We start from the raw sequence: 143,571 nt of genomic DNA, 5'->3' as shown, positions 1-143,571 counted from the left end.
CACCATGGCCACAGTGAGTCTTCAGTCACACAGAGACTGGTGCAATGCGGACGCATCCAGATCCAGACCTGTGGCTCCCAATCCGCTTACGTGCATGACCCCCTTTTCATAATAAACATTTCAAAGTGAATCAGAAAAACGTATAACTTCCAAATCCAGTCTGTGCTGTTGCAAAGAATTCTCTATTGGGGTCAAGCCAAATTGGTGTGTTTTTTAAAAATGTCCTTTACTATCCTGAAAGTTTAGATAATATTACATACACACACACATGCTTTATATGCACATGTACACCTATACATTTATATATGAAATCTCCCACCTATAGTATAGAAGAAAATAATTCATAACACAATAATGCACATTTCAATATGCAAGCACTCTGACAAGACCATAGTAGAAGACACAGTGAAATAATCCAACAGTCAGACACGGACTCTTATTTATAATATATAAATACGGGGGTGCCTGGGTGGCTCAGTTGGTTGAGTGTCTGACTTCCGCTCAGGTCATGATCTCGCAGTCTTTGAGTTCAAGCCCCGCGTCTGTGCCGACAGCTAAGAGCCTAGAGCCTGCTTCGGATTCTGTGTCTCCCTCTCTCTGCCCCTCCCCAGCTCACGCTGTGTCTCTCCCTCCCAAAAAAAAAATAAAAATAAAAATAAACATTAAAAAAAATAAAGAGGAACAAGATGCTCAGATGACTGATAGCAGGCATAAAAAGTGCAGGGAAACGAGGCAGAGGCAAAGTGAACCTTCCCCTAAAAACCAGTGTTATGGGGCGCTTGGGTGGCCCAGTTCATTAAGCATCCAGCTTCTGTTCAGGTCATGATCTCACAGTTCACGAGTTCGAGCCCTCTGTCGGGCTCTGTGCTGACAGCTCAGAGCCTGGAACCTGCTTTGGATTCTGTGTCTCCCTCTCTTTCTGCCCCTCCCCTGCTCACACTCTCTCTCTCTCTAAAAAATAAATAAGCATGAAAAAATTAAAAAAAAAAAAACAGTGTTAGAATTAGTATAAACAGACCAGACATATTTATATGTGATAAGAGGAAAGGCAGTAACTTTAATTGAAGTTTGGTGAACATGCCAAGACAAATGTAGAAAATAAGGAGTGTAACAGTCTCACCAAGAAGCTGGGCCTCCTTTGTAAGTACAATGTCCAGATCATACCCTGTGTGATGAAGTATCCCAGAAACATATATCCCGTTTTGAAATTTCAGTGCATACCAAGGGACACTACCACTCTCAGAGACCTGGGAATCTATACCCTCGGAGAAGAGACAGGATACAGGGAATGGCATGGAAAAGAAAAATAATAATAATAAATAACACAAGGCACCTTAGAGAAGTTATGTGGTTGACTGAAAACCCGATCAGAGTCCAAATGAAAAATGACAGCCAACCCCAAGATAGATCATTTGAATGTGTAATTCCAGGACATAGATCTCTTATAGTTTAGGCTACAAGAAAATCTAAATTTCTATTGAGCAGCAGTAATTTTGAATACTTTTGAAAAATATTAATGAAATTTAATGAGATTTCTGCATTTCATGTATGCCCACTAATTCAGTGCAATTTAGTTCCGAGTCTGATATAAGAAATAGGCAATGAGTAACTGAAGCCTTTTTCAACTAATTATGAGGTTGGAAACACTATGGCAGATGATGAGTTGGATGAGCTAGACCAAAAGAGATTGGTCAGCAATCTCAAGACAGAATTTTTCTTCCACTGAAGCCCCTCTCTCTGTAAGAACCATCTCCTGAATTACTGGGATTTCACATAGTGTCTTGCAGAAACTTTTCCTTATTAAAATATTGAAGTCATATTGGTTAATACTGATTATATTTGTATTTTCATTATTAAAATATTGAAGTCATATTGGTTAATACTGATTATATTTGTATTTTCATTATTAAAATATTGAAGTCATATTGATTAATACTGATTATATTTGTATTTTCCTTATTAAAATATTAAAGTAATATTTATTAATACTGATTATATTTGTATTTTCCTTGTTAAAATATTGAAGTAATATTGAGTAATACTGATTATATTTGTACTGAGTAGCCTGCTGGGACATTTTAAAGTTGGGAGGGATGCTAACAATTCTTTCTTGTGTCTTACTGTGTGAGACTATCATGCCCATGGCAGAATTTAAGCATCCTTGTCCCCTCCCCCGAACGCCATTAGTGGTCACAATCCTTATGACAACAAAAACACTGCCCCCGCTTCCAAAGGGAGTGGTATCATCCAGGTAAGAATCCCAGATCAACACAGTAAGGGAAAACTCAGGTTGGGCTGTCCTGACCTGCTGCTTTATTGAGTCCCGGCTGCATGCATGTTCTCAGTGATTCCTCACGGTAGACCAGAAAGCCATTCTATTAGCCTCGTTATGCATATAAAGAAATGAAAGTCCAGAGACATCTGGTAGTGCAGTCAGTTGAACATCTGACTCTTGATTCCGGCTCGGGTCGTGATCTCACAGTTGTGAGATCAAGCCCCATGCTGGGCTCCACGCTGAGCGTGAGTCTGCTGAGGCTTCCCTCTCTCTCTCTCTGCTTCTGCCCTTCTCCCCCACTCATGCTCTCTCTCTCTAAAATTAAGAAAAAGAAAAAAAAAAAAAGTCCAGAGGGATGACGTGCCCAAGGTCAACCAGCTGGTAAAGCCGTTGGCTCTGTAACCCCAGTACCCTCATTTGTAAAATGGTTGGGAGGCAAGCACTCAATACATATTTATGGAATGAGTGAATAAGGAAATGAACAGACTAGGAGAATTGTCTGGAAGACTGTCGTCATTTTAGTACCCAATCCAGGATGGTTCCGGAATATGTAAAATCAAAAACAAATTGACAGAGCCTGACAAATCACGGAATAAGAATTCCTACTTCATGCAAGAATGATAAGAATTGAACAAGATCCGTGTTTTGGAAGTACTCGGCATATAATATTCCCATCCCTTCCTACATCCTTCCCCCCACTCTCACTTTCCAAGGTCAAGATAAAAATTCACCTTAATAGAGACCATCTTTTGCTCAATTATAGCATTTTACAGATAGCGAAAGCACTTCTACATGTGGGTTCTCACTTGATTTTCATGTATTGCCAGAGTTAGTTTTGAATATCCACTACCTACCCAGAGATGCCAGCTTAGCGGGGAAGGCAGACCCCCATTCTCAGCCCCCCTCAGATTCTCACACTTCCTCCTTCCACTCTTGAAAGATTCTGCCTGATTAGCATTGGAAGTAAGTCTTTGGCTAAGCTTAGCCCTGCACAATCTGGCTTTATGTTAAAGGTCACACTTGAACCAGCTCTGCTGGTCTCATTTCCTTTCCAAGCTCGCATTTGGCTCTTAAAGGAGCCTTTCCCCTTCCACTCCGAAAATACCCTGAAGATTCTGCGTGCTTGTCCCTAAAGGGTTGACTCAGCAGATTCGTGGGGGCAGGTGGGAGCTGGGGTTCTATTTTAAGGAGAAGGCAACAGGGGAAAATAGAGTATAGTAGCCAGAGATACCAGAACCAGGATGAAGGCTGATCAAAGCTATCCTTGTTTGGAGCTGAGTGTGGAGTCTTGATCCCACCCTCCTCCCACCTGACCCCCAGCATCTGCAAGTGGGAAGGAACAAGAAGTTAGAAGTGGTGAAAATAGGGGAGCCTGGGTGGCTCCGTGGGTTAAACGTCCGACTTTGACTCGGGTCTTGATCTCATGGTTCGTGGGTTCGAGCTCCGCCTTGGGCTCTGTGCTGAGAGCTCGGAGCCTGGAGCCTGCTTCAGATCCTCTGTCTCCCTCTCTCTGCCCCTCCCCTGGCTCGTGTTCTGTCCCTCTCTTTCTCAAAAATAAATAAACATTTAAAAAAAGAGAGAGAAATGGTGAAAATATCCCTGGGAGGGCATTTACATGTGAGAGGATAAGCCAGGGACTGCCAGTCCTTCTCACAACAAACCACAGTCACTGATTGCTGCTTAACTCAGTCGTGGTGGGGTGTGCAGGTAGGAGAGAGGACAGGGAGGCGATGTCTGTGGGACGAGCTCCTGCAGAATGAGCAAGGGTGGGGCTTGGTCTCCGGTGGCAAAGGACACTCCTGTTTTGCTCCAGAGTTCCTGGCTTGGACTCTTCCAGAAGTATGCCTCTGTGTCCCTGGCCAAGGCCAGGGTAGGTTTTTGTTGTCATTGTTCATACCACCAAAAAATCAGGGCAAAAATAATACGGCAATCCATGGCTGAGTTGCAGGAAAAGGAAGGTCCATTCTGTGCATGTAACCTCCCCACTCTGTCCCGCTCACCCAAATGCCTCAGACAGGGTCTAACACAGACAAGAGGTGCTTTGAAAGTACTTGTTAATGGAAGAAAGGGGAGAAAGAAGGCAGAAAACCAGGCCTTTGCGGCTGGGCATCCTTTTCCTTTATGTTTGTAGAGGGCTATGAAATGTGTGAATTTCACACGTATTATCTAACCGCCTTCCAAAAGCTACCAGAGCTGAACTTTTAACTAGAGCATTTCTGTTTTAGATTAAGCAGGTTTAAAATATTTTTTGCAGAGATTGCAATGGATAAACCCTTAAGAAATGGCTATAGTTTTCAGCCTTTTGAAGAATTAACTCTTAGAAATTGATGGGGTTTAGGGTAGGCTGCCCTAAAATACACCACTTTGGCATGTTGATTATTTTGAATTAAAGTTTCTTAGTAAACAGCTGGTACAAGAAGGGTACCTTGACCACCTTTGTCCCCTGAAAGGAGGAAATAAATTCCCTATGTGAAGTCTACCCTCCTTGCACCTAGACGTTAGAAGGCATTCTTCTCACCAGAGATAGGGAATTCAGGGCTGTATAAACAAACTGTTACTTCTTCATTTATTTGCTACCCCAAACCCAAATTCTTTTGTCAGTTCTTCACAGATAATTGTTTCTCTTTGTTTAAAAGGTATAAAAGCTACCTGCTTTGGTCACTAAGAGCTCCCATAGTATGAAGTTACATTTGTTTTTCTCTTGTTGAAAGAACCTGAAAAGGAAGAAAGGAAACGTTTTCCTCCCCTATAAAATCATTCACTTAAAAGGGAGAGAAACTCTTAATGAATTAATCGATCCAGACTATGATATTCAATGTCTTCTCCCATTTAGAAAAGAAACATAGTCTTGCAAAAGAAAGAAAATCGGGATCAATCCTCATCCTGATTCAGACGCTAGTGAATCTAGCCAGCAATAACCAGGAAACGCAGGGAACAGAGGAACATGTAAATAACACATGGAGGCTGCAGTCAACAAATGCAGACCTGGAGAAACATAAGAAGACAAATGAGCACATTTCTTCAACACAACAACAACAACAACACCAACAAAAATTGCTTTTAAAAATTGAGAGGGAGAGATGGAGGGAGAACCTTAAAAGCGGTCTAGGAGACCACACCAACCAATCATTATAGCATGATCTATGCCATATTTGAATCCCATTACAGGAATTTCAAGGGGAAATCACGCCTAGGGGAGCAAAACTGATTTCTTGAGGGGTGGAAAAACTTAGCTGTCACAATGATTTATGGCCCTCCAAAGGGCCCAGTACATAAGGAAATATACAGTGTGTCTGTGGTATTAAAATTTCACAGAGCAGGGCAGGGAGGGTTGTGATTGGGGAAAAATGTCTTAAATAGCTCCTCAAAGGGCCATGATGGAAAACACTCAATTAGAACACTCACATTGTAAAATGTGAGGCATCAGGGTCAATGTTAACCATTCACTGGTATGTGAAACCAGTGTTGACTTTTTAGGTACGATAATGGTATTGTGATTACATTTTTTTAAAGCCCTTATCTTTCAGAGATAACTACTGACAGATATCAGATATTTGCAGATAAAGTAGAGTATGGGAGAGCCAGAGATAAAAGGAAAGAAAGATCCATTGATGTTTCTCCAAGCAATAGACTTCCTTTTTGTTGTGTTTGGGGGTCCATCTGTTCCTGGGCTGTGGTTGCTAACTGGTGGCCCGTGGATCAAATTCAGCTCACAGTTGTTTTATTCTATCTTCACAGTGTTTTAAAACTAGTTGAGCCAACATTTTCTATGAGAGATTACACTTAAAAGTCCCTAATTCCGGCTTCTCTTGAAAAAGCAGACTCTCTGAACTCAGACACAAGCCTCTCAAAGCTGTCTTTGCTCTTCCGGTCACCACAGCCACCCCAGGTCATACTGGAAAAGCCCACGCTCACATTCTGTTCTGCTTCCTGTCTTTTCTTCCCTACCAGCCCTGGGTGCATGGAAATTATATCATTAACAGTGGCCACCAATCCTTGCCCACCAGCTGTGAGCCAGGCAGAGTTTGGCCGCATGATCCCACTGAACCTTCTTATCGAACCAGCAGGTTGGTACTGTCATTATCTCCATTTTACAGATGACAACACTGAGGCTCAGAGAAGTGGGATGGCTTACTCCGGACCACACAGCTATTGGGAATGTAAACCTGTTTTTTCTGATTCCAAGGCCTGTGTTTTACCTGTCATGCCAGCTACTGCTGCCTCCTTCATGTGACCACAGTGCATAGACTCACTCCCCCAGATTCTTAGACCGTCCTGATTTGAGGAGCGGATGGCAGAAGCTACTTCTGCTACCCCCCGGAACCTGGCCTCCTTCTGATTGGTTCCCTAGTAAGGATGTACCTACCGTGTTTGATGCTAGAGGAGATCATTTTATTAGCATCCTCTCCTCTACATAAAGGGGGTAGTTAACTATAATTATCTGAAATAAAATAATCATCTACGGTGAAATTGATATAGTTCGCGTGTAAGTGAAAATGTGTGCTATCAAACAAAAAATATCACACCTCGCACCTTAATTTTTTCCACTGCTGCGAATTTCAAGCACAAATAAGAGCTCCAAGTAGTCGCGTAGAACAACAGGGTTGAAGAGACGCAAGGTCAGTTTCTTCGCCTTTGCAATCACCGTGCTTTCATTTATTTCAAATCGATCGTTCAAACACAGGAGCATATGGCATCATAAACCTGTCCCGAAGCAAACTTGAATGATTCCAAACGGCTACCAACTTACTCTCAGATAAGAGCGTATTGTTGAGTCTGAGGGTATCACCATCGACTGCATAACACAGAGGTCTCAGGATCCGTTTCCATGTAGGATAATATTTTTTAAAGAATAAGTAATAAAAACGTGCTAGTATGAAGCTGACGTATATTATTAAAACTCTCAACTCTCAATAACCTCAATAACCACCGCAATAAACCAATAATAACCAATAACCAACAAACCACAGCAATAACCAATAAAACTCTCAATAACCACAGCAATATTTAGAGCTTACACCAACAAAAGGCTTTTTCAAGGAAGAATACTTTATTGCAGGCCTATGGTGATAGTCAAAAATACAAACTGACTTTTAGTTCTTCTTGTTATTGTTAAATTCTCATACGATGCACCCCTATTACTTCCCTGGCCCACCCTGCGTGCTCAGTCCCTCGGCAACATCCCTCTCTGAGCCCAGAAGGGCCTCTGAAAAGAACCGCCCACTGGAGCTGCAGAGTGGGGGAAAGCCCACAATTTGGAATCAAGAGTGGTCTGGAGCCCCAGCTCTGCACTTGACCTCTTTAAGCCTCAATGTCCTGCTCTGCCAAAAAAAAAAAAAGTCCAAGGAAACAAAACAGGGGGGTTGGTTGGGGCGCCTGGGTGGCGCAGTCGGTTAAGCGTCCGACTTCAGCCAGATCACGATCTCGCGGTCCGTGAGTTCGAGCCCCGCGTCGGGCTCTGGGCTGATGGCTCAGAGCCTGGAGCCTGTTTCCGATTCTGTGTCTCCGTCTCTCTCTGCCCCTCCCCCGTTCATGCTCTGTCTCTCTCTGTCCCAAAAATAAATAAACGTTGAAAAAAAAAAAAAAAACAAAAAAAAAACAGGGGGGTTGGGAGAAGCAGATGAGACCATACCGTAAGTGAAAGCTCTTTATAAACCATGAAGCAGTGTTCCAAACCCAGTCAGCACGCTCAATGGATGAGCACTGCAGAAGATTCTAGCAGTATGTGACGCATAGCACTGTTTACCGATCACTGTCTGCATCTGTGAACTGTTTTTTTCCAACACCGGCAACCAGTTCTGATCCCAACTCTCTGGACACCAAGGGGGTCAACTCAGTTCTGAAACAGGCTGCCCGGAGTTGGTGCAGACCCTGCTGGTCGAGGGCTCAGTCCCACAGACTGCCCCGCTAAGACACCAATCGCAAATCTGTACTGCCTACACTTCCTGTACAAATCGCTGCCTGTACTTCTGACCAATCGATTATAAATTCAGGGGGTTTCCACAACCTCCTCCTCAGGCTTGATCATTCGATAGAATGGTTCACAGAATTCAGGAAAGTGCTTTACTCACTGTTACCAGTTTATTATAAAGGCTACAACTCAAGAACAGCCAGATTGAAGAAATGCCTAGGGCAACGTACAGGGGGGGCAGGCAGGGTAGGGGACTCCTGCACCCTCTCTTGGTGTGCTGTCTTCCCCCCACCCCAATATGCGTTCACCAGCCCAGAAGCTCTCTGAACCCCACCATTCAGGGGTTCTCATGGCGGTTTCATCTCATAGGCATGCTTGATCGGATCACTGGCCATTGGTGATTGAGTCAAACTCTAGCCCCAGAGATTGGGAGTGGGGCTAGAAGTTCCAACCTTGTAATCATCGATCAGGGTCCTTCTGGCAGCCAGCTCCCTTTCTGAAGCTATCTGATGGCCCCAACCACCAGTCACCTCATTAGCATACAAAGGACACTCATCATTCCTGGATACTCCAAGGGTTTTAGGAGCTCTGTGCCAGGAACTGGGGGACAAAAACCAAATATGCAGTTGTCATAATCTGCCACTTTGCATATACTATCTCCTTTAATATCTTCCTGATCATAATTCTGTGAGGTCAATGCTGTCATCCTCATTTCAATGATTAGGAAAAGGTCGCTCAGAGAGGATAGTGGACTTGTCCAAGGCATCACAGGTTTCAACCCAGGTTCTAAACATTCCAGAACCTGCCAGACCCAAAGAAGGGATGGGTTCACCTTGTCCAGCATGGACTGAAAAGAAAACATTTCCCTTGTGGGCATCACCCTAAAGCCAGGGGCGCAGGAATCCAGCCTCATTGATGGAGCTGGTATTATTGACCCTGGGTGAGAAGTTACCGGGAAACTGACTTGGGCACCAAGGAGGGAAGATGGGTGTGTTTGTTTATTCTCACTTATTTAAAAGACTTTTGAGCAACTGCGTGAAAGAGGGAGCAAAGTGATCTCATGCTTTGGTCCACATAGCCAGACCACTTCTAGATCAAGTAAGAACATGCCTCCGGAGTCCAGTTGGCAAACTACCAGGGAGATAGCCCTGGCGCTCAAGCGTGGAGAAGTCTAAATGACAGGAGGACGGATCTGCATCCCTATTTTAGATTTTGGAAACGTAAAGCTGAGAGAGGCGAAATGATTTGCCCAGGGCGACACAGTCCCCGGGCCAGAGTGCCGGAGTCACAGGCACTGGACCCCAGTCCATGCGACCGCATGGTGTGTGGTGTGTCCACAGTGTGGGGTTGCCCACGGAGTGGCGTAAGGCACCAGGGTCTGGGTATCTTCCACAGAAGCCACAGACTTCTCTCTCACAGCAAGAAGCTCCCACAGGATTGATGATTCTGCAGCCTCCTGCCTACGACTCTTTCTATTCTGGGTGCAGGGCGTGCAATTAGCATAAATCTGAATAAATTTCTCATTTTTAACAGAAAATAGAAATACATGAAAAAAGAGCTTAAAAAGCTCATGTTAACTAGTGAAATTGTGTATCGTCCTGCTTTAGATTCTACCGCCCTTACTTCCTTCTGCCAAGAAGCCCGTCTTTGCCATCTAAGGAATTCTTCATCCTTCAAGTCCCAGCTGAAAGGTCATGTCTTCTACAGTTTTCCCAAAGGCATCCAGGGAAGAGCTGATGGCTTTTCCCTTCACGCCTCCCTGGACTGTGTACATCCTTTACATTCTATCACATGTATTCTAACACACCCCGAAGTGAGCCACCTGAGTTTGTTGTGTCTCAAGTCCATACCCTCAGCATATTTGTTCGGCTAAAAGGCTCTAGAAAGTTCTCTCAGCGCTGCAGGTGCCCTGGCACTCTGTCTGCAACACCCAGGCTCAAACTGGGGGATTCCATACCCCAAGCTTGTTTGTACAATTTCCTTCTGACTCTGCTCTAAGGGTCTGCCCAGCGTGGGACTGGTCTCAGTGCTGTGAGGACACCATTCTGTGTCAACACTAGCTTGGCGGTTAGCCCAAGCTGCAGAGGGTCTTCCAAAGAGTCCAGATTATCCGATCTCAGCCCCCAAATGTAAGCCAGATGGCAACCCCGAAGACCCTAGGCTTGCCAGCCTACGGGGCGAAGCCTGCTTAGTTGACATCCTAATCTAGATATCTGCATTTCTCCTAGCCAGCCTTTGTTCTTATCTCCTACTTCCTCTGAGTGCTCACCCTCAAGCTATCTTTTCTTCCCATGTCTCCTCCACACCCCCTTTTTTTCCCACAGCCACCCACTGTCCCATCTCCACGTTGGACACCAGCCTGATTACTTCTCTGCCCCAGATTATCACACACACACGAGGCTCTGTATGTAACAGACTGTGACTGAAAGTTTAGAGCAATGATGGGTGGTTATTGCACATCACACAGGACAGGCGACAGCCTCAACTTGAATATTATCCTAAAATCCGGTATAATCCTAAAATCCTAGCAGGAAGAATTTCTCGCTGGCCACATCCTCCCACACTGTTGACTCCTTTCTCTGCTCTTTTCCTTCCATGACGGCCTCCCCAGCCCCTCTCAGTTCCCTGTCTTACCATTCTAAATCCCCTCTCAATTAAGAGACTTCAGGTTTCTGGTCCCTCCTCTGCTTTTATCTCCTTTTAGCTCCTGGGCACAGCTAGGCACACCCGCACGCCCCACACATTCAGCAAAGGGTTCTCCATTCCTGGTCACCATCCTTGAGCTGCACCGAAAACACAGAAGGCGTTGACATTACCACTGCCCTTCATGAGACCCAATTCTAGGTCAGGGATGCCTCCCCTGGAACAAAGGAAATCCCAGGGATTGTGCATTGTTTTTTTTTTCTATGCTGTCTCTTGTGTAGGGCTGAAAGGAACTCAAGGTCAGAGACCATCTAACTCATCTCACCAATCCCGTTTCTGCCTAGAACTAGGGAAAGATGATAGGAAGAGTGAAGAGATAAATGGGTGGATGACGACATAGTCCACAAACCAAGCGAAAGGCAGGAAGGAGCACGGGGGACACTTTGGAGTTGGGGTTGGCCACGTGTTTACTCATTATCACATTACTCATTCCTGGGGGGACCCAGTTGCAAAAAATCACAGATCTATTTCATTGGTATGGAGCAGCTCATGTGAAAAGTCATTGAGGTAGATGACATTAGTGCTTAGTAGATATTTGCTATCCATGCTCCGTGGGCAGAATATACACTCCATGCCCACAGACTTGGCCTTGGCCACGTGAGTTGCTTTGACCAATGGAAGCCGAGTGGAACCGACAATGTGGCCATTCTGAGCAGACAATTTAAGACGCGTTGCCTATTTCTGTTCCTGCTTTTATGCTCCCAACATAGGCCTTGAGAAGAGCTTGCTCCAGGAAGTACAAGAATTGAAGACGCACGGAACAGATCTGAACCCAAGCCCAGCAGAGCCACAGCGGACTCACAGATCAGTGACGGGGAAGAGCCATTTGTTGTCGTAAGCCACTGAGTTTTGGGGGGTTGTTTGTTATCCAACATACACTGACTAATAAGGTCATCTAGTACAACCTCTGTCCAATGCATCAACCCAACTTCTCACCATTACTGCCAATTTAAAATCAGGCCTCAGCTCGTGCACTTCCAGCGATAGGGGGCTCTCTACCTACCAAGAATGAGATAGTTAGACCCAACCCATCGCCTACCTGAGTTTGATCACTGGTCCAACTCCCTCTGTCCCCGCCTTCCTGGCCTCCCGGAGTAAGACCATCCCAATACACCTGGCAGAGATTGAAACGGTATGGTGTTGTGGCACCACCCACCTCCCCCTCTGACCCCGAGCTGTTCCTATACAACATGGCCCCCTGTGTCTTCACCTCTTTACCTACTCTCCTTGCCTACTGTCCTTCACAAATGCAAGGTCTAGAACTGACCACTGCGGCCAAGCAGTATGACCAGGGGCCAGACTCTTGCCTCTACTGGTCTAGACCATCTGTCTCCACGAGAAACACTTGGTTAGAAGCAGACTGTGGAGCTGGACAGACCTGAGGATAAATCGCCGCCTTGCCATCACCTGCTGTGTCACCTTGGATACACCATTTCATTTCTCAGAACCCTACCTCACTCATCCGAAAAGGAGGACAATCGTCACCTCCCCCTCACAGAGCCGGTGTGACAGCAGAAAGCAGTAATATGCAGCATGCACTTAACACAGTGCCCAGCACACAGAAAGCACTCAGTCTTAGCTGAATAGTTACAAGAGCGATTGTTTACTCTGGGTGCCAATTGAACTAACGACACCTACATTTCTTGAATAATGTTTTCTTTCAGAGAGGGATTTAACATTTTTTTTTAATATTAAAGCACTCAATAACTTCCAGTTATATGAAAAAAAAAATAAGTCCTGGGGATATAATGTACAGCCTGGTGACTATAATTAACAACAGTGTATTGCATTATTTGAAAGTTGCTAAGAGAGATCTTAAAAGCTCTCGTCACAAGAAAAAAAGAAGAATTCCGTAACTATGTGCGGTGATGGATTTTAAAGTAGACTTATCGTGGTGGTCATTTTCTAATATATGCAAATAGCAAATCATTACATCGTCCATCTAAAGCTGATATAATGTTGTAGGCCAATGATGCCTCAATTTAAGACACAAACAGAAAGAAGAAAAATTCATACGATATCAGAAAGAGCAAAGGTAGACTATTTGATCACCCGCAGACAACACTGTTAAAATATTAGCTAACACCTGTTTGTGTGGACGTTTAATTTGGAGCCAGATAAACTCTACACCTCACCTTGCTCCCCCTGTCCTGAGGGAGGTAGCTGATGGCAGAGGGATGGGGCAGCCTTGGGAGGTCGTGCAGCCTAAGTGTTCAAGCCCTACTTCATCACTTGCTACCGTGTGGCCTTGACTTAGTAACCTTACCTTTTGGATCCCAGTTGCATTTTTGATAAGTGAAGGTTTTTTTTTTTTTTTAAACAGCTTTATTAAGGTGTGATTCACGTATCATATAGTTCACCCTTAAGGCGTACAACTCAATGGCTTTGGGGGTAGTTGCAGAACCTGCTGTGGGGCTGCCAGCATCTTCCAAAAGGCCCTCAGTGTCATTTCTCCTCCTAGGCTTTCACCCTCCTCTCACAGAAAGTGATGATGTCTACGAATGCCACTCATTTGGTCCCTTAGAGGGTATGTATTCCTGAAGACCTCCTACTCCCCCCCCTCCCACCCCACCCCAAGCACTGCCCTGGGCCTGTCGATGCAGGCTTGATCTGAGGGACACGGCCCATGGCTTCATGCAACTCACAGACAATGAACATAAACAGGAGACTCCCAGAGTAAGAGCGCCCCGAAGGACAGGTCCAAGGGTACCTGGGGAAAACTGCTTAAAGGGGCGGCTAGGGTAAGCCTCCAAGAAGAAAGAGAATGAAAGGGAGCCAGCTGTTAAAAGAGCTGCACAGAACATTCCAGGCAGAAATAGTAGCAAGAGTGATGGGAATAAACTTGGCTTCTCAGGAAAACAGACAGGGAGGCCAGTGTGGCTGAGGGGTGGCGAGCAGGTGGACAGGTAGGAGACCGGTAGGGGAGGCAGGCAGAGGCAAGTGCTGAGGCCTATTAGCCAGGGAGCAGGGTTCAGATTTTGCTCCAATTGAGGAGGAGCATTTTTGGAGGAAGTGACAAAAAGGAGGAAGCATCCTGGCTGTGAATGTGCTTTGTAAGATACGTGAGAGGTGACACGTTTGCTTTTCTGGGGCCCGGTGAAGACTTAATCCTCCAGGGGCTCAGTCTTCTCCGTCGGGGCCTGTCTTGATACTCTGGGCAAGTGGACACGCCTTGGAGCTAAGTAAGCAGCAACTTATTCTTGTCACTTCCTTTCCTATTTACCTTTCCAGGCCCTGGTAGGCTCCGCCCCTGGATCCTGACCTTTCCCAGGACCTCCCTATCTGAACCGCTGGCAGGCAGGCAAGGGTGACATTCACCACTTGGCCGTGCAGCCAGGGACGGGCACCACCCTGGGCAGGCCCTGGCAGAATCAGGGCCTGGAAGGGAGGAAGCAGTGAAAAATCTCCGGAAAGAAAGGAAAGACGGATGCCGGGTGGGACCCTGGAGTTCAACTGGGGAAACTGAGGGCCAGAGAGAGAAAGTGGCTCGTCTGAGGTCATACAGCAAGTTGGAAGCAGTTGGGACTAGATCCGTATGAGGTTCTCTCAGGCCAGTAATCAGAGCGGGCCTGGGTCAGTAGCAGTTTATAACCACCAAGCTTCCGCTCCCTGCCAGGCCCTGTCCTAAGGCATTTATTTACACGTTTAACTTCACTTCTCACAACGACCCTATGAAGCAGGGATCATTAGATGGCCGATTTCATAGCGAAGGACATAGGAAAATCGGCTTAGCTACTGGACAAGATTCACACTCCGATCTCCTGCCCCCACAGAGCCCCACACTTAACCACACTACCAAAGTGAGGCTCAGAGAGGGGGATGACTCAGTCAGGGTCTCCACGGCTCACTCACGCGCGTGCTGGAGTCACTGCCCTGAGGCTTCCCTTCTCAGGCACCTCTTAACAGCACTGCCACAAAGCACAGGGAAGGCTTTGGCACGGAAAACACTGGGTGAGTTGAAACTAATTGTGGTAACGAGTTTTGCTTTAATGTTGCCGATTCATCTGGTAAGTGTGAGGGGAACAGAGAGGACTTGCAGGAAGGAAGCAGCTCCACCATCCCAGCCGGTGGCAGGTGTAGCAGAACGTGGGCTCTGGGCGAGGTCACGGAGCGCTGGTTGGAAATCTACGGGACCGTCAGCAAGTCATTTAGCGGCCCTCAGCCTCAGTTTCCTTATCTAGAAAAGAGCTGGATCAACTCAACTAGTGATCGTCAAATGGCAGTTGGCCATGGACGTGTAGCAAGCAGTCGGCAGAGGATCTGGCCCATGCTAAGCACTAGATCAATGTTAGTAATGGTGATGGTGATGGTAATGATGTTGATGGTGATGATGGTGATAATGATAATGGCCATGATAATTTGGTAAAAAAAAAAAAAAAAAGTAGAGAGAGTGATTGGATGGCTCCAATAACCAGAGTCCCTCACCCGAGCATAAGTCCTTTCCATTGCCAATGCCAGGAAGACCCACCAAGAGGAGTGGACCCACCTCTGGATGGGGACACCAATGCACTGAATCCTTGTTTCTACGGTCCTTGCACACAACCCCTCTGTTCAAACTCTTCTTCCAGACAAATAGTTGTAGCCACATTTATCTCCAATACCCCAGTACCAACTGGGTGTCCTGGAGTTAGCACCGGTTCACACAGGTTTGAAGCTCAGTCCTCCACAAGCTGTCCCCACTCCAGATGCCAACCACAAATCTCGGGAGCCGCCCGCACATCTGACCAGCTGACGATAAATATGTAGGTGCCCGTGATTCCCTCAGGTGTGATAATTCTCTAGAATAACTCACAGAACTCATTGAAAGCACTAGACTTATGATTACAGTTTTGATACATAGGATACAGGTCAGCACCAGCCAAGTGAAGGGACACAGGACGAGGTCTGAAGAGGGAGACACAGAGATTCTATGCCTTCTGTTTGTGGCATCCAGACACATCACCTTGTCAGCACATCAATGTGTTCACCAACCAGGAAGCTCCCACCATGCCATGATGTGAGTGTTTTTATTGGGGTTTCACCAACATGTGAGCATGATTAAGTAAATCATTGGCCACATAACTGAACTCAATCTCCAACACCTCCCACCCCCCCACTCACCGAAGTCAGGCTAGCCCACAGCTCTAATTTTCTAATCACAAAGGTGGTCTCTGTGGTGACTAGCCCCCATCCTGAAGAGATCTGGGGTCCCACCTAGAGTTCGTTAGCATGACAAAGACACTTCTTTCAGGAAATTCCAAAGGTTTTTGGAGCTCTGTGCCAAGACAAAAATCAGATATCTTCTTTACTTTACCACACCTCCCTGGGTAGAGCCTCTCTCCTCTCCTCCCCAAAACCTTGATTGAATTTTGCAGGCTCTGAATTTATTGTTTTCAACCTGGGAGGCATCTTGTCCCTGGAATAACCCCTTCAGGAGTTGAGCTCATCATTCCGCTCTCTACATATGGATTTATTCTGTTCACTTTTAGGTACCCCAGACTCCCTAAACCTCCTTCTGATCTAGATCCTGAGCCTTAGCCCCAAACCCCACTTCTCAGGCTAAGGCTAAGGACCTTCACTTGTTTATATCATCTCTGGGATCTGCCCAGATTCCACATCTCACCCAGCCACTGCCCAAGACCTCTTGCTGTGCTTTCTTGGCTCATCCCAACTTCAGATCCTGAGCCTGCCAAGTCCTGCCAAGTCTAGAATCTGGCTTGAACAGAATCTTAAAAAGGCATAAGTCCAATGGCTGATGGCACATTTCCATACCTTCCATTTCCTAGTTGGATGGCCTTGAGCATATCACTTCACATCCAGAAGGTCACGTTTTCTCATCTGGAAAACAGAAACATATCCTCCGTTAGTCAGGATTCAGCTAGGCTTTGCTGCAGTAACAAATACCTCTTAACATAACATCCTAACATAACAGGTCCGTTCTCGCTCACACCCTCACTCCTAGCACTGCTGTATCCAGTAACTATGTCATCTAGAGCACATGGTCTCCATGTCACCAGGGCTGTGGGAATAGAAGGGATGGAGGAGGTCTACTGGCTGTCAGTTGCGTTGGCCCCGAAGTGACCCACGTCGCCTCCACTCACAAGCTGCTAGACCACAGTCATCACATGGCTGTCACATACCTGCAAGGATTGTAGGGGGATGTCTATGTGCTATTTGGCAAGTGCCAACAGCCTTCTCCACAGGTTCAATGATTCACTGGGAAGTTGGGAAACTCAAGAAAGCTCATGTATGTGAAAACTCCAGCCACACAGCAGATGACCCCTAATCAGTCTTCTGATTTCACAAAGGGCCTCTGTTTTGCTCTGTGAGCCCCTTGGTCTTGATAAGAGGGGTGGGTCCCATTTGTGCTCTTTCATAGTGGAGCCTTCTTGCTTACCGGCTGCCAGGGTGAGACAGGTCCTAGTGATCTGGCCTCTGGGGCAGTTAGACCTGGCTGAGACAAGCCTTGCAGAGATGTATTCCCTGGATTTCTCCCAACTACCCCCCGCCCCCACTTCCCCAGGTTGGAGATCCTGACTTCTTAGCCCTTAAATCAAAGCCATAGGCAGGGCTTATAGCACGGACCCGTACCTCTGCAGCCAGAGAGCAAAAATGATCTGACGTAGTGCTTTTGCTTTCTATTTTTCTGGCGAAGTTTGCTTTGCGTAGCTGTAACTGAGTTAGTGGAATGGAAAGGAACACAAAACACGGAGCCAAGGTAACGACAACAACAATAACAGCAGCGAACACTTATTGAGTATCTATTTACTGTACGCCAGGCTTTTTGCTAAGTGTTTTATGAGGATCGTCTCATTGAACTCTTTCAGCCTCCTTGTGAAGATCCTATTACGGTCCCCACTTTACAATTGGAAAAATTGAAGAACAGAGTACTGTAAGACCTGTCCCTGTTGGTACACAGCAAGGCTGAGGTTCACCCCCAGGTCTGCTGGACTCCACAGCCCATGACTAAGAGCTGGAGCAGCTAACTCTACGCCTGGGATCAAGCAGTGTCCAGGCTGTTCATCAGCAGTAAGCACATTTCCCAAACACAAAGCATCTTTAACTCTTAGGATGTGTGAGCGTTCAGTTCATTCGCCTTTCAGCAAGCGTTTACTAGGTGTCTGTTATGTAAGGCTGGTTAGGTTCTGAGTGTAGGAAATAAACTGGACATGGCATCCTTAAGGAACTCATGATCCAGGGTATCATTAATTCCCGAAGCAGTAAGAAAGAGGCCATTGCAGAATAGGGGGTGGGGGTGGGCAACACTGGAAGTTGAAGACCAGGTCAGGAAAGGTCAGGAAAAAGCTGAGACCTGGTGGATTAATAGGAGAGAATCGGGAAGCCAGGGAAGGGAGGTTTTCTAGATGAAAACAGCACGTGCAAAGGCACAGAGGCATGAAAGAACGTTGTTGGGAACTTGAAGGGACTTGGGATTATTGGGACATAAAATCCAGGATGGGGACAGGGTGAGGACACCATGAGGAGATATGGCTAGAGACGTGGCTGGAGCTACACTGTTCATTCATTCATTCATTCATTCTCTGAGCACCAGAAAATTCCAGGTGCTGTGTTAGGCTCTGCAGTGACAACAGTGAACAAGCCACAGAGCTTTAAGTGTGGAGGACGGAGATGGGCAAGAAACAAGTAGACACGTAAAGAAAGAGATTCAGAGAGATATGCATAAGGGAGAGGGCCTTGCGTGCCAGGCCCAGGAATCTAAGGTGGTAGAGAATCCTCCATTGGCAGAGGAGAGATAAGGTTAGATCTGGATTTGAGAAGCCCAGCCCACGCAAAAGGGGAGGCTGGTGCTGCAGCCTGGGCAGGTACTCTCAGCACAGGGTCAGGCACACGGCAGGCACTCAGATAATGCTAAGGATCTGGGTATCAGTGTGGTGTGCTTCCCGATCTGGGCCTGCGCTCCCCCCATCTCAAACCCTCTGTGTCCCCAAGGACATCTGCAGCAGGGCCAGCCGCCTCCTAATCACTCAGCTGGCTCTATGCCCAGCGAGGACATCTTGATAAGCATTAGAACTCCAGCACTGGCCCCAGAAGAGGAGACAGCTCAAGTCCCTTTCGCTCTGCTGCTGACAGGCTGAGGATCCCCACCGGGTTTCCTCAGGGCCTCATCCATCCTCTGAATGGGTGGTGGTCAGACATCTGACCGGGAGCCAAGAGCCTCCCGTGCAACTTCTGTGTCTGCTCCTGACTTGCTGTGTGCCCCAGGCAGGTTGGTCGCCAACTCTGTGCCTCTGTTTCCTTCTTGGCAAAACAAGAACAATAAACCTGCCTTCCCGCCTCGCAGGGCTATGATCTGGAGCAAAGGAGATTATCCATTTGTTCCTCCACCAGCACGTTCTGACTGAGCACTTGCTGGGGAGCACCCCGTGTCAGGAGCGAGGGCAGGTGCCGCTGGCACAACAAGAGAAATAAGTCTGTCGTATTTGTTTTCACACTGCCTGATGTCCAGGCTCTGCTCTGATAATATTACGTGGAATTGTTTCATTTAATTTTCAGAACAACCCAGCGAGGTGGGTTCTCTCATCCTCACCTCTTTACAGCCTGGAAAACAAGGCAGAAAGAAATGTGAAGGCTGCCCAAGGGACAGACCCACAAGTAGAAGCAAACAGGCACATGAACTCGGTCTGAGTCCAGAGCCTGTCCTTCTGACCACGAGTCCACACTGCCTCACTGCCCACATAGGGCTCACAGCCTAGGTGATGGGGACAGGGCTTGGAAAACCCTCAAAAGCTAACACAGAGTTACAGATTGAAAAGCTCTGTGGCATCAGGAGACAGAGACAGGAGGAGGGAGGGGAAGTGAGACCTTAAGGAAGGGCTGCCTTGCTGCAGAGAGAAGAGAAAGGGGCTCTGGGCAGTGGGGGTGAGGCTCTGACAGCAGTGGGAGGGCTCCACAGGGCTCGGGAGGGGGCCTCAGACCTGGGAAGCCTTGGCAGGAAGTTTGCACTTTCCTCCAAGGGCCCTGAGAAGCCACTGGAGGGATGTAAGCTATTTATGTTTTATAAAGAATTGCCTGCACTACGGCGGCCAAGATAGGACACAGAAAGACCATCCTAAAGACGGTGCAGTGACCCTGGTGAGAGGGCATGGTGGCCTAGACTGCGTGGTGGCCTTGGGGGGGGGGGGGGGGGGAAGGCAGCTTCAGGAGGATATTGCGAAGTAGAATTAACAGGAGTGGTTGGGTGGGGACAGGTGACACCAGGAAGCAGAGGACGTGGTGAAGTTATGGGTCTCAGAGTATCTCAACAGCCTCGGTCTCTACAGAAACAAAGGCTGAAGAAGAGTCATTATAGAGCCCCTGAGGGAAGGAGACTCTGCTGGTCTCTGACTTTGTGAGACCTAGAAACCTGAATCTGCCCCTGACCAGCCCTGTGACTTCCGACATGGCTCCGCCTCCCTGGCCCTCCTTTTCCCTCTCTGGAGAACAGAGAGGTAAACAATTCCCCCCAGAAACCTCCGTAGACTTTCCTTTAAGCCTCATTGGCCAGAAATAGATCACGTGACCAACCCTAGACCAATCGGTGGCAAACGAGAGTGGGCATGACAGGATGTGCCCGACTCCAGGCATAGCTGTATATTCTTGTCACTCTCCCCACCCAGGGGCAAGTCCCCATGAATTTTAGCCAGCCTTAAGAACTTGGTGAAAAATACAACTTGGCGGAAGTGATACCCTGTGGCTTACAAGGCTAGGTCATAAAAGAACATGCAGCTTCTATCTGATTTCTGAGTTCTGGGGTAATTTATTACACCGCAGTAGATGACCCGATCACGTGATCCGCTGACACCAACCACACCCTCACCCCCTGGGGTTAGACGTGCTGCCGGCTACATAGAACTGGGGCTTCGGTAGCAAGGAAGAGGGGCAATGACCGTGGCCAGGCATCTCCAGTGTCTACCCACGTTGCAAAAAAGTTTCCGACCACCAGACTCTCAGCGACCATAGGAATACTAGGAACTTTCTCATAGGCAACATGTAGCCTGATGGGATACTCTGCTTGGTTGGTACAAGATTTACACTAGAGGGGCGCCTGGGTGGCGTAGTCGGTTAAGCGACCGACTTCAGCCAGGTCACGATCTCGCGGTCCGTGAGTTCAAGCCCCGCGTCAGGCTCTGGGCTGATGGCTCAGAGCCTGGCGCCTGTTTCCGATTCTGTGTCTCCCTCTCTCTCTGCCCCTCCCCCGTTCATGCTCTGTCTCTCTCTGTCCCAAAAATAAATAAACGTTGAAAAAATAAATTAAAAAAAAAAAAAAAGATTTACACGAGAGCTAGAAGTGTTAGTGCTTCTCGACACAGGTTCCTGCGTTACTAACATGCTCTGCCCCTGTGGCAGCTGATTAAAGAATTCAGCCTATCCTAAGAACTTTCCTGTGCCAAGCTCTGTCTGGGCCCTGAGACACAGAAATGAAAATATAACCGTTATATGTACCCTCTGGGGGCTCTCGGAGTCAGGTGTGCCCATAAATAACTGCTAGGTCAGACAGGAAGTATGCAGTGTTCACGAGATACTGCAACTCAGATGTGGAGGAAATTCAAAGCCAGGCAATCTCTACTGAATCTGGGGAGATGGGAGGGGGAGGGGGAGGGGATTTGTGGCAGTGGCGGCATTGCAAAGCGTGGCGGCTCCCCCTGCCCATCTATCCTCCTGGTCCCTCTCTCACTCATTGCTCTCCCATCACATGGCCTTCTTTCCGCCCCTGAATAAATCAAGCTCATTCCTGTCCCAGGGCCTTTGCACTTGCTACTTCTTTTTTCTAGAATGCTTATTACCCCCATTTTTGCATCACTTGTTCTTTATCATTTAGACCTCAAATCAGGCGTCCACGCTTCAGGCGCTTATCATTTCTCGGCTACTCAACAATAGATCATGCTTCACATCAGGGAGGTCAAAGAACGGTAGATTTCCAGTCTCTGTCTATCTCTCTCTCTTTCTCTCTCTCCTGCCCCCTGGGAATTATGGAGCAAGCATGTGATCTAGCTTCAGCCATTCCAATGGGACAACCAGAAACTATTCCCAGTGGTGAAAACAATCAAATCCTGGGCCCAACAGGGCAGCAGAGAGGGTGCCAGGCAGCTTTCTAGGCTGACTGTGCTATGGCTGGTCTGGCTGAGGTCTCTCTTGGGTCCTGCCCCCTTTCCAAGTCTTGTTCTCTAATACAGGTAAAGCCATCCAGCTACCCAGTGCCCTACTCAGTTCCTGTCCAGCGTTCACTAACCAGAGCTGGTTTCTGCAGTTTGCAACCACCCCTCGCCTCCCTTCCCAAAGCAGCCAACCCCCACCCCGCCCCACCCCACCCCACCAGACACATCATCTAATTACCATATGGGGCATTGCAGTTAACGTTACCTGTTTTAATAACGTCATTACTTCCCTTCCAACTAGAATGCAAGCTGCGTGAAACAAAGGCCCTGTCTGCTTTGTTCACAGTTGTATCCTCGGGGCTTACAACAGTGTCTGACACAAAATCAGGGTCAGAAAACGAATCCGTATTGTTGGATGGACGTGTGAATAGACATGGAGAGGAGGATGCGCTGGTGGAAGGAACAGCATAAGCAAAGGCGAGGAGGTAGGAAATGTTTGGGGAACAACAAACCCACACCTAAGGAATACAGAAATAAGGGAGAGAAGGGAGCCCTCCTAGTGGGCCGGTGGGCTTCCTGCCCCCCTAAAGGCTTTCAGTCCAGACCCAAGGCCCGGGCTCTGGTACAAGGCAGCAGGTCTGCCTGGGGCCCAAGTGACAGAGTAACACCTGCCATGTGTGTGCCCAGAACTGCATTAGGGGCTAATGAGCCTTGTCACATTTCATCTCCACAATTATCCTGTTAGGTGGGCGTCAACATGCCCACCGTACAGAGGAGGCCCAGGGAGTCAATGAATGGCTTGCCCACTATCAGATGGCTTCTAAGGAAAGCTGAGCCAGTCTGAGGACCTGCACTTTTCCCCCCGCGGGGCTTGTCAGAAATGAGGGGGCTCCTAGAATTTCGGTCCCCAGAGTCACAGAGAAAACCCCTCGCCAGCCTCGGCTTGAATATCTGCAATGACGGGGAACTCAGCCCGTGCCATTGCCAAAATTTCCCACCTGGCAGGTTTGGGGAAGAAAGAAAGGAGGTGGGTCCAGGGAAAAGGCACTAGCAAAAGGCTGAAAGATCTTGGGATGGTTTTCACGGGGGACATGCCAGACTGGATCTGAGCTTTGGAATCATCCCCAGGGGTGAGAAGAAAGGCTGCTGGGGAGACCAGGAGGCCTGGGAGGGCCGCGAGGACACGCTGCAGTCAAGATGCTGGGTTTGGGGTGCCGTTGGGAGATGATGGGGGCACCTGCTAGTCAAGTTCCGGGGTTTCTTCTGGCTGTGCTAGGCTCCCCCACACTTCGTTTTGCATGTGGTACAGAAGGGATGCCATTGTGTGGCTGACGCCCTCCTATTGTAGGCAGATAAGATCAGTGGGTAAGGTCACAGGGAGGCCTATTGCCTGTTCGGCAGAGGCCCTGGTAGCCGACCATCAGCTGGCAGTTACGGGGCCTCTGGAAGCTGAACCCTTTATCAGAACGGCCTGTGCCCTGGACTTTCCCAGCGGTCTGCCCAAACACCACCCACTGCTCTCTCGGGAATCTTGGATCAGATAGAGTCGGGATGAGGGCTTGGAACAGCTTTCTCCCCACGCACATTGAAGCAGGGCAGACCATTCGAGCCTGCTGTGGCTGAATTACAGGGGATTCATTATTGCCTCTCAGCTGGCCTAAGGCAGTCAAAAGTGTCTGGCTGTGGCCTCTCCTGGACCCGCGCACAAATCATGACGCCCCCGCCACTTTGAGCTTTAGTTGCTCCCTCTATCGAACAGCGACAGGGGTGTTGAGAGGACTATGTGAGCTGCTACATGTGAATGTAAGACCCTGATATGCGACAGTCTTCTATATCATCCTTCTGTTGACTCCTACTGCCCAAAAGAAAAGAGGTAAGTTCATACTTACGTATTGGTACTTATATATTATGTATTTGTGCGTACTAACTTTGGAAACCGGTTTGGGTTTTTTTGTGGGTTTTTTTTTTTTTTTTTTTTTTTTTTGCCAATTATCAATGAGACATAGAAATTTTCTCTGTTGGCTGCCAGACTGTGATGTCCCCATCTGAACATAAGCGATGCTCAATGCTCACGGAGTACAAACAGAGCCTCAGTGGTGCGGGGCTCACCCTGGCCCATGCTGCATCTGTGTTTTGACTAAGACACAGACAAACCTGTTCAGAGGCCGCAGAAGTTACTAAATACCCCCTCCTTTGACTAATGTGAATGACTGACAGTTTTTCACGGCCTCCAAGATAAAATGCATTAAGATACCTAATGACCGAATTGCCCTTGTGACTTGACAAGATCCAAACCAGACCCACTTCCTTAATTCCACTTTAGAATCACCCAAACTTAAATTCTCTGAGGAACTCTCCCAGCCCAACCCCATCCTTGTGATCCCCCTGGGCTGCGTCCCCCCTCACTGTAGCGAGCCAAATAAACCTACCTGTTGACCACAGATGTGCTCCTGGCGATCTTTGGCTGGTGGTCTTGGACAACAGCGTATCTTGAGCCCCTTTCTATCCCGGTCACTACAGATAACACCCCGTTTAATGGCTGCAGAAGAGGGCATTGTTTGGATGGGAAAATCTGTTGCTTCCTTTTTTTTAATATTAAACATCATATATTCCTTTATCATAGGATTTGCTTTGTCGTATTTATTTCTACTGTTTATTTGCTGCGCTGTAACTCTTTGCTTGTCTTTTTGTGTTCCCCTGGACCATAATAAGCTCTGTGAGGGCAAGGACCCCACCCCCTAACCCAAAATCTGATAAGAGCTCGAGGAACGGTAAACAGAATCAGAAGGACACTAAAAGACTGTTCATCACCAAAGGAAACCAAACAAGAACAGTGCAAGTTGTAGTTTGGAGCACTTCCTGATTACGGGAAAAGTCACTGGTGCTGGCTCTGGAAGGAAGCTGCACCCATGCAAGAAGAGAATGGGTGCTTCAGGCCTTGGCTGGCTGCCTGAGAGCTGGGGCCTCTCAGGGTCTATGAATAGCCTTCGCTCGGGGGCATCCAGCTGTGCTTGAGGTCCTGGGACCAGAATCTGTGATATACTAATAAGGACAGCAGTAAGGTTGGGCCATGGGTGACCTCCCCAGCCCTGGGACTGAGCTTTTCCTCCACTCTGTCATCAGCAACTCCAAAATAGATTGAGTAGGGGTTCCTTCTCCATCCTGCTCAGGGATGGAAGGGAATTGAGAAATGCCATGGGTCCCCACTTTTCATTCTTGCCCAATCCAGTTATGGCATTAGATGTTCTGGAAATCCAGAAAAATTCCCGGGCTCTGTTAGGAAATAGAATTCAAAGGGAATGTCACTGACAGTTTAGCAGATGCCGTCCCCCACATGGAGTTGAACCTGAGGGCCTGGGGAAGAGGTGTTCTTTCTGCTGAGTTCAGAGGAGGGAAATAGGGAAGACCCCACTCTTTGGAGCTGGGACAGAATAGAACTGGATGGGGAGTTCATGATTCTACCACAGTCAAGGCATGAGCCAGAATTTGAATGTGGAAAAGAGACTGTGAGCACTGGGAGAAGACCAATGGGTTGTGGGGGACGCGGCGGGGGGGGGGGGTGTGGGGGTCCTCAAGCCAGCTGCTACTCCCTTCTGCCTGCTGTTCTAGAAAATGGTCACCAAGAGCTCTTCCTACTCTTCAAATGGTCTGTGTTGTGTGCTCTGGGAAAAGTCACATGTCCTTTCTGATCCTTGGCGGGGGGGGGGGGGGGGGGGGGGGGGTTGCCAGTAGGGAGAAGAGGGAAAAGGAGATAGACCAGCTGATTAGTGTCTACAGACTCTGGGCCAGATATCATGCTGGGCAAGAGGAGGGATGAAGGGATCAAAGACACTTCCCCAGTCCCCAGGAAGCCCATCACCGGGGGAAGGGAGAAGTAAATAGCTCATTGCAATACTTGAGGGACAATCAGAGGCTCATCAAGCTAAAGCTCAAGGAATGAGTAGGAGTTTCTCGGGGGAGAAAGGGAACTGGGCTTCCCAGGGGAGGAATCCACATGGGCAATGGTTTGGGGAGTACCCAGAAGGCAAGGACTCACGTTATGTATATTAGACATTTGTAGCAGAAGTTACATAGCCCAGTGACTGCAGGGCCCAGGAGGTAATGCACATGAGCGAGGTGGACAAGTGTCCAAGACCAAAGGAAGGGTGGGGACTTCAGTGAAGTAGAGAACTCACGCCCTGTCAAGAAAGCCACTCCTCAGTTCCCATCCAATGCTACCTTGTGAGCCTTAACCCAGTGTTTGACTTTTTAGAAGACAAAAGTCTAGGTTTTTAGGTGACATCTTCGAGTTTGTAACCATTGACTCCAATATACCAGACAAATAAAACAGGCTGGACACAACTCTTGGCTCCTCAGTTTGCAAGTTCTGGGCGAGGTGGGTTCTGAGGACCCATGGGTCTTCTTTTCTACAAAGGCACGTAGCACAGTGATTGAAAGCATGCACTGTGTGGCCAGAAAGATCAAGTTCAAGTCTTGGCACTGGCTCTTACCAGCGAATTCACGTAGTTTATGAATGTCACTGCCTGGAGTTGTGCAATGCACAACATATGGTTGCCTCGTATGTTACTCTAAGCAAGGGCCTCCTCCTCTCCAAGCCCCACTTTCCTCACCCATAAATCAGGGATGATGACCTGTGTAACTATGAGAGTGAAATGAACTTATTATATAGACATACATGCTTACTTCAACGTTGGGTATGCAGTGAATATTCAAAATACGACATCTTCCATCTAGTCAGCTGGAGAACTCCAGCTGAATCTGCAGACCCTCTGGAAAGAGGCATCCCTTCATGTTGGAGAATTCTGGCTGAGGATTGGAAGGGAAGACTCCCCTCTCTTTGGAGCTGGGCTGGAATAGAATCAGATAAGGCAGCTCATGCTTTACCCGGCAAGACATCAGTCACGCTTAGAATGTGAGAAAAAAGATTGAGAAATCTGGGCACCCGGTTCAGGTTTTGAGAAAATTTAGTAGGGATTTATTAAGAGAATCCATTGTGCTCAGCTAGTGGGCAGTTTGCCAGGAGGGCAGGAGAGAGTGGGGGTGGGTCTGCGTCCGGGTGATTGGAGGGTTGGAACTTCTGGTCCCCACCCCTAACCCCTTATTTTCTCACTTATGGGGAGAGGAGGGAGGCTGGAGGATGAATCAGTCCCCAATGGCCAATGATCGGTCTGGTCAGTCAGAAGCACGGGTGGCAATCTGGTCTTCAGACTGGCATCTGAAGTGGGAGGGGGCAGTCTTGTGGAACTGAGCCCTTAACTGGCAGGATCTGATGCTATCTCTAGTAGATAGTGTCAGAATTGGGTTGAATTGTAGGACATCCAGCTCGGTGGCATTGCGAAAAAAAAAAAAAACAAAAAAACATGGTAGCCATAAGAGTGTGTAGGGGTGAAGGAGCTAGGAAGGGGGGGTTACCTCCCAAATCCCCATGACATTTGACACATTGGTTCAACCCTCCTTTCCCATTACCTGTGTATCTCATGCTCAATCTCTCCACTCTCTGTCTCTCTGTCTCTGTCTCAGAATCTTTCCCCCAAACCCACCTCATCCTGCCCAAGATTTCCTGCCTCCCAGCTCCAGGCTCCAGGGTCTTAGGCAGAGAAATCCCACGCTCTTCCAGCATCTCCACACCCAACATCAATATCAACTTTAAGAATCTGCAAGGTCATTAGACTGAGTACTCAACACATGTGCTTAGTGAACAGAAGGGTCCCCAGCTACCAAAGAGATGAGGTGGGGAGAGGGGGTTAGAAATATTTTTTGTATGTAGCAATAATGAAATGCCCAGCATGATAATACATTGCTTAAGAGTTATAAAATATTTATGTCAGTGATATTACTAAGTAATCGTAAGAGCAGACATTTATTGCATATTTGCAAGGATACCAGGCAACACCCTAAAAGCGGGACCCACAACATTTTGCTGAATGTTTACATGCATGGAGCAGACACCACTTCTCTGCCACAGACCAGGAAGGTGAGACGCAGCGTGGTCAAATGATTTGTCAAGGTGACACGCTTATTAAGTGGTTTTAGCACCCAGATCTGCCAGGCTCCAAAGCCAGTGCTCTGAACCACAGAAGTTCAGAAGGAAGGGGAGGTCCGACTCAAGATTCTAAATGCTCAGCTACTATTGTAGAGAAAGACCCCTTTCGAAAGGGCAAGAGTAATAGCAAAATAGCCAGGAATAATCTTCAGGCAAGCGGGCAAGGCCGGTAGCAAAGACTTGATGCCGCTTTGCGAAGCACGACAAAGCAGGAAGTCTGGGTAAAGGGACTGCAGATCACATTCCTGGGTTGCTCCTCAAATTGCCCCATTAATTTGTTGTAAAGCCAATAAAAGTCCCATTAGTGCCTAGAAGAAGATCTTGGCACGTTCAATAAAATTAATTTGGAAGAAAAAATGTTCAAGGGTAGCCAAGAAAATGTTCAAGAAATGGAATAAGGCGAGGAGCTCACGCTATTCATTCGTTCTTTCTGTGGATATTTATTGAACGCCCGTTATAGAACACCCTCCCTGTCCTCAAGAAGTTTCCAGTCTAATAGATAATATACTATAGAACTAGGGTCATGTGAATGGTGTGGCTCTGCAGCAGAAGCAGACGGAAGGAAACAGTGAGGATCCAGGCATAGGCTCTTGAAAGCGGGGAACTTAAGAAATCATAATCATAAGGATGTTCATGGAGTGCTTTACCTGTGCTGTATCATTGCATCCCCTAGTAATCCTGTGAATCGGGAATCCTGATCAACCCTACTTTATACATATGGAAGCATAAACCCAGAGATATTAACCTGCTCAAGGTCACAAGCCAGTAAGTGGCAGAGCAGAGCCAAAAATCCATGTCTGTCCAACTCTAGTGTCCCTTGCTCATGAACACCACAACATGTGATATGATAGGACATCAAGACATTGCAGATCCGTAGAGAAAAGGTGGTCTAGTCAACCAATTGTGTTGGGATAATTATTTGAGAGATTATTAACTTGATTTTAAAAACAAATCTGAAATGGGTGAGATATTTATTGGGTTTTTTTTTGTTTGTTTGTGTTTGTTGTTGTTTAAAAATTTTTTAAATGTTTATTTATTTTTGAAACAGAGCGACAGAGCATGAGTGGGGGAGGGACAAAGAGAGAGGTAACACAGAATCCGAAGTAGGCTCCAGGATCTGAGCTGTCAGCACAGAGCCCAACGTAGGGCTTGAATCCACGGACCGTGAGATCATGACCTGAGCCGAAGTCAGACACCTAACCGACTGAGCCACCCAGGCGCCCCTATTGCTGTTGTTTTAAAGGCAGACTGCCACATGTAGCACCTCATTTGGGTGTGTCTGGAATCTTGAAAGCTTGACCACCCTATGTTGTCCTACAAATGGACCTGGAGAGCTTGTTTGGAGGTTCTAGTGGGAGAGCGCAACTACTCCTATACCCTTGACCGAGGAGCAGTACTCCTCTATCGGGGAAGTTCGTTCTCTTCGGCAGCACATGGCTTTGAGAGGATGCACAGGGAGCCATGAGGGAGGAAGGGGACACCAGCCTGGCCAGCCAGATCAGCCGAATCAACCCTGGCAATAATGGGGTGACGGATGTCACAGCCAGGTTGCCCTCACATCCAAAATGGATTAGATATTTAAATGTAAGACAAATCCATAAAAGCAATAGACAAAATTAAGGGACCAGATTTTTTTTTTTTTAGAGAGACAGGAGGGGGACGGGCAGAGGGAGAGAGAGAATCCTAAGCAGGCTTCATGCCCAGCATGGAGTCTGACGCGAGGCTCCATCTCATGACCATAAGATCAAGACTTGAGCTGAAATCAAGAGTCGGACACATAATTGACTGAGCCACCCAGGCACCCCGGGATCAGATATTTAAACGTGAGACAAAACTCATGAAAGTAATAGAGACCCTCATGGGGGGAGAAGATTTATAATTTTGAGTTGAGAAAGGCCTTTCTCAGACGGACATGAGGGTCAATAATGCTAAAGAAAAGATCAATTGATCTAACCACATTGCAGTTTAAAGCTACTTTATAGCACAAGGCATGGACACAAAGAACAAAATGAGAAAGTTTGTCCGCAGCACAGACAAAGCTTGATATTCAAGGAACTCTTATAAGCCCATAAGGAAAGAAAACCACTCTGATGGAAAAACAGGCGAAGTTCATGAACAGGCAACACTGGAAAAACAAACAAACAAACAAACAAACAAACCAAAAAACAAAGAGTGTTGGCAGGTTGCTGGCCCCACACACTGCCCCTTCCAAAGGACCTGCCTTCCCTCCGGCCTTTGGAGTGATATGTGCTTATCTGCTGGCCTGAGACCCATCAGATCCTCTCTCTTGAAGATCTGAATGAAGAGATGACTTATATAGCTGTGGTCTGGTGGTAGGAAGATGAGCTGAATGGTCACCTTAGGGCAAGGCCTAAGTCACTTCCACATAGCTAAAGCCTCAAGTCAGACATTCTGGTGAGGAAGAGGGTCAAGTGACAAATCGGGAGCAACTAAATGTCCATTAATAGGAGATTGGCTAAAAAAAAAAAAAAAAAAAAAAAAAGTATAGTTGATCCATATAATGGAGTATCTTTTAGGAATTTAAAAGAGTCAGGTAAAACTTTATATATAGGAAACAATGCAGAAAAGCACTGGGTTTTTATTTTATAAAAAAACATAGTTTTTTATTTATGTTTATGGTGTGTGTGTGTGTGTGTGTGTGTGTGTGTGTGTGTGTAAGATTCAAGGTGGCTGGGTTTGAATGTTTGAATCCTGGCTCTGACGTTTTCAGCCATATGGCTTTGAGCAAAATTACTTGATCTCAATTTTTCTCATTTCTAAAGTGGGAAATAACCGTATCATCTCCAAATGGTTGTTTTAATGAAGACTAAAGCATGTATTGTCTTAGAACAATGTTAGGAACATATTAAGTGCTCAGCAACTAGAGGCTTGCACCATCATCATCCACTGAGCAAGAAAACCAGGAAGATATGCATCAAATAGTTACTTGCCAATACTCTGAGAGAACCAACTGGTGTGGAGTTCACACTGTTACACAGGACTTTGTACACATCTACAGTAATTCACATTCTCAGAACAGCTATATTTTATTTTGAAACCTACAAGGAAGCTATGAGGGAGCTTCCTTTCCTAAGTGGAGGAGCTGATCAATAAAGAAGCAGATGAAAGTGGAACAGATGGGTGGAGAGAGGTGGTATCCTTTCCCGGGTCCCCAGAGAGCGAGCAGTGAAGGGAGTGGCCGCAGAGAGCTTTGGCGGGTGGTATTCCATTTTTCGTAAGGCAAGGTGTGATCTGTTTATGATCTTACCAAAAAAACACCCTCTTCCATTTTTGTAAATAAATAAATACCCAAAATATATTTTTACGTATAGATAAAAGTCTGGAATGAGACAGGGATCAAATTATTCATAAGCTTATCTCTGGAGGAATAAGATTTCAGGAAACTCGCTTAACCCGTATCGTTTGCATTTTTACAACCAGCTTTGTTACGTTTAGAATCGGTAAAAAGTAATTAAAGTATTTCCCTTTAGAAAAAGAAAAAGAATATACAGTTGAAACGTCCAAGAACTTAATAAGAAATTTTGTCATTTGTGGCAGATGCTGCTTCGTGGCCAACCTGGCACTTCCGTTCCCAGCCGTCCCCTTTGCCTGCCTCCCACTCTGGAGGCTGGGAGGGCCAGGTTGTCGCTTTGCAAGCCTCCCTTGCAGCTAGGGGTGGCGACGTGGTAGACTTGGGCAAATGAGATGTAAGTGGAACCCTGCTGAGGGGAACAGATCTCACCCGCTTCCTACCGCCAGTTTTCCTGCCCCGTCTTGGGATGCGTTATGAAAGTGAGGGTGCACCGGGATAAGAAGGCTCTGAGGAGGGGCATGTGACCCAGCCTGGGAATTTAAGGTTGAACTTGCAGAGAAAGTAATATCTAAGTGTGACACGGGACCAGATAGGAAAATGTCCCAGCAGAGGAAAATTGGGTCACCGTACTCTCAAAGGGCAGCAGATTAGGGATGGGGTCATATTTTTTGCGTGTTTCTGCATTTCCTCTTCGAATCAGGATGTGTTCAGCTACAAATCATAGAAACCCTGACTTAAGAGGGAGAGGGGCTTATTATCTCACAGGTGAAAAAGTGGGTCCAAAAGCCTTATAATTTTGGGTTTGGAGTCCATTGCTTTGCAGTTCTCATAGTTTTTCCCTCAGGGTCACAACAGGGCTGTGAGAGCTGCAGGATCAAAGGACGGAAGTAGCAGAACAAAGCAGGAGGAGGTGTGCTTCCTGTGTCTCCTATTATAGGAGGAAAATTTTTCATCCCCCTCCAAAAGACTTCCCTTCTCATTGGTCATGCTGGGTCACATGACCATCTCCATTTGTAATGGAGGCCGGGACAGCGCGGTGGAAGTGGCTGTTGTAGACAACAGCAGAGCCCTCCGCACCCGCCCCCAACCCCCAGACCAGGGACAAGCTGCCCAAGTCGTCTTTGGCTGGGTCCCAGGTTCACCTTCTGACCCTCACATCCCAACTCCTTGCCTCCTGGAACGCGGATTAATAACCCAGTCAGGCATCCATGGGGTTAGCCCAGCTTGATTCCAAACCCTAGCTTTTTCTTCATTCTGCGCCCTGTTCTCTTGCTGGAGTGCCAGTTCGGGGCTGCCCGTACGGGCCAATACATCCTGTAGCTGCTCTCAGGAAATCCTTGCATTATGGCTAATAGTACATAGTAATATTCTATGTACTAGTCAGGGTTTTCCAGAGAAACAGAAGTAATAGAATGTGGACATAGAAAGATTTATTTTAAGAGATGCCTGGGTGGTTCAGTCGGTTAAGCATCCCACTCTTAATTTCGGCTCAGGTCAAGATCTCACAGTTTGTGGGTTCCAGCCCTGCATTAGGCTCTGAGCTGAGAGGGCGGAGCCTGCTTGGTATTCTCTCTCTTCCTCTCTCTCTCTCTCTCTCACTCTCTCTCTCTACCCCTCTCTCTCTCTACCCCTCTTCCGCTCATGAGTGCAAGCACTCTCTCTCTCCAAATAAGTAATAAACTTAGAAAGAGAGAGGGAGATTTATTTTAAGGAATTGGCTCATGACATTATGGAGGATGATAAGTCCAAAATGCATAAGGTGGGCTGGCAGGCTGGAGACTCAGGCTGAACACATCATTTCCAACTCTGGATTCCCACAGAACCTTCTATTTTGCGAGTGGAGTGCACCAGGAGAGCTAACTGGTTGAAAGATGGGGCTTTGGAACCAGTCAACTGAATTCCCCAGCTAGCCGTGGGACCTTGGAGAAAAACTCTCCTTTCTGAGCTTCAGTTTCTTCATCTATAAGGAGGTGCTGGTGGGGGATAATAAATGTATCTCCCTCATAGGGCTATGGGTGAGAATCATTTGAGATGATTTATGCAAAAAAATCCAGCACAGTATACAGAAGATGGTGTATATCCAACAAATTGTGTTCCTTCCTATCTTGTAAGCCAGAACTGGGACATCTATAAGCTTAGAGACCTTGGGGAAATTGGCAAATCTGGGCTCTTTGGGGTACCCCAGTCTCAGCCCTGAGACTTTTCCAAAGCTTCTCTCAAGACTCAGAGCACATGATGGCCAGGAAACTGCATCCCACACTTCCACTTACAGTCTCAGGTGCCCTACCGCAAACCCAGAGCCACCCGAGAGCCCAGGACAGAGACAAGAAATAACCGATGAAAAAAACCAGTGGGTTTCACTGGAATTTTCCGCAGACCACTTTAGTAAATGTTATCACTATGCCATGTCATTCGTTATCTTAATTGTTGCTTTTTTTTTTTTTTTTTTTTTTTTTTTCTATTTTAAGCTGTCAGACTCGGCAGAGATTACTCATTCAAAGAAGGCACGTTTTGTTGTTTTTTTTTTTTTTTCTTCTATTTTGGTCAAATAGTGGTTTGGGTTTCCTCAGAATAAGAAGCTTCTTCCGTTTCCTTTGAAAGATGGCTTTTATTAAGTATTCAGAGCAAGGAGAAAATTTAGGCTATCAGATCCCAAGCCCTCTTACAAGGTGGGGAGCCTCTTAGTAATAATGACAACTTCCTACATGATCAATGCTTTTAGTAGTTTCCAAAGGTTTTTCAGATCTGTTACGGAACTGGAAACTTTTAGAGCTGGAAGGGGGTGCAAATGTCATCCCAGACTGTGGGGTGACTGACCATGAAATGCCTCCAGCAATAACTCTAATACTAACTTGCTTTGTAGTGTACAAAGGGTATCACTTCCCTGTTAAAATCCTTCTTGGCTCCATTTAATTTAGGATGAAATCTACATACCACCCCCCCCCCCCATGGCCTTGCACCAACACAATCTCCAACCATTTCCCCCTCTCCCTCATGTACTCAGCCATGATAAACTTCTCCGTACCTTGGGGCATTTGTACTTACGACTCTTACTACATGGGACGCTGCTCCTCCTTATCATACACCTGGGTTAGCTTAACCGTCATGTGCTAAGAAAATCCTTCTCCAACCATCATTAACAAAGCACTGCCTCCAGGCCCTCTCTATTACATTGCCCTGCTTTGCTTTTCTCGTGGCAATTACATTTGGCTGAAATTATCTGGCTTACTCATTGCCTTTTTCCTCCTCACATTTCAGATCCTTGCTTATCTTGTTCCTTGCTGTATTCCATAGTCAACCCTGGGCCTGAAATACAGTAGGTCCGGTCAATGTGTGTTGATGAATGAATGAATGAATGAAGGAAGGAATGAATTTAATGTCCATTTCTTTTCTCATCTGAGCCTCATCTAAACCCTTTGAGGAAGACATTACTGTTAGGCTTATGTGATGGTCAAGGAAATGAGCTCAGAGACCTGATTCCTCCCAAGGCCCCTTATCTGATTCATTGCTTTGTAACAGACCACCCCAAAATTTACTGACTTAAAACAATAGAGATGCATCATTTGCCTCAGTTCTGTGTATGGGCTGCGTGGCTCTTCTGCTGGTCTTCCCTGTGCTCAGCCATGTGGCTGTGAGAGCTGGGACAGCTGGCCATCTCTCTGCATGTGACCCTTCACCCCAGATATCTTTGCGGCCTGGCAGTCTCAGAGCACTGTTCCAAGACAGTGCCAGCTGAAGCACCAAGGCTTCTTAAGGTCTAGCCTCAGAAGTCGCATAGCATCCCTTCCGCTGGCTTCTGTCGGCCAAAGCAAGTCACAAGGCAGGCCCAGACTAGGGGAAGGGACACAGGTTCCACCTCTTGGTGGGAGGTGCTGCCATTTTGCAAAGGGGTTTGGGCCAAATTGCTGTGGCCCTCTTTGACCTTCTATCACAGCTAATAATTAGTAAGTGGTGTGATAAGCTGAAACCAGCTTGACTGAACCGACTTAGTAAAGAACACCCACGATTATCCCGCAACATCACGTGACTCCAGAAATCCAAATGGCCTACAACAAATTTATCTCTCAATTACCCTACACGTCCCCTGCGGGCTGGGGCCGGTTCTGGGACTTCACTCCAGGACCCAATGTGATGAAGCGTGAAACATTGCCTGATTGGAGCCAGTCTCAAGACAGAAGAGTGACATGGCAGACGCTGGCTGTCACAGACCCTCCTGCGTAGAAGTGACACAGATCACCTTCACCAACACATCAGTAGCCAAACGGGTCACAGACATATCATCCTTCCTCTGGGAGAGGCACCGAGTATGAGTGCACAGTAACCTCACCCACACAGAGCCAATTTTCCTTTTTGGATCTTTAAAAAAAAATTCTTTACAGAGCCCAAATCTGTCTCATGCTATTTCCACCATAGCGCCACGTGCTGGAGTCTCATCTGCTCCCTCAGAGAACCCTTCATAGAGAAGGAGACAGAGAGAGAGAGAGAGAGAGAGAGATTGCTGGAGGCTTCTCTCTTCCAGGATACACACCCCGGCCTTTCCAGCCCCCCTCCCGATTACCTGCCACAGCTTCCCATTGCTCACAAGATCAAGTCCAAAGTCCCATCACTGAGGTGTCCTTAAAGCTCTCCACCCCCCCCCCCCCGACCTGCCCCCCCCCCCACATCTGATTCCTGCTGGCTGGCCCACCCTGAATGCCCCAGGCTGTTTGATGCCCTAAACCTGTCTCCATGCTGTTCCCTCCAGCTGTGCCCTCCCTCCTTCTCCACTTCTATCTCAAGACCATCTTTTTTTCCCTTGGCAGGGTCAAGAGACTTTCCTTTTTCCTAAACCTCTTCGTTATAGTATTCATTCATTCACCTATTCAACCAACATTTATTGCGCATTTATGACTATGTATCAGCTACTGTTACAGGCTCTGGGGAGACATAGGGAACAATACAAACGAGGTTCCTGCTCTTTCACCGGTGACATCCTGGGAAAGCAGACAATAAGCATTAAAACAAAAATGTTTTTTGAAGGTACTGAGAAGTGTTTTCATCATAATAAAACAGGATGATGTGAAAAACGCTGTGGTAAGGAGGTGACTGCTTTAGGTAAGATGAGCAGGCCTTGTGGCCTCTCTGACATTTGAGCAGCCAGGAAGACGTGGGGGAAGAGCCTTCTTAGTAGAGGGAACAGTCAGTGCAAACGGTCTGTGGTATGGTCCAGCATGGCCTGTTCCAGGCACAAGGAGGAAGCTGCCATAGCTGAGGCACACAGAGTGAGGCAGAGGGTGGAGAGGCATCAGGTCAGAGAAGTGGGCCAGATCATGTTGGTAGTGGTAGGGAGCTTGGATTCTCTTCTAACTACAACAGGCAGTCACGGGAGGGTTTTAAGCAAGGGAGTACAGGGGCAAGAGGTGATTTGCACCTTTTTTTTTAGAGATGACCTATGCTGCTTTGTGAATTGTAGGTGAGCAAGTGTGGAGTCCCCCAGACAGGCTTGGAGGCTCTTGGTGTCATTCCACGATACTGGTGACTTGGATGCATGGCCTACAACCTCCTCTCGCAGAAGCTGTGACCTCAGAGCTGCAGAGGTCTGTGGCCTTAGTATCCCCACACAGAAGCACAGGGTGAGGCCCATTGTGACAGAATGGCTTGGTGTGCTGTCAGTCATCATCAGCATGGCTCTGAAATGTATGGTCAACTGAGCCAGGATCCTTTTGCTCTCCTTGGCCTAGCTTCTGCACAAACTCCCTTGCTCATATCAGGTGCCTTGAGCAACCACAGGCAGCCCATCTGACCACCTGCTTCTCGTACCCTAGGCTGACTATGCAGGTCTGGCCAACACCCTTGGCCACCCTGCCCCCCCTCCCCCGCCATCGGGGAGCTCCCTCCACCCAGAGCTGCGTGGTTAGCACAGCAGCCTTGACATCTTGATATTTAAGAGAGATTTTTCTCATCTGAACCTCCATTTTCCATACCCCAAATTCCCTTTTCCCAAGACCCTCCCTCCTCTCTACCTCTTCTCTTTCTCCATCCCTTCCTTCAACTAGAACAAATCCACTCTGGGGTTTTCTGAAGTTCCTCTGATCCCGGAATTATCCAGGCTCTCCCCTTGAAACGAGACCGTTCTCTCTCATGTAGCCTGATTCCAGGTGCCGCTGGGCACCCCTGCGGAAGGCTGCCACCTGACCCCTGGGCCACAGCCCGGGAGTTCCCTTCCACTTGGATCACCGCACAGCTGGACGCCGGCTCCCAGCCCGGGCTGTCGGGGCGGTGGGTGGAAGCGAGGTGGGAAAATGAGAGGATGGAGGGTAGTGTGACCGAAAGAAAGGGGAAGGGGGAAGCGTCGGAGCCAGAGAGAGAAGGGAGGAAGGTCTAGGAGAAAGTGGGGGAGCGTGGGGGCCTGGGAGTGTGGGGAGCGAGCAAAGCGAAGGGAGAGTGTGCTGGGCACGGAGGCGGGAGGAGAGAGGGAGAGGAAGAGGAGAGCAGCAGAGACCGGGAGAAGGGAGGGAGGGAGGGCGGGAGCAGCTGAGCGCGAGGAGGAGCGAGTTGGGGGCGGAGACGAGGAAGTGGGCGCGAGCGGCGGGGCGCAGGCCGGGCGCCCGCTCCATCCCTGCCCCGAGCGGAGCCGGCGCGGGCGCAGGACCGCGGCGAGCCCGGAGCCGAAGCCGGAGCCCCACGGCGCAGCAGCTCAAGGTAACGCGGCCGCCGCCTCCCCGCGAGGCCTCGGCTCCAGGTGGGGTCCCCGCCGCCGTCTCGACCCTGACCCCAGGTTTGAGCTCCCGGCCCCGGGGCTCGCTGATTGCGCCTGACCTTGGGCGATTTCCTCCGCCGCCTCGGAGCCTCAGTTTCCTTCTCCGTGACCCGCCGAGGTCGTGCGCGCGCCAAGGGGGCGTTGCAAGGACGGGACGCAGCCCGGGTTCGGGTTCGCAGCAGTGCTCAGGGCGCGGGGTGGGGTGTATCGCCCCAGCTGCCCGGGTGGGGGTGGATTTGGAAAGTCCACTTGCACCGAAACAGCCTCTGTCCTGCCCCCAGGCTCTGAGCGGCGGCATTTTCTAGGGGCGATTTGTCTGCGGGAGCGTGGAGTCACATTCTGCTGAGGGAAAGCCAGTGGAGGGCTGGGGGCGGGCGGGAAGGGGGGCTCCGAGTTCCTCAGGGAGCCCAGGCATCTGGCCTTCGTCCTCCTGGGCTGCTGCCCTATGCCCAGTAGCGAGGACGGAGCTGGCCTCGCCTGGCCCGATTTGCCTCCAGGATATGCTGGGCAAGTGGCCTTAACCAGGAATCCCAGTTCGCTGACTTAAGGGAAAGTGCCGTTGACCTTGACCCTGTGAACCTCAGTTTCCCACCCCGTGAAGAGGGGTATACCACTGCCCCCTTTGAGAAGGCTATGAGGATAAGAAAGTGGGGCAGGAAAGTACCTGCAGGTTGTGGTGTCCCCCAGTGGCAGCTGTCATACCCTAACTTCCATGGCCAGATTCCTGGTTCTGGTTGCCTCCTGGGAACTCATCTGTCCTGGCCAGGCTCCTTCTGCTCTCCTTTGCCAGAGGTGGCCAGTGGTCTGGCTGGGCATGAAGTGGGGTCCTGGGAACTGGGATAGGGAGCAGGAGTCCCTTCCAGTCTAGACATGCATCCTGATCGTTTTCTAAGACATGAAAACTGTGAGGTGACAGTCTCTGTCCTGAGAGACTCCTGGGGGAATCTCTTGGAGCCTCAGTATCTTATTTGTAATGGGAAGTTATAAATTCATACTTACTAATGAGTTCCCTGTCGCTGGAGGTTATGAAAGGCAATTAGATAGATTACATTTATTGACATCTTTGACCCTGAGATACGACAAGAATTGAATGGAACGAGAAATAACATTTCTCCTGCCCTTGTCCTGTGCAGGCCTGTACTTGGTGCATTGTATACACAATGTTGGCTGTAGTCTACACAAGGATCCTGGGAAGCTGGTGTCATTAAACCCCAAAATTCCAGACAAGGAAACCAAGTCTCACAAGGGTGAATGGTTGCCACATGGTCACACTGGTAGGATGTGCCTGTGCTGGGATTGGCCCTAGATCTGCCTGACTCCAGAGTACTTGTGATGGTACCACCATGGCTCCCCAAAAGATGACCGTGGAAGGTGTCCAGCATGGGGCCTGGCACCTGGTGGGGACCAAGTCAGCGCTGGTTTCTTGTTCCATGTGTAAGAGGAGGGAGCTGCTATATCATCACTGGGGAAAGTGAGTCTGAGTCTAGCACTGGGGTTGGGGTTTGCCTAGTGATTTCTCTAGGGATGATTTCTCTGGAAGGAAAGCTGGTCATTAATCAACATCACATAGGAAGCAGATATCAAGCCAGCTCACCCCAGGCAGCCAGCTTCATTTCCTCTACCACCTAGTCCCACTTAACCTCGTCTCTGGTAACCTCGGCCCAGGCTACTTCTCCTAGCTTCACGGACACTTTTTGTTCTCCGTACTCTGCTGACGACTAACTAAACTCTCCCTCCCAGCTGATGGGTCCCACGGGAAAACAAGGCCAGCTGTGGTCCATCTCCACCAACGCCCAGAGAAGGGGAAACAGGATTAAGTCCCAATCCCAAGGATTTAGCTCAGCTTTGGGGAGGAAATCCCTGATAATGGGAAAATGGGCACCCAGCTATGGGAAAGTGGGTGTCTCAGCAGGCTAGAGAGGTTCCTTTACTAAAAATGTTTTTTTTTTTTAATAAATGTTTATTCATTTTTGAGAGAGAGAGAGGAGGGGGGAGAGAATGTGAGGTGGGGAGGGGCAGAGAGAGAGAGAGAGAGAGAGAGAGAGAGACAGACAGAGGATCCAAAGCCGGCTCTGTGCTGATAGCAGCGGGGCTCGAACTCATGAACAGTGAGATCATGACCTGAGCTGAAGTTGGACACTCAACAGACTAAGCCACTCAGGCATCCCTTTGCCAAAAATGTTTTAAAAGAAGGGAGGCCATCCAAATGAAATGATGGGAATGTGAACAAAGGCTCTTTCAAATGCAAAGATGGTCATCAACTATCCGAGAATGCCTAAATGTCAAATAGGGGATCAATTAAGTAAATTATGGGACAGCCATGTGGCTACTAAAAATGGAGAGTTTTTAATGAATGGGGACATGCCTATGCATATGCATATGTAGGGCATGGTCACAAATTAGTGGCAAGCACTTAGAAAAAAGACTGGAAGGAAACGGACCAAAGAGTGTTAATAATGTTTGCCAGTGGGTGGTAGGATTATAGATTTGTTCCCTGACTGTAATTTCTGAACTTCCCACATTTTATGTAATATGCTCATTAGCGGACATAGAACCCTCTGGCTTCTAGGCACGGTATAACCCACCCGCTCCCACCTCCTCCTGGCCAACACCCAGGGCAGGACTGGTACATGGACACTTATCGGTGACAAGGCCACCTCTCTGTTGAGGCCTGGAAGGCCCCTTGGAAAAAAGAAAGAATACTTCATTGTTATTACCAATAATATCTGATATTGGTTGTGTTCTTACTATGTGTTCATGGTAACCCTACAAGGTAGGTACTATCAATATCCCCGTGTTACAGAGAAGAATGATCTGTAACCAAGAGTTAGATAATTGAGTCCCTGGCCCAGCACCCCACAGCATTCAAACCCAGGCCATCTGGATCCAGAGCCTACACCCCTAAGCAGAGTCAGGAGGGGTGGGCAGATTCAGTTAGCTCACGTGTGAGCACTAGTCACAGAAAACCTGGGGGAGGCCGTGCATGTCCCTACTTGACGGCTGAGGAAAGGGCTGAGTAGTGACCCCCACAGGGCCAGGTTCTGTATTAGATGCTGGGGGCCCAAAGGTATATAAGGTGCCATCTCTACACAGCTGTGGGGAAGACTGACGTGTATACAGTGTGCCAGGGCTTCGATGGGATTTGCTTAAGAAACCATGGAACGTCAGAGAACGAAGGGTGAAGGCTCCCCAGAATAAATGATATTGGAAATGATTCCGGAAGGGTAAGCAAGCATTCACCAGGTGGGCAAAAGAGGTTAGAGGCGTGATTCTCAGTCAGGGTCAGTTTAGTCCCTTAGGACTGGGGACTGGATATTGATTGTCACAACTGGGGCGGGAGGCTGTGCTCACATCCTAGTGAGGAAGGGCAGGGGTGCTGCTTAACATCCCAGGATGCACAGGACAGCCTCCAGAACAAAGAATTATCCTGTGCAAAATGTCAACCGTGCAGAGTTAAGAAACCCTGGAGCTGAAGAGAGGGCGTTCCTGAACAGTGATCGGCCTGTGTGAGGCACCCACAGATAGTCCCTAAGTGCCTCCTGTGTGCTGGGGACGTTGAGGGGGACTCTGGGATAGTGTGACTGCACTATCGGCCGCCTGGCCCTCTTGCTGTCCCTCTGCCGCCATCAGCGACTGGAGTGCTCTCTGATAAAATTAAAGCATTGTACAGACATAATTGTCATGCCATAAAATTCGCCTACTTAAAGTCTACAAGCCAGTGGCTTCTAGTATATTGTGCGACCGTCACCACGATCTAATTCCAGAACATTCTCATCACCCCGAAAGAAACTTTGTACCCGTTAACTGTCCTTCCCCGTTCAATCCTCACTCCCACCCCAGGCTAGACAACCACCAGTCTCTCTTCTGTGTCTATAGAAGTGCCCATTCTAGGCATTTCGTATCAGTGGCATCATATAATATGTGATAATATGGAATAACCTGTGGCCTTTTGTGGCTGGCTTAGTTCACGTAGCATGTTTCCACAGTACATGCGTGTTGTGACACGTATCAGTACATCATGGCTTTATACGGCCAAAATAATATTCCCTTCATGGATACACCGTATTTCGTTTACCCATTCATTAGTTGATGGGCATTTGGGTTGGTTCCACTGTTTTGGCCATTTTGAACAATACGGCTGTGAACATCTGTGTACAGATTTTGAGGACATATATTTTCATTTCCTGCGGGGATATACCCAAGGATAGAATTACTAAGTCATATAGTAATACTATGTGTCATCTTTTGAGGAACTACTCGAGTGCTTTTTTCCAAAGCAGCCGAACCTTTTATGTTCCCGTCAGCACTATATGAGGGTTCCAGTGTCTTCTCATCCTCACCAACCCTTATTACCCAATTTTTGGGTTCTGTGGGCATGACGGGCTATTGTTACAGTTTTGATTTGCATTCCCCGGCTGGCTGATGAATTCGAACCTCTTTTCAGGTGCCCGTTGGCCATTTGTACGTCTCGTTTGCCGAACTGTCCACTCAGATCAGAGTCAAAACTTCGTTGTGTCACCCCCTTACTTAGACCAAAAGGCACGCCCTACCAAGGCCTACAGGGCCCTGCATGATTGGGCCCTGTGTGTTGCTTTGACTGCATCTCTGCTCACTCCCTGTGCTCTGACCACACTGGCCCTCAGGGAGGCAAGCTGGTCCCCACTAGAGTCTCCTGCATGGGCTGTTTTCCTCTGCCAGATCACCATGTACCTAGGAGCTCTGGGGTGAGCCTCAGGGGGGGCCTTCCTTGTCCTCTCAATTTCAAGGCCCTCCTCCCTTCCCTAGCACATTTCAAGGTTTCCTTCAATCTATTTTCTTTTCTTTTCTTTTTTCTTCTCTTCTCTTTTCTTCTCTTCTCTTCTCTTCTCTTCTCTTCCCTTCCCTTTTCTTTTCTTCTTTCTTTCTTTCTTTCTTTCTTTCTTTCTTTCTTTCTTTCCTTCTTTCCTATCTGATAAGATCTGGAAGACCTGGGCTCCAGGCACCACTATACCTTTCATCACGGTGTGACCCAGGGCAAGCCACTGTCCCTCTCTGGGCCCCCCGCTACCCCATCTAAAACCAGGCAGGGGCACACTAGCTGATCTCACAGATCCTTTCTGACTCTGTCCTTCTTTGATGCCAGCTTCCTTGGGACAGCGCTGCCAGGAGGGTGCGGGCCTGGCGCCGTGGCAGTGAGAGAAAGGTGGCTGGAGCCAAGTTGGTCACAGATTGGAGCAGGCAGCATGGCTGATTGCCGCCAGCCCCGTGGGGACAGTCTCCAGGAGCATGTGGCAGCCTTGACCTGGTGCCCAGCCTCCAGGAACAGCAGGAAGAATTGTCAACAGCCCCAGCCAGGACTGGACGCCTTGGCCACTTTCAGCTGAGCGATCACCCACCTTTCTGGCCTAGAATAATGGTCTAGCCTCCAAACCTACAGCCCTGGGGGAATCAGGGCAGGATTCCCAGAGCTGGGTGCAGAGGTCAATGGCAAGGCAGCAGGTAGACAAAGAGGATTGCAGGTGGAGAAAGAGGTTAAGAGACACTGAGCCACGAAACCTCCAGGTGTCCTCAGGGCACGCAGGACAATTAATTAGGTTTTGCCCAAGGCGCAAGGGGCAGTGGAAGGAGGTAACAGAGGAGTCAACAGACCAGGATCCCACAATGTCAAATTGGGGAGTTTGGACTCTGTCCTGTAGGCCGGGGAGCAACGCAAGGATTTTAGGCCGAGGACTGAGGTGACCAGGTTGTGTTTTCTAAAACACAGTGCGGAGGCGGGTGGGGCTGAGAGAGAGCCGAGACCTGGAACATAGTCAGGATGCCCCTGCTCTTGTCCAGGTGAGCTGGGATCAAGGGTGGAACAGTGCAGCCGGAGAGAAGGGAACAGACTCAAAAGCTGTTTGGAAGGTGAAGGCATATGCAGGGGGGGGTGGAGGGTGGGGGCGGGTTTGAAGGAGAAATGGGAGTCTAAGTAATGAACGACGCAAGAACAGTGGATGCCAGCCTTTTGGGGTTCTGGCTATAAGAGAGAAGGCACAAGGAGCGGACGTTTGAGTGTGGCACTGTCCAGATGGCTGAGGGATGGAGGACAGAGGCAGCTGCCGGAGGGGGTGATCCAGACTCAGGGATCGGGATGTGCAAAGGCACTGAGGTGCAAGAATATGGAGAGTCAAAGGGAGGGTGAGACTTTCCGGCTGGCTGGTGCACAGAGGGCGTGATGGCAGGAAGGGAAGGGAAACTGAGGCTGTGGAGGATGGGAGAGCCCCAGAGCAGAAGTCCAGCGACAGCACCACCATTTGTCACTACCTGACGCAGAACGTTCGCGACCCACGAGAAAGTTGGTTGCTAGGGTTAGCCCTCTCCGGGACTCCTTACCGCACTCACAGGACAGAGGTGGTGAAAGTCAGCCTGACTTTCAACCACAAGGAAGGCAAGCTCCCTGAGCGATTGGCCAGTGAGTTTATGTTGATCTGGATCAAAGTTCTCAAAGTAATAATGAAAGAGGGTGGGTGGTTAGAAATGGAAGTAAATCCTCAGGGCAGACCCAGCTTTCTGAGAACACCAGGAACATGCTGAGCTCATAGCCAGCAGTTGGTGGAGGTCTTTGACAGGGAATCAGAAGAAGATGTTAGAGAAAAAAAAAAAAAAGTTGAAAAGTTTAGATATTTTATTTTAAAGCCAGAAGACTTCATTTAAAATCCAGATTTCCAGCTTCTCTTGAAAAACGTGGCAATCTGGTGGCACTGACCCGTCGTGACCACAGTGGCCACCCCTCTGGCCAGGGCACGCATCCTCTCTCTGGGTTACCATGCCCACACCCCCACAGTCCCACAGTGGGTATAGACAATTCATACACCGCCTGCCTGGCCCAGGGCACCCTCGGGCCTGGGAGGCAGGACGATCTTCCTAGTTTTCCCTTGCTCTGCGTTCCCTAAAGTGGTCCTGGGAGCATTATTTGTAGGGTGGGCTTCATGGGAAAAATAAGTCAAGTCCACCATTAAGACCTTGTACTTCAAACACAAATTCCTTTTTTTTTTTTTTTTTTTAAATTTTTCAACGTTTATTTATTTTTGGGACAGAGAGAGACAGAGCATGAACAGGGGAGGGGCAGAGAGAGAGGGAGACACAGAATCGGAAACAGGCTCCAGGCTCTGAGCCATCAGCCCAGAGCCTGACGCGGGGCTCGAACTCACGGACCGCGAGATCGTGACCTGGCTGAAGTCGGACGCCTAACCGACTGCGCCACCCAGGCGCCCCTTTTTTTTTTTTTTTTAAATGTTTATTTTTGAGAGAGAGAGAGAGAGAGAGACAGAGGGACAGAGTGTGAGCAGGGGAGGGGCAGAGAGAGGGAGACACAGAATCAGAAGCAGGCTCTAGGCTCTGAGCTGTCAGCACAGAGCCCGACGGCAGGGCTGGAACCCACCAACCGCGAGATCATGACCTGAACTGAAGTCAGACGCTTAACCAATTGAGCCACCCAGGCGCCCCACAAATTCCTTTTTTTAAGTAGCAACTCGAACAAATGTCCACAGAGCCCATTTGGAAAAATACTTACTGCCTTTGCTAAAGATTTCTTAGACGATTATGGGATTTTTTTCTCTTCACCTTTTGATTAGAGAAAACATCCGTGTGGTTAGAAATACAATATACAAGGGAGCCTCCCTCCACCCTGACCCCCATTCGCCCAGTCCCCTGCCGAAAAGAGGAGGTCACTTTTGTTAGTTCATGGTGATGTATCCTTTCAAATTTGCTTTACGCAAAAACATACACGCTTTACATGTATACGCATGTGCATGTTTTTGACATGAGAGGAGCATGTCATACACACTTCTGCACCTTTGTGTTGTTATTTTAGTCACCGTAGAATTAATTCCCAATGTAGGAAAGTTTGGTAAAGAGATCTGGAAGAAGACAGTAATAAGTCATTGTCACCATCAAAGAAAACCACTCTTACTGTGCAGCCTGCCCTTCTAGACATAAGTTTTGGTTGTTTTTCTCCCCCTGTAGGTTGATAAGGTAGGAGTTCTGAGTTCCAGTCATCTTCTATATACACTTTCAATTCTGCTATTTTATTACTTAAATATAAACAGGTCCCCGCATTATTTCGTAATTTCCAAAACGTGATAGCAAGCGCTATGAGAATTCCATTATGACATAATTTGCTCAGCCAGTCTTCTAGTTTTAAACGCCTGCAAGTCATTTCCAGTATTCAGCTGTCGTAAATAATACAGTTGGTCCTACGGTGTGTGATGTGTTTGGACTGAGCTGAGCGGACGTCTCCGGGAATCCTGGCCCCTCAGATGCTGAAGGGTCGTGGGTTGGTTCCCCAGGGCAGGGGGTAGGAGCTGGGGGTGCTGCTAGGGGCACAGCTGAGAAAGGGGACGTGGTGAGGTCGTGGAAGGAGACGGGACAGGGCAGGACAGAGCCCAGTGGAGAGCTGGAGGAAGGCAGGTTCTGCATCAAGCGTGGTGCTGAGGGCTTGTGAATCCCGTAGGGGGTTTGCACCCCCTCAACCCCAACTACTAGGGCTTTCCACGCCTCCGCCCGTTTATTCCTCACAATAGTCAAATGTGCAGAACCCGTCATCATTTCCATTGTGCCCGTCGAGGAGGCTCAGGCAGAGAGACACCAAGCCAGTGCTTGCTGTGACCGCGGACAGGAGCAGCAGGGTAGCTGGCTGTCTAGAAGTGCCTTGCTCTTAAGCCCGCAAGCCTCTCCGCACCTTTGTGCTGTTGAGATTATCATCCCCATTTCACAGGAAGGGGACTTGGGGCTCCAGGCCAGGTGGCCTGGCCAGAATTGCCCCACTGATAAGCAGCGGGGCTGGAATTAGGAGGCCCTGCAGCTGCTGTGGGGGACCCGGTGTTTCACTGAGGTTTGCAGGCTGAGAGGACAAGCGTGCTACCGGGGACACGGGTCCATCGGCCCCGGCAGGCTGTCCTGGGCCTACCGTGAGCTGCCCCTGCTCCCAGACTGTCCCCGTGGAGGCCCGTGTGCACTTGCCACGCTCATTTCTTCCCCCGCTCTGGCCGCCTTGGGTGCCTTCTCCCCCAAAAAGGCAGACCTCCACGTCCAGTGAGGGAAGAGCAGAGAGCGGCCGGGGGGTTGGGAATGACATTTGCTAGGGTGCCGCCTCACTTCTAGCGCCAGCCCTTCGTGTCGCATCTCATCTGACCGGCGCCACACCCTGTGGGATCACGCCCTGTGTACAGATGGGGAAACTGAGCCTCAGAGAAGTTCCCGGCTCCTTTCCCCGACATGGGGTTGGCTTCCCCGGTGGGCAAAATGCTTCCTCAGGGGCGGGGCCGGCCCTGAGGGTCCCAAAGTGGACCTGGGCGGTCGGTTCCACGAATGCTGGCGCACATCCAGTCCCACAGCGAGAGGATTCCCTTCTCCGTTCACGTCCTCCTCTCGTGTCACAGGGAAAGCGTCAGTTTGGTGCTAATCCGTCTTAAGCACGTCTCCAGGCACGCCAGCCTGCCTCTCCAACAGGGAGAGAGGCTGGCTCTTTGGGCAGCAGCAGCCACACGGAATTTAACACTGATTGCGTTTTCGCCGCCTTGATTTTCAGGGTGACCCGTTGCAGGGAAAGGGATCCTGCTGATTGTTACAGTGATAAACACCACTCCTTTCGCAATAAATTCAAACACGTTAAAGAGAGATGGCAAGTAAAAAAAAGACAAAAACAAAAACAAAAACAAACCAGGACTGGCATTTTGTGGGCTTGGCAAAAGCCGTGCAGGTGGTGCACGAACGAATGAGGTGTGGGGAACACAGGGGGTGTGGGACAGGGCAAGCTGTTGGGAATGGAAACCTGGGAGGGCTCTTCCCACCTCTGACCTGCTGTGTGGCCTCCGCCCAGGCATTTGGCCTCTCTGTGTCACATTTGCAAAACGGGGTGATAGAGAACGCCCTGACTGCTCCACAGAGTTCTGCAGGACCCCAGATGAGTTCATGGGCCGGGGGAGGGGCCATGGAAGGTGGGAGAGGACAGGGAGGATTATAGAAGATAGCCAGTGTGGGTGAACGTTCCTGGCAAATGTTAGCTGTTTGCTGCCTCGGTCCTTAAAGGTGACCCAGCCGGCCACACGACGACGCGTGCCTGTGAGAGCAAGCTGTACCTTGCGGGAAGGGCGCAAGCTGCAGTGAGGTCAGGGGGAAGGAAGATCAGAGAGGGAGGGAGGCCCCATGTTGGCGGGGGCAGTTTTGGCACCCAGCTCCCGTGGCCACGGCGGCTGCTGCGGGTGCAGGTGATGACGGTGATGGGGATGAGGACGGTGAGGAGGAGGAGGACGGCAGCAGTGACGGGCAGGGCGGTGGTGGCGGTGATGGCAGCCGCGATGGCAGAGATGATGGTGGTGAGTCCAGTCGGAGGGCCCGAGGGCTGTTGTATCATAAAGAAGCAGTAGCTCAGGAGAACACGAAGCCCCGTCGGGCTGCCTGGGAAAGGGGACTTAGATTTGTCCCGTGGGGCTTCAGAGCTTTTCAGGAACCTACAAAAACGTCTGCAAACTCACACAGGCACACGCGAGTACCAGACCCAACATACAAAAAGAAAACCACAAAATTGCAAGTAATGAGTGTTTAATTGGCTATCTACAAATGTAACACTATGACAGCTAGTCAGTGGCAGCTCGTTATACTAAATAGCTAAGTACCCATTCTCTTTTCTATGGAATATCCGTATTTTGCAAAGCACTTATTATTCAGTGGGCTATGCCTCCAAAACAGCGTGTATAGAGCTCTGTATGTTTTTAAATGGCTGTGACTGGTTGGCAAATTATTGGTAAGATAGTAAGTCCCCCATCATTGGAGGTATGCAAGGTGACTGGGGATGACTACCTTTCAGGGATGCTGAACAAGGGGTTCTTGACCACCAGGTGGCCCCTGAATGTTGTTTCTCCCCAGAGCACTCCTATTTTCTTATTTGGGGAGCTCATGATTGCACCCTTCCCACCCCCTCTACACATACACACATACATAAAGTTGCTGGAAGAAACCTTTGAGATATTCTAATCCCATGTCGTCACTTTCTGCTGAGGAAAATTAGGATATAAAACTTGGAGGTAACATAGCAAGTCAGAATCGTACCAGGGACTCAAACTCACGGTCCAAATTCCCAACCCCATGCCCTCTCCACCCCACCCCGGCCCCCTGGACAGTTTGCCCTGGATGGCAGAGATTTGGGCCCCCTTGCAAACATTGGCAATCCAGGGTCTCACCTCCTTCAGGAGAACCAAGGCAGAGTTTTCATTTAGCCCAGTCCGTCCCCTGCCCTGAAAAGGCCTTCCCCAGGCCTTTCCCACACTTGCCAAGCTGCTGCTGGCTGTGGACTTGGGCCAAATCACAAAACACCATAAATCTCAATTTCCTTATCCAGAAAATGGAAATGAAGAATGGAATGCACATAATAGGGTTGTTGCAGAGATTAAATGGGATAAAGTCTATAAAGTACTTAGAACATCGGTTGGCACTTTCAAAGTACCCAATAAATGGGATACGATATTGTTATGATGGCTGTTTTCAACGTGCATTTAGTCAATCCGATAAGTATTAATTGAGCCCTCGTTAAGTGCTTGCAGGGAGCGAGACAGAGTGGATCCTAGCCCTCATGGCTCCCGTGTTCCAGTGGGGACAGGGAAATAGCGAACAAGTAGGGAAGCAAGAAAAATGCCGGGAAAAAAAGATGTGCTGTGCGGAAAGCCAAGTGGAGGGGGTATGATAGAGGTGAAGAGAGTTGTTTCTGAGGGTCAAGGAGGGCCCCTGTGCAGAACTGATCTTTGTGGCAACACTGGGACATCCAGGTCAATAGCCCATCACATCGCAGGCAGAGCCCCAAGGGGGAGCGAGCGGCATGTCCAAGGCACTGGAACAAGGCCAGGGTGGCCACGTGCCCACTGAGGCCTTGGGCATAACGTAGGAGACCAGAGAGGTAGGGCGCAGAGCCTATGGGGCCTTATGAGCCAAGGTGAGGGTGTCACAGTATGGCATTGGCAAGGGAGGAGGGAGCCGGTCAAGAGCTGTCATGAAAGGCCAGGCAAGAGGGGCAGCTGGGTGGCTCAGTTATGCATCTAACTCTTGATTTTGGCTTGGATCATGATCTCAAGGTTTGTGAGATTGAGCCCCTCGTTGGGTATTGCATTGACAGCTCGGAGCCTGCTTGGGATTCTCTCTCTCTCTCTCTCTCTCTCTCTCTGCCCCTCTCCTATGTGCACGCACGCTCTCTCTCTCTCAAAACAAATAAAGAAACTTAAAAGTAAAAGTCCAGGCAAGAGATGATGCTGGCTTGGACTAGCACCAACATGGCGGCAGGGGCCAAGGAAGGTAGCCACATCCTAGATACACATATTTCAGAGGGAGATTCCCTGGGCTTCCTGGTAGGCTGGATGTCAAGGATGATGCCTACGCATTTAGCTGAGCACCTAGGTGGATGAAAGGGAAGCAGAAAGTGGAAAGGAGAATTGGGGATCTCCCCCAGCCCCACACTTCCCAATCTTACATGCACATTGTGCCCACAGTATCCAGAATAGGTGAATCCAAAGAGCCAGAAGGCAGGCTGGGAGTTGGGAGAGACCAGGATAATGGGGGATGGGGAGTTACTGCTGAATGGGTGTGGACTTTCTCTTTGGGGTGATGGACGTGTCCTGTAGCCACAACATTGTCCATGTGCTGAATGCCACCGGATTGTACACTTGGAAATGGTCAGCGTTATGTGATGTGACCTTCACTTTCATTGAAACAAAAAGGAAACGGGAAACAAAGTTTCTCAGACAAACGATAATAACTAAGGGAATTTATTGTCACCAGATGTGGCTCGGGTTCCCACATCAACCCCTGGAAGAGGTCAGGCGAGCTGCATAGGGTGTCTCATTGAGAAGAAGACACCCTTGCAAGAACTGGTGACACACATAGGGAACGAGCTGGGCCAGGTACATCCCTTGGGTAGGTGTGGAACCTATGGACACTCAGAGACCGTAGAACCAGGGCTGGCTCAAAGCCCGCTGCCTGCCTCCTTACCAGCTGTGTGCACTTGACAAGTGACTTAACTGCTCCGAGCCATTTGTCAAACAGGAACGGTAATCATCTTGGCCTCACAGAGATAGGAGAATATCTGTAGGAGCTCAGCACACAGAAGTGATCTGTGTCCCAGCTTCTGGTCCAGGTCACCTTCTCCCTAGGTATGATGCCAGAGTGATAACATTCATCATAATAAAATGTCCACTTTGACCCGCCTCCCTCCGTCCCACTCTGGACTAAGGAGGGGGTGGGGCTCTCCCCAACCTGTGTCAAGCTGCCCCAGATTCCACACAACATACAGATCCATTCACCTCTCAGCCTATGCATAGGGGCCCCACCGGTGGTGGCAGGGGGGTGGCCATTCTTGGAACACGACACTTTTTTTATTAAAAATTTTTTCTTGCACATTTATTTATTTTTGAGAGACAGAGTGTGAGTGGGGGAGGGACAGAGAGAGAGGGAGACACAGAATCTGAAGCAGGCTCCAGGCTCTGGGCTGTCAGCACAGAGCCCGATGCGGGGCTCGAACTCACGAACCATGAGATCATGACCTGAGCCGAAGTCGGACGCTCAACCGAGTGAGCCACCCAGGCCCCCCTGGAACACAACACTCTTAAGGACAGAAGCAAACACAATGCCCGGCTTTGGGCCCCTGGAGGCAATGGAAGTTGGGACCAAAACTCAGATGACTGGGAGTGTAGGACCTTTCTCTGTAAGAAGAGTCTCAACCAGAAGTCTTTTCCTGCCTACAGGGCTTTTATGAAACACCCAGCCCACTGCTGTGAAGGAGCTAGAAATCTCCACCACACAAATGAAAGACCAATGCGAATGTTATCGCAAAGCAGGAAGAATGTTGTGCCGCAAATGCCCAATCACACCATCTCTTTGAAAAGCCCAAGGATCATTCCTTTCCCCACAGGAAAAGCTAAATATACAGTGGCCCACGATAGGGACTCTAGAGTCCGACAGACCTGGATTCAAATCCACCTAATGGTGTTGAGACTTGGGGCAAGTTCCTGAACTTTTCTGAGCCCTGGTTCCTGCATTTATAAAATGCAGAAAAGCTCTCTTGCTTCAAGATGTGATAAAGAGTAAATGAGGTGGTGTATACATCAAGAGCCCCGGGCCTGTCGCGAAGTAAGCATTCTCTATGCGGTAACGAGGAAGAAGAGTGTCCTCCTGTCCTCATTGACTGGTGGCTGACTGGGATCAGGAGAGATGTGTTCCACACCTTCTACCGGTTTCCTGGACAATCTTGAGCCTGCTGATTGAAGCTTCAGTGGCTCCCTATTGCCTTCAGAACTAAGTCCAAACTCTTCAGCCCTCCAGCCCCGGCTCCACCTTCCCCCTAAGAATCAGCCAGAGAGGTTGGCCGAGGCCAGCTCATACAGGGTGTGGCAGGCACGGTTATCTTTACGCTCCCCGCAGGGGAAGCAGCGGAGGGCATGGCATGACCAGCCTGACTCCAGACCTGTGCAGTGATTGTGGGGGAGTTGAGGGGAGGATGGTCCCTGAGGGCCGTGAGCTTGGAGTGGAGGACTTCTTACAAAGGGCCCTGCGGACCGAGCGGACCGAGTGCCAGCCCTGGCCCGGAGCCCTGACCAACCACGTGGTCGATCCCGCTCCTCAGCCTGATCTGATCACCCAGCCCCCGTGCCTCTGCGTGCTGTTCCCTCTGCCCAGCGTACTCTGCCCCTTCCCTCCTCCACCTGTCGGACCGTGTGGCTGCTAGGTGTTGAAAAGGTGATACCTACCCAAGGTACAAAAGATTCCAAAAGGTCACAAAGGGTGCATGGCGAAAGAAGTCTCACTCCCACGCGGCTCGGCCCCCAGGTCCCCGCGGGAAGCAGCCCACCTTGCCCTTTTGGCAGGTGGCCTTCCTGAGCCAGCCGCGTGTGGATGCATGGGTACACACACACACACATTCCCCCACTCAGCACATGTTTGGAGACCATCCCATGTGGGCCCAGACAACCTCCTCAGTCTTTTCGATGGCGTCATTGCTCTGTGTCCTGTGCACTTTTACACAATTTCCAGCTTTTGCTAACACGATCAGCACCTTGGGGAGTCACGGGACAAATTCCTAGAAGCACAACTGCTGGGTCAGGAGTCTGAGTGTTCTTAACACTAATGGGGTTTTCCAGGCTTAGTAAAATGTTGCCTTCTGTATATGTGTGCGAGTGTGCACACACACAGCTGTCACCTGCCACCAGCCAGAGTCACACTTCAGTTTTTTGAATTCCTGCAGCTCCTTGTTGCCCCCACCATGGGGCTTGGCTGTGTCCGAACCGCAGGGGCTGGGACCCGCCGTGTCCACTGGGTTTGCATTCCCTGCCCCGGCCCCACAGCTTGCCTCAGGCTCCCGAGTGATGGTAAGAAGGAGCCCCCACGGCTCCTAGCGTGTCAGCATTTCTTAAGCGGAGCTGTGCATTGGCTGGCATCGGTAAGTGGGAAGAAAAGGACCCTGGGAGGACCAAGGTCATTTCCATTCCCGCCGTCTGAGCCTTAGTCACGCTTGCTCAGCACCCCGTGTGGGTATGGCCACTCTGGAGCTTGCAAAGGCTTGTCTTCCCTCCTTAAAGAATAAAACGTTGCCCCGTGACATAACCCCCATTTCTCGGGCCCTTTTGGGACTCTGACAGGGGCAGAGCTCCTGAGGGTCTGTTGCTGGGGCCACTTTCTGATGTACTCAGCAGCAGGTACCTAGGACATATGAAATGGCCAGTTATAGGGGGAAAGTTCTAAGAAATTATGGCTCATAAAGGCAAAGAACCGCCTTTCCAGGACCCAGTGACTTCTATGTCTCCGAACCCACAGTGGTTACTGGGTGTGGTCGGCAGGGCTCAGCTCAGGCCCACCCCCACTGCCACACCCCATCTCCTCGTGTAAACAGCAGGGCAGCGAGCCTCTTCCTGCCTCCAGTCACATCACTACGCTTACACTCCCCCTCTACCCCAGAGGCCTTGCATCGGAGCTTTTGTGGGAGCTGTTCCCTCTGTCTGGAACCTGTTTGTCCCCCATTTTCATTGAGTTGGCATCTAACGTCTCAATTCAAATATCTCCTCCAGCTTTCAGTAACTAACTCCTGGACCCGGGCAGCTCCCCCATTATATAATCTTTTTGGCTCCTTTCCATATATAACTTTTTCCTTTCTATCTCCCCTTTCTATATATAACTCTTAAGAGAACTGTAATTAAATGAGCAATACTACAGTGAATTACTTAATATTTGTCTCCCCCACTGTAACAGAAGCTTCTAGGTGTTTCTGTCATGCCCACTGCTGTGTTTCAAAGCCCAGTACAGTGTCTGCTCCTGGAAGGCACTCAGGTGCTCGTGAAGGCTATTTCCCGGCTGTGCGGCTTTAGACAATAATACAGATAACATTTGGTGAGAACCTACCATGTGCCAGGCAGTAAGTGTTTTACAGACTCTTACTGTGCATTTTCACATCCACCACGTGAAGGAGGGCATATTATTTTACAAATTTTACAAATGAGGAGACTAAGGTTCAGAGAGGTTGCAGGAAAGTGCCCAGGGTCACAAAGCTTTTATATGACAGCACTGGAATTAGAACCCAGATCTGTCCAAAGTCCGTGCTCTCAGCCCCTGGGACTCTCCTTCATTTCTCCGTGTGTCAACTTTTGCAGAATAAGGGGATCAAATCACCCTTCTTCGCAGGATTGCCTACTGGTTCACCCAGAAGGTACCTAGCATACAGGGGTCGTCTGATGAATACCGTTTTCTTTTCCTAGTATAAAATTATTGCCTGGAAAATCAGATTCATCTGTGAGGCCAAGTGAGAAACCCAATCAGCCAAGCCTTAACTGATCTCCCCCAAATTGCTGGCAGCTTGCACAACGCCGGCTCCCCAGGTGGCTGTGCCTGGAACTCAGGTACGTAAACCTTGAAAGAGGAACTTCATTTTACTCTCCAGTGAAAAAAGAAAAGAAAATGCTGGACTCGGTTTGATAAAATTTGAAAGGAGGAGACCTGAGCCTCGAGACTAGTGGCTTTTTTAGATGGCCTCATCCCTCTAGTTAGCAAACAGAATGTACAACCAGTGACATTTCTTCTGTGAGGAACAGTGAGAGGGAAGTTGAGGCATGAAGTAGACTTGGGTTTGCCTCCGGGCTACCTCTGTGCTGGTGGGGTGGCCCTCGACCGTATTCTTTGTGCTGTGTGGGAGGAATGCAGTGGGAAATGATATTCTGGATCCCACCCACCACAACTCAGTTCCTGGGGAGACACATTGTGATGCTGAATCACCAAGGATCCCCCTAGAAGGAGAGTTTTCCGGGGACACTGAAAACCCAGCATTCTACCCAGTATGCCCCAGAAAGCACAAGCCTGTGCCAGAGGTGGGTGTAAGTGGGAGGTAGAAGTGAGGGGGCAAAACAAATGCTTCTGGGCTTCTGGACGAGATAGCAGAGGAGGCCAGGCCTTGAAGGAAAACCGAGGACTCACCAGTCAATAGAAGAGAGGAGGGACATTCCCGGCAGTGAGGACAGCATGTGCAAAGGCACTGAGTCAGGATGGGCCTGGGACTTTCAAAACCAGGAGGAATTCAATGTCACCTGCACTGTATTTCTCAAAGTGTTGTCTTGGGACACGAAATTGCACATGGCAGACAGAAGCTGAGACTAAAGAGAGAAGACAGAACCAGGTCACGAAGAACCTTGAATGTCACGTCAAGGATCTAAACTTAGAGACCAACCGAAGCTCGTAATGGAGAGCAATCAGACCTCCTCCCGCACAGAGCCCAGCACGGTGGGTTTGAAAGACATCAGAGAGTGCAGTGAGTGCATTTATCACGCTGGGCTGGGGCTGCTCTGGAAGGCTAATTGGCCAGCATGCCCCCGCAGTGCCTCGCTCTTTGTTATGGCTGCATCTGCTAGGTGATGACTGCAGGTAAAGGTCAGAAGCCTCCCCGGGGGCAGTGCAGCGTACTGCCACCCTGAGCAAATTCTCCCAAAGGTGCCTTTTCAAAGGCTATTAAGACAGAAATGAGGAGAGGAAGCCGTGCGACTCGCAGCTGTAACATCCGCGGTCAGCGTGCAAGATGAGTAGAGGAGGTGGCCGGAGCCTGTTCTAATGACTTTCAATTAATTTTCATACACACACACACACACACACACACACACACCGAATGAGAGGTAGAACAGATGATTATCTGGTCTTCATGAACAGTTGGATAAGATCTGTGTTAGATAAGATTGTGTTGTTTTCTCAACTTTTTGCGTGTGAAAATTTTCGCCATAAAATGCGGGGAGAAATAGGCCCATCAGACGCTCACCAGACCCACTGAATTCTGAGGTGAATACCTGTAGATTTCCAAGGTGGGGAAATCACACACACACACACACACACGCACGCACACACTCACACACTCCACATACCCTGTACCTCTCCTGTTACATGGACAATAGAAAATGTTGGATGGATGGATGGGTTGACGGGTGGGTGGGTGGATGGGTGGATAGGGGGTGGAGAGAGGTGGGCAAGATCCAGGCCCTGTGGGGAGGGCAAACACAAAGCCATATTATACTATAAGGTAGCAGGTGCCAATGGTATAACTTGGTACAAAGTACAGGCATTCAGGAAAGCTCCAGAGTGTTTGAGCGGTGCCTTGAAAGGAGAGTAGTTAAAGTGAATACAGGAAAGAGCAGAGCTCCAGGTGAGGGAGACAGCAAAGGCAGGTGTGAGAAGGGCTAATACATCTGGGGAAAGCCTGGGTTGCCTGAATGGCAAAGTTAGGGGACAAGTACAGGGGTGTTTGGTGAGATCCAGCTGGAAGGATGGGTTGAAGTCTGATCGAAGCACAGGCATGTAAGGCAGGCTGAGGAGTGTGAGCTGAGTTTGAATCCAGGCTCTCTGCTCACTTGCTAGGGCTGTGACATCCCTTGGCCTCTCTGAGCCTCCGTCTCTCAGACATTAAATGGAGCAGTGATTTCGCTCACTCTTGAGTTATTGTGAGGATGAAATGGTATTTAATTTAATATGGGATCTCACCATGCCCAGGGCTATCCTACAGTAAGGAGGTGCTGTAATGTCTCGAGCCATCCCCTGCTGCTGGGCACTCTGATCGTTTCCCACTTTTTGCCTCTTGCAACCCCCCCCCCACCCCCCGCACAGAATCCTTTATACATCTTAGCGTGACAGAGGCTATATTGCCACAGCCTAGGTTCTCAAAAGAACGAATTAGGTCTAAGTGACCTACAGGGGCATCCTTATGCAATGAAGAAATTAGGGAAAGGAGGTCGCTCAGGATTGTGTAGTGTGTGTGCCTGTGTACAATTAGAAGCACGGGGAAGAGACTGGAAGGCCCCCATCATACCAAAGCGTCAGCAGCAGTCACCTTCCGGGCATGAAAGTCTGGGTGTGCGATAACTCAAACCGTTGACCCTTCCTGTATACCTCAGCATACTTGGTTTACTGCCATAAGCATGTCATTGCTTTGGAAGTTTGAAAGGAAAGCTCAAGAAAGTGTTGTGTTTTTTTTTTTTTTTTTTTTATGTTAGCTGTGATGATGAAAATAATGATAATGATCTTGTGGTGCCGTGGCCCTCTAGGGCAGTCACTCTACCCAGAAGGCACAGGATGGATTAAGCTCCAGGCGAACGCATATCCATCAGATGCTCACCTGCCTTCACGAGAGGTCACCGGAAACTTCTGGGACCTGGGCTGTAAAATAGAAACTCGGCAGAGTGGTTCTTCTTTGAGACATCCTGAAAAACGCAACTACCGCTGCTCTCTGTTCATCGTTGCGCCCCCAGCACCTAGAACAGCATTTGGCACGTTACGTTCTGAAAGAAATATTTGCTGAAAAGACCAGACAGAAGGAAGAGAAGGAAAGGAGGGAGGGCAGATGAAGTTTGAATTATGTGAGAGGCTGCTTCGATTCAGATTTGAAAACCCCGAACGCTAATGAAAACATTGGTCTCAGGGCACAAATACCTATACCTGTATGAGAGGTATACAGAGACTCAGAAAAAAAAATTGCTTTTGGAGACAGGGATGCTCAAAAAAGAGAGCTTTGCTGCTATCCCCCCCCCCCACAGTTAATTAAATGTACCAGTGAGAGCCATGCTGCTTGTGTTATTTATGTAATGAAAAGATCTTCTAAAAATAATACCCAGAGGCCCAGCTCGCAAGGCCTGGTGGTTGAACCAGCTGGAGTGGCAGAAGGTGACCAAGAGCCGTGATCCTTGCACCAACACAGTGGTTACGATTAAATGATGCTTCTCATATTCAGGTTGCAAAACCGCTCCAGGCCGGAGCCTAAGAGAGGCTTAATTTTTGTCACATGGCGATTAGCTTGCTTCTGAGAGGGGGTCTACTGTCAGCTTGATTTCTGCACGCTCCCAGGTTGCGGTAGATTGCCTGCTAGCTGCTGTCTGGAAAATCAGGATCAGCTTGTGTGAAAGGGAATCATCAGGGCCTTAGCTGTTTTCATCAGTTGGGATCATAGGATGCCACCAGTAGGAGGGAGTCTCTGGGATTTAACCAGGAAGTATTGTGTGTGCAGCCATTCTGTTGAAGTGGGGTTTGCATGGGGACAGGTGGAAGGAAGGTAGGAAGGATGGGAGGGAGGGAGGAGGGAACTGGAAACCACCAAAATACTCGTGATAAGGGCATAATAGAATAACCATGGCCAGCCACCCCACGGGCTGCTGTGCAGCCATTGGAGAGGCTGAGTGAGCTCTGTGCTGGCTGACCGACGACGTGTGCTGCTATATAAGAAAAGTAAGATTTAGAGAGACGTTTAGAGCAGGTGCCGCTGGCGAACTATGACAGCGGGCAAAATCTGGCCCTCTGCCCGGTTTTGTGCAACCTGTGAGCTCAGGATGGCTTTTACATTTTTAAATAGTTTGGAAATCGTTTTTAAAAAGAGTTAGAAAAAAATCAAAAGAGGAACACTATTTGGTGACACATGAAAACTACGTGAAATTCCCAATTTCAGCATCCATAGTAAAGCCTCCTGGGAGCGCAGCCACACTCATTCATTTGCACCTTGTCTGTGTAGGTGCCCTCGTGCTACAGTGACAGAGTTGAGTCATCGCAGCAGAGACCTTGGGGGTGCATCGCAGCAGAGACCTTGGGGGTTGCACGGCGGAAAATACTGACTACCTGGCCTGCTCCTGAGAAACTTTGTCAGCTCCTGGTTTACTGTGTGGTGACGTTTTGTAAAACCCACAGCGTCAAGTTCTCAGTGCTTTATCAGAGTAAATTCATTACATTTGCTGATTTATTCATTCATTTTTTCATTTATCCATTAGATGCTTAATGCCTCCCTGTGGGGTCAGGCACTGGGGACCAGCAGTGAACAGCAAATGCAGTCCCTGTTCTTGTGTCTAGAGTCTCTGTCTAGTTCTTTCTTTCTCCCGTATAAGTATCCACTCCAGCCGTATCTCACTAGGTGACACAGTGGTCCAGTCCCTTGCACTCTGCCTCCCTTCCTCCTCCCACTGTGTATCCTGATTGCCTCAGTCCCTCCTAAGGAGAGGTGTCCAGATTGGCCCTGTGCCTCCTGGAGCCTCGCCGGGAGATCGAGGTCTAGACGGATTCGCCTTGAATCAGTCACGCTCTCAGTCTGATTGCAAAGTGTTCAACACTTGACCCTTGCATTTTCAGCTCCTGTTCTCCAGTGGTCCTAAGAGGCAGACGCAGCAGTCCTTGACCCCCGTCGCATGGGTGGGAGCATCCATCAGCTATGGAGAACGATGTGGCCACATCTCCACGTGATCTCTCCTGCATAAAACCAAAGCCACCTCCAGACACATGCTCTGGTGCCTCAGTCTCTATGCAAAACCTGGAGAGTGGAGACCTGCTTCAGTCCTTGGGGGAAGCTGGCTCTGCAGGGGGTAATTCGAGGACTGGAATTTGAACCAAGAACCTTCTCTCTTCCTTCACTCTTCTTCATTCATGTTCATGCCCAATACCTCCTCGGAGACGGCTCTATTTATTTCTAGAAAAGCAGTACTGCGGCAGTCATCGTAGCCTCCCCATGTCTGGACATTTTCTTTTGGCTCTCCCGGAAGCCTAGAGCCCAGCGATTGACATAACTGGCACCCGGGGGAGCTGCACGAGCAGCGGCCAGGGGCCGTGGGCAGAGGAAGGAGCCGTGAGGTTCCAGGATGGTACCTAACGGCACAGCCTCTTCCTTTTGTCTGGACTCTCCCCCATGTAGGATCACTGTCAGCGTGGTCCTCGCTGTCCTCATCCTCATCACCGTCGCCGGCAATGTGGTGGTCTGCCTGGCTGTGGGCCTGAACCGCCGGCTCCGCAGTCTGACCAACTGCTACATTGTGTCTTTGGCCATCACTGATCTGCTCCTTGGCCTCCTGGTGCTGCCCTTCTCAGCCTTCTACCAGCTATCCTGCAGGTGGAGCTTCGGCAAGGTCTTCTGCAATATCTATACCAGCCTGGATGTGATGCTCTGCACGGCCTCCATCCTTAACCTCTTCATGATCAGCCTCGACCGGTACTGCGCTGTCACGGACCCCCTGCGCTACCCTGTGCTGGTCACCCCAGTCCGAGTGGCTGTGTCTCTTGTCTTAATTTGGGTCATTTCCATCACCCTGTCCTTTCTGTCTATCCATCTGGGGTGGAACAGCAGGAATGAGACCAGCAATTTCAACCACACCATCCCCAAGTGCAAAGTCCAGGTCAACTTGGTGTATGGCTTGGTGGATGGGCTGGTCACCTTCTACTTGCCTCTGCTGGTCATGTGCATCACCTACTACCGCATTTTCAAGATTGCCCGGGATCAGGCCAAGAGGATCCACCATATCGGCTCCTGGAAGGCAGCTACCATCGGGGAGCACAAAGCCACAGTGACACTGGCCGCCGTGATGGGAGCCTTCATTATCTGCTGGTTCCCCTATTTCACTGTGTTTGTTTACCGTGGGCTGAGAGGGGATGATGCCATCAACGAGGCCTTTGAAGCCGTCGTTTTGTGGCTGGGCTATGCCAACTCGGCCCTGAACCCTATCCTGTACGCCACACTAAACAGAGACTTCCGCACGGCATACCAGCAGCTCTTCCGCTGTGGACCTGCCAGCCACAATGCCCACGACACTACTCTGAGGTCTGGCAGCTCTCAGCTGGCCAGGAATCAAAGCCGAGAACCCACGCGGCAGGAAGACAAGCCCCTGAAGCTCCAGGTGTGGAGTGGGACAGAGGCCACAGCCCCTCAAGGAGCCACAGACAGGTAACCACCCAGCCATTTGTATGCAGGACAGGTGCATGGGGAGGGGGACCCACTAGTGGTAACCCTTAGGTGGCGGCTGTTCACCAGGTGCTGGTTGAACGTTCTGTGCTGGGAACTCTTCGTGAGCACTTTGCAAACCTCGTGGGGTTCCGTCCTCCCAAATCCCCCCGAGGTAGAATCTTGTACCTTCATTTTTAAAGGACCACATTAAATCTCAAAGAACCTGACCAGGGCCACTCAGCTGGGACCTGGACAGAGGCCCTCTGACTCCAGAACTTGTGGGCCCTTTTTTCTAGCTATGTTGTCCTTACAATCAGGAGCCCTGAGTTTGAAGCCCAACTCTGCCACTTGGTTCGTCATCTGAAGTGTTCACCCAGGCTTTCCAGGACCACCTTCAAATGGCCATGCGCTGATGCTGCCACCTGGGGAGTAACCACAAACCCAGCTCGGTCCACATTCGTTGAGCATCTCTTATGCACCAGCTCTTATGCTAGGGGCACTCGGGTCAGAAGAGAAAGAGGACTGGCCAAATTGGGAAGGCACAGCCTTGAAGGTCAGGCTAGGAGCTTGGACCTTATACCATAGGTCTAAGGGGAAGGTGGAAGGATTAGAAGCAAGGGTGGGGGTAACCCAGGCAATTCTGTGCTTTGTATAGAGAGCTCTGGTTCCCTGTAAGGTGTGGACAAGAGGGATGAGAAGGGGCCATCGGTGAAGAGGGGTGTGGCACTGGCCCATGAGAGAGGAGAAGGGAATAGAGCAAAATCTAGGAGGCTATAAAAAACATAGGCTCGGAGAGCACTGGATGTTAGGGGTACAGAAGATGCAAGAGAGAGGACACCCCAGGATATTCCACCTCCAAGAGGTATCCAGGCTGAAAAGATAAAACAGGATCAGAATGAGATGTAGATAAATGCACTGGTGGCAAAGCCAATGTGGGGTATTAAGGGAAACCCCATCAAACACTTGAGTGGCTCTGAGGAAGCTCACCCACTGCACGGAGAGGGTGTTTACAGGTCTGGGGGAGCTCTAGCTGTTGAGAGGGGTGAACGAATGGGCACCGGTAGAACACCTGGCACATTGCAGTGCTCAACAGATGTTGCTTTCCTTACTCTTCCAACAGACCATGCCAGAATGCTGGTCTATGTGACTGACCCATCCACCATTCCATCCATCTGTCCCTCCATCCACATGTACATCCATCTGTACATACATACATACATACACCTGTCCATCCGTCCATCTACCCATACACATATACATACATACATACACCTGTCCATCCGTCCATCCATCCATCCATCCATCCATCCACATATACATACATACATACATACATACATACATTTATCTGCAAACATTTATCAACTTCCCACCACATGCCTGGAACTGTGCTGAGCACTGGAGATGCAGAAGTGACATTTTGGGCATTTATTGCGATGAACAGGATGGAAAGTCAACTGCATAGCCCCGGTCTCAGCTTTGTCCTCACTCGCGCTGTGGTTTGAGCAAGTCCCTGTCCCTCTTCAGGGCTTCAGTTTCCTCATCGCATAGAGTATGGGGTCCGTCCTCATGCAGCCTGCCCTACTCACCTCCCAGGGTTGCCCGATGCACAAGTGAGCCAAGAGATGTGAACAGGCTCTACAACCCCAATGGGACGTTTGTCTCCTTTCAATAATTGAGCATCGGACTTGAGAAAAGCTTGGACGGATGCTGCAGACCCACACCCTCTGGGTTCTGATCCCTGGGGAGTGCTGTGGGAGCAAAACGGCCCAACTGGACCCTTGGGCCTCATGGTCCCTCTGGTCCTGGCAGCAGCCAGGTATGGAGTGTCCCACCATAGACGTGGATCCTGGGCTCTCCACCCCTCCACTGCTAGCCTTCTGGAACAAGCCTCATTGCTCCTGCTCCAGCCTCCTAACCTTGAGACCCTCCGTCTCAAATCCGTCCCCCAAACCACCCGGCAATGTCTCTCCAAAATGCAGATCTAAAGACTTCCACATCTGGCCCCGATGGGTAAGACCCCTTCTGACCACGTCCTTCCACATTCCCTCATTCAGAAAGCGACCTCGAGTACAAAGCTAATTTAGCCCGTGAAGCAAAGAACAAAGCACGGGGCGTAGACCTTGAAGAAGGGCTTAGACACTGTAGAAGCCCATTGACACAATTCAGTGTAGTCATGCATGCCACTAGCCACTGCTTTTACCCGTGTGATCCCCTGGTTAATAGGCTGCCTTCACCCTAATCCTTAGGGAATAGCATTCAGTAAGTACTCAGCCACAAGAGCTGACACTGGGTACCCACTGGGTGCCAGTTTTACATGTTTGCCATTGTTTCTGTGTGTGATCATTCTGTGGGCATCCTGTCCCCACCCTTGTGCTGGGTGCTAAGGGTGCAAAGGGACATAAAGCAAGCCCCCCACCCCACCCCACCCCACCCCAAGCATCGGTCTCACCACCTGTAATCGCTCATAGTCTGGTTGCAGAGTAGACGGGCAGCGGTTCAGTGCAGCACTTGCCAAGGATCGCAACCCAGCGTGCTGGGTGCCTGGATGAGGCGGCTTGTGGCCCAGGGAGCCCATCCCAGGGAGTAGACCTCTGAGCTGAGCCTTAAACGGGGACGGGAAAGACCTTATTCATCCAGGGTGGTACTTTCGGCCTCGTGACCTCATTTCGCTTTTCCCACAACCCCATGAAGTAGGTGCTTGTTTAATCTCCGCTTTACCGATGGGAAAAGTGAGGCTCGGGAAAGTGAAGTAAATGGCCCAAGTGATGCAAGCTACTGTGTCAGCCAAAGCCACATTCTGAGCCACATTCTGAGTAGAGAGATAGCAGCCCCCATTACTGGCTGTCCTCTGGGTGCTGGGCGCCCTGTGTATGCCCATCTTTTCTTCTGATCTTCACAGCCACCCTGGGAGAGGGGCTCTGAAGCTGAAGCCAGGCTGCGCCTGCCCCGATCACGCCCAGCGGCCACAGAGCCAAAGCCTTCAGAGCACATGTTCTGTGTGGCTGTGGCCATGCTCTGTTCTCCAGGCCTTGGAAACGGTGGGCAGAGAGGTTTGGCAGAGGAGGATGGTGAACTGCTTGGAGGGTTCCACACGATGGTGGGGACCGGGGGGCGCAGGAGGCCAAGAACAGCCAAAGGTTGATTTTCACGCTGAGACTGCCAGGGTATCAGGGCCTCAGGTGGCCCTCCATCAGGTTGGCTCCCAGCCTCCCTGATGACCGATAGCACTGACCTGACCAAAGGCCCTTATCACTGCTGAGGTGGGTGGAGGTCTGAGCTGAGAATTCTGAAGGGACTACCTGGGCCTGCCCTTGGAGCAGGGAGGGACACGGTCAGCCAGGGTGCCAGCCAACGGGAGACTCTAGGAGGGAGGGGCCCGGCTGACCCGTCCTCCCCTCTCTGTGGCCTCTCCTGCCCCTGATTGGTTGCCTTCACCCCACCCTCGTCACCTCTCCCCATGTGCTGCCCCGCCCCACTCAGTGGCCTCCACTGTTCTTCCTGGATAGAGGGGTCTGCAGCCGTTTCCTAGGGCTTCTGTAGCAGATGACCTCAAACTTGGTGGCTGAAAACAACACAGAGTGATTCTCTTAACAGTTTGGGAGGTCTGAGATCAAGGTGTGGATGGGGCTGGTTGCTCCTGGAGACGTCAGAGGAGAATCCACTTCCATGCCTTTTCCAGCTACTCTCCTTGGCTCATGACCCCTCTCTCCCATCACTTGTCCCTCTTGTCTCCTTTGTCATATCCCCTTCGCCCATCTATAGCCAGATCTCCTGCCTCTCTCTTATAAGGGCTCTTGTGACTATATTTAGAGTCCACCAGGATAATCCAGGATAATCTCTCTGTCCCGAATTCCTTGACTTAATCACACCTGTGAAGTTCTTTTTTTGCCACATAAGGTAACGTGCTCAGGTTCCAGCGATGAGGATGTGGACATCTCTGGGGACCATGTTCAGTTACCACAAGGCCCAGCTCCTCACCTGGCATTAGAAGCTCTACCCTCTTCCTGTTTCTTGCCGACATCCCACGGCCCACACCCACCCTCGACCCACTTCTGCCATTGCCAAAACAAACCTCTCAGCGCCCCGACTCCCCAGGCACACAGCAAGGAATTGCTATACGCCAGCCCTGCTTGAGGCATAGCAATGAGCGAATCACAGGTCCTCCTCCCTGAGGGGTGTTATTCTAGGGCAGTGGTTCTCAAAGTGTGGGCCCTCAGCCAGCTGCAGGCTTCCAGAAGCAAAGTAGCCAGCGTCAGGCCACACACAGCCTCAAACATGGAATCTAGGATTCCAGCCCAAGCTTGTCTGACCCCAAAGCTTGGGGTCTTTGCACAGTAAATGCTACCTGGACTTAAATTTAGCCTGGATTCAGTGCTAGTCCCATAGATACCAGATGAGGAAACGAGGACACCGGGAAGCCAGCGACCTATCTGAGGTCCAGTGCAAATACTGGAGGAGCTAGGAGTAGACAGAGTTCTTTGGGCCCCTGCCCAGGGCTCTTGGGTCCTTTTTCTACATGCTCATTTGCTCTGGGTAATCTCCGAGGGCAGGGAGATAATATTCATGGGCACCTGGAGTATCAACAGTCTCGCTTGGGTGTGGCGCTTCCTCATTCCGACAGAGCACCTGCAGGCTGGAGTCAGAGCTCAAGAAAGAGCCTGGGAGAAGAGATGCAAAGGAAGGCGGGGAGGGCAGGGTGCTTTCTTCTCCGAGGCCCCTGGTCAGCTGTCCGCTCAGGCCCCCCTCCCCATCTGCTCTCCCTCCCTCCGCAGCCAGAGAGCAGATTTCCACTCCTGATGCCCTTGGAATAAAACACAAAGGTCTCATCCTGACCTCACAGGCCGTGTACCCCATGCACCCTTGCCTCAGTCCAGACTATCTTATTCCTCTTGATGCCTTCTGTGTGTTTAATGTCTGCACCCCCGGACAACATGCTCCCCAAGGGCAGGACCGTGTCTGTGTTGTCCACTGTTGTATCCCTAATAGGATGGGCACAGTAATATTTGTTGGATGAACGAATGCATGAATGCGTGAATATCTAGTTCTGGTTTCCCAAGAACTCTAAGAGGTGCATAATGCTGCCCTCACTTCAGAGATCAGGAAACCAAGGCTCAAAGAGGGAAGTTCCAGGAACTAGTGGGAGGCAGAAATTCCTGGTTCCCTTTTCTAACTTGGAGGTCACAACGGGCCTCCCTCCAAATAGTGGTGTCAGGGGCGGGCCTCACAGCAGAAGCCAACCACAGGCTCTGAATCAGGTGTTGGAGAGGGAAGACACCCCTAACGGTAACCCAGCCCTTCCCCCTGGCCGTGTTACACAGGAGCCCAGAGAGGTGAGGTAACTCGCACCAAGGTCACAGAAAGGGAGCTTCCGAGAGGGGTGGGAGCCCACGCTTCCCGACAGCCTGCTGCTCTGTGGCTGTCCGTGATGTCTCACCGGCGTGTCCGGGTTGGGCCAGAGGTTGGCGGCACAAGAGAGTGGGGGGTTGGCTTCATCTGCCGCTCCAAGTTCGGCCTCTGCGGATGCAGCTGGTGTGAAAGAGTTCCAGGAGCCGTGCGCGCATTCTTCTTAAGGAGTGTTGCTCAGAAAGGAAGTTTCCCATAGCTTACCCCGCCAAGAGCCTCGCTTTGTTTACTCTTATCGTTTGGGTTCTAAAGTAGTCTAACTTTTTGGCACACTGATTCCAGCATTTCTTAACAGCCTTTATGGTGCTTTTTGCAGAGGTGCCCAGAGCAGCTCCCCCCTAACGAAGGGGCCTGGCTGCCCCCCTGCACACTGGAATCCCACTGGCTGCTTTGTTACCTCTGCCTCTGTGCCTGGCTGTTACCCAGCAAAGCTGCTGGGGTATTCTCCTGCTTCTGGTGTGGAACTAGGGAGCCCCAGTAGAAGTCCTACCCCACCACTGCTTACAGGTTGGTGTGGGTTTGTTTCTGGGCTCTCTATCCTGGTCCGTTGATCTATGTCTGTTTTTACGCCAATGCCATATTGTTTGGATTACTGTAGCGTAGTGGTATAGTTTGAAATCTGAGTGTGATACCTCCAGCTTTGTTTTTCTTTGTCAAGATTGCTTTGGCTGGAGGAAGTCCTTCATGGTTCCATACAAATTTTAGAATTATTTGTTCTAGTTCTGTGAAAAAAAAACCGTCAGAATTCTGATACGGATTGCATCGAATCTTGCTTTGAATAGTATGGACATTTTAGCAATGTCCATTCTCTCAGTCCATGAGCATGGAATGTCTTGACATTTATTTGTGTCTTCAATTTCTCTGGTCAGTGTTTTATAGTTTTCAGTGTACAGGTCTTTCACCACCTTAGTTAAATTTATTCCTAGGTATTTTATTCTTTTTGATTCAGTTGTTAAAGACACTGTTTTCTTAATTTCTCTTTCTGATAGTTCATTATTACTGTAGAGAAATGCAACAGATTTCTGTATGTTGATTTTGTATCCTGCAACTTCACTGAATTCACTTATAACAGTTTTTTGGTGCAGTCTTTAGGATTTTCTGGATACCGTATCATGTCATCAGCAAGTAGCAACAGTTTTACTTCTTCCTTTCCAATTTGGGTGCTTTTAATTTATTTTTCTTGTCTAACTGCTGTGGCTACGACTTCCAATATGGTGTTGAATAAAAATGGCAAGAGGGGACATCCTTGTCCTGTTATTGATCTTAGAGGAAAAGCTTTCAGCTTTTCACTGTTGAGTATGACGTAAGCTGTGGGTTTGTCATATGTGGCCTTTAATATATTGAAGTATGTTCCTTGTATACCCACTTTCTTGAGAGTTTTCTTGTATCATAAATGGATATTGAATTTTGGCAAATGCTTCTTCTGCATCTATTGAGATGATCATGATTTAAAAAAATTTTTTAATATGTATTTATTTTTGAGAGAGAGAGAGAGAGAGAGTGAGCAGGGGTGGGGAAGGGGAAAAAAGAGAGGGAGACACAGAATCCAAAGCAGGCTCCAGGCTCCATGCTGTCAGCACAGAGCCTGACGCGGGGCTCGAACTCACAAACCATGAGATCATGACCTGAGCTGAAGTCGAACGTTTAACTGATTAAGCCACCCAGGTGCCCCAATCATGATTTTTTTTTAATGTTTATTTATTTATTTTGAGAGAGAGAGAGAGAGAAAGGGAGGGAGAGAACATGCATGAGCAGGGGAGGGGCAGAGAGAGAGGGAGAGCGAGAATCCCAAGCAAGTTCCATGCTGTCAGTGCAGAGCCCAATGCAGGACTTCAACCCACAAACCATGAGATCATGACCTGAGCCAAAATTAAGAGTCAGGTGCTTAACCAACTAAGCCACCCAGGCACCCCAGAGATGATCATATGATTTCTATACATTTTTTTGTGAAAGTAGTGTATCGCATTGATTAATTTGAGATGAACCGTGCTTGCATGGTTGCATCCTTGGAGTAAATCCCACTTGATCATGGTATGTGGTCCTTTTAATGTATTGTTGAATTTGACATGCTAATATTTTGTTGAGGATTTTTGCATCAACGTTTATCAGGGATATTGGCCTGTAATTTTCTTTTTCTCTATGGTGTCCATGTCTGATTTTGGATCAGGGTAATGCTGGCCCTAACGTGAGTTTGGAAGTATTCCCGCCTCTTCAATTTTTTGGAAGAGTTTGAGAAGGGTAAGTATTAAATCTTTAAATGTTTGGTAGAATTCACCAGTGAAGCTGTGTCATTTTGGACTTTTGTTTGTTAGGATTTTTCGGAGGGAGTGGGAGGGGGGAATTTTGATTACTAATTCAGTCTCTTTAACAATTGGTAATCGGTCTATTCCAGTTTTCTATTTCTTCATGATTCAGTTTTAGAAGATTGTATGTTTCTCGGGATGTATCCATTTCTTCCAATTTGTCCAGTTTGTTAATGTATAATTGTTCTTGGCAGTCTCTTATAATCCTTTGTATTTCTATGCTATCAGTTAAAACTTTCCTTCTTTCATTTTTTATTTCACTTATTTGAGCCTTCTCCCTTTTCTTAGGATGAGTCTGGCTAAAGGTTTGTCAATTTTGTTTCTTTTTCAAAGAACCATATCTTAGTTTCATTGGTCTTTTCTTTTTCTTTTTTTTTCTTTTTTTGGTCTCTATTTCATTTATTTCTGCTCTGATCTTTATTATTTCTTTACTTCTACTAACTTAGGGCTTCATTGGTTCTTCTTTTTCTAGTTTCTTTAGGTGTAAAGTTCGATTATTTATTTGGGATTTTTCTTATTTCTTGAGGTAGGCCTGTATCCCTATGAACTTCCCTCTTAGAACTGCTTTTGCTGTATCCCATCAATTTTGGATTGTTGTCATTCCATTTTCCTTTGTCTCAAGGTATTTTTTTTTTGTATTTTCCCTTTGATTTCTTCCTTGGCCCATTGGTTGTTCAGTCATATGGTTTTTAATCTCCATGTATTTGTGATTTTTCCAGTTTTCCTTTTGCCATTAATTCCTAGTTCCATACCGTTGTGGTCAGAAAAGATGCCTGATATGATTTCAGTCTTCTCAAGTTTATTGAGACTTGTTTTGTGGCCTAACATGTAACGTGCCCTGGAGAATGTTCCATACGTGTTTGAAGAGGATGTGTATTCCACTGTTTGGGGATGGAATATTCTGTATATATCTTTTCAGTCCATCTGGCCTAATGTGTCATTTAAGGCCAATGTTTCTCTGTTGATTTTTTTGTCTCGATGATCTATCCATTGATGAAAGTGGAGTTTTAACGTCCCCTACAATCATTGTATTGCTGTCAGTTTCTCTGTTGGTATTGGCTTTATATATTTAGGTGCTCCTCTGCTGGCACATACATATTTATAAGTGTTACCATCTTGTTGTGCTGACCCCTTTATCATTACATAGTGCCCTTTTTTGTCTTTTATCAGTCTTTGTTTTAAAGTCTATTTTAAAACAGACTGATATAGGTAGAGCTAAACCAGCTTTCTTTTCATTTCCATTTCCATGGAATATCTTTTTTTACCCCTTCACTTTCAGTGTGTGTGTGTGTGTGTGTGTGTGTGTGTGTGTCCTTCCATCTGAAGTAAGTCTCTTGTAGGCAGAATATAGTTGTCTTATTTTTATGCCTTCAGCCACTCTGTGTTTTGTTATTAGAAAATTTAGTCCTTGGGGCGCCTGGGTGGCGCAGTCGGTTAAGCGTCCGACTTCAGCCAGGTCACGATCTCGCGGTCCGTGAGTTCGAGCCCCGCGTCGGGCTCTGGGCTGATGGCTCAGAGCCTGGAGCCTGTTTCCGATTCTGTGTCTCCCTCTCTCTCTGCCCCTCCCCCGTTCATGCTCTGTCTCTCTCTGTCCCAAAAATAAATAAACGTTGAAAAAAAAAAAAATTAAAAAAAAAAAAAAAAAAAAAAGAAAATTTAGTCCATTTACACTGATTGGTAAGTATGTACTTACTGCCATTTTGTCAGTTGTTTTCTGGATGTTTTATAGTTCCTCACTGTTTTTGTTCTTCTTCTTTCGCTCTCTTCCTTTGTGGTTTTATGCCTTTCTTTAGTGTTAGGTTTAGATTCCTTTCTCATTATGTTTTGCTATAGGTTTTTGCCGCATGGTTACCATGAGGTTCACATAGAACAGTGTATACAGATGTCTCATTTGAGTTGATAGCAACTTAAACTTGAATGCATTCTAAAAACTCTAGGGGCGCCTGGGTGGCTTGGTCGGTTAAGCGTCCGACTTCGGCTCAGGCCATGATCTCATGGTCCGTGAGTTCGAGCCCCATGTCGGGCTCTGTGCTGACAGCTCAGAGCCTGGAGCCTGCTTCCGATTCTGTGTCTCCCTCTCTCTCTGACCCTCCCCTGTTCATGCTCTGTCTCTCTCTGTCTCAAAAATAAATAAACGTTGAAAAAAAATTTTTTTTTAACTCTATATCCCTCCCCCATGTTTTATGATTTTCATGTCATATTTCCATTCTTGTATTTTGTATATCACTTAACTAATTATTATAGTTTTAGTTAATTTTACTACTTTTATCTTTTAACCTTTATACTAGCTTTATGCATGGTTAATCCACTACCTTTACTGGTCATATTTTTACTTTCATGTACTTTCTTGTTATTAGTTCGTGCCTTTTCTTTACAGCTGAAAGAAATCCCTTTAACATTTCATGTAAGGCCACCGGTGATGAACTCCTTTAATTTCTGCTTGTCTGGAAAGCTCATTATCTCTCCTTCAATTCTGAACGATAACCTTGATGAATAGAGTATTCTTGGCTGAAAGTTTTTTCCTTTCAGCAATTTGAATATATCATGCCACTCCCTTCTGGCCTGCAAAGTTTCTGCCAGGAAATCAGCTTATGATCTTATGGGAATTCCCTTGTATGCAGGAAGTTGTCTTCTCTTGCTACTTTGGAGATTCTCTTTTTAAGTTTTGACATTTCAATTATAATGTGTCTTCATGTGGTTCTCTTTGGTTTTATCTTATCTAGAGCTCTCCAAGCTTCCTCGATGTTTGTTTCTGCTCCCAGGCTAGAGAAGTTTTCAGCCATTATTTCTTCACACAAATGTTCTGCCCCTTTCTCTCTTTTCCTTCTGGGACCCCTATAAAGCAAATGTGACTCTGCTTCATGTTCTCCCATAAGTCTCTGAAACTGTCTTCGCTTTTTAAAATTCTTTTTCTCTCTTGGTGAGTTCTACTGCTCTGTCTTCCAAGTCACTGATCTGTTCTTCTGCTTCATCTGGTCTGCTCTTGAACCCCTCTAGTGTATTTTTCAGTTCCATTATTGTATTCTTCAGCTCTGTCACTTCTGTTTGGTACTTTCTTGTATTTTCTGTCTCTTCATTGAAGTTCTCCCTTCAGTCCTTCTCCTAAGAATCTTCATGATCATTACTTTGCATTCTTTAACAGGTAGATGATTACCTCTGTTTCATCAAGATCTTTTTCTGACATTTTGTGTCTTGTTCTTTGATTTGGAACATATCCCTCTGTTTCCTCATTTTGCTTGCCTCTCTGTGTTTGTTTCCATGTATTAGTCAAAACAGCTACCTCCCCCAGTCTTGAAAGAGTGGCCTTATACAGAAAATGAACCTTATCATTCAACCTTGCCCCAGCTCTTACTTGTCCCTCAAACCTTTGTGATTGTCTGAGTAGCCTGATTTATTCTTTTTTTTTTTAATTTTTTTATGTTTATTTTACTTTTGAAAGAGAGAGACAGAGGAGCGTGAGTGGGGGTGGGGTAGAGAAAGAGGGAGACGCAGAATCTGAAGCTGCCAGCACAAACCGTGAGCTCGTGACCTGAGCTGAAGTCGGACGCTTAACCGACTGAGCCACGCAGGGGCCCCATCCTGATTTATTCTTGATAGGCCTCTGTTGTTGAAGGTATGCCCAGACCTGCCAGTGTTCCAAAGGGAGTAATCATAGGCAGCACCTAATTTCAGGCTGATTGGAAGCCAGATCCTTAAGCAGCAGCTTTTTAAGTATGCAAATATATATAGTCCTGAGGGACTGTAATTGTAAACCTTGCTGGCCTCCAGACCACGAAATCTGGAGGTGTCCTATGGGCAACTGTTGCAAAACTCAGGGCTCCAGGCAAGTGTGTAAGCTCTTTTCTAAGAGATGCCAGTGAGCTGTGTAAAGGCCGAGGGAAGGCTTTCTCCTTGCCTACATTTCCTGAGAGTGCCTCGGTAGCCTCTACATGTCTGGCAAACCTGAAGCCTGTCCCTCGGGTTAAAGCTCTAGGACAAGTAGATGGGCTTTTTTCAGAGGCAGGTGGGACTTATGTTTCAGTCTGCTGTCTGCGCAGTGCCCTGGGTATAGTAGCCTTCCCAGAACTGTCTGGGTCCCATGGGTCCCGGAAACACAAGCACCTCTGGCCACAAGGGGCAGGTGATCGAGGGGTATCCCTCATGTGGATTGCACTTGCCCACCAGCTTTAATGAGGCTGTCAGAGAGTGTTGAGGCTGGGGCCTACCTAGCTGTGCTAGCAAGGTAGAGGGAAAATGCAAAAATGGCGCTCACCAGCACCTCCATCCCCAAAGTCCTAACTGACCTCTGCCCTCTCTGGCGAATACTGTAAGATTAGCAAAATGCAGTCCGCCTGGGTGGCTGCAGCATGCCTGGGTGGCTCCATCGATTAAGCATCTAACTCTTTTTTTTTTTTTTTAATTTTTTTTTTCAACGTTTATTTATTTTTGGGACAGAGAGAGACGGAGCACGAACGGGGGAGGGGCAGAGAGAGAGGGAGACACAGAATCGGAAACAGGCTCCAGGCTCTGAGCCATCAGCCCAGAGCCCGACGCGGGGCTCGAACTCATGGACCGCGAGATCGTGACCTGGCTGAAGTCGGACGCTTAACCGACTGCGCCACCCAGGCGCCCCAAGCATCTAACTCTTGATTTCAGCTCAGGTCATGATCTCACTGTTCCTGGGATCGAGCACTGCGTTGAGCTCTGCATTGACAGCGCGGAGCTTGCTTGGGATTCTCTCTCCCTCTGCCCCTCCCCACCCCAAAAAAATCTAGGTTCGCAAATGCATCTCTTGCACGTACAATCCAGTCACTGCTTAAACTGCTGCCTTTCTGCTGGTCCCCTGATGAGCGAGTCCGTGCATGAGCCATAAGTCCCTCAAAGGAGTATCTCGTCTCCACAGACCCCAGGTTTCCTGGACGTAAGCCCCATTGGTTTCCAAAGCCAGGTGTTTGGGGGGCCTCCTCTCTTCAGTGCAAGTGCAACAGGTTGGGGTGCCCAATGTGCAGCACAAACCCCTCTCTCCTCAGAGAGAGAGTCCAGACCCATGAGATCTTCCCGTATTGTGAATTATCCCGCCGGGGTTGAGGTTTTTGGTGAGACTGCATCTCTGTCTCTCCTACCTGTCTTGATGTGGCCCTTCTATGCCTTGTTGTGGACAGAAATGTGCCGCTACATTTCCATCCTTTGTCAGCAGGAATTGTTCCACGTGCAGCCGTAAACTTGGTGTGTCCATGGGAGAAGGCGATTTCAGGGTCTTCCTACGCCGCCATCTTGGACACCAACTTCCATCTTTATTCCTTTCCTGTAACAGTTTTATTGAGGTATACTTCACGTACTGTGCCATTCAGCCATTTCAGCATACAATTCACTGGTTTTTAGTATATTCACGGAGCTGTGCCGCATCACCGCAACCAATCGTAGAACATTTTCATCACCCCCCGAATGAAACCCTGTAGCCTTTTGCGATCACCTCCCGATCCCAATCCCCTACCGGCCCCCAGCCAAGAAACCACTAATCTATTTTCTATCTCTACAGATTTGCCTATTCTGGACATTTCATACAATGTGTGGTCTGTCGTGCCCTGCTTTTTCATGTAGCATGATGTCTTTCAGGTTCCTTCTGTCTGCCTTTTCTTCCTTCCTTCCTTTCTTCCTTTCTGTTTTGTGTTTTCTTTTCTTCCCTCTGTTTCTTCCTTCTACCCCTCCTGCATCCATGGTCCCATTCACTACAGCGCTTGGGCTTTATGGAAGCTTTTGGCCATTTATAGCCCTTGTGTGGGGAGCTCCAGGCATGAGGCTGTATCATGGACCCCTAGACTCCCCTTGTCCCTGCCACCTGCCCAGAACACCCGTTCGCAGGCCTGCAGTGCTCATGCTTCAGCACAGCTGCAGGAGAGCAGACAGGCTACAGCAAGAAATTAATCCTTTTCATCTTCTGTCTCTTCTGAGCATTTGGGGAATGAGATTCCTTTCTACCCCCAGAGAGGAAGTTAGGGGAAGGAGAGCAGAGAGAGAGAGAGGAGGTGGGAAGCCTTTTACAGCCTTAAAAGTCAAGGAGAATAATTAGTGACTTCCCAGGAGTCACTTGAAAGGTAGAGAACTCCTCATTTCACTCCCTGGGAATTGTGCCTTTGAAGCCAGCTAGAAGCCCCAGCTTGTGCCCAGGCCATCCCCCCTGCCTCCCTCTGGCTTCATGCAGACCCCTGCCCCTGCTTGTTCCCCACCTTTGCTATCCATTCCTTCTGCAGCAGATCTGATGGGACATGCTTTGGGGCTGCCTTCCCAGGGGCTGTGATGAGGAGGGAAGGGGAACTGTGCATTTGGGGCCACTGCTAGTAGCTTTCTCCCCATAAGAAGAGGGTGAACACTCCAGGTGAACAAATGAGTGAAGATCCCTTCTCCAGGGGATCCAGCCCCAGGGCATACAGCTTGGCAAACAGGAGGAGGCCTGGGTTTCAGCCCTGACGCCCTTGCGCAGGGACAAGGGAAGCTCTGCAGACTTTCCAGGCTCCCTGGGAAATTGCATGGCATCAGGCAGGAGTCAGCAAATCTTATCTGCAAAGAGCCAGATAGTAGATAGTTTGGGCTTTGCAACCCGTATGTTCTTTGTCGCAACTACTCAGCTCTGCTCTTTCGATGTGAAAGCAGCCACAGACAATACGTAAATGAATGGGGATGGCTGTGTTCCAATAAAACTTTATTATGGACGCGGAAATTCGAATTCCATATCATTTTCACGAGTCCTGAAATGTTATTCTTCTATTGATTCCCCCCTATCACCACCACCACCACCATTTCAACAAAAATAGGTTGGTAGGCTGGATTTGGCCTGCAGGCGATTTGGCCTGCTGCCAACCCTTGGTGTAAGGGAAAGAAATGGGTGTCGGTTCCAGCCCCAGCACTTGCCGGGCTCTGTGACTCCGGGCCCATGGCCTGCTCTCTCTGAGCTTCAGCTTGCTCATCTGCAAAACCGGGATGAAAATGTCTCCCTGTGGGGATAGCAATAAGGCTCAGCGTCAATTTATACAAAGCACCTAGCATAGAGTAGATGCTTAGTAAGTGGTAGCTTGCCTCCCCTCCTTCCTTCCTTCCTTCCTTTCTTCCTTCCTTTCTTCCTTCCTTTCTTCCTTCCTTTCTTCCTTCCTTCCTTCCTTCCTTCCTTCCTTCCTTCCTCTCTTTCACCCCTCTACAAAGGAGCAGCTGGAAAGTTCAAGGCAGGCTTTGTGGATTCATATCGCAGCTGTGCCACTGAATTGTTCAAATCAGGCCCTGACCCCTGAGCCTCATATCTCTCCTCCGAAAATGGGGGGCTTGGATCAGTCTCAAGGGACCATTTCAACCCTCCTTATATATAAATGCTTAACAAGGGAGAGATTTTCTGCCAAACCCCCAGTGTGTTTGTGTCAAGAATCTTCTGGCAAGGGCAGCGAAGAGCATGTTTTTCATACTAATGAATCATTCTGAGTTACGGAGGCAAATTCAGGAAAATGTGTCCTTGTCACGACCCAAGCTGTGAGTGCAGGTAGGGGTGCAGACCAGGTGCACGGCGGGGCTGCTGAAAGAACCCCAGCCTGGCAGATGGGGGATCTGGATTTCTCATCGCCTCTGCCACTGACTGGCTGTGTGGCCGTGAGAAGATCGCATCCCTCTCTGAGCCCCAGTTTCCTCATCTGTTAAAGAGAGCTAAGATTTCTGCCAGCTGCCACTGCTCCTACAGAAACAGCAGTGGGTCACAGGCTTCTCAGCTTTTGGGTGTTCATTAAACCCGTAGCGGCTGTGTGTGGCAGCATTGGGGGACAGGAGTAGGGTAATGCCTGAGACCCACTGTGCATTTCAGGGTGTCCACAGCCCCCGAGTCTCTCCTGGGGTTTGTGGACCACTTACTCTCTGCCCAGAGGTAGAAAGGAGGGGACAGGGGAGTTTGTCCCAACTGGCAAAAAGTAGCAAAAAGTGGTTCTACAAAGCCTCGGTGGGTCCGCTTCTCTGTACGGATTGTGCAGGAGGTTGCAGGGTGGAGGGAGGGTCACAGGCTTGGGCATCACAGGCCTGTGGATGAGACTCCGGTCTTCCTCATTCCGGGACTGAACACGTGTCATTGTGACCCAGGGATGGACATTTGGGATGGGCGGCAAGGCAGTCCCAATGCCCAGAGGATTCAGGGAACTTCCACACTGATTTTGGAAACACAGTATCTATAAATACTTAATCATTGTTAAAAGGGAACATTCAAATGGAAAGTCAAAGAGAAACCCCATTTCTGTTGCCGTCTTATGCAATCCCTGAAATCATGGCTCTCTCCTCCCTTCAGGCTTTTCCTGAGCCAACGTGGCTTTAATATCCTGGCAACAAGAAGTGACACACTTTGAGTTCCTCAGCAGGCCACATGTCTCCTGTTTTGGGGGCTGCTAAGTCTTACTGATTCATTCGTCCACTCTTCCTTTACCAAGGGCCCAGAGGGAGGTGATGTCTCAGAATGTCTCAGCTGACTCCTGAAGGACAGTTGGAATTTTCTAGGCTGAGGAGCAGAGGTGCCATTCTGGGCAAAGGGACAGCGTGGGGAGAGGGGTGCGCTCGTGGGCAATGCGATGCCGTGTAGTGCTGTGGTCTGCTGAGAGAGCCCTGAGGGCTGATCTCCCCATTGTGCTGGCTAGTTGATCTTGAGCAAGTCCTCCCCTCTCTAGGACTCTGTCCGCATCTGAAAAGTGAGGCTGGTCCTTACAGCACCTCTGTCCCAGGCTGGAGAAAGGAACAGGGCTGTTAGTGCCCTGTGCCCGCCCAGCTATAAGATTCTTTGCTGCATTCCGCTCTGGGTGCCCGTGGACCATTTCTTGGAAGCTGGAGAAACGCATGCTTTCCAGGTCCGAGAGCTCAGTCACTTCCAGCTGTAAACGTGGTGACTTTGGAAGTTGAACCAACTCATACGAGATCGTCTCCACCCTCCTCCCCCGCCCCCAACCATCTCCTTCCCACCAGGGTAAGCGAAGTTCCCCAGGCTATCTGACCCCCACAGCCCCCTCTGGACCTCGATAGACCTGTCCTGCCAGGTTCCCTCCGTGGTGTTTGCGCCATGGTCGGGCCCAGGGGACACCGCTGACCTACTCCTGGGCTCTATCTGGCACTGCCGAAGACCAACCACATTCTCTCAGGGGCTTTGGCCTCTGCTGCAGGTTCCCAGCCCCCTGGACCTCTCCCAGCAGGCAGGCCTCAAAGCCCAGTCATTTGCTGGGGCTCACCGTAGGTCCAGGAGATCTGGGGGACCCCCTGCACCCCCCATGGGAGCAGAGGAATTGGGATGCAAGGGATCCCTCCCTTGTCCTGGCTTCCAGCTGGGAGTAGGGCACAAGCCCCTGTGCGTTCAGACCCCCACACTCGTCCTTCAGTGACCCCCACCTCGCCTCCGGTCACCCCAGTGACCCCAAGGGAGGGCGGCAGGGGCAGGGCCTACTCTCCCACCTAACTCTAGGCTCCTGGCCCAGCCCCCAGCTGGTCCCTCCTCTCTGGGTGGTGGGGGACTGCTCTCATGGGCTCTTGAACGCCAAACACCCTAAGACTTTCTCACTGCTGTCTGGGGCCTAAGGAATCATCTGTGCCCTTGCTGGCCTGGATGGTGGGGGGCAGCAATGGCAATGGAGACTAGCAAGAGGGAGAAGCGCCTGGCACGTTGGCCTGCCCTCAACACCTAACTCCTGGTGATGGTCATCAGTCACCACCATGGCTCTGGGAGTGGTTGAGTCTGGTGGAGTCGGGGTGCGTGGAAGCTTCTGACCTTGGGCAGTTTACCTAGCCTCTCCTTGCCTCAGTTTGTTTGTCTGCAAATGGGGGCGTTTTAAGTACCAACTTAAAAAAAATCGTCAGGATTAAAGGAGAGAATAAATATGAAGGCCTGAGAACAGTGCCTGGCATGTGGGGGTATCTCTCAGTGGACGCCGGCCCATGGCAGTTTGCTTGCGGGGGGAGGGGTGCATGAAGGGCCTCATCACTGACTGAAATGTTTCCCTACGTACTTTGCTGTTGTATCCACTTTTTTTTTTTTTTTTTTTTTTTGCTATTATAAGCAACCCTGTGATGAACATCTCCACGCAGAGGATATTTTGTGTCTCTCAGATTATTTCCCTAGAAACTGAACTTCTGGGAAGAGCATTACTGGTAGAAGGGGAGGGGGATTTTAAGCCTTTTGTTACACTTTGCACGGTTGTTTTTTAGACAGGCTGTTGGCCTCCCTGCCGCCAACCACATCTGAAGGTATCACTTCCTCAAAGCCACATAAGGGAAGCATCTTGGAAGGGCTGTAAGGGGGGGCTGGCCAGGGCAGGACATAGATGCAAGGAGAAGGGGCCGGAGGGGGCGGAGGGGACAGGGAAGAGGGGAGAAGAGTCTTTGAAAGGGCTGAGAAGGAGCCGTCAGAGAGAGGAGGCCCTGTCACACGTCCAGTTCCTGAGCCATTCAGAGCAAACAAGTCTCAAACCGAAGAGACCAGCATGGTGATGCAGGGAGCTCGGTCCACGATGCAGCACCTGACCACACCTGACCTTGGGCAAATGCCAGGCCTGCCTGAGCCTCAGTCCCCCCATCTGCAAAATGGGCGTGCCACTTCGCCTGCCTCACAAAAGTAGGGCAGAACGAGTGATAGGAAATGACTTTGATAATTGACTCGGGGGCCCTGGGTTCTTCCGACATAAGCACCCACTGGTGTAAGAGGGCAGGGGCTCTGGAGCCTTCTTCAGTTTTACAAAACGTTCTGTAGTCTCAAGGAGAGGCTTGGGCAAGCATGCCAGTTTCGTGGGGGTTACTGGAGGGTTTGAGCAACAGGGCGGGGGAAGCACAAGGCTGGGACCAGGGTGGAACGGAGCGTGACCCAGATCGACAGAGGATGCCCGGCCTCCCCGAGAGCCACGTTGTGTATTGGAAGGGGGCAGAGTGGGCAGGGCGTCTCCAGCTTTACAGCTGGGCCACACTGGGCTCCCTCAAGGCTTTGCCACTTGCTTGCTGGGAGTCGCTGAGCAACTGACTAAAGTTCTCGGGGCCCAGACTTCCTCGTCTGTCAGAGATAAGAAGTTAACGACTATATCCTATGTGTCATGTAGGTGCTGGAGAGTTCAGGGTTAAGTGCCCAACCCATGAGCACTTTATTTTTCGGCGGTCCGAGTACAGCCGCAGGATGTGGATAACGTGGAGGCACAGGAGGGGTTGAGTGAAACTAGGGCCCCCCACGCCTTCAGTTTTTCAAGCAACAAGCCCAGCATGCTGTAACACCCAGCTCTACTTACTGGCTGTGTGACCTCGGGCAGGTTTCCTAACCTCTCTGTGCCTTAGTTTTCTCCTCCATCGACGGGAAGAGTAATAGCACTTACCCCATGGGGTTGGTGTGTGGATTAAATGAGCTCATACTTATAAATGCTGAGAGCCGGAGTGGGTGGGGGGGGGGGGTCGCTCCAGGGATGGATGGCAGCTATCACTGGCTTTCTCTCAGGGCTCAGAGCACAGGCTTTGGACCAAGCAGACATGGCAAGAACCCCATTCCTCCACCCACACGCTGCGTGGCCTTGGTCAGGTCACTTAATTCCATGAAGGGCTGCTCCCCTCATCTGCAAAGATGTGGGTGGTGCCCACCTGGCAGGCCAGGCACACAGTAAATGCTCAACATGACTGGTGACCGAGAGTCTTAGAGAGAACACCCCTGAACACTGCGCAGCCCCACGCCCTGCAGCCTCTGCCCTCCCCGTGGTGGGCACATGGGACAAAGGGTCACGCTCCTTCCCCATGCCTGGCACTCACTCGGGTGCCATCTCACTGACCCACATAGTTGTAAAATCATGGAGAAGGGCCAGGGCAGGCCACGAGCTGAGACTGTCCATCGGTGGGCTCCTGACCCCTCCCCCCCCGCCCCCCCACATCCTGCAGCTTCCAGCACCTGCCAGGTCCCATGCAGTCCCGCCCACCGTGCCCATCATGTTCTGGCTATAGGATCCCGTGCCGTCTCCTCTCCAGCTACATCCCCGGGCTCCTCCTTCTCCGGATGAACTAGGCACCCCTGCTGTCAGAACACAGCCCTCAGCTCAGGCTGCCTCCTCTGCCCAAAGAGACCTCCCCCACTCCCCACATCCCCTTTCAGTTCCCACGCATCGCCCCAGGCCCAGCTCAGATGCCACCTGCTCCAAGTCGCTTCCCCTGAGGCCCGGAGCCAGGAATGGTTCTGTGCCGCACAGTCTTGCCCATGCACGCCCGGACACACTCAGGCCCTGGCACGCGCTCACACACCCACACGGCTGTGTGTGTCCACACACCGACCCTCACCCGTGAGTCGCTTGAGACCAGCGGCCCCGCCCTTAACCGTCTCCACATCTCTCATACTAGCTCGTTCTATCAAATTCATTCAGTCTGGTCTTCCAGAAGGAGCGTGCCCCAGTGGGAAGGGGGTGCAGGTGGGAGACAACGGCCGTTGTTTCATATTTGAGTTTTGCTATGGGGTGACCTAGGGGCATCGCTGAGATGCCCAGAGCCTCAGTTTTCTGGTCTGTGAAATGGGACACCGGTGCTTGCCTCATAGTGCCAGCGGTTAACTAGAAAAAGGATGCAAAACCGCCCAGTCAGGACCTAGCACATGAGCACTGAGTAAATGCTAGTTCTTGTGAATCACTTACTCACTCGCCAGTACAACTCATGATACTTGCTCTGTGGCAGGCCCCTCGGGGACTGCTAGAGTCGCAGCCAACCCCTCCGTCATTGAGTTCCCAGAGCAGTCCCAGGCTGTGACGCTCCAGCACTCAGGGATGCATGTCCTGTGAGGTCCCTAATCAAGATCCCTTTTAGGAGCCTAAAGCTTTTGGACCGTCACCATCTATTTCCCTTGTCGTGGGGAGAAAATTTAAAGGGCCCAATGGTTTATGACTGTTACCTCTTTATACCAACTGAGTCCCAGGGAGTTCCGGGAAGCCTCTCACCTTGTCTGGCATGAAGGTGAACTGAGCGTGTGAGCGAAACTCCTGCAGGAAGCCTCTGTCCAGTTTGCTGTTGGCATTGGCTGCTGAAGGACAGAAAGACCTCTCCACCGTCCCTTCAAAGCAGATGCTGGTGTAGGCAAATTCTCCATGTTTGCTTCCAGAAAATTATGAGAAGGGCGTGAAAAATTAGTTTCTTTCATGAGCAGAGAGGCCTGAAGTTTGGTCATTTCGGCCTATCAGGCACTATCAATTTGTGGCCGGAACACAGGTATAGGAAGATAATGCTCTGATTGGTGTCTGGGCGTCGTGGTGTCCCCAAATTGCCACCTCATAGCTTACTTCAGAGCAACCCAAAATTAGGTCTGGCCTGGAGAGGGGGGGGGGGGTCACCCCTCATTATGACAGAAGCTTGAGGCAGGGGAGAGACCCCTGGTGGGTTGTGGCTGGCTCTGAGGATGTGAGAGAGCCTCTTCCCCTTTCTAATCTCCACTTGCATTTCCTCATAGAGGAGAAAGGACTTCCGGTGACCCAGTTCCCAGGATGTAGGTGAAACTGACACGGGCAGTGGTTGGTTCTGCCGTGTGTTGGGAACCGGAGAGCAAGGACCTGGGTTCAGACGTGAGCCCAGACCCTCAACACACAGTCCCTCGACCGCTGGTTCTCGGTGACCCTAAGGTACAAAGCAGCCAATGGCTGGGCCCATTGCGGGAGACAAGGGAGGGGGAAGGGGGGGCCTTCCTCTCCCAGCCCTTTCGCTGGAATTGTCCCCAGGAGAAGGCATGGAGTTGACTGCGACCCAACGGCAGGAGAATGAGGAAGTCTCAAACCACACTCAGGACTCCTCATCCCAAATCCCACACTTTCTCCGGCACATGGCTAGCCTCAGAGGTGCTGGCTGAAACGGCCGGCGTCCCTCGCTGCCCTTCCCGGCGTTCCTGCCCACGAGGCTCTTCCAGGCTAGCTGCAGAGAGGTAGATATGGAAATAAAGTCGGCGTGGGCTACCTCACACAGCAGAGGTACTGCCAGAGTGGCAGGGGAAGTGCTTCTGTTTCTGCCAATCTGTGAATTGGGGGAGTCAGAACATGGGAGAATCACTATCAAAACTGACATTTATTGGGTTTTTCCTTTTCACACACATGGCTGAACGCCTACGATAAACTTGGACAGTGGGATGCAGACGAGAGGTCCGGTGCCTGGCTTTAGTCTGGGAAATAGACAGGGAAACTGATAGTTAACCCAAGAAGGTCAGGGCCTCAGCAGAGGGGCTCCAAGAGCTGGGGCAGATTTCGGCGATCCCGGGAAGCCTCAGAGACAGCTTCCCACAGGAGGTGATGCCTGAACAGAACCTTGAAATAGAAGTAGAAGTTGAACGGCAAGAAGAGAAAGGCATTTCAAGCAATGGGACGTGTGCAAAGACACAGGTAGAAGTAATAGCAGAGGGATGCATGCACGTGGTGGTTCTGTGTGATAATTTGTACTATAAGCAATAGGAGGTTATAGAAAAGGGCACTGACAGTCATTAACGGTATGTCTTGTGAGGTTGCTCTTATCAACTTATTTCACAGATGAGAAAACCCAGGTTCAGGGAGGACCTGGGCAAGGCTTCCTCTACAGAGCATGCACTGAAATGAGATCCAGACTGTGGGTGGCTGAATATATTATAACACCCTCCGTATGAAAAGAGGGGATTCAGATTCAGATTCAAATTCAGATTCTAGGAATATTACTAGGACACTGTTGACCACCAGCAGCAGAACCCCAGTTAAAAGAGGCTGGGATTGGTGGAGGTGGGGAACCGGCTCATAAAACTGCAGAGAACAAGAGTAGCTTCAAGGATGGCTGGATCCAAATGCACAAATGTCGTCAGAAATTTATCCTACTCCCCCTTTCAACTCAGTTCCACCTTGTGTTAACTTCAGCCTCGGTCAGAGTCTCCCTGGGGTGCCACCAGCAGCTCCGAGGTCACATCTTACCACCTTGGCAGGTCCAGTGGGAAATGTGTCCTTTCCTATGGTTCCAACTTTTGCAACCAAAAAGTTACAGGCCTACGTTTCGTTGGCTCTGGGGGGGGGGGGGGGGGTCACGTGTCTACCTCTGCATCCAGGCCTGGAGCCAGGGCGAAGAGTAAGAGGTCAACCCCCTCCCTCACGTGGGCAAAGAGTGAGGAAGGCTGGATCCCAAAGAGAAGGGGACTCGATGATAGGAAAAGGTGAAAATGACAACTGCTTACCATAGGCACTTACTGTGTGGACACTGCGTTATGTGCCCTCAAGAACCCCATTTACACCCTAGCTTCAAGGGTTAGGGCTCAGGGTGGGACGGGCCATGGGACTATGGAGGGGGTCAGGAAATACTAACCCTACCAGTCTCTCTGGACTCTGTAACGTAGTACGGTCTACACAATATTGAAATTTGGCTGAATGTCTCATCCCAACTTACAGCTGGCATGGATGGCAAACTAAGGAGCGGAGGAGGGCTCCATATCACTAGCCTTTATTATGTTAAATATGCATCTTAAAATTATTTTATAAGAGGCTAGAGATTCCACAAGATAAGAAAGAAAGAGAATGAGGGGAGAAAAGGCAATTTAAAGCAAAGCGAGGGGGGCGCCTGGGTGGCTCAGTCGGTTAAGCATCCGACTTCAACTCAGGTCACGATCTCACGGTCCGTGAGTTCGAGCCCCGCGTCGGGCTCTGGGCTGATGGCTCAGAGCCTGGAGCCTGCTTCCGATTCTGTGTCTCCCTCTCTCTCTGCCCCTCCCCCGTTCATGCTCTGTCTCTCTCTGTCTCAAAAATAAATAAACGTTAAAAAAAAATTTAAAGCAAAGCGAGAAAACACAGGAAAGGTTAGAGGTGGGGCAAATATAAAACACAAAATCACATTGAAGAAATCAGTCAAGGTATATCAGTAATCATGATACGTGTAGATGGAATAAACTGACCACTTAAGAAAAATAAAGGCTGTCCGATTTGTTTTTTGTTTTTTTTTTTAACCTAAACAAATGTTTTTTTTGCAAGAAATAGACTTAAGGAAACAAAAATGTTGAAAGTATAAGGAAAGAAAAATACAATATGCTAGGCAAATACTAACCAAAAGAAATCTGGGTAGCTATATTAATATCAGACAAAGTGAATTTTAAGCAAAATATATTACTAAAGATAAATATGGTCACCATATTTTGAAAAAGATTCTATTTACTGGAATGATAGTAATTCTCAACTTGTACATACCCAATAAACTAGCTTCAAAAATACGTAAAGTGGGGCGCCTGGGTGGCGCAGTCGGTTAAGCGTCCGACTTCAGCCAGGTCACGATCTCGCGGTCCGTGAGTTCGAGCCCCGCGTCAGGCTCTGGACTGATGGCTCAGAGCCTGGAGCCTGTTTCCGATTCTGTGTCTCCCTCTCTCTCTGCCCCTCCCCCGTTCATGCTCTGTCTCTCTCTGTCCCAAAAATAAATAAACGTTGAAAAAAAAAAAATACGTAAAGTAACATTTACAGAACTACAAAGATTAATCACAAACATCATAAATAAGCAATAAGATATGGGGGGGTATTATTTTAGAAATTTTAGATGTTACAGAGATTAAGAAAGATAATAAGAGTGCTGTAATCCATTCTATGCCCTAAACAACAGAAAACTCAGATATAGGGAATTTTTTCTAGCAAAATAGAACTTGCCAGAACTGACTTGGAATGAAAGAGAAAACTGGAATGGTCCTGTAACCATTAAAAATAAATAAAATGAATGAAACACCAGTAGTACTTGGTTTTCAAAGGAGTTCTGCCAAGTACTCCAAGAACAAATCATTCCAATTCTGCACAGACTCTATCAGAGGAGAGAAAAAGGGAAACTCTCCTATTCATTTGATGAGGCCATTATAGTATAAATTCAAAAGCAAGTATGAGAAGGACATGACTAAAAAAAAAAAAAGGAAACAACTCAGATATGCATCGACAGGTGAATGGACAAATAAATTGGAGTACAATGTAATGGACTACTTTACAACAGTGGCAATGAACTTCAGGGACATGCATCAACACAGTTTCAATTAACTGAAAAAAAATATGGCATTAAACAGTAACAACAAAAGGTAGCTACAGAAAAACAATCATGAGACATGATTTCATTTATATAAAAGGGAAATACTAAATTTTAAATACTTTTGATTTGTATTTTTAATCTTTCTTTGTTTTTTTCTTTTTTTTTTTTTTTTTACAAGCGGTGGCATGTTTTAGTCCAGAGTAAATTATAGTTATTACATAAATTTATGCTTCTTACCTAAGTGATAATGATTGAGATGTATGCTGAGAGATTGTGTATGCCCAAAACCACTACATGCATTAAATAACCAAAATTTTAGTATCTGCAACTGTGTATTAAGCGATAAATAAGCCAGTATTTTTTTCGAGCCTTTTAAATGCACTCAAAACGTCAAACAGGTGGCAGGTCTTTCCAGGCATGTGAAACTTACGTTTGCGGTTCCAAAATATCCTAAAAGTTGTTTTGTTTACAGCCGTAAAGTGTTGTAGAGCACTGCTGTGATCATAAAGTCTAGAAGGTTGGTTGTGTTTAGTTATAAAATGTTGTAGAAGGTTGTTTTGCTGACCATATTATTATTGGAAATAGTCTACCTCAACTAATGCTCTGTGTTGTTGTATTAGACAAAAGTGTTTCGGTTGCAAGCGATAGTAATTCAGTTGGATAGCCCTTGACTTACCTTCGTTTCACATGCTCCCAGCTTCTCTGCCTCGTAAGAAAGATACAGTAGTCGTGGAAAGCACTCTCTTTCTCCCAGTTTGAGTTAGGGACTCACCTCTCAAGCAGTCACTGTTGCCACGTGGATAGCTTAATCCAAAAGCATCCCCTAGGGGATGGGGCCCAGTGATTGCACTCCCACCCGGACCACATGCTGTGGGGAGTGGATGGTTCCCAAAGGAAGGCATGTGGGGCAGATAAATCACATTTGTCCACTCAAGTTTTATTTCAAGATGATTATCATCTGTGAACAGCCTTGTGGGAGCTAAATCTGGATTGTCCCCGTTTGGAAAATGACAATACTGCTGAATTAATTATTATTTCATGAAAAGAAAAAAGCTGTAATTTACAGCCTCCCCCCCCCCACCCGACCCAAAAAGTAAAATGCAGGCAGAACACTGCAATATGTTTTTTAGGGATACGTAAATATTTGCTGAAACAAGTCAGTTCCTGGTAAATTCTGTTTCGTAACCTGAGAGGTGATTATACTGGTATCCATTTTCGTATTCTTTTATATTCTTTAAATGATGCATTTTTGTTTTTTATGTAGTCTCTTTGGGTGTATAATGTATTTCACTTAAAAATATTTAATGACAGAATGGACAGGTAACGAAAAGATATGGCTGAGTAGAGGAGTTATTTGAGATGTTTATTTTCTTTGTTTTGTTCGTCTCTCCGACCTGAATTTTTTACCAGGATCATGTGATATTTCCATAATAATATTATTTTAAGTGATGTGGAAGCTCGTTAGAAGGGAGGTAGTTCTTTCCTAGCCACAGCTAGCTTTTCTTTGATAATTTCAGTGAAAATCAGTTTATCAGAGCTGCGTCTGGAATGTTAATCCAAGGGTAGATACCTGTCTGCTTGGTCAAATATGTACACTGGCTGGCATGGAGGACTGGAGCCTCGGAGGTGCCAGGGGTATGACCTTGAGGTCCAGGCGAGGGCAGGTGTTCTGGGGAGAGAAGGGCTGGCCAGACCTACAGAGAGAGTTTGGGCCACTCGAGGACTCTAGCAGTGGCTAAGCTGGAGTGTACCTACACACCTAGGAAAGCTAGGGGGTCGGTGGCCACTGTCATCTGTGTCTTACAAAGCCAGGCATCCAAACCCACAACCCCCATCTAACAGATTCTAAAGGCGAGCTCGGTGCTCTTTGCTCTCTTTATGTAGAAGGGAGGATCAGGGAGTTTGATTCCTCTGGCAGCCAGATTACCTTAACAGATGATGGCAGGAGCTGAGGCCCCGTGTGAGTTTCACAGGACACCCCGAGGAACTGCAGTGGGTCTCAGGACCAAGCAATGAGTGGCTCCCAGCTTGAAACCGACAAGGAAAGTTACCACTCCAGCCTAGGCAGGGAAGCCAGAAAGTAGGAGGCATTGGTGGCTTTAGACAGAGCTATTTTGTCCTGCCCTAGAGCTACAGAGACCCCAGACAGAGTCTCTAAGGTCACCATGCACTACTTAGCTTCTCCTGTGTTTGCACTGAGGGTAAGCTGGAATGTGTCGGGGACGAGGAACCGCACTCCCCAAACCGCAGCTGCTTGCGCATTCCCTTCCCCATCCAGTCCAGCCCGTAGTCTTCTCCCACCTGCATGATAACACACTTTGTGCTGAAATTTATTTACGAGGAAACTTGATACTGTCACCATAAACGGAAATGTACTATCACTTGTGGAAAACACAAAGAACTCGTGAACATAGATACAATGACACAAAACAAGGTCTGATCAAAGTTTGACCAGACCCAATCGCCTGATGAAAGCTCTGAGCCTGCCACCTGTTCTCGATCATAAAGGGAGATCTGCAGGTGTTGGGTAGGTCTCCAGGCACTGAAAACAGGGGTGCCACGCTGAGCCTTTCCCTCTGACTTCATGAAGCTTGAAATAAAAGTGATGAGGGAATTCTGACTCCCTGAAAGTAGCTAAAGAGAAAAGCAGGTCTGCCATCCACACTGTAGCAGGCAACGGGGCCAAGGAAATTTGTATGCCCAGAAGTGAGGGAAATCCTCTTATTCCTCAAAATGTATGCCAAATGCTTTGTTAAAAACTTTCCTACCAAGCTTTGGGCTAACTCAGTCTTCAGCGATCTATTCTTTGATCAGATTGACTCAACAGAGATTAACGGAGGAACCACTATATGCCAGCCATAATTGTCAGCGCAAGTGCCTTGCCTTTAGGGAGCACACTTTCTAATGGACAGATGTGTTCGCAACTGATTTTAAGGCAAGGCTGAATAAAGCTGTGTGTCTCCTTCTCCCAGCCTTCCCCCGAACTCCTGCAAGGCGTGCTGTAGATTGTTCGGGAATCATTTCATCTAGAGTCAGAAACAGCAAACATTACCTGGGCTCCTATTGTGAGCTAGACAATGTGTGGGATACCTTCGTACATATTGTGTAACACTTAATCCTGCCAAGAATTGGAAAGGTGGTTATTTTTTCCTCCGTTTGGGTTCCGAGGAGTTCAGGGGCACACAGAGCATGTTAGAAGCAGACTTGAGATCGGAAAGCACGTCTCCTGGATGCTCTCCTTTGTGGGTTGAGGGAAGTCCCGGCTGCACGTGGGCAGCCCTGGTGGCAAAGGAAGGGCTCCCACCCCATCCCACCCCACCCTTCCCAAGGCCAGCTTAGAGGAAGCAAAGGCCAGAGGCTAGGTCCTGGGCCCACTGGCCTTGCTCCATGGTCACCTCAGCCCTGACCTGTGCTTGTGTCTCCTCAGGAAGCCAGCGCTATCCTGCACTGTGTGTTCCAGCAACCTTCTAAGCTGCTGCAAGAGTCTGTGGGGGCTTAGGTTCCTCCAGAGACACGTGAGAGGCCCCTCAGAGGAGCAGCCAGGCGAGCCACTGTCCGAGGAGCCACTGAGGACACCACCCCAGGAAGCGGTGAGGACTCTGCCCTCCGAGGCTGTCTAGACCCAGCCCAGGACACAGAAGATACTGCTTCTGGTCACCAAGATTTGACTCCTGGAGCCATTAAGGACCCAGAAGCCCCCCAGAGCCACCGAAGATGCGCCCTAGCCCGAGTCTAGGGAGTCCCAGAGCACGCAGCGGGGTGCCGGGGTCCTTGGGTCTAGTGTGGTGCGGCCTGTCCTGTGCCGGGCATTCTCAGCAGATGCTCAGAACTCTCCTGGGTCTGGGTCCGCTGAGTCCCATGGGTTCAGAGCTCACGTTGGTGCTGGCCCTGAGTCACGAGCAGAGATGGCTGGACGTTGGAGGTGCGTGCACAGGTGTGTGCATGGATTTGTACGTGCAGGAACGCGCAGGCCCTCTGAGCACAGCAGACGGCGTTGCCATAAAGAGTTAGTCTCTCACTCCCTCATGGGTCCTGTAGGATGAAGGAGAGGAAAGGAGAGGGAAGGGAAGAGAAGAGAAAGGAAAGGAAGGAAATTAGCCTTTAATGAGCACCTTCTGTGTGCGGGGTACTTCATCTACATGAGTTCACATAATCCTTATAACATGTGGTAAGAATCACCAACCTACTTGACAGAGTAGAAACCGAGGCCCAGAGAAGACCGGGGCCTGCCTCAGGGTACTCAGCTAGTATGTGTTCCCGGCTCTTAGGAGGCACTCGAAAAATAGCTGTGCAGGGAATTAGCAAGTGGGAGCATGGGTAAAAAGCCCGGCTTCAAGCCCAGGCTCTTGCCATGACCTTGCACTGCTTCTCAGGAGAGAGATCAAGGTATTTCCTTGACTCAGCCTACCTGCCTCTTAGCGAGGCTCAGAGCCGGAGCCTAGGGGATCCCTTCATGCTGCAGTACTAACCCTCTCTGGTGCTTTTCAAGAAGTGGTGTGGAGCGGAGCGAGCATTCGAACATTCGGGGCAGGTCCGGGGTGGGCGGTGGTGGTTAGTGCGCCCGAGTCCTAGAGGGAGAGGTGGCCCTGCCAGGTGGGGGAGTTGGCCCCACAGCGCCCTCTGCTGGATACGTAACCTTGGGTGCGTCAGTAGCGATCTTTCTGGCCATCTCTTGACTCCTCTGTCCAAGGGGGTAAGATGGCCTATTTACAGGGTTGTTGATGAGACCCAAGGCAGTGAGGGTGATGACAGCCTGGAGAACTGAGGGTGTGCGTGGACCCTCACTGCTAACCACTGCCCCTCCCTGAGCCCACTCCTTTCTTGGTTCCAAGACCCCCTCGTGGCGTCCCCCTCCCTGCACACCTATGCCTTCTCAGCCCTCTTGCGACTCACTGTCCTCTCCCCGGCTGTCCGGTGTGCCTGTCCCAAGGGCTTTCTCTTCTCACTGCGATTTCTCTCCCTCTGTGACGTCGTCTGCGCCCTCTTAACCGAAGTTACCAGGAGGCTTCCCTGTGAGGAAATGACTCACAGATTTGTACCTGGACCCCAAGCTTCCTCTGGGAGCTTTCCAGCCACGACTGTGGCTTTCCAGCCACGACCTCCAGCCTGGGTGTTTCAAAGGCACCTCGCTTTTAGCACGTCCACAACCACACTCTAGACCTTTTCGCTGCACCTGCTCCTCTCCGGGTTCCTGGTCTCAGACAGACGTCTGCCACTGGCTTTAAAGCCCGAGCCACTGGCCAAGGAGGTCAGCCTTGGCACCTCCCTTTCTAGCTCCTCTTGCTCAGTTTTCTTGAGCCCTAGTTCCACATGTACCCACCTTCTGCTTGATTCTCTGCACCCGCCCTGTCCCCACTCGGCCCCACTGCCATCCCTCGGTCAGGACAGTTGAGACAGCTTCCTGACAGCTCTCCATGTTCCCTGCTGGCCTTCCTCCAGCCTGCCTCCCCACCCAACAGCCACAACGGGCTGTGCAAAACGCTAATATGGTCACGTCGCGCATGCAAGAAACCATCTTTCTCATGGCCCACCAGCCCTGCATGGTCAGCCCTGACCTGTCCCTCCAGCCTCCTCCAGCCATGGTCCCCTCTGTCACTTCACCCCAACCCCACTGGCTTCTTTCTTTTGTTTGTTTATTTTATTACTCTTTGCAGCTACTAGGCCATGCACAAGGCTGTTTCCATGACGTGAGACCATGAGATCTCAGCTGAAATATCACTTCTTGAGGAAGTCTTTCTTGACCCACCCTATTAGGTCAGGCCTCCCCCACATACCCCAGAACTGTCCTCAGAAGCCATTGATTGTTTGTAATTTACAGTCATCTGTGTGGTTCTCTGTCCGTCTCCCCCACTCAGGAGGTCATGGGCCCTGCCTATTTCTTTGGACCTTTGTATGTCTAGCCCCTAGAAGAGCGTTTGGCACATAGCAGGGGCTTTAAGCGGTTTATCTGCCAGCATACTTGAAGGCATGATTTGCCCCAGTGGCCCTCAGAGATGCTCAATTTCTTGGCTGGATTCCATCTGGAAGCCCCAGCATCCCTTCCTCAAGTTTTCTTGGGGGTCTAAGGCAGGTGGGTCTCTAAGTCATGGCCAAGTAGTTGGAGGCATAAGACTGGTCTGGCTGATCACGGTCTCAGCTGGTCAGGGCTCCAACCCATCGTGCCCACACACCACCTGCCACTGCAGGGGCCTCCTTCGGGTCTGTCTTTGAGCTGCCGCCACCCTTCTGGAGGCTTCCTAGAGCCTCTGCTGGCTGCAGAAGGGGGGCACATGCTGTCTAGAGGAGAAGTGTCTGCGGTGGGTCCCCAGATCCATGTTCTGTGTTGCGACCATGTTCCAATAAAGCTATCGAAACAGATGCTGCCTTGCGGTTTTATTTTTTCACTTCCTGGTGAGGAATACTCCCCAGACTTCATCGTACGGCATGTCTCGATTTAGAAAAAGAGTTATGAGAAAACACTGCGGTAAAAGCCAACTTGGAAGCTACCTTAAAAAGTAAAAGAGTCCTCAGGGAACAAGGTTTCATCATAGGACACCATGCTGGCAATGAAGGACAGGCTGGTCGGAAGGATCAGGCCTTTGTCCCGCTTGGCCTGTGAGCGAGGTACGTGGTAGGCTCTCGATAAGGGTTTATAGAGGGGAGTATTTCTGAAATTGCCAGCTTCCGAGACGCCTTTGTGAAGTAGGAGAAGAGGAGATCTTTAAAATGGAAAACGTGTCCGTCAAGGAAGTCTGCAGTAGAGTAGGCCCAGGCAAGGGACCACCAGGTCAAGAAGAAGTTCACGGAGTTTGTGCCAGGAAAGAGTCCCAAAGGCACCGATGAGAGGGTTTGGAAAGTGAAAGGGGGAGCTGACCAGAGTCGAGGTCACCGTTTGAGGACAGGGGTGAGCAGTGTCCCCTGGGAGGGAAGGGAAGAGGCCGGAGGAGGCTGTGGAATCCTGAACGTGGGGCCTTGCAGAGAAGGCCCAGAGGCGCGCGCCTTGTTGTATGTCCCCGGAGGCAGAGAAGGGATTCCGTGTCAGCTCAGCCAAAGCTCACGGGAAGTGATTGGCTCAGAATGGGTTGTTATGTGGGTTTTCTCAGGGGAGAAAAGACCAAGATGTGCTAAGGGGGATTGGGAAAGATGAGAGTGGCAAATGGAGCCAATAGATGGTGTTAAGCAGTTTGTGTAGATGGAAGAAGATGACAGGGACGTGTCCCCCGAACTGTACTAGTGGGTGTGATGAATAGTGGGGCACTGCATAGGCAACCGGCCAGGGCTGGAAGCCTGGGAATCGCAATTTCCAGCATCCTATTCCAACCAGCTTAGGTTCCACCAATAGGGAGCTGGAGAGAAGCTAAACCATTATTGCTAACTAGGCAAAGAGGTGGGGGGCGGTGGGAGGAAAAGGAGATCAGGGCATCTGGAAGGGCTGACCACGGGGAGGCCCCCCAAGGCGGCTGCATTGGGCACAGGAGTCATGGCATGGCTTGGAAGGGTCTTCATCAAGAGAGGCTAAAACGATGCCGTGTGTGTTATGGAAAGATCAGACTCGAGTTGAGGGAGCAGCCCCTGCCAGTGAGGGTGGACTATAGCATTTTATGAAGATCTATCACAGGCTCTCCTGCAGGCCATAGACTCCATGCTGGGAGTCCAAAGGAACAGACCTTCCCCACCCTCCAGGGAGACTGGCTTGAACCTAAAATCACCAAGGAACCATGGAAGGAATGGGACACGGGGGCCAGTGCCGGGATGACCAAGGCCTGGTGGAAGGTGCAGAGGGCGGAGTGTGGGGAGGACGTGGCCGCGGCAGCCGTGACCTTCTGAAGGGATGCGTTCCTGGGGCACGTGGGCCGGGCTGTGCTTAAACGCAGGTTAGAAGCGCGGTGGGTGGGAGGGGGGAGCGCTCAGAGCCGAGACTGTGGGAATCCATTTGGAATCCCATCTCGGCTGCATAGCCAGCGGTTCACCTTTGCTGACCCGACTGCAGCTGGAGCTTTGAGGGAGAATTTACCATCTTCGCTGTCCATCTGAGAGAGCTCTTTCCAGGCCACCCAAGCAGGAAATAATGGCCAAGGACACATACCTCCCAGAATTCCAAGCTTTCCAGGGACATTTCAGGAGCCTTCCGTGGTCACTAACACTCTGAAGAGTGGCTGGGAGAAGCTTCCTTTCACCCAGCTGGTAGCTCTAAGGGGTTCATAATCTGTTAGTTTTGGAGGTCACTGCAGGTGTCCGTGCCACATCCCCAACCTCCCCACTCAGGGTCACACAGCACAACGCGTCTCTCATGCCCTGAGATGCCGCTGTGCAAGCCTGGCGGGACCACAGCCCTCATTGCCGGGGCATTACCGGGGCTCTCATGTGCCCAGTGGTCCTGGCAGGATTCCCGAAGAAATAGTGTCCCAGAGGGACCTGCAGGCTCTGTGTGGCTCCCAGACGACCCTCTCATCTTTCAGCTGACATTTATGAGTCCCTTCTTGTGCCCAGACACTATGTCAGCCCCTCCACAGACGCCAGCTCATTTCCTCCACCAGTCAGCCCTGCCAGGTAGAGATTCACATCCCCACCAGCTGGGGCCTGAAGAGGGACACACAGTGAGCAGTTAAAAACCCAAGTAAGTGACACAGGTGAGGCTCCAACCCAGACCCGCTTGTCTTCAAAATTGTAACATTCCAGAGAAACCCAGAGTCCCTTTGACCACCCTTCTCCCTCCTTCCCCCTAGCAATTCTCCCTGATGCAACCTCTGCTACCCAGTCTGCTGCATGGTGTTTGGTTCAGTTTTGCTTGCTTTAACATAAACGCCATACTCCGCCGTAGGAGCTGAATTCAGCAATGTGTCTCCAAGGGTCAACCACATTAGCCCATAAAGAGCTCCTTCATTGTGGCTAACTACCAGAGGGTGTTCTGTGGCGTCCCCCTAGCCATGAACATTTGAGTCATTTCTAATTTTTAGCTGTTTAAACAATACCATGCTGATCGTCTGACAACATTTCCTTGTGCACATATGCAAGTTTTGGTGGTGGTGGTGGTGGTATGGGGGGGGGGGAGGCGTGCATGTGTGTTTAACATACCTCCATGTGTAATTCTGGAAATGGACTCTACGTGTGGCCCAATAGCCCTTCAGAGAGGCACAGATCATCCAAACTCCCACCAATGACCCTGGGGGGGGGGGGTGGGAGGCCTGTCTCCCTACAGCCCCACCATCCCACCTGTCTTTTCTATCATGCCTTGGCTTCTTCCATCCCCTAGAAGTTAGAATATTCCCCCTAGAGATGCCCTACTTCCGGTGAGTGCAGGACAGGACATTTAACTAGAAGAAATTCCCAAAGCTTTCCTTGGGCTCACCCCAGGCTTTCCATGAGTGCTACCAAGTCCTACCTTCCTCTGGGTCCCCGGGGAGGAAGCCAGACTGCCCAAGTCACATAGGTGGTGTGAAAGACGGTATTCGCTCACAATGGCCAAAGTATACAATGCAGCACTTTTGGCACATCCACTAAGTTGTGCAACCGTCACCACTGTCTGAATCCAGAACATTCTCGTCATCCCCAAAAGAAACTTCATTGGCGGTCTCTCCCCGACACCTTGACAACCACCGGTCTCTTTTTAGTCCCTATGGACTTGCCTGTTCCATACAATTTGCGTGTACGTGTGCAGTCAGAGCAAGCTTGGCATCCACAGTGACACCCGACGAAATTCTAAAACCCAGTCATTCCTGTTGCTTACAAAAAAAAAAAAAAAAAAAGTCTTCTGTAAAATTAAAACTCTTTACTATGCTCCCCACTAGTTATTTGATTTGGATACTCCCAAAGGCAACCTAAGGAAGGAATAATAACCACCAAAAAATGAGAAATGTTTTGCTGAGTATTTTCAGAACTGACTCGCTGGGACCATAGACGTGCATGAGTGACTTTCTTTCTGTATCTGGTTGTTCTTACGGAAAAATCATTTTTCCCTTGGTTCTACTGAGTAAGTGTAGAACAGAGACTGAGAGACATAGATCTGGAGGGGGTGCCGAACTATTCACCTGCCCAGGTACCCATGCATCTACATCCAGCCCTGAGCCCAGCCAGGACTTGCCCCAGAAAACATCTTTTCTATTCTTTTTTTTTTTTTTAATTTTTTTTTTCAACGTTTATTTATTTTTGGGACAGAGAGAGACAGAGCATGAACGGGGGAGGGGCAGAGAGAGAGGGAGACACAGAATCGGAAACAGGCTCCAGGCTCTGAGCCATCAGCCCAGAGCCCGACGCGGGGCTCGACCTCACGGACCGCGAGATCGTGACCTGGCTGAAGTCGGACACTTAACCGACTGCGCCACCCAGGCGCCCCAACATCTTTTCTATTCTTAAGAAAATGTATCCAAAGCATGGAAATAGGGCTCAAGGTGACGGTGTGTCCTCCGAGTGTCCTATTGGAGCGTGGCTAGCAGGCGTGACCAGTATTAGATGATTCTCTAGGGGAAGGGTCCCTTTGCTGACTACTTATTGATCAGGGACCAGAGTCTGCAGCCACATGTTAATTTGTACAAGATTGATCGTTGCAAATGATTTTCCTGTGGCCCGGTAGAAATGCAAGTGACTTCTCTTCCGTAGAAAAGATAATGCCAGAGGTTATGGTTTATTGTGCTGTAGGACACTGACCAGTTTTGTGTCTTGGCAGTCTTATTTCAAGGTTCTTCCTTTCCAGATACAGAGTTGTCTCTCAGATACTTCTTTGAGCCAACTTTACCACCTTGCTTGTTCCCCCCCGCCGCCCCCGAATGGGTTCAATTAAACTCTGTTACGTGTTGACTATACATTCGCATGAGTTGTGTTTTTAATCTTTTGAAAATTCTGCTTTGACAAAAATCTTGTTTTTCTAACCACTGCAATGGGCAGGGGTGCCCCCTGCTGGCAGGGTTATTCTATCCATTAGACACTAGAACCACATGCTGTTCTGAGACCTATAGAGAGATTTGGGAACCAAAAGAACAAGTCAGAGCTTCCAAAATATAAGAAAATGTAAACTTAAAAAATGAATGATGCTCAGTTAAATAGCTACAAAATACATTTTAGATGTCTACCATAGCTTGTCAACCATAGCTTCGGCTCAACTCATGATTATATAAAAATTATTTTTAATATGGTATATTCTCGGTGGTCACAATTTCTTTTTTTTTTAAATTTTTTTTAATGTTTGTTTATTTTTGAGAGAGACAGAGAACAGAATGCCAGTGGGTTAGGGGCAGAGAGAGAGGGAGACACAGAATTGGAAGCAGGCTCAACACAGAGCCCGACGCGGGGCTCGAACTCACGAGCCATGAGATCATGGCCTGAGCCGAAGTCGGACGCTCAACCGACTGAGCCACCCAGGCGCCCCTCAGTGGTCACAATTTCTGATGTTAGGAATCCCTCAAGACAAAGTGGAAGGCATGGTCCGTGTGTCAGTTTCACCAAGTGTAAAATGGAAATAAAAAATAGTTATGTACCTGGGGACGTTCTCTTGGATTAGTAGCCTGTCCCACCTGCCCTACTTCTGATGGGGTCAACTCTACAGAAGCCCAGATACACTTGACAAGCCCATCTGGGCTCCCTAGGATGTGGTGGGAGAGTGTGGGCATAATTCCTGCCATATGTCACCAACGCACTGTGCCTCTGTGGTCCTCTGTCATGCTGTAGGACCACTATGGTGGGCCAGGGCCTTGATACAAGTCAGCTATTGATCTGGGCAACAAGAAACCCATCTCCTCTTCTGCACAATCCACCCAAGTTCATGGGAAAGCATACTAATAGAAGTCTTCTTCTACTACCTGGTGGCAACAGCCGTCCAACCACTTTGGTTTCATCGACTCCCGGCTGCAGGCTGTGAGGACATGACACCAGGAAATACGGAGAATGTTCTGGTTTTGAGCTGTTTTTTGAGCAATCAATTCACCAGTTTGTATCCATGGTAACCCCTTGGGGCAAAGAAGAGTTCTCAATAGGGATTCATATCTCCCTGTCCAAATGATCTTTTTAACTCTCCCAATTTTGATTTCGGTAATCTAGAAATAGCGATTTTGAGCCACCATGGACAATGGGGTTATAAATAGCATTACTACCTATTTCAAGCACAAGAAACTCTGAACCAGATCAAAATCACTCATGTGGCCACAGCGTGGGGATTAGGCTCCTGTCCTCACGTCTCTGAAATTGTGGTCAGGCCCACCATATCATTGTTGACAAACAATGTTGGGTTATATTTTGACCCAAGGTAAGAGGAGAAAACAAATATGAATACTGGATCTCAAGGTTTTGAGACTTTTACTGAGAAGGACCCTCACTCCTCTCTTGACCTCAGAACCCTAACATCTGAATTCTGGTTCCAGTTCAAGTTCTAAGGAAGCTTTAGGGCCTGTTCTTCATTCATTTGTACTTTGGTTTCCCCATCTGTAAAATGGGAGTGACCATTAGTGTAAGGATCAAATCAGGATGGAATGAGATAATATATCAAAGTGCCCAGCACCTACTTGGTACCTAGTAAATATTTGCTTTAAAAGCTCCACAATTTTAAGGTAGATAACTGTTTTACATGTCACCAAATGAAGATGGTTAAGGTTCCAAGTTTGAAAAAAATCCTGTAGTTTGATGTTTGATGAAGGTCCTTCCTGTACAGATATGCTAATCTGGGAGGATTGACTCCATATCTTATCAATGCATTAAAATGTTTTCACACCCCACCTTAAATGACTCTGTTAGTGTTGAATTCAACTGCAGTTCACCAGCTGGCATAATATTACTGCTTGTAGAATATGTTTAAATATAAACATTGATTGGTTTTGATTTTGCTGTCTTTTTTTTTTTTTTTTTTTTTTATTCTGGAATCAACCTTTTTCCTTTTGGCAATAATGCTGGCAAAAGCTAGACAGGGGGGAGAATACCAGCCCAGTGAGAAGTGGGAGGGAGTCCTGAGCTGGAGGTTATAAATTGCAACAATAGCCAAAGCGCGCATTCATTCGTGGGGTTGTTTAAACATTTACCCAAAATTGCAATAGGCTGGGACTTGCAAAAGAATTGGAAGGAATTGAAAATCCTTTATTTGGTAAGATCAGATCCATTCTTCTTCCTCAAACCAGTAGTCTCCAAAGACAAGTGGTGTGTTAGTAGGAGGAAGCGCAAAGGCTTTGCTGTTGTGCGTTGGTGAGTTAACGCTGCTGGGTTTGCTCCCATGCGACTTGTCCTTCCTTACCATTCCATGCTCCTGTTGCAATGCAGGCAGCTGTCAATCATGGCTGCCCAAACTTGTGAGCACCCTCCCACGTGATCAGGGTTTCCTCTGTTGTGAATTCCTCCTGCCCGGTGTCCAATGCAAACATCTGCATTTCCCAGCCTTCTTCGCTCTTCGGGTGCAGACATGTGACGGGATTTCCTGATCAAAAGCAGCAAGCACCTTCAATTTAAAAATCCACTCCAGGGGGTGCCTGGGTGGCTCAGTCGGTTAAGCATCCGACTTCAGCTCAGGTCACGATCTCACGGTCCGGGAGTTCGAGCCCTGCGTCGGGCTCTGAGCTGATGGCTCAGAGCCTGGAGCCTGCTTCCGATTCTGTGTCTCCCTCTCTCTCTGCCCCTCCCCCGTTCATGCTCTGTCTCAAAAATAAATAAATAAACATTAAAAAAAATTTTTTTTAATAAAAATAAACATAAAAAAAATAAAAATCCACTCCAGGCAGAAAGCGGTGGTCTCAGGCAGCGCCAGGCTGATGGGCAGAACGAGCTTCAGAGGGCATCTGGTTCTGCCAAGGATCTAGGAGCTTCCTAACAACCCCTGTGCTAATAAATCTCTTCCTGCTTAATACCCAGCTCCTGGCATGTAAGAGGTACTCAACCCATTCTAACTGAGTGAAGGCCTGTTGAACCAGAATTTCTCCTGAGTATAGGTTTTCAAGAATCTGTATGCCTGGGGAGAAGGACTGAGTCTGTTTTGAGGTGTGTCCTCCCCTACTAACTGGGAAGGCAGAGGCTGTGTCCTTCAAATCCTTGGATGGCAGGGCCTGGCAAGTGCTTGGTTGGCACAGAGTGGGCCCTGACGAACCCTGAACTGGTATTATTTAATCTCCCCCATCCCTTCCTGTCTCTCCAGGGTTGTTTTGTACTGCCATATCCCTGGGGGTACCTCACTCCGTCTGCGAAGGTTGGAACACGGGGCCCTCCCAGGACCACCTCCAAACCCGGGCAAGAAGGGCCCCTGCTCTGGTTCCTGAGCTTTAGACAATTCTGCCCTGGACCTCCAGCTGTACCTCATAGGATGTGCCCAACAGGAGCTCAACCCTCCCCCCGTTCTAAACCACACTCGAGACCCTGGATTTCCTTGGCCAAACACTGCTAAAGTCCAATTCTATGGCCTGCAGGAGCCTTTCCCTTAGATCCAACGCCTTGAGGTAGACCATGCCAATGGTGTGGGCATGGCTGGATCCAGACGTGGTTATTTGTTGGCGGGGAGGGGTTGGTATATGGAGTTTTAACTCTTGGGCGCGTACAAGACCCGGGGTGTATGAGACGGATGTGTGTGAAGAGAAGCGGGATGGCCTCATGCCACAACTCCAGCTCTCCCCTTCCCTCCATGCTCTGGCGCAGAACTCCAAGGAGTCCAAAGAGTCTAGAGTTGAACCTGACCTTTCAGGTAGTTTGAAAATATACTTTGTCAAGGTCAAAGGACGGAATAGTTTGTCCATGTACTAGTTACCTATTGCTGCATAAGAACTTAGACCAAAATTCAGCAGCTTTAAACAACCCCCACTTATTATCTCACAGTTTCTAGGGTCAGGAACCTGGGATCTGCTTAGCTGGCTTTTCTGTTTCACAGTCTCTTGAGAGGTTGTGATTAAAGTGCATCAGCCCAAGGTCTGTGGTCTCATCCAAAGGCTCAACTGTGGAAGGACTGGCTGTCAGACTCACTCACTGGTTGTTGGCAGCATTCTGTTCCTTCCTGCCCAGGCCTCCCCCACATGGCGGCTGACTCCCTCAAAGCGTGCAAACCCGAGGCAGGAAAGAGAGTCTGTTAGCAAACGAGAAGACACAATCTTTTCTCACCTATCGTGGAAGTGACGCCCCTTGCCTCTGTCATATTCTACTAGTTAGAAGAAGCAAGTCACTAGGCCAGCCCACGTTCAAGGGCAGAGCACCAAGCCCGTACCTGGTGTGGCCAAAATTCCCATCCCAGGGGTCTGGCAGAAGCCAAATGCTTCACTCTGAGCCAAGCCCTGGGTTGTGTGCACGTTGCTCCCTCCTAAGAGCCCAGCGTTCCCCAGAGCACTACCCTGCACCCTGGACAGATGAGCAAAGCTCAGTTCAGAGGGAGCTTCTGTGAAGGACAGAAATTACCACCTCCAGTTCCAATTACCAGCTGAGCTAATTGCAAAAGTAATTGCAATTGAAGGGTCTAATTACCAGGCTGGGCCAGACAAGCGCCTCCTCCCCGCCTTTGGGGAGCCTCCTGCTGCCTCCTGGGGCTGCAGACGTGGTGGGAATCTTATTCTGGAGAGAACAGGACCATGTCCCAGAGCCCAGATTGCCAGAGAGAGACCACCATCTCTACCCCCACCCCCCAACCCCCAGATAAGGCTCCCCAGGCCCAACAGTGGTCTCTCCCCTTGCCTCTTTGCTCCAGCCCTGGACTCTTAAGCCACTTGACCTACTCCTGTGCTACATACCAAGAACCAAGAAATATGAACTGAGGACTCCTTGCACTGGCATCTGGGTCTTAGTCCTCTCCCTTGCCCTTCCCTCCCCCACGTGTCACTATACCAGGCACGCATTGGCATACCACTGTCTCCCCTGTCTGACCCGGTGTTGGTCCTCAGCCTGGCTCCTCGAAGAACACACTCACGCCTGCGTGCAGCTGCCAGCCTCTGGATTCTACTACCTACCTGCAGATCCCGTTCCTGGCACCTCCCGCCGGCTGCATCCCAGCTTGCACAGCACATCTGGCCCAGGAAACCAGCTGGGTCTGGCCTGGTGAGCTCAGCACCCAGCACCCAGTAGGTGCTCATGTATCTCTGCAGAGGAAATGAAGGCAACGAAGAGAGACCACTGAGGCAGTGTCCTCCCCTACTCTGCAGCAGCTCCAGCTGCCTGCCACCCTCCATCAGGCACCCTCCAACTCCCACTCCACACCCCCAAAGCAGCTGTCCTTGGACCTAGCCGGGCACACACCGTCATCCACCCTCTGGAGCCTGGAGCCAGGGCGAGGCCTACACAGATCTTGGGGTTAGGTCCCGGCTCCCCAAGGTGTGCGTTCTGGAAGGGGGACTGCTGGTGGGCTCTAGGCAGTCACCTCCTCCTGGCCCAGAGACTCCTCGCCTGTCGCTGGGGAGAACAGCACTGCTGGAGGGCCAGGGCCAGCTCTGCCAAAGCCCAGGAACCATGGCTGGCGTCCCTCTGCCAGGGTCTGGGGGTCGCGGTGGGAGAACTCGCTATTCTGTCAAAACCTTTCTAACTCGGGGGGAGCCTGGCCACTCTCCCGCTGAGCACCTTTTAATAGGACCCTACTGCCCTCAGGACAGAGCTGAATTTCTTAGTTGAGCCAACCTGCCGCTCTCTGCCTCTATCATTTCATCCCTCCTCTGCTCCCCTGCTGCCCCAAGGCACTGCCCAGGGCTCTGGCCTGCCTGGCCTGGTCTGCCTGCTCCACGACCCTGGGGTACCCCTGCTTTGGCTCCTCCTTTGACAAAACCAGGTAAGGTGGAGCCCCTGAAGCTCACACAACTTGGGGTGGGTCCTGAAGGAAAAGAACACAAAATGATGAATGCAAAATGATGAAGTCAGAGCCCTGAAAGTGAGGGTCCCCGAAGCTTTGGGCCATTGGCCACACGGCCGCTTGCTGCTCCCTCTGTACCCTTCTGACCTCAGCTACCCAGCACACTCACCTGACCTGTTACCTTCTTTGACCAGCCTTTCCCTGGCCCCTCCCACCACTCCCCATTCCTGCCCAGTTTAGGGTTCCCAGGATGCCCTAGACATGGCTTCACAGTGCCCACATCGCCCTGCGTCAGAAGCATCTACCTGTGGGCCTGACCCTTCCATGAGGCTGGGGCCTCCCTGCCGGCAAGGGGAGTGCCAAATCGTCAGCATTTTGTTCGGCCCCGGGCGTGCAGGTGTCTCTGGAGATAGGTTGAATCAATGAATGAACACTTTTCCCACAATCAAGTAAATACATGAACATCTCTTATCTCTTCTGGAAGGCTTCAACGTTCAGCTGTGCAAAAGCAGGGCTATTCCACCAGGAAGGTCTCCCCCAACCCCCTCACAGACGCAATCAGCCTGAAACTCCCAGCTAAACCCTCCAACAGCCCGGAGGCCGGGCTCAAGGAGTCCACCAGGGGGCAGTGTGGGAACATGGATGCTTATCTAACAGCACCTTGCAAGTAATTGCCCTTCCCTAAGCCTTCTGCTTGCGGAAAGGATCTCCACCCAGCCCCACCATCCTGCGGCTCCCAGAGCTCCAGCTATTCATCCGCACTCTTTACAGCAGAAAGCCAGGGCCGAGGAGTCAGGCCGACCCAGGATCAAACCCCAGCTCTACCATTTCCATCCTAGCTGTGTGAATGTTGGCAGGCTCCTTTCCATCTCTGAGCTAGTCTTCTAACCTGCGGGGTTGATGTGATGCCCGTGGGAGTCTCTGGAAATGGTAAACTGCCAAATTCAGGTTGGTTATTGGTTAATTCATCATAAACCATTGTCTCGGTCCACTGTCTGATTCCCAGATGATGCCACATGAACTGGATTTCAGCTGCGGGGGAAGATGTTGAAAATGCCAACCCTATAATAAGGTTATAAATGCTCTGATTTAGTCTTTATTAAAGACATTATGAGCAGTTTATTGATTTTTTTAAGGGAAATGAGAGGAAGCAGGAGCAAACCCTCCTGGGTGCCAATTGAATTAGCAGCTGGGAGTTTATTACATGGGAGACACGGCCGAGCAGCATGCCGACACTGGTTTCTGTCCCTCCGCTGTCTCCTTCCCCTGCCACAAACCGTGAGCTCCTCCAGGCTGTGAAGGAGATCAGAACCTCTCTGGAACCCCAGTGCCCAGCACAAGGGCTAACACACAGTCGGTGCTCAATCAATGCACACCGTGTTGCTCTAAGGAAGGCTTTAGAGAACACTTCCTTTCCTACTATCCACTTGGGTTTCTGTCAGCATCATCAACAGTACTTGGCTGCAAGCCCTAAACCCTGACGTGAGGGAACTTAATCTACTGGAAGGATGTCAGGTAGCTCCCCAAATGAAACGAAAGCCAGAGGACTGAGCTCAGCAAATGTCAGAGCAGCTCCGGGGTGGGGGGGTGGGGGACACTCTCCTCTCTGCCAGGTTGCCACCACTGCGATGAATGACCTCTAATAGTCTCTTCCTATGATTCAAAACTCCTGGAGAAAGGCCATGCCTTTCATTGGCCTGGTCTGGAGAACATAGCCACCTGGCTGGATGGCCCCAGGACAGCCCCACCCACAGTGCACGAGGGGCAAATCCTCCAGTGAAGGGGGCAGGGACGCTGGATGGCCAATGGCCATCAGGTCCGTGACCCAATCCAATACAGCAAGTCCAGGCTGGGACTCCAGTCCCCGGAACGCCCCTGCAGTTCCCAGAGCCCAGCCTTGCAGCACAGAGCATGGGAAGGTGGCCGTGTGTGGGTGGAACAGGTGAGACTGAGGTTCCTCCTTCAGAGTGTGGGAGAGCTGGCCGAGGAGGCAAGACCCTTGGAGGGCAGGGCAGAGTGAGTGAGTGACAGAGAGAAGCCTTCAGTTCAGAGACAAGTCCTGGGAGCTCATCTCAGCTTGCCCGGCTTCTCTGGGCCTCAGTTGTATCATCAGTGAAGATTGTTCTGGGCAAGCTTCCCTGTCCTCCATAGTCCCTCTGTTCAGCAGAATCCAAGTACGTGGGTCCCTGAGGCCTACAGAGACGCAAAGACCCCATGGTCATCGACCACACACACACACACACACACACACTCACCAGACCCCAGTAATAAAGAGGCCCCTTCTCTCAGTCATTAAACAGCAAATTTCTAGAGATGGGAAGCTGACCTTGAATTAGCTCTTTTGCTCATTAGCTGTGTGACCCTAAGCAAGTCATTAATCTTGAAGTTTCAGTGTCTTCCTCTGAAAAAAGTAACACCTTCCTCATAGGTTTGCTGCATCACATGAGGCAACACATGTGGGAGAACTTTGTACATTGTAGAACCCGGGAACTAATTTTACTTTTCAGTGGCAAAAGCCCTTTTATTTTTATCTGGGGGTAACAGAGCCCTTTATGTCTCCCTGCATTTTGCAGACTGGCTCATTGGGAATCCCGTAGCCACCTGGGTCCAGCCCTCTGCTTGCAGACCCATGCCACAGAGTCCTGCGTGAGCCATCCTGGGCAGCGGGGAGGGGCGGTCCACGCGGCCCATTCCTGCCATCAGAGACTCAGCCAAAGTGTGTGTCAGGGCCCCTGTCTACACCTAAGGGCGGTACTTACCGAGGCTACATGTGTAATTAGGGTCATGCCAGCGGCTGCAGCAATAGCCCCAGAGGCCTGGGAACACTCACACCCCGTAGGAGTTTATTTCTTGCTCGAGCAAGAGTCCAAGTCAGGAAAACCCAACCCATCCAGAGGGGCCCTACGTTTCCGAGTTCTGTCTCATTTCAGCCTGCAGCCGGGACAGTCGTTGCCTGAGCGTGTGGCTTTCTGGTAGTATCTTGCTGTGGGCAGCAAAAAGGAACAAATGCACTCTAGCTGTCAGGCTCTTTTCCTCTTCCATTTCGGGCAACGATTCATTAGATGTTCTCAACTGCGTACCAGGAGTCCCCAGCTTTCCCGCCTGTGAGTGCTGCGTCCTCCCCACCCGCTGCCCAATCCCAGACCATGCCACGTATGTTGTTATGGCAACACCTTCACTTCAAGGTACCAATTTCTGTATTAATTTGAGTAATACAAGCTGCGGAAATGTAGCTCCAAACTGAATAAGGGCTCGACACGTCTGAATTGGTTGCTTCTTCATACGACAGACCTGAGCCTGTATTCCTAGTCATCGGGGGTTTCCTCTTCATCAGGATCAGGGAGAGGCTTCGCCATTTGGAGTCTTGTCCGCCTCTCTTGCCAGCCTTGGGAAGGGGAGACAATGAGAAGGGACATGCTTGCTCCTCAAAAGCCTCACCTCCAACCAGCCAGGACTCAGCACTCAGCCCGTGGCCACATCTAACTTACAAGGGAGGCAAGAACCAGGAAGAAGAGAAAATGGGTTTTGGGGGGAACGGCCAGGAGTCAAGTCCAGCTCCATCTTTGGGAGGGGTTTTCTCTGACCCACCCCTCATGCCTAGTGGCGCACATATGGTCATTCATTCACTCAACACATGTTTACTGAGCACCTACTATGCGCAGGCCCTGTGAGGGGAGGCAGCGACTGATGAATCAGACACTGATGCGTGTCCTCAGTGAGCTCACAGCCTAATGGAGAGACCAGAAACGTACAATTCCACCCCAGTGTGGTTCGAGCTGATGAAGAGTGTGCAAGGAAGGGGGGTTTTAAGGTGTTGAAGTTGTACATGGAAGACTTCTTGGTGGGGGGGGGGGTGATGTTTACACTGAGGCCAGTCAGCTGTAGGCACTGTCCTGATGGAGGAGGAAGGGTTCAGAGTAAGTCCCAGGCAGCGGCCAATCTGAGCCTGGGGCAACCTGCCAGGTGGGGCGGGGCTGGTTGAGAGGAACAGACCCGAACCCCAGCCCTCTTTCAGCAGTGAGCCCCTGGGAGATGACTCTCTCTTGGTGATGGAGGGAGGCCAGTGCAGAGCAAGATATCCAGAACGTGAGATGTCAAGTACTAAGGGGTGTATTCGTTTCCCCTGGCCGCTGTAACAAATGACCACAAACTTACTGGCTTACAACGACACAAATGTATCACTGACCAGTCTAGAGGTCAGAAGTCCAAGATGGGTCTCAAGAAAACTCCAGAGGGGAATCTGTTTACTTGCTTTTCCAGCTGCTAGAGGCCACCTGCATCCCTTGGCTCATGGCTCCCAGCCGGCAACTGCATCCCTCCAATCCCTACTTCTGCCCTCACAGCCCCTCCTCTGCCTCTCCCGCTTCCCTCTCATGCATAAGGATACTTGTGATTATATGGAACCCTCCTGGATTCCCCTTGTCTCAAGGGGATTGTCTCAAGGATTGTCCCCTTGTCTCAAGGCTCTTAACTTCATTTCCTTGTGGAAATACTTCTGCACATTGTTAACCCAGGGTTTGGGCCATGACCCTGTCGAAGCCCACCAGAGCCGTCCATTGCCAGGTTCGGGGCTAGGCACGGCCCAAACCAGGGCAATGACTGTTCTTGGAACTTATTACAGAGCTATCGGGGAAGAAGTGCTATGGTAGCTATCTTTGGGAGAATCCCTCTGAGGCAATACACACATGGGGAAAGCAGATTTGAGTAATGGAAAGAGATGATGACATTGTTTGAGAATATGGATCTAGCTATGCCTGAAGCCAACTCTGGACTTCTCAATTACATGAACGAAAAAAAAAATCTATTTGGGTTCCATTCCATTTCTACCAGTTGCAACCAAATAGGTGCTGATAAATCCAGTCTCCGGCACTAGCCTCAGGCTTAGGGACCGCCTGCAATGTCCCTCTCCCTTTCCCCAGGCTTCCCCATCCTTCAAGACTGTTTCACCCCACCTCTCCAAGGAAGCCATCCCTGATTCTCCACACTCCCAGCTCACCTGCCCCTGCCTAGAATGCTCCCCATAGGATCCCAAGCTCTCCAGTTGGCCGCCTCAGCCAAGTGCCTTCCCACTGCCCCCTTGACCTTCCTTGTCCTTTCAGCCTTAGGGATGAGCTGCCTGTCTTCCCTCTGGTCACTTACATCTGCTGGGACATGACCTTCCACCAATCTGGAAGGACCAGATGCTAAGCTACAAGAGAGTCAACAGCTGCCATCCTCGAGAGCAGGGAAAGAAAAGCGTTATTGGTCCTTCGCCAAGGGTTGCAGCGCCCTGTCCTTGACAGGGCCCCAAAAGCCAGCTCAGAGCTTCTCACCCTGAGGTCTTCTCTACAAGGCCAAGGCCATCCCCAACAGAGCAGCAGTCAGATCATCAGTCATTTCCCCCGGACACAGAGAATCAGGAAGGCTCCTTGAAGATCCCGATGCCCTAATCCTTCCATACCTCTGATTCTGATCTGATTCTCGGATTCTGATCTGATGCACAGCCAGGGTTGAGGACCACTGCCATCACTCAACAAACTTTATGATCTTTGAAGGTTTTCTTCACACTTCTCTCCTATAGGACTGACTCCTCCTCAGCTGAACTCTGAGATATTTGGGCTACTTTTTTTTACCCCATAAAAATCTCCCTTTAGGAGCTCAAAATACTAAAACTTGAATACCTCCAGACACAGGAAGCTCACCACTTCTCTGGCAAATCATTCTCTTGCTGGACGGTGGATCCAGGTCTGCCCTCTAAACTTACTTCCCTCCAGCCCTCTGGGAAAGCTGACAGAGCACCTCTCCCCCTGGCCTTGACCCCCCAACTTTCCAGTGCTGGCCTCAGCCCCAACACTCGCTGGCTGTGCAGGAGGACAGTCTCTTGGGTCCCCTACCATTGATACCCACATTTCCACAGACCCCTCCCTTATATTCCAAGTATCTCTAGCTGTTTCCTGGGGAGTCTCTGACATGGGGTCCCGTGCCACCTCATGCCACACCTCTCTCAGCCCCTCCTCGATGGGAACACGCACTGTAAACATTGTAGCACCATCGAGGCTGCCTCTGAAGAGAACACGTGTGGCTGCTACAGCTCTTCCCACAGAAGGAAGGTGTCGCTGCTGAGAGGAAGGTGCAATGAAAATGTGGGGTGCTGCAGGGGTGCAGTGCGTTTTCCAGATCAGAGCATCAGACTTGACGATGCTTCTCAGGGAGGCTAGGCGAGGCCTCTGTTCTGCCGCAAACCACCCACCTTCCAGAAGCTACTCCCAGACCTGGTGTGTGTGAGCCAGGCTCTCCTCCCCAGCCAGCACAGCCCAGCAAGCTGCGTGGGTACGCAGCCTGGCCAAGCTCGGTATGTAACAAGGGCCACGAGGCCCATGATGGCACAGCGGCAGGGGGGTCAAGAGAGCCCCTGTCCCCTTATTCCATGAACCTTTATTGTTATTATAGACACCACTTATGAGTCCCCACCGTGCATGCTGTAGGCTCCGGCTGTGCAACCCTGGGCAAATCAGTTCTCGTCTCTCAGTCTATTTCTTACCTGTAAGACGTGCATGATCCTCGTCTCTGCCTTAAAGGATTGTCAGCAGAAATGAATGAAATGAGTAAGTCCTCAAATAATGTCAGCTGCTGTCGCACTTCTATCCTGACCACCACACAGCTAGAAGGGGAGGAGGAGACTGAGGCTCAGGGAAGCTCTCGACCCCACTCAAGGTCCAGCAGGGAGAACTGTGGGTGAGGCCAGAAGCCCTTTTTCCACCATGCCATTGTGTCCAAACTTAGGGACTCCATTGTCACTCCCAGCAGCACACCGGGGGTCAGGGGCCCTGGTCCCTGGTCCAGTGGAGGCAGACAGACACACAGACAGTAGAACTGCCAGAGAGGAAGAGCTGTGATGGGGACCTAGGGAGCTGGGGAAAACCAAGGAGAGTCCTCACCCAGACTGGGGAGCCCTGGGGAGACACAGGAGAGGTGACTTCTTAGCCAGGCCCTGAGGGCTGAGTGCTACATATGGAAGCAGCCCCCCAGTTCCTCAGGGAAGCAGCTGGAACAGTGGTAAGGACATGGGTTAAAGCCTGGTCTGCCCCTCAGCCATGTGAAGAGTACGTCTGCCTCTCTGAGCCTCCGTTTCCTCATCTAAATAGCAGGGGACTTAGTAACAGCAAGATCACGTTGGTGAAGATGCCTGGCGCCTGGTAGGAATTTATAGGCTGCAGAATCTCAGTCTCCGAACTCTTACTAAGCGCCTCCTACATGCCCAGCCCAGGATGGGGGATTATCATCATCCAGTTTGCAGACAAGGATGCTCAGGCTCTAATAGCTGAGGGACTTGCCTAAGGTGGCACAGGTTCACCGCCAGCTCTGCATTCACTGAGTGCTTACTAAGTGCTCATCACCTCAGCAAATCCCCCAAACATCTCTGGGAGGATGGCGTTGTTTGTTTCCGTTTCACAGATGAAGAAATGAAGGTCCAGGATGCGGACCTGCACGAGATCATCAAGGGGCGGGGGGGGGGGGGGGGAAGTGTGGCTTGACAAGGGGCCATGACGAAGGCCAACCTCAACCTTCTTTGGCTCCACGCCAGTACCTCTGCCACCAGGCTCCAGATGTGGCCTTGGACATACCTAGAAGTTGACCCAAACAACGTGGTCCCACGAGGGTCTTTGAGGTTGACTCTGAGATACCCAGATCCGAATTCTCAGAGGAAATAAGCTTATTAGAGGGGGTTGAATTTGCTGCTAATAGAACAGTGGTGGGCATTGGTTGTTTCTTCACCTGTAAAACAGAAATGATAATAATCCTTCCCGGTGTCCCCTGCCTCAGATAGCAGAATCCACCCTGGTTTTCCTGCGGGACCCACCCGTTGCCTCTCTCAGCCCAGGAGATTTGGATGGGACCAAATCCCCACCCCCAGCTCCAGGCGTGGAGCCCAGCAGGGCTGGCTAGTCCCCCCGGTGCAGTGTTCGGACCCAAGTCCCAAGGGTCTTGGTGTCTCTAGTGGGAAGGGAGAGGTCTTTCAACGATGCCGTCGGGAGGAAAGGACAGAGGCCAAGGCTGCCCCAGAGTAAGCGTGGCACAGGAGAGCAAAGCCAAGAACTGGACATTGTATCCTGACACACCATCTGATCGTCTGCGGGCAGCCTTGTTCTGATTAAAGCAACCCCTTGGGAGATTTAATTACAAAAACCAGTAAATGCCCCTCTTTTCTCAAGTCCCCCTTTGAATCCGGCTTCTGATACTCACAACAGCAGAAACTTGACAAATAAAACAACCCCAAGTGGAGCTAAAATATCACATTTGCCATGAAAAACAAAAATACAAGAAAGCATTAACGTTTTAATGGTAGTAATTAAACAAACAGGAAAACAATCAAATTAAATAAGAGAGTTTTATTTATCTAGAAGGCAGTACTTAAAGAGAGAATTATTTATTTAGGAAAGAATAAAGGTGGGGGGGGGAGGGGAATGGAGACTGCTGAAATTCTGAAGAAGGCATCTGGGCACTCAGAGGGAGAAACCATCATGGATTGAGTGCTATGTGCTAGGTGCTTCTCCTGACCTGATCCATTCCATCCTCAAAAACCCAGCCTAAGTAGTGGTTTTATACCCACTTTCACAAATGCAGAGATTGATGTTCAGAGGAAATAGACACTTAGCCAAGGCCACATAAAATTGGCACCGAGCTTCATCTCACCCCGAGTCCAGGGCTATCTGCTCATCAAATAATTCACTCAGGAAGCATTTATTAAGCACCTGTGGAATACCAGACCCTAGGATAGCGCTGTGATCACAGTCACTGGTGGTCACCATCAGAACATTATAGAAGGCTTCCAGAAGTGGAAATCCATCGTGCAAATCAGGGCCAGCACCAATGAAGACGAGGCTACCTCCCTCCCCAACCACTTCTGGGTCACCAAGTCCAAGGGGAAAATTCAAGTCCATCTGATTGTAGAGCCTGCACATGCCCTAAGACAGAACACCCTGTGTCTCCAGGACCAGCACAACTCCCCTGTGCTCGGAACTTACATACTCCCTCTGCTCTTGAGAAAAGCACTGATAGCCTCGTCTAGAAACCCTTCAACTTTTCCTTCTATAAATAAGAAATCCCTTGCAAATAATTACACAGCCTCTCTACCCACCGGTTCTAATGAAAAGCAAATGCTTCATAAATCTTTTTAAAAGTTCCATCCGCAAACTCCACCTGATGGGAGGCTTCAGGAACTCAGAGCCACACAGGGTCAAGCTGGACCTAGTTTAGCTGGGACCGCCATCGAATGAGAACCTGCTGTGAGCACGCAGCGTCAGGCTGTAAGCCTACAGGTTACTGCTTCGCTGAATGCACCCAGGCCCCTGGCAGGGATGTAGCCCTGGCCTCCATAGCACAGATGAGAACACTGCAGCCCAGCGAGGCGGAAACATACAGTGATCCAGGGCAGAGCAAGACTTGAACCCAGACCCCTCTGTTCCCAGAGGCTGTCCTGCTCTCATCTCACCATCCTTGCCTGCACATTGGGCAACAACAACAAGGCAGGAGCAGCACTGAGTCCCAGACACTTCTTTATTGCTGCAAGAAGAAGCTGAAAGCCCCCCTGTCTGGTAGCTGCAGAGTAGGGTTGCAGGGACTCTAGGGAACAAAGTCACTCACATTCTGCCCAGACATCTTCAGAATAGATCGCAGCGCTCTGGGAACATGCCTCCTTAGTCCCATAAATAATGGAGAACCCGTGCGTCCTGTGGCATTTCTGCTGAAATCATCACTCACCCACACCCTCTGCGCTTCCCGCGGAGGCCAAAGAAATCCTTGCTGATTTTTTTTAAATGCAGCCTTTTGGTGAACGTAGTTTTGGATTTAGCCTCCACTGAGCCCCTACTCAGTGCCATGCCCTGTCTTAGGCGCCTGAGGGGCAGAAATGACCTGAACACAGCCCTGCCCTCGAGGAGCTCAGATGCTGCTGAGAGGGGAGAGATTAAACAGACTCTGGAGTTGCCGTGACGTCAAGTATTCAGCAGAATCGGGAAAAGTGGGGAGCAAGGAAGCGGGGGAGGGTCGCTGCAGACCAGACTGGCAGGTCGGTGTCTTGCAGGGGGGGATAGGAAGAGTCAAGGTTGTGCCCAGTGGGGGAGCCACCCTGGGGAGAAGGGTGTTCTTAGAAGGGGTGAGGCTAGTTGGGGAGCCATGGGATTCCTCTGTCACCCTCAGGTCTCAGTCAAGCTATGAAACTTACAAAGTCACAAAGGTAATGAGATGTTGTTGTTGTTGTTGAGATGGGGAGGGCGTCAAGATGTGCACACCTGTAGCCAACCTGAGGCAGTGCACACAGATGTGGAAACTGAGTGTCACATGGAGGAAAGCCAAGGGCGTGTGGAAATCAGGGAAGGTGTGAACTGGCACAGGCTCTGAAATGGGGGAGTTTGGCAAAGTTCATCGACATTTTCCAGAAGCGGGTGGCCCCAAGAGACCCCTGGCAGCCTAGCACTGAATCATGGGAGGGAAGGAAGCACAGAGAAAGGAGGGGCTTACTCTAGGGTGGGGTGAGGGGTCTACAGGAGGAATGACACTGGAGGTGGAGCCAGAAAGATGAGTTTGAGTTTGCCAGGCAGAGAGGAGGGAAGCATTTCAGGCAAAGGAACCAGAGGGTGGGGACGTCTGTTGCCTTGGCTTCCCCGCCTCTGTTCAACACTTCATTTGGTAACCACCTCCTGACTTTCCCCTGGGAAATCCCCACTCTTGGTCCCCGTGGTTTAGGTGGAGCTAATGCCACTCTCCCAGATGCAGGAATGGGCTTATGGTCCAGTCCTTGCCAATCGGTACACCCCAGCCCCCACAACCATTGGTTTAATGCTGGGCACGTGACCCCAATCGGCCAACGGGAGTCAGCCCTGGGACCTTTGCTGGAATATCTAGAAGAGACTCTTCTTTTTTTTTTTTTTTTTTTTTTTTTTTTTTTTTGAGAGAGAGAGAGAGAGAGAGGAAGCACATGAGCGGGGAAAGGGCAGAGAGAGCAGGGGGAAGAGAGGATCTGAAACGGGCTCTGTGCCAACAGCCGAGAGTCCAACATAGGGCTCGAACTCACGAGCCATATGGTCATGACCTGGGCCGAAGTCGGACGCTTAACCGACTGAACCACCCAGGTGCCCCAAGAGACTCTTCTTTCCTCCTGAAGTTACTACCCCTGATCACCATGAGGGGAGTGCCTGCCTGAGAATGGAGTCAACACAGAGGAAAGCATATTCTAAACAGCATGACTTAAGTACCTCTGCATGCCTCAAGCTCCCTCCACCGCTGGATATTCCATTACATGAGCTAACAATTTTCCTTTCCTTGTTTAAAAGTCTTTGAGATGGCTTATCACACCGGTGACCTCCCAGATTGTGACAGTGGGTGCGAAGGCCTAGAGGTGGCAGATGTGCTGTGTGTCTAGACGCTTATGGTGAGTGGACTGTGGCAGGAAGTGAAGTTGTGTAGGCAGCTGTGGCCACGTCACAAAGAGCCGTGATGTGAAGCCAAGCTGGGCTGAGGGCGCCGGGAGAGGACTTTAAGCTGAGGAATGATATAGTCAGATGGATGTTTGCGGACCCACTCTGTTTATTCCTATGTGTTTAAAACCTAAAAAGAATCCACCAAGTAGAATGCGAGCCAGACATTTTTCTTCTCCAGTTTTTCGGCACGAAGGTGCTATCTAAGGCACTGAGGGCCCAAGAGGACGCTTCCAGGAAAGGGAGCTAGCTGGCTGAATCTTTAGGAGGAGATTGGCACGCTGGCTTGTACATTCAAAATGCCAACTAGTTCTAGCCCCTGGCTTCAGCTGTCACGGACTGACTGTGCTGTCAGTCGCTCTGATCCCATAGAGGGGGAAGAAAGACTATTCGTGTATTGTTCCCCCCTGAAATCTAACTCCACAAAAGTCTTCTGTCCTTGCCTCTGCCTGGGCTGATGGATCAAAGGACTATTAAAGCTGATAGACAAGAGGACCAGGTAATGAGTTATTTGACGCTAGTGGTATGCAAACGGCCAGAATGATTAACACACTCTTAGGGAGTTGGTGATAGATGGCCTTATTGGCACCAATTCATCCCCTCTTCCTGTTTCCAAGCCCTTTGTCGCGTGACATTAGAGTCCCTCTCATTAAAAGAGGGGGACACTAGAGTCCCCCTCACATTAAAATGTGTCCCATTTTCTTGGCTTTGGGCTCAGTCGGGTGACTTGCTTCAGCCAACAGGAGGTGAGAAGTGACAATCCGCCTGTTTCAGGCCTAGGCCTTCAAAGACCTAGGTGCTTCCACCCAGCTCCTAGCACTCTTGCCATCACCATAAGGAGAACATGTTCCGATGAGACCACTGTTGGGGGGTGTGATTCTCCATGTCTCCACACATCAAATGAGAGGACACCGGGACTGGCTACATAATTTGTAGGTTCCACTGCAAAATGAAAATGCAGGGTCCCTTATGGAAAAATTATTAATCATTTCAAGATGGTTGTAACAGCGCATTCAACCAAGCGCATCCTTCTATGCGCAGGACCACGTGCAGTTTCACAGGTCCCACGCCTCGGGAGCCAGTCCTGGCAGGGGCAGTGACAGTTGTTGTTTGAGACTGGCATGACCAAACTGGGGTCCTCAGGTCAGATCTGGTCAATCACTTGTTTTTTGTTTGGCCCTAGAGCTAAGAATGTTTTTACATTTGTTATTGGTTGAAAAACATCCAAAGAAGTACCCTATTTCGTGACATGTGAAAATTACTAAAATTACAATTTCGGTATTCACCAAGTTTTATGAAACACAGCCCTGCTTATACCCTTACATCTTGCCTGAGCTGCTGTCACACCACAACGATAGCATTGAGTCACTGCAACAGCGACTGTGGGATCCACAAAGCCTAAAACATTCACTCCCTGACTTTTTACGGAAAATGTCTGCCAACCCTGTTGCCGATAGACAGAAGGGTCACCTCGCCAATTCTCACCTAGAACAGCTGAGTGGCAACTGAACCACAGATCTCTGGGATGAATGCTTGTTGCTGTTACACCCTCTGAGATTTTGTTGTTATGTGTAATGTGGCAGTCACAAAACATTCGGGCTTTGATGTAAGTTCAGATTTCTCAAAGAATGGTATGTGGGATGAGTTCAGGAGCCTTACGTGGCATTGAATTGCATCATGAGAAAGGATTGCTGTTTTCCCCCCTTCTCTTTAAGTCGTTATTTCATCAAGAAGGGAGCTTCAGCTTGGTGCTGGTAAGTCTTTAATGCTTTCCTCACTCCTGGTCATTTATTCGTAACAGGGACAGAGCGCCCTTTGAATTCAGGAATTTGTCAGGTAATGGTATCCCTCTAGAAAGGATAAGAGAGTTGTTTTCATTGTATTCCTTTTGATGATTTATCTTCTATTTCTGTCAAGCAAGACTGGTTTCTCATTTATGTCAGTGCTTTTGTCCTGCAACTGTTGATGGAAAAATCATGAGTGTATTTTCAGAAAAATTATAAAGGTGGTATTAGTTAAATTAAAAAAAAATATATTGAGTATGTCATCATGCAGGTGTAAGTAAATATGGGGAAAATCACAAAAGTGGGGGCCAAATGGCTAAAGTTTGGGAAGCACTGATACAGATGACTTCTGAAACCCTTCCCTTCTCTGGTTGCAGAGCATGATGCTAAGCATGTTAAATTTGGGATGACTTTCCCTGGCTCAGGCTTTATCTGTGCTGCTCACTGGCTGTTTAACCTTGAACAGATTATTTCACCTCTCTGAGCCTCAATCCCCTTGCTGCAAAATGGAGATAGCACTTATCAACCAGCATGCTTCCTCTTTGTCCCCTACTAACAGAACCCCAATTTTATTCAGGTATCTACTATCCCCCCCAAGTAGCCATGAGCTTCATGGAAGTTGATCCCAGCTCCAGCAGTGGCCCAGTCGCCCTTCCTCCTTGCCAATGGTTTGTCCAGGAGTAGATTATAAACAAATGCTGGCCACTGAGGCATGAGAGACTTTTCTGGACATTTTGTAGCTTCTAAGAGAGAGCCGCCGGAAATAATAGTCCCTTGTATTTGCCTGCGTATTATTGAGTCTGGATGTAATTCTTGGAACCACTGTAGTCAGTTGCCTCGGATAAAGCCAACACTAATAAAAGACAAATGATAGATGGACAGCCCCCAGGTTTGGTGATATTTGTTGAGCTGCTGAATCAACCAGCCCTGAAGCTAACCCTATCTCTGTAAGTGAAATATGTGGGGTTATAAATGTCCTTATTGTTTAAGCCGGTTTGAGATGTGGCTTCTGTCACTTGCAATCAAAAGAAGCCTAACTAATACAGACATTGGTATTTTATGTTAAATAGCTACATTAATACATCTGCAAAATGGTCTGCCTGGTTTGTGATTATACGTACAGTCCTTTGCGCATAAGCGTCTGCAACAGGGACTCCCACTGGCCAACCAGTATTCCTTCCCCCATTCTTCCTTGCAAACAAAACCTAGATTTTATTCAGGCTAGCAATGTGCTCAGGTAAAAGACTACATTTCCCATCCTCCCCTTGCAGGTAGGTGTAACCACATGACTGAGTTCTGGCCAATGATGTGCAAGTGGAAGCAAACTGTAAGCATTCCAGGAAGACTGCCTAAAGGGAATTGACTCAGCCAAAGTACAGCCCTTTCAGCCTTTCCTCTCATCCTCTTCCTTGAGCTTCCAGTGGAGTTGTGACGGTTGGAGTTCCTGGAGTCCTCTTGGGCCATGTGGTGACCTTGAGGACAGAAGATGTGTGCAGCGGAGCATAAACATGGAAGGAGCCTGGGTTCTTAATGAGTTCCTGGAGCACGCATACCAGCACTGCACTACCTTTATGCAATAAAGTAAATCTTTGTGTGTTTAAGCCCCTGTTACTTTTGGGATTTCCATTACACACAGCAACACCTATTCCTAACTGATAGTGTATCTGATTGGAAATTCCTTGTTCTCTGTCAAGAGGCTGATGTCTGCAAATATACAAAAGTGTGCCTAGAACAACTTTCAGATACACAAAAGGCCTAAGATTTAATATGATCTTTATTGACAGTTGGATTCTCCAAAGAAAGTTAGATTTGGTGGGAGAATAAAAACAGATCATTTATGTTGTACACTTAATGCAGAATCCAGTCCATGCAAAGCACGCAAACAACAATGACTTCTAGATTAGTCCAACCTAACCTAAGGTTGGATCAATTAGTCCAACCCTGCGATTTGACATGTGTGCAAATGGAGGTCCAGAGAGGGGAAGCCCCTTGTCCAAAGTCCTGTAGCCAGTCGGCAGTGCAGGCAAGACTAGAGCGCTCATTTCTTCACCTTTGCCTGTGATCTTTCCTATCTTCCTGATCCCTTTTGCAAGGAAATGAGGCAGTGGTCAGGAGGCCCTGCCTGACCATACCCCCTCCAGGAGCCTCTCTGGCAGTGATCCTTTGTCTTAGTCCACCCAGGTTGCTGTAACCAAATACCACAGGCGGGGTGGCTTATAAACAACAAACATTTGTTTCTCACAGTTCTGAAGGCTGGAAGTCCAAGATCAGGAAGCCAGCATGGTCCAGTGAGGGCCCTCTTCTGGGTCACAGTGTTCTTGTTGTGTTCTCACATGGCAGAAGAGGATGAGGAACTCTCTGGGGTCTCTTTTGGAAGAGCACTACTCCTACTCATGACAGCTATGCCCTCATGACTGAACCACTTCCCAAAGGCCCTGCCTTCCAATACCACCACCTTGGGGATTAGGATTTCCACGTATGAATTTAGGGTAGACACAAACAGTCAAACCACAGCATCCCTCTCCCGGGCAGCCAGCTCAGCTGAACAGCCTCTCGGATCTCTTCCAAGTTCAGGATTCCCTAGCTTTTTCAGGACCAGAATGAAGAGAAAGGATTGGGAGTCCTATCCTCTTCCATCCATGCGTCCCCCTGTCTCTGTTCCTGTGATGCCTGTGAGTTTAATAATGTATAATAGAAATGAGGACAAAAGTGGGGAAAGTAAATAGTCTGAGCATCTAAATAGTATCCAAACCTGGGACACAGGTAGGGTGGGTTTACAGCCTTTTTCCTTCTTTCTTAGGGGTCTTCACAGCCCTTTCAGTAGCTCTGTCTCCTGTAGGGAAGGCAGGAGCCATAAGACATCAGGGTGGCTAATACAGCCATGGAAGAAGGTCTAGAGGTGCTGACCTCACTGGAAGGCCAAAAGGGAAGACAGAATGCTCCAGAAATGGTTTTGTTGCTGCCTCCCTGCCAGAGAAGTATCTGTTATTAGAAGAACCTTATCAACATTTTCTTAGTGCTGTTATGAAGACAGCCAACTTGCCCTAAACTGATGAATTTTGAAAGAAGCATAAAATAATTAAAAAAAAAAAAAAAAACAACTCTGAAGCTAAAAGAGTAATAATGAATGTTTAAAAGCTTGGCTCATTTGAAGCTTCTCTCTGGAACACATTAACCCTTTCACTGATTACAGGTTCCAAAAAAGATGATTATTAGGGGATTCCAAGAACCATGTGAGATATTAAAATATCTCTGATCATTTAATTCTTAGAAGAACCCTGCGTTGCAGAAATTGGTGTCATGCCCCCCACCCAGCCATAATCAGGGGAGCTGGACCCACACCTGGGCCTGTGAGACGGTGACAGCTCACGCTCTGGTCTCCATGCTGGGCCCAGCCATATTTTGGTCCTCCACCGTGGGTCCGCCCTGGGACTCAGCCAGGACAGATGGCCCACTTAGCCTACCCAAGGACAATCTCTCATGCTTGCCTGCCAGCTCTTAAACCTTCCAGCCTGGCCAACAAGGTCAGAAAGCTCTTTGGGAGACAGGGGGTGGGGACGCTGCTTGGGCCACCTCCTTCATTCTGGTTCTCCTTGGCTCAGAGGAGCAGGTTGCCAAGCGAGAAAGCCGAGGGAAAGCTGGTCCTGGCGGCCCTGAGGGCAGAACTGGAGACTCCAGAGAGGAAGTCTACACAGAGGCAAGTTTGGACTCCACAGAAGATGAGCTTCTAGCAGAGCTTCCAACTCATCTAGTGATGAGTTTCCCATCACTAGAGGTATGCAAGCTGAAGTCAAACCGCCACCTTCCAGGAATGCAGTATGAGCCATCCTTGCCTTTGGTGGTTTTGGCACTCAGGGGCATTGAAATAATCCTTATTCCAGGAGAGCTTATTACAACCAACACCAAGTTAGCATGCACCAAGACCCTGCTCCAGATGCCCACCCAACCTGTGCCCGTCCAACCTCAACAGCTCTGCAGCTGGGGCTCATTAGCCCCATTTTCCAGATGCTTAGAGAAGGCAAGTGGCTCATCCAGGGCCATACACCTTGACCCATATCCAGCTGCCTCCCACACCTTTCAGTGCTTTTTCCACTCTGAATCTTGCCTGAAGTCAATCCCATTTGTGGAAAGCAATCCTCCCATAAAGGATGAGGACCTCCTCTGCATAATACCAAAAATCACTATTTACTGAAAGCTTGCGATGTGCCAGGCACTCTTTTATGCACTTTTTTTTTTTTTGCAGATATTATCTCATTTAATCCATCCAAATCAACTTTCCCCTTTGCTGTATGAAGAAATTGACTTGTAAAGGTGAAGTCACTTGCCCGAGGTCAGAGCCAGTGAGTGGCAGACCAAGCCTTCTTGTTTTTTTGAAGTACTCCTGGTTCAGCGGGGGGCAGACCCAGCCACAAGGCATGTGGAATAAGAGGAGGACAATGAGAAAGAAGAGGGAGTAGGGATGGTCTGGGGCAGCCATGTGAAAGAGCAGCTTTCACGAAGCTGATGGAAAGCTGGGGAGGACCCTTCCAGCAAAAGGGCCTGACTGCAGAAGCTGGAGGCTGCCCCTTCCCCAGTTGGTTTGTATGGATAGCTGGATGGCTTTAGTCAAGTCACTGTCCCGTTCTGAACTTGGAACAGACCACGGCTTAAACCAGAGCTCCAAGTCCAGCAGGGATGAGAGGACAGTTGGGGAAACTGAGGCAAGCAGGCAGAGTTAGTGAAAGCTATGATTCCACAAGTCCACTCACCAGTTTCCCAGCTGGGAGTGCTAATTGACTCTCCCTGCTCTGGGAGGCGGGAGGGGCGGGGATTGGGAATGGAGACCCCACCACTTGCAAATCATTAGGTCCCAACTATTCGGAGAAGGTGCAGGGGTGGTGCCTGGAAGCTGCCATCCCAGCGTCTTGCACTCTCAGATCCCATTAGCACCCTTTCCAACCAGGACCCGCAAGGGCCCTGTCTCCAGCCAGCTTCCAGGGAGTTGATCCTATAGGTCGCTTTCATTCATTTGTTTATTCGTTCAACAAACATTTGTTGGGCACCAGCAACGCCCCATCCTGGAGCAAGGCACTTCCAGGCCCATATCCTTGCTACTCTGCGGTGGGGCTAATTACCCACCATCGGCCAGAAGAGAGGAAGAAATTCAGTCACGGTCACACACCTAAGAAGGAGTAGAGTCCATACTCAAGCCTACGGCCTTGCTGCCACACCAGCCCAGGCTTGGCCCACGGTGTCTGAGATAAACCCACAACTCAGGCCCTGCTGCCTGAGCCATGTGTGTGCCTGTCTGAAGGTCCTGGATTTCCCACCGTCCTGGCACCTGTCACGGTTTAGCAGGTTACCATGGTATCGCTCCCCAGCACCCCGGGCAGCAGGGACCACCATCTGTTTACACGGCTGTCAGAGGAATTGATGTCATGCGAAATTGTCAGCTCAGCAGGATGGGAGGAGGAAGAGTGGGCGGCTCTGAAAGCTTCCAAGCTATCAACACTCATCTCCATCAAAGCCCTGAGCAAGTCGCTGCTCCCTTGGGAGGAATGGAGGAGAAGGGGGATTGAGAAAAAAAAAAAAAAAAAAAAAAGGATACTTCCTCAGAGGAAGAAGCAGGGGGCAATCAATGGTAATCGTATTATTATTTCCATTGTGATAATCATTTTACAAGTCACAGGCTCATTTCAGCCTCTCACAGCCCTGGAAGGTCAGCATCACCATTAGCTCCATTTTACAGATGCTCCAGACTATGAAACTGAGGCTCCGAAACACGAAAAGCCTGCTCGAGATCATAGGCAAACAGGATGGCTGATCCCGTAGGAAACGGCTCCTGATCCTCAGGCTAGGAGGCAGGGAGTTGCTTTTGGCCAAGATGGGAGGCAGGTCTGCCCCAGGGATGCAGGCACAGGGCAGTTGGTCCACTGACCGCACCACAGAGCGTGGGATGGAAATGACATGAAGAGCCCGGGCTGAGAGCCGGGAGCCTCGGGTTCTAAATTACACCCTCTGACACGAACACTGCTGCAATCAGGGACAAACAGCTGGTGATTGCCAAGGCCAGAGCACAACTAAGGGACGCCTAAATATCCCAGGAAATATAACTGGACAGTGGAAATCTGTTGCTTGCCAGTTCATCACCCATTCCCGTTTTCAGTAACAGTCTACTGATTCTCCCCCGGGGAGCCAAAACCCCTCTAGTCTCACTCCACCGGGGACCGGAAGACGCTGACCCACCCCAGATAACCTGCCTCTAATCCAACTGGTGTATCTCAACTCCGGGCCATGATGATTGGCTCAGACATAGGCACGTGACCCAAAGCGAGCCAATGAGAGTCAGGAAAGAGAATCTCTCCTGCTGGGCTCCTAAAAGGAGACAATATAGGCCAGAACTTGACCACCGTCTTGCACCACGGGGGCAGAGCCTGCTTGAGAAGGTAGCTGACGTCCGGCTAAGCAAGGCCAAGAAGGGGAGTACAGATTTCCCCTGGATCCAGCCACTCCTGGAGGAGAGAATCTTTGGGACTCGCATCCCTTTTTGCTGAGGTAGTTGAGTTTCCTCAGTGCCACTTGAAAGAGTCCTGGTTGGTTCACCCCAACGCATCTCAGTGAGGGAACCCGGTGGGGTTGGGAGGAATCACTGAAGAAGCAGCCCGGGTTAAAAGTGAGACGGTCCCCCCCCCCCCCCCACCTCCGAGGGGAAACCGAGTGACAACAGATTGGTTGCTCAACTGGCCTCAAAGGAGAGTGGGCAGGTTAACTTCAGGGTTTGGTTCTGCGGGTTGTGCAAGTTGGGACCAGCGCGGAATTGCAAGAATAGGGGACTGGTTGAGGCTGTCACAAGACTCTGTTCTCTCCATTCTCCCCCTGCCGTACCCAGCCTCACCTCTAAATAAACATTGACCAAATATTTAGAAAATACTGACTTGAAAGGACCCGGTGTATTAACCTGCACAAGTGACCCACGTGTCTCCAGCTAGCCCATGTATTATCAAACCTGATACAACCTTGGACAAATCCTGTTTCTCTCTGGGCCTCAGTTTTCTCATCTCTGAAGTGAGGACCCCCCCTTTGCATTTGCTATGAGGAAAGGGAAGCAGTAAGGGACAGGACTTGATTGACATGCACTGTGGCCGGGCCAGGAAGAGCTTGGAATCTCTCACCCCTCACCGCAGGGTCACAGTCTCCCATTTTCAAATAAGCAACGGTTTTCAGTTGGGACGTTTTTCTCCATTTAAAACCCTGTCTCTCCTTCCTTCTTAAAGACACAAACTGAAATATTTATGGATGAAGTGATACGATGCCTGGGATTCGCTTCAAGATGATATGGAAGGGAGAGAGTAGGTGGAGGTATAGATTAAACAGAATTGGCTGGGAGCTGTCGAAACAGGGATGATGGACACATGAGGGTTTATTATACTATTTCTCTACTTCTGCAGAAGTTTGAAATTTCCATAATAAAACGTTCAAAAGGAAAACAAACCCCCTGGCTTGCTATCAGTGTGGGCTGTTCTGACATGTTTCAACACGCTACACCCCAGAACCTGGGAGAGCCTCAGCCCCGGCTGGGGGGTGAGAAGAAGTATTTCAGGATAATTGATGGAGATAATCGTCTGAGCTTTGTACCTGTGTTTTTTCTCCTCCCGCGTCTCAAACAAGGTGGCAACTTTCGGCTCCCTGACTTGCAGGAAGGCTGAGGCAGGGTGGGAAGGCAAAGATGTGTGAGTGAAGAGCTGGGAGAACTGAGAGCGGTATGGAAACCGTGAGTTCTGCCGGAGCCGGGACCTGGAGCATCTCTGTGGTGACCGGTCGGCACCGCCGATGCCTAAGGCGGGACCTCTCAGAGGCCTTGGCAAAGCCTGAGAAGGTATGGCTTTTGCCTTAAACCAGTGGGGAGGCTGCTTCCCTAACGGCTGACACCTTCTGGTCTGTCAGGTCTGGATTTTAATTTAAGTCCCTGGAAAGAAAAGGAAGAACTATCTACTTGCGGTCACATGAGAGGAGTGGCAGAATGATGCAGGAGGCTCTGGAGTCCAAAGAGCCACAGTCTGATCGTGGTTTTGCTGCTTATAAGCTGTGAGACCCTGGACAAGTCATTTCACCTCGTCAGACTCAGCTTCTCCATCTGTAAGGTGAGGATGACGGCACCTACAGTGATGGACTTGCAAGGAGAGCAAGACGAGGCAATGTCCCCCACCGCGCATGGCACGTCCACTTCTCATTCTCTCTCTCTCTCTCCCCCACCCACCCGCCACCACCCTGCAATCAGGAAAAAGCTGTTTAAATAGAACTGTAATTGATATGCAGTCAGCGGAGGCTAATTAAGAATTTATTTTTGCTCCTTGATTAAATGACGGTTTAAAGTCTGGTTTCTCATTTTCTTGGTTGGCTACACAGAGTCCCCTGGAGTCTTCTGCACGTAGTGAAAAGGCCCCCATTAAATCTACAAACGGGAGTAGGTCATCTCTAGAGCAGACGGCCCAGTACAGGATCATCTGGCCCTCTGACCTCGGCCCCACAGAGCGGATGACACTCCCACTGGCGATTCTTAATCTCCTCCGAACTCACTCCTCTCCTGGTCTTCTCCATCTCAAGAAATGGAACCCCACCCCCCTGGGCCATCCTTAATTGTCTCCATTCCTCACGTCTCCCATCCCATCCATCACCAAGGATGCTAGCTAGCTCCATTCCGCCTCCGCCATCTGCCCACTTCTCTCCACTTCCACACGACCTCCCAATTCAGACCGCCATTTCCTCTTCCCTAGAGCTTCCCCATTGGTCTCCCTGGTTTCCTTGCCCCCCACTCCTCCGCCCTCCACATGACGGCCTGAGTTTTGCCAAATATAAACCGGAATATTTAAAATATTAATCAAAATCCTCCAATGGCTTTGTACTGAGCTTAGAATAGAAATCCACCCTTTTTTCTGGCATGGCAGCAGCATCTGGCCCCTGCCCCCACCTCAGCTCTCCACTCGCAGTCCCTGCTCTGTTTACTCAGCTCCAGCCCCTCTGGCCTCGTTCTGTCTCTTGAACACACATGCTAAGCTTTTCCTACTTCCGAAGCCTTTGTACCTTCCCACACCTGCCCCCTCATCATTCCTCCGGTGTCAGCTCGAACGTCACCTCTTCAGAGAAGCCCTCCCTGACTGCTCCATCTAAAGCAGTCCTCTCCCCAACCCCCATAGTTCTTTGTTATATAAATGACCCAAAGATGCCCCTGTCTATTGGCCTCTAGGTCATTTCTTCACAGCAGGTTGAGACTCATTAGCCCAAAAGCCTGCCAGGGTCAAACTCAAATTTTAAATAGTCCAAACAAGGGGCGCCTGGGTGGCTCAGTCGGTTGAGCGGCCGACTTCGGCTCAGGTCATTATCTCGCGTTCCGTGAGTTCGAGCCCCGCGTCGGGCTCTGTGCTGACCGCTCAGAGCCTGGAGCCTGTGTCAGATTCTGTGTCTCCCTCTCTCTGACCCTCCCTTGTTCATGCTCTGTCTATCCCTGTCTCAAAAATAAATAAAACGTTAAAAAAAAAAAAAAAACAATTTAAATAGTCCAAACAAGCAGACTTTCCGTCACTTGGGACCTGCCTGCTTTGCATACCCCACAAAACTACATGCAGCATTTGCTGGCCATTGATAAGAGAACTGTGGTTATAAGACCCCAAGTTGCTACTGCTCTCCAGAGTTCGGACCTAAAGACTCCCTTCTGGGCTGCTCAGTGACACCACCTAGACATGTAAGCACCATCTCCGGCCCCCTACTCCCCCACTTCTGGATGTGGCCCCCTCTCCATTAGCCCCTGAACAGACTCCTGCTATGAGGGATATCTCCCCCTTAGGCAACCCTGGCGCCACCCAAAAAACTGATGTGTTACTACCTCTCATGGTTGTATTTTTTCCTTTGATGAGCCCCCTATACTTTTACCCACTACTTTGTTTGATTTTCTTCATAATATTTACCATTCTTTAAAATTACCTGGTTGGGGCGCCTGAGTGGCTCAGTCGGTTGAGCGTCCGACTTCAGCTCAGGTCATGATCTCGCAGCTCGTGGGTTCGAGCCCCGCATCAGGCTCTGCACTGACAGCTCGGAGCCTGGAGCCTGCTTCAGATTCTGTCTCTCTCTCTCTCTCTCTCTCTCTCTCTCTGCCCCTCCCCAACTCATGCTCTGTTTCTGTGTCTCTCTCTCAAAAATAAATAAAAACATTAAAAAAATTTTTTTTAATAAATAAAAAATAAAAATACCTGATTAATTTGTTTGCTTGTTTTTTTGTCTCTCTTCCTGTTTATAATGTAAAATCCATGTAATCAGTCAATAAGTCCATGTAAAGAATACTTGCCCTCACTAGTAATCAGAGCAATTGCAGCATTAAACGATGAAATGTTATTTTTTCACCCAAGTTAGTAAAATTTTTAAAGTACCATTTTGAATGGTACATATGCAAGAGTATGGGGAGGGAGAAGGACACACACCCTGCTAGTGGGAGTAAAAACTGGCATCTTGGAGGCTAATTCAAAACTTAAAAATACACAGAGCCTAGGGGTGCCTGGGTGGCTCAGTCAGTGAAGTTCAGGTCATGACCTCACAGTTGGTAAGGTCGAGCCCCACGCTGGGCTCTGTGCTGACAGCATGGAGCCAGCTTCAGATCCCCTGTCTCCCTCTCTCTCTTCCCCTCACTCACTCACATGCACAGGCACACACATACAAATACACATGGCCTATGACACAGACATTTCGCCGTTCATTATTTACCCTAGAAATTCATCTTCAGGTCTGCACAAGGAGGAATGTTAAAAAATAAATCAATAAGGGACACTTGGGTGGCTCAGTCGGTTAAGCGTTCGACTTCGGCTCAGGTCATGATCTCGCAGTTTGTGAGTTGGAGCCCCGCGTCGGGCTCTGCGCTAACAGCACGGAGCCTGCTTGGGATTCTCTCTCTCCCTCTTTCTGACCCTCCTCCTCCTCTTTCTCTCTTTCTCCAAATAAATAAACTTAAAAAACATGAATCAATAAATCAATAAAAGAGGATTTCCAGCTCCAGGAAGATGGGAGTACGTGTACTTTTCTCTGGATGCACGAAATATTACATTAAATATATATATTACATTAAATATGCATTTATATATATTACATTAAAAGATTCTGAAAGGTGGAGAGAAGAAAGAAGACTGGTGACAGACCTCAAGACTCAAGGAGCAACAGAGTGGTGAGTTCTGGGGTTTTCTTTTAGCTTCATAGCCTTGAAGTTACAAACTCCACTAAACCAAAACCAAAAAAAGGTCCAACAAAAGCTTGCTTTTTCTAGCTAAAGGATCAGGAAATGGGCAACCTAGAAAGACAGAGAACTTTTAGACAATAACCAGTCTATTCCATAAACACTGTAGTCCTACCTCACTCATACCAGCAAAGACCAAGTGGGGAGCCTAGAGCTCCGTCCTCACCAGTTGAGAAGAAGGTGTCCAATCCTCCAACCATCAACCCCAGGGGATGTCAGAGAAGACCACGCAGGGAGCATTTATGAACCCCTTGTCTGCCCCATGGGTCAGTGGATGTGTCAGTGTAGACCACATCAGGACCCAGAAACCCCTACACACCTAGAGGTAATGGGGAGTTCCCTCCACCTTGGGTATCAAAGGAGGCTGGATAGGGAATCTGGACTTCTACTCCCATCTGACAATAACAAGGCAGCACCCACTTCCCTTGCCAGAGAATCTTCAGAAGAAGTCCGCTAAAATAAAGGGTTTAAACAACATGTGGAGTCTCATGCCATGATACCCAAAACTTCTAAGTTTCAGTCAAATTATTCCTCATACTAAAAATCAGGAAGATCTAAACTTGAAAAAGGAAAGTCGTCACAGGTGCCAACACTAACATGACATAGATGTTGAAATCGTATGACAAGGATTCTAAAGCAGCTATCCTAAAAATGTTTCAACAAGCAATCGTGAACATGCTTGAAGTAAATGAAAAAATAGAAAGTTGAGCAAGGAAATTAAAAGCCTTAGCAAAGCGATTAAAAGTATAAAAAACCAATCAGATGGAAATTTGAGAATCAAAAAAATACAATAACTGAAATTTAAAACTCAGTGAATGGGTCAACAGAATTTAAAATACAGAAGAGTCAGAGAACTTGAAAATAGCATATAAATTACCCAGGCTGAACAACAGAGAGAAAATAGATTGAAAAATAACTAACGGAACCTCAGGGACATATGGGACTATAAACAAAGACTGAACATTTACATCATCAGAGTCCCAGAAAGAGAAGAAAAGGAGGGCAGAGCTGGAAAAGGACTAGAAGAAATAATGGGTAAAAACTTGGCAAACTTGGCAAGAAACGTAAACCTGCAATTTCAAGAAGCCAACCAAACCCCAAACAAGACACAGGAATGAAATCAGAGATAGCACTTTACCCATAGAGGAAAAGCAGTTTTAATGACAGTATAAGAAAGAAAAGGCACAACAGTGCTGGAGGGAAAAAACCATATACATCAAAAGTTCTTCAAGAAGGAAAGGGAAATCGAGACATTCTCAGATAAAGGAAAACTAAGGGAAATTGCCACCAGCAAAGCTACCTTAAAAAAATGGCTAGGGGCGCCTGGGTGGCTCAGTCAGTTAAGCGTCCGACTTCGGCTCAGGTCATGATCTCACAGTCGGTGAGTTCGAGCCCTACGTCGGGCTCCGTGGTGACAGCTCAGAGCCTGGAGCCTGTTTCAGATTCTGTGTCTCCCTCTCTCTCTGACCCTCCCCCATTCATGCTCTGTCTCTCTCTGTCTCAAAGATAAAAACGTTAAAAAAAAAAAAAAAAAAAAAAAGAATGGCTGAAGGTAGTTCCCTAAACAGTTAGGAAATGATAGAAGAAATCTTGAGGGGCGCCTGGGTGGCTCAGTCGGTTGAGCGTCCGACTTCGGCTCAGGTCATGATCTCACGGCTGGTGAGTTCAAGCCCCGCGTCGGGCTCTGTGCTGACGGCTCAGAGCCTGGAGCCTGTTTCAGATTCTGTGTCTCCCTCTCTCTGACCTTCCCCCGTTCATACTCTGTCTCTCTCTGTCTCAAAAATAAATAAACGTTAAAAAAAAAAAAAGAAGAAGAAGAAGAAGAAATCTTGAAACATCAGGAAGGAATAGCAGGGTAAGCAAAATTATGGGTAAATACAATATATATTTTTTTCTTTTGTCGAGTTTTCTAAGTTAGGCAAGAGTGGTGATAGTAATACCAAAGTGACTTCAGAATGAAAAAAATTATGAGATACAGAGAAGAATATCCTATAATGATAAAAGAGTAAGTCCACCAAGAAGAAGGCTTTTTGTGTATATACCAAAAAACACAACTACAAAATATATAAAGCAAAACATAATGGAATTGAAAGGCAAAAAAATATATAAATAACAATTATTTTTTTTAATTTCATTTTATCGGGGGAAAGAGCACACATGGCTCATGAACAGGGAAGGAGCAGAAGGAGAGAGAGAGAGAATCTTAAGCAGGCTCTATGCCCACACAGAGCCCAGTGTGGGGTTTAAGAACAACCTCACGCCCATGAGCTCATGAATTGAGCCGAAATCAAGAGTCAGATGCTTAGCTGACTGAGCCACCCAGGCACCCCAAATTCAAACGTATTAATAATTTTTATTTTATTATTTTATTTTTTTAATGTTTATTTATTTTTGACAGAGAGAGAGAGACAGACAGACAGACAGGGCGTGAGCAAGGGAGGGGCAAAGAAAGAGGGAGACACAGAATCTGAAGCAGGCTCCAGGCTCTGAGCTGTCAGCGCAGAGCCTGACATGGGGCTCAAACTCATGAACCGTGAAATCATGACCTGGCCAAAGCTTAACCGACTGAGCCATCCAGGCACCCCTAGTTTTTATTTTAGAGAGAGAGATCGTGTGCATGAGTTGGGGAGAGAGCAGAGGAAGAGAGAGAGAATCTTAAGCAGGTTCCATGCTAAGTGCATGTCTCTATCCTATGACCCTGGGATTACGACCTGAGCCGAAATCAAGAGTCACACACTGAACTGACTAAGCCACCCAGGTGCCCCTAAATCTGCAATTATATTTGGAGACTTTAACATACCCTCTCAACAACTTATGGAACAATTAGACAGGAAAGCAGCAAGAATGTTAAAGAACATCACCAACAATGAGCAAGATCTAATGAACATTTATAGAATGCTCCACTCAATGACAGCAGAATACATATTCAAGTGCCCACAGAACACTACATATACCATATCGTGGGCCATTAAAAAAAAAGCCAACAGATTTTAGACAACTGAAATCATAAAGAGTACGCTGTCCAAACATAATGAAGTAAAAATAGAAAGCAGGAGCAAAAAAATAACAGAAAAAATCTCTAAACATTTGGAAACTAAGCAGCATACTTCTAAATAATCCATGGGTCAAAGAGATGGTCTCATCTCACATCAAAAACTGCACTGAGCTGAGTGCAATTGGAAATAGAATATATGAAATTTGGGAGCACAAGTAAGGCAGAGAGAAATTTATAGCACTAAATGCATACACCAGGAAAGAAGAAAAGTCTTAAATCAATCATTGAAGCTCGCCCTTCAAGTATTTAGAAACAGGAAAGCAAATATAAACCCAAAGCAAGGAAATAATAAGCAAAAGAGCATAAATCAATGAAATTGAAAACAGTAAAACAATAAATAAAATTCAATGAAACAACAGTTTCCTCGAAAAGATCAATAAAATCGACAAAACTCTGGCTACATTAACAGAGAAAAATGAAAGAAGACACAAATTTCTAATATCAGGAATGAAACTAGGGATACCACAGATCCTTCAGATAATAGGATAATAAGAGATAATAGGATAAAAGGATAATAAGAGAATACTACAACAACTCTCCACACATAAATTTGATATCTTACATAAAATGGATCATGGGGCGCCTGGGTGGCTCAGTCGGTTAAGCGTCCGATTTCGGCTCAGGTCATGATCTCACGGTCCGTGAGTTCGAGCCCCGCGTCGGGCTCTGTGTTGACAGCTCAGAGCCTGGAGCCTGTTTCAGATTCTGTGTCTCCCTCTCTCTCTGACCCTCCCCCGTTCATGCTGTCTCTCTCTGTCTCAAAAATAAATAAACATTAAAAAAAAATTTTTTTTTAAATGGATCAACTCCTTGAAAAACACAAACTACCCCCAACTCACTAATATGAAATAGAACATTTGAATAGCCCTAAAACTAGGGCTATTTAATTCATAATTAGTCACAAGGACATTTAATTCATAATTTTGAAATATGAAAAATAAATCTCCAGGCCCAGATGGCTTCACTGGAGAACTCTACCAAATGTTTAAAGAATTAACACCAATCTTACAAAACCTCCTCCAGAAAATAGAAAAGGAACATATAAAGACTTCACAATTTGTTTTATAAAGTATTACCCTGATACCAAAATCAGATAAAGACAGTACAAAAAAAAATTTCCAGACTAGTATATCTCGTGAATATAGACATAAAAAATTTTGATAAAATATTAGCAAGTAGAATTTGGAATATATGAAAAGAATTAAATGCCATGAAACATTAGTCTAACATTTGAAAAACAGTCAATGAAACCCACTGTAATAATAGATTGAAGAAAAATACATGTTATGTTAATTGATGCCCCCCCAAAAAAGGTATTTAAGAAAATTCAACGGCCATTTGTGATTGAAACTCCCAGAAAAATAGAAGTGGGAAATATCCTCAACTTGATAAAAGCATCTACACAAAATTTACAGCTAACATAATAATTGATGGCAAAAGGCCACTGAATGCTTTCCTCTAAGATCAGGGAAAAAAACAAGGATGTCTGACCTCATCAGTCTTCTTCAACCTAGTGTTGGAAGTTCTAGCCAGTGCGATAAAGAAACAAAAAAGGAAATGAAAGGCATACAGACCACAAGGGAATAAATAAGACTGTCAGTATTTATAGATGATATGATTGCATATGTAAAAAAAATTCCAAGTAACCTACAAAAACAAAACAAAACGCCCTAGACCTAATAGGTGAGTTCAGCAAGATCATAGGATATACCAAATGAACATGAACATGCAAAATTTATTTTATATATTAATTTTAGTTTTATATATTAATTATATATTAATAATAAATTATATAATATCATATATAGTATATGATATTATATATAATTATATATTATATTACATGATATATAATATATATTATATATTACTAATTATATACTAAGTAAATTATGTATTAATTTTAGTTTTATATATTTATTTATATATTAACTATGTACACATGGCTGGTGAACCTGAAAATACAATACCAAGTAAAAGCACTAAAAGAAAAAAAAAGAAATACTTAGGTATAAATCTAACAACCATGTATGGGATTTGCATCCTGAAAATTACAAAAGATTGATGACAGAATCAAAGATGACTTAAATAAATGGAAAGACATGCTCTCTTCATGGATTGGAAGATTCAGCATAGTAAAGAGGCCAATTTGTCGCCCAAATTAATACATAGATTTAACACAATTACTATCAAAATCCAAGCAATGCTTTTTGCAAATATAGACAAGATTATTCTGAATTTTATATGGAAAGGCAGAAGAACTAGAATAGATAATGCAATTTTACTTTATTGTTTGTTTTAGAGAGACAGCATGAGCAGGGATTGATCCCACAATCCTGGGATCATGACCTGAGTCAACATCAAGAGTAGGGCGTTCAACTGACTCAGCCACCCAGGCATCCCATAGACAATGCAATTTTTAAAAAGAGAAGAAGAAAGTGGGAGGAATAGGTCTTACTTGATTTCAAGAATTATTATAAAGCTACAGTAATCAAGACTGTGTGGGATTGGTGGGGGGAATAGACACGTAGATCTGTGGAACAGAGTAGAGGAGTCAGAAATAGACCCACACAAATATACCCAATTGATTTTTGACAAGGTGCAAAAGCAATCAATGGATTTCAACATGTGGTGCTGAAGCAAGTGAACATCCAGAGGCAAAGAAAGAGAGAGAGAAAGAGAGAGAGAGAGAGAGAGAAGGAAGGAAGGAAGGAAGGAAGGAACAAAGGAGGGAAGGAAGGAAGGAGGGAGGGAAGGAAAGAAGGAGGGAAGGAAGGAAGGAAGGAAGGAAGGAACAAAGGAGGGAAGGAGGGATGGAAGGAAGGAAGGAAGGAAGGAAGGAAGGAAGGAAGGAAGGTGGGAAGGAAGAAAGGAAGGAGGGAAGGAAGGAGGACAGAAGGAAGGAGGGAGGGAAGGAAGGAGGGAGGGAAGGAAGGAGGAAAGGAGGGAAGGAAAAAGGAGGGAAGGAGGGAAGGGAGGAACAAAGGAGGGAAGGAAAAAGGAGGGAAGGAGGGAAGGGAGGAACAAAGGAGGGAAGGAGGGAAGGAAGGAAGGAAGGAAGGAAGGGTGGAGGGAATGAAGGAAGGAGGGAGGGAGGGAAGGAAGGAAGGAAAGAAGGAAGGAGGGAGGGAGGGAGGGAAGGAAGGAAGGAACAAGGGAGGGAGGGAAGGAAGGAGGGAAGGAGGAAGGAAGGAAGGAAGGAAGGAAGGAACAAAGGAGGGAGGGGGGAAGGAAGGAAGGAAGGGACAAAGAGAGAAAGAAAGATCATGGACTTAAATATTAAATGTGAAACTATAACACTGTTTAGAAAAAAACATAGAAGAAAACCTCAAGGTCTGGAGCTAGCCAGGAGTTCTTAGATTTAACACCAAAGTACAATCCATAAAAGCAAACTTTGATAAATTGGGTCTCATTAAACGTTTTAAGGTTTTTCTCTATGAAAGACCCTGTTAATAGAATGAAAAGACAAGTACAGACTAGGAGAAAATATGGCAAACCACGTATATCCAACAAAGGACTAGTATCTTGTATGTATATATATATATATATATATATATATATATATATATATATACACACACACTAGGATATAGTTTATATATACATTCATGTGTGTGTGTATTTTTAGAACTCAAATTCATTATGCTAAGTGAAAGAAAGCAGACTCAAAAGGTTGCATACTCTGTGATTCCAATTATATGAATTTCTGGAAAAGGCAAGGACAAACTATATGGGTAGAAAATGCATCAGTGGTTGCTGGGAGTGGGGTTAACTAAGAAAGGGATTGAGGGAATTTTGGGGGGCGATGGAACTGTTTTGCATAGTGATTGTGGTAGTGGTGGTCACATGACTGTTTGCATTTGTCAAAATTCAAAGAACCGTACGCCTAAAAAGAGAACTTTTATTATATGTAAATTTTACCTCAGTAAACCTAACCAAAAACAAACAAACAAACACCTCTCAGAACTTGCCAGTAAAATAATAAACAATCCAATTGGAAAACAGGCAAAAGACATGAAGAGACGTTTCACCAAAAAAGACGTACAGGTGGCCAACAAGCACATGAACCAACGTTCAATATTAGCCGTCAGGGAAATACAAATTAAACCCACAACGAGGTATCACTAGACACCTATCAGAAGAGCTAACATAAAAACGGTGGCAATGCCAAACGCGAATGAGGATGCAAAGCAAACTGGACCACTCATTCACGGCTGTGGCGGCCTAAGATGGCTCAGCCACTCTGGAAAACAGTTTGGCGATTCCTTTTAATAAACGAAACGTACAGCTACCATATGACTCAGCCATCACACTCCAAGGCATTGACCCTGGAGAAATGAAAACATACATTTGCACAAAAACCTGCCCATGAATGTTTATAGCAGCGTTGTTCATAAGAGTCAAAACTTGAAAACAACCCAGACATCCTTCCAGAGGTGATGGGTTAAGCTATAGTCCATGCATTCCATGCAAAACTACCAGCAATAAAAAAGGAACCGACTACAGACACACTGATGAATCTCCGGAGAATTTTGTTGCGTGCAAAAGGTCAATCTCAAAAGACTTCATGCTGTATGCTCCCATTTATGTCACATCTTTGGAATGCGAAATGTTATAAATGGGGAACAGTTTCGTGATTGCGGAGGCTTAAGGTAGGGTGGGGGTAGCAAGAAAGTGGGTGTAGCCATAAAAGGGCAACATGAGGGACCTGGCAGTGATGGAATGTTCTGTATCTCGACTGTATCAATGTCAACATCCTGGTTCTGATACCGTACTGTAATTTTGCAAGATGTTACCATTGGGGGAACTGGGTAAAGGGTACGTGATGTCTCCCTGTATTGTTTCTTACAAATGCATGTGAATCTACGATGATCTCAAAATAAATAGTTTAATTTAAAAAACAATATGTTTGCAGCATTGCTCATATTCAGAAGGGAAAACTTGGAAATGGCTACATGTTCTTAAGTAGGGGAATGGTTGACTATAATGTCAGCCGTAAAATGGAATAGTGTGCAGAACCAAAAGAAAAACGATCTGTGACTTGCAAACGATCTGCCATGTTGCAGAACTCTTTATATAATGTGGTGCCATTAGTGTTAAAATGTACACACATAAACAGTGTGTTTCCTGGGTTAGTACCCACACCCTACATCCTCAATGGTGGTTATATGGCCTCCAAGCGGTCAAAAACTGATTCTTCACGACTTAAGAAATCTTACCTTTTCTGTATATAAAGCACAGATATACAGAGTGCATAAGCAAATAATCAATGTATCTATAGTATTAAAATACTTCATTGAGAAGCTGTGTTTGGGAAAAAATTGTCTGAAAGACTCTTTAGAAAGGCAATATTTGGGGGGGGGGGGGGGGTGGAAGGTTAAGAACTCCTAGCCTAGACCAAAATTTCTCGATTTCTGTACTGTTAACATATTGGGCTAGACAATTCTTTGCTGGGGGGTAGGGGGGTGCTGTCCTGTGCAATATAGGATGTTCAGCAGCATCCTTGGCCTCTACCTACTGGATGTCAGTAGCACCAACTCCCAGGTGTGACAATCAAAAATGTCTCCAGTCATTGCCAAATGTCCCTGGAAGGCAAAATCACTCCCAGTTGTGAACCACCAGACAAAGGACCAGAATTCGTACCCCAAACTCCAGCCGTGGGGGATGGGCTGTGCAGTGAGAGTGATGGATCGTAGCGGTTTCATTTTTGACAAGGAGAATGTATTCAGGGCCCACTGGTGTCATTAAAAATTAATTTTTCAAAAATTGCTCTCGCTGGGAAATTCGGTCCTGGAACAGGGAGGAGGCCTGTCTGGCCCCAGGACCAGCGTCCGATCCCACCCCTTTCTCTGTCTGCTCTAGAACCACCACCAAGCCCTCCCCAACTCCTCAGGGGGCCTCTGTTTTTCCCCTTCCTCTTGCACCCACATCAGCCCCTGACACTCCACCTCCTCCATTCTCCATGCTTCACTCCCAAACCTTCATGCTCAGGCAGCTCTCTGTCAGGAGCACCGTCTGTCCCTCCTCTGCCTGGCAAACTCTTACTCCCCACTGGCCACCGGTGTCGCATCCTCCAGGAAGCCCTCCCTCCCTCCCACCAGCTTTTGCAGGGCCCTCTGCTGCAATGCCACGGAATCGTCCCTCCATGTTCACCACATACATCACGTTCGCCTGTCTACAAACCACGGTGCATATTCCACATTTACCGCCCCTCCTCACCCACCCCTCTCTCCCTTGCTCTCAGCTGTGCTCCTTGGCCCTCTGAATCGGGTAGGCACGGTGAGCGCAGTGGATGGAACAGGGAGGAAAGTGAGACGGGTGTTGAGACCTGGCACCCCGCCCACCGCCGGGCCTCACGTCCTCTGTTTTTTTTTTTAAATGTTTTATTTACCCTTGAGAGACAGAGAATGAGCGAGGGAGGGGCAGAGCGAGAGAAGGACACAGAATCCCAAGCAGGCTCAGGCTCCGGGCTGTCAGCACAAAGCCCGATGCGGGGCTCGAACTCACAAGCCGTGAGATCACGACCTGAGCCAAAGTTGGCCGCTCAACCGACTGAGCCACCCAGGCGCCCCGGTGCCTCAGGTCCTCTTACTAAGGCCACAGCCTCTCTCCTCAACCACAGCTCTGGCAGGGATCCAGTAACAGCTTGTCCTTTGTCCCCAGGAGGGTAGTAACAGCTTCCCTGCCACCAGACCATCTCTTGTTAGCACCTTAACCTGGTTCCCGCCTTGTAAATGCTCCATTCACCGTCTACCAAGCCCTCCTCAGCTGCCCTTCCTGAGGGGACCCTGACAGGGCCCTGATCTGATACACAGATCTGCCACTCAACTATGAGGTCCTTGAGTGCAAGGGCTGGGTGTTTTTATTGTGTTTGGTGTTGTTTTAATCTCGGATACCCAGGGGTCAGCACTGATGGCACCTGGGACATGCTCTCAGTATGGGAGCCTACCGAGTGAAGGCTCACTGAGTAAAAAGATGAATGAATGAAGAACAGGTAGATGGAAGGACAGATGGCAGAAGGACAGATGGATGAATGTGTAGATGGTTAGATGGATGGGTAGACATACAGACTCTGATTTGCAAACATTAATAACAGCTGAAATTGCTTGAGTGCTCTCTTGCTTGTCAGGCATGGCACCAAGGCCTTTATGTACCATTCACCCAATCTCCATAACCAGTCCATGGGGCAGGGACATCATGACGAAAGAGAAGCCCGGAAGGGTTAGCTCACTTGCTCGAGGCCACAGTTAGGAAGGAACAATTCCAGGACTCAATCCCAAGACTACTGGCCTCTAGAGCCTGCAATCCTGATAACATGGGGGTGTGGCTGGATCACACCAGGACCCCCAAGGTCTGACAGTGCACCGGGATGCTCTCCTAGGGCCTCTCCTGTCCCACAACCCCTCCTACCCACAGGTCCTGGGTGGTTCTTGCTCATTTCACACTAGCTGCTGCACACTTGCCTCCGAGGCCACCCCCACCCCCATCCACCCCGAGTGTCACCAAGGATGCCTGCTTTACATGTGCGGGGCTCAGGGAGGCAGCAGGCCCTTCCCACTCCAAATCCACAAACCCTTGTTTGTCTCCTGAGCAGGCGGGAGCTTTGCAGGTCTGCTGGTTTCGGCTCAAAAGAAAACCCTCCTCCTTGGGAGAATAGCTGGGCTTGTGAAGAAGGGCCTCAGGTACCCGCACTCCATGGGTTTCCTCCGCACGGAAAAGAGCGTCGGCTTTAGAGACACAAGGTATGGCCCACGATCCCAGCTCTGGGGTGTTCCCGGGACACGTCCCCTCTGAGCCTCAAGAAATGGATTGTTAGTGCTTCCTTGCTGGATTATGGCCAGGAGCAGCTGCATGTCATGTAACTAAGCTGCACGGTAGTCAACAGACATCACCCGCCGTCTTCACCTTCTCACATTTTCCGGAACATGTGATTTGGCCATCTCTATGAGGACTGCCAAACAGCTTTTCCCCTCCTTTGGCAAATTAGGATATTGGAGCACAGAGCACTTAAGAGGCCTTCTGGAGGTCACGGAGGTCACGCAGCAGGACAGAAGCAGAGCTGGGTTCAAACCCTGGGAAATTTCTGCATCTTCCCACCGCCTGGGCTCCCCACCACACTGCCCCGGGGCTCCGGCTTTGTGATGGAAGCAGTAGGCGTTATTTATTTCCTTCGTTATTTATGCACCGCACGTTTGGAACAGGGCCCTTGGTGATTAAAGCGCCTCGGGACAGAAAAGCTGAGCTGAAACATTCATGAAAATACAGAAAGGAAAACAAAGCAACAGCATCAACAGAGACACCCAGACGGGAGTATAGGAGCGCGGCTGAGGACACAAACTCATCCCAAGTGCCCAGGAGGGCCCCCTTCTGTATTTCCGGTACCCCAGGACCAGCCCGTTGGCCATCATTATCAACAGTAGCAGCATCATCCCTAGAGTCTTGGGGTCGGGCATCCCTGGTCTATAGCCCAGCTCTGCGAGTTCTGGCTGTGTGACCTTGGACAGGTAACCAGCCCCTCTGAGCTGCAATGTGCCGGGCTCTGGTTTCCCAGGGCCACTGGGGATGGGGAGTTTATGGGATGATGTATGTGAAACCACAGCAGAAGACCCTGCCTGTTACAGCCCTATGAAGCAATAGATTTCTGTTCTTCCTTGACATTCGAAAAGACCTTCTTACATACACTACAGGCCAGGGTGAGCATTTGGGCTCTGAGTAGACTGTCGGCAACACGGCCCAGCTCCAACTGTGACTACCTATGACTGGGGAGAAAGTCATATGACACTCTAATTCCTCATCTCCACGTCTTTTAGATGGGGCTAACAATAACTCCTACCCCTAGGTGGGTGTGAAGTTTAAATGGGAAAATGCACGCAGGGACATATCACAGTTACTGATACGGGACAAGTGTTCCATAACTGTCATTGTTAATATTTGCCATCTTTCCAACATGCCTACTTGGTAGTCAGGATAGGTACCTTTGCCTTCATTTTACAGATGACAGAACTGAGGCTCAGGGATGTAAAATGACTAGGCCAAGGTCACACGGCCTGACAATGGCAGGGCTGGGACCTCTGCACTGGGCTCCTGACTCGGTCAGTGCTCTGTCTATTATAAGAGTCCTAAGGTTGTTCCATTCAACAGGACACTTTGGTCTTGGTCAGCTCTGCCCAAACAGAGGGACTGGAAGACATCTTGTGGGGGGGGGGGGGAGCCTCGTTCGCAGCTTCACGTTGATCTGGTTTCAAACCTTCTGCCTTGCTGTGTGACCTTGGCTGGAATTGAGCGTCTCTGGGCTTCAGGTTCTCCTATTTAATTTGGCAGTCTAATTACTGCCTTAGTCCTTGGGGTCACTGTGAGCAGGAAATGAGGATGGGTGTAAAAGTGCCCAACACTGTGCCAAAAGCACAGCGAGAGCTCCGACAATGCCACTGTTCCCTCCCCTGCCCCATCGGTGCATCTGTCATTGCCTCCCCTAGGGAGCCTGGCACCAGCTTCGTTCCCAGCCGGAGGGACCTGTGTGACTGACGGCCCCTGACATCCTGGCTGACAGAGCAGTCTCTTCTCCACGGTCCTGCCCCAGCATCCCCAACACGGAGACCTAATAAGGCCACTGGGGGGTGGGACGGGCCCAGCCCAGACCCGCCAGGTCCTGCCTTTTTCTCTTTCTCTCCCCCATCCTTCTCTCAACTCTGATTCCTCTCTCCTACCTCTCACCACCCCTGACACTTTCAAGGAAGCAGCCCCAAGGCATCTGACCATGATCCAAAAGTTACCTACATCAGAAAAGTACGAGATGATTTAACTTCACAAACTCTTAATGCATTCTTACTCTGATCCAGGGGTGCTAAGAATACAAAGTTGAACAAGGCGTGGTCCTGCCCTGGGGGATCTCCAGAGGAAAATGCAGCACCAACGGAAATATGCAAAATAATAAGATGTTGCATAATAAAGAAGGATTGTAACAGCTGCCATTTATTTGTTCTGAGTTTCATATGTGTTCCTGTTGAAGGTCATAGCTCAGGTGCAGAGAGGTCATGAGTATTGGACCCACTTCCTGATTCGTGGTCAGCACTTTCACTCTGTGTCCTCACTTGGCGAAAGCGGGCAGAGGAGCTCTCTGGGGTCTCTTTTATAGGAACACAAATCCCACTGATGAGGGCTCCACCACCATGACTTAACATTCCCCCAAAGGCCCCATCTTCTAAAAGCATCACATTAGGCATTAGGATTTCAACATATGAATCTGGTATTTGGTAGAGACACAATATTTGGTAGGGACACAAATATTCAGAACATAGCACTACCTAAACATCCTATTCTAACATAAAGCATGTAAATGTGCACGAATCTGAGCAATATTTGGATGGAAGCCTTCGAGGCCTTTAAGAGGAGGTCTGTTGATGGAGTTCTGCATTCTCTTTTTTTCCCAAAAAAACACAGCCACAAGACATCTAACATTTACACTTCAGACATCCTCAAAGTAGAACAAGAAAATGCAGCCTGAGTGCAGAATCCTTCTGGATTTTTATGCTCATTTCCCTAATGCTTCACGGGTCTTTCATCCACACGTAATTCGACAGAATTTTTTTTAACGCTGACCTTTATGGAGTGTCTTCAAAGCATTCAACTTAGTTCTCATAGAAATAGAGCTTTCTTTCCTATATTTTACTTGTATTGAACGCATGATTGCAATTATGTTATTTAGTTAAGTATGATGTGAACCGATGGAACATGAGCACAAAAAAAGAGAAGGTGGTTGTTCTGAAGAAAGCTCAGCTGAGTGCTTTGGAAATACTCCATAAATAGGAGTTATTGCAAGGCAACAAATATAACTGATTCCTGTAAACTGCAGCTCAGGTGGCAGAGCATAAAGACTTGTGTCACCTCCGCTGGAGAGCAACCTACCAGCCTTTGTTTTCCACCTGCTCCCGGCATCAGGGGATAAGGAAGTGTCATTTATCGAGACAGGCAGGTAAGTAGAGGCCATAAAGAGACAATTTTCTATTTCCAAGCCCCCTCCCACAGTGTCCATGAGGGGTGGGGACCTGTTCATGTTCTAGCTTGCTCCTCGTCCCCCTTCTGGTTCTCCCAAAAGGAAGGGAGGAATTAACTAGCAAGATCCTATGACGCTGAACATACTAAGTTTCCTAGTGGGCTGGGTCACTGTGCCAGAAAGGGACAGCTCGTTGTCACGGCCCTCTCTCTCCTTTCCCTTCCCGTGCTCTCAGCTCTTGTCTCATGTCTCGTACTGGTGACAGGAAGTCATAAGAGCATCTGCTGCAAGGAGATGCCAAGAGAGGAGGTCCCGGTGGAAGATACAGGTGTAAAGAGGGCAAGCATTAGTCTGTGAAGATCTTGGACACCGGGCTAAGGCATCCGGACTTGATCCTACAGGCAATGAGGAGTGACTGAGGTTGAATCTGGGCTATAGAAAGGGTCACTCGGACAGTTGATATGGAGAATGGAGGCAGGGAGACCATCAAGGAGGCTGCTACAGTCACCTGGGCCTAAACTAATACGGGGAGCCCAGGGGGAGGTGGGAGGCAGGTGGTGGCCCGACCTCACAATGGATCAGACATGAGGAATGAGGAAGAAAAAGACTCTGACAAGGCTTAGGTGTGTGTCTTGGCCAACTGGCCCCACCCAGAGAGACAGAGAAGACAGGCATTCGAGCGAGATGAAGCCCTCAGTGTTGGCCATTTGGGCATGTGTTGTTTGAGAGGCTGCCAGAAGGAGAATTCCAGGAGCCCAGAGACACTCAGACCTACTGAGGGGACGGCTCTTGGAAACGAGCTGCTCTAGCTGCTCGAATCAGGTGCAAAGCACCCTCTGTCTTGAGGCCGTAACTGGCCTCAATAACTGGCAGCAGAACAGGTAGGGTGGCAAAAGCCGTGGCTTTGAGACCATCCCGATCTGGGCAGAAATTCCTAATTCTGCTGGTATGCGTTCTGTGAGGCTTTGGATGTGTGATTTCATGTCTGTGAGCCCTGTTTCGTCATCTGCGAAGCGGAACTGCATAAAAATACCTCCTTCGTGAGCTAGAGGGAGAATCAAACGAGACGGTGGAGGTAAGCACCAAGCTAGTGCCTGACACATAGTAGGTGTTCAGTAAATGGTGTTACTAGAACTAGCGGAGGTATCTTATTGTAATTTATAAAATACCGTCTATTATTTTATTAATCCTACAGAAATGTTTTTTAAAAATTGCAATTCCTTGGGGCGCCTGGGTGGCGCAGTCGGTTAAGTGTCCGACTTCAGCCAGGTCACGATCTCGCGGTCCGGGAGTTCAAGCCCCGCGTCGGGCTCTGGGCTGATGGCTCAGAGCCTGGAGCCTGTTTCCGATTCTGTGTCTCCCTCTCTCTCTGCCCCTCCCCCGTTCATGCTCTGTCTCTCTCTGTCCCAAAAATAAATAAACGTTGAAAAAAAAAAATTAAAAAAAAAAAAAATTGCAATTCCAGAGTGGAAGGTCTAGTGACTCCAAGGGATTTGAGAAAGAGCTGTGGTATTCATCTCAGTTCAACACGACTTTGTGGGGCTCTCCTGGGTGCCCAGGCCTGTGATAGGTGCCGAGAATTTAGGAGGAGCTTCCAGAGTTTGCCGTCTTCTCTCCCCTCCCCTGCCCCAAACAGACAGTCACGGTCACCAAGGAGGGGGGCTCCCCCCAATTGCGTAGGAGCTCTGAAGAGTTGTGTTAAACAGACAGTCCACACTGGGCACTGGGCACTGGGCACATAGAGAAAAGTCGCGCCAAACCTGTGCCCTGGGGGCTTAGAGCCCAGTGAGGGGCATCGGTGAGTCTTGAATGAGCTTTTTCTCCAGGAACCAGTGTCCACCCCCGCCTTAGGCTCCCTGCCCAGGCACAAGGCTGCCAGCCCATCTGTGTCCTTGAGAACATGCTGGGCTCCTGACCCAGGCGGCAGCTGGTCCACTACCTGCTGCCCCTGACCCGGCACCTGTCCAACAGCGAGGCGGGGAGGGCAGAGAGAATCGGAGAGCTGGGAAGGAACGTAGAACTCATCCAGGGCATGGGATGTGCAACTCGCTCAACCTGGAACAAGAAAAGGCCCGGATTTTCAGCGAGCTTGGCCCTTTGCCAGCCGTATGGGTTGTGGCAGTTACTTTTCAATCTGAACCTCAGTCTTCCTAACTATAAAAGAGGGATAATAAATGTCTACCTCACATTTGTGAGGATTGCATACGAGATGCATAATTAGGAGCCTTTTCATTGAAAATGACAGGCACTCATTGAATGCCAGCTTAAGGGGAAAAAAGAAGGGGGCATTTATTGGTTCGTGGTATGGCTGGAAAGTTGAAGGGTGAAACTAACTTCAGAAACCAGGTGCTCAAACAAACATCAGAAATCTGCCCCCCTTCCCTCTCCCTCTCCCAC

The 143,571-nt window shown here is 48.9% G+C and overlaps 1 protein-coding gene across 4 annotated transcripts; it reads left to right on the top strand.

Annotated features, from left to right (window-relative positions):
• The first annotated feature begins 37,834 nt into the window (after positions 1–37,834).
• HRH2 (histamine receptor H2) lies at positions 37,835–124,226 on the top strand. Of its 4 annotated transcripts, none has more exons than XM_045500960.1 (4): positions 37,835–38,001; positions 59,684–61,262; positions 66,985–67,175; positions 89,364–89,523. In XM_045500960.1, the coding sequence occupies exons 2-4, from the start codon at positions 60,187–60,189 to the stop codon at positions 89,405–89,407; spliced, it is 1,311 nt and encodes a 436-aa protein (XP_045356916.1). In that variant the 5' UTR covers positions 37,835–38,001; positions 59,684–60,186; the 3' UTR covers positions 89,408–89,523. The 4 variants fall into 4 exon arrangements, with proteins under 4 accessions (XP_045356916.1, XP_045356919.1, XP_045356918.1 ...); XM_045500961.1 differs by lacking the exon at positions 37,835–38,001 and adding an exon at positions 54,744–54,945; XM_045500963.1 differs by lacking the exons at positions 66,985–67,175; positions 89,364–89,523 and adding an exon at positions 117,144–124,226 and having other exon boundaries at positions 37,838–38,001.
• Positions 124,227–143,571: the final 19,345 nt, after the last annotated feature.

The sequence above is a fragment of the Leopardus geoffroyi genome, chromosome A1 (genome assembly GCF_018350155.1).
Source record: "Leopardus geoffroyi isolate Oge1 chromosome A1, O.geoffroyi_Oge1_pat1.0, whole genome shotgun sequence".
NCBI lineage: Eukaryota > Metazoa > Chordata > Mammalia > Carnivora > Felidae > Leopardus > Leopardus geoffroyi.
Note: the sequence above shows the minus strand (reverse complement) of the source record. Positions and strands in the feature narration are given on the sequence as shown.

Excerpts from the sequence above, each read along its gene's own strand:
- HRH2 (XM_045500960.1), top strand. The coding sequence starts at position 60,187 with ATGGTACCTAACGGCACAGCCTCTTCCTTTTGTCTGGACTCTCCCCCA. Across the intron at positions 61,263-66,984 it reads CCTCAAGGAGCCACAGACAG|AGGTGCCCAGAGCAGCTCCC; the intron begins GTAACCACCCAG and ends TGCTTTTTGCAG. Across the intron at positions 67,176-89,363 it reads TACCCCACCACTGCTTACAG|GAAGCCAGCGCTATCCTGCA; the intron begins GTTGGTGTGGGT and ends GTGTCTCCTCAG.